This window comes from Geotrypetes seraphini, chromosome 13, assembly GCF_902459505.1.
Source record: "Geotrypetes seraphini chromosome 13, aGeoSer1.1, whole genome shotgun sequence".
Lineage (NCBI taxonomy): Eukaryota > Metazoa > Chordata > Amphibia > Gymnophiona > Dermophiidae > Geotrypetes > Geotrypetes seraphini.
In genome coordinates, this window is record NC_047096.1 from 74,591,883 (window position 1) to 74,704,400 (window position 112,518).

A 112,518-nucleotide genomic window follows, 5' to 3' on the forward strand; every position below is an offset into this window, starting at 1 on the left:
TAACCCCTGCGCTAGCCGGAAAACTACCACCTGCTCAAGAGGAGGCGGTAGCGGCTAGCGTGGCCGGCAGTTTAGCGCGCATTATGTGCGTTAAACCGCTAACGTGCCTTCATAAAAGGAGTCCTGGCGCCCATGTTTTGGTGCAGGAATGGCACTGTGCATTTTTCTGTAATGGGTGATCCTCGTACACTAGCATTGAGTGCCGATATTTTTTTCTGGCACAGATTTTTTTTTTTTTTAGTTCAAACATTTTGGAGTCCTTTTATCAAGCCGCGCTAACGTGGTTAGCGCGTCGGACATTTCATCACATGGTAACCCCCGCGGCTGGCTAACAAACTAATACCTACACAATGCAGGCATTAGCGACTAGCACGGCAGGCAGTTTAACGCGCGGTATTACACGTGTTAAACCCCCTACCGCAGCTTGATAAAAGGACCCCTTTATTCAATTTTTTTAACAGGCAAAATACAACTGAGAACTACCGTATTTGCCGGCGTATAAGACGACTTTTTAGTACCTTAAAATCCTCCCCAAAGTCGGGGGTCGTCTTATACGCCGGGTACAGTTTACATGCCCTTACTTGCGGGGCTGGATGTACTCAGTCGCGCGGCTCTTCTTCTCCCTACCTTCTCTGCTTGCAGCACAGAGCCGAACGGAAGTCTTCCCGACGTCAGCGCTGACGTTGGAGGGGAGGGAGGGCTTAAACAAAGCCCTCCCTCCCTCCGACGTCAGCGCTGACGTCGGGAAGACTTCCGTTCGGCTCTGTGCTGCAGGCATGGCAGGTAAGGAGAAGGAGAGTAGCCTCGCGGTACCAAGAGAGAGGGGCGGCCGCCCCGCCCCGGTTGCAGCACAGCCGGCCAGGTCCCCTTACTTTTGTGGCACTTCCCCGACCGACCGATAACAGCCCGGGTCCGACAATCCTCCCTGCCCTGTAGCCGCGAATCTAAATTACCTTCTTACAGCAGCTGTAAGAAGGTAATTTAGATTTGCGGTTAAGGGCAGGGAAGTTTGTCAGACCCGGGCTGTTGTCGGTCGGTCGGGGAAGTGCCACAAAAGTAAGGGGACCTGGCTGGCTGTGCTGCACCCGGGGCGGTAGAGAAGGAGGGGGGGGGAGAAGGACGCTGAAATGCCATGGTGAAGACAGGAGGGGGGGGAAGGACTCTGAAAGCACTTGAAGACAGAGGAGGGAGAAGAACGCTGAAAGCACATGGGGGAATACAAAGGGGTGGAGAAGGAAGAAGGGGTCATCTTATACGGCGAGTATAACACAAAACTCTATTTTTTAACTAAAAGTTGGGGGGTCGTCTTATACGCCCAGTCGTCCTATACGCCGGCAAATACGGTATATAAGATATAACATAGAAAGTAACCATAGTGATATTGTCATTGTGAGAAGGGAAGAAATACCACAATTATTATTAGTTCATAATTACCATAAATACAATCATAATACCCATTGATGAGAGAGCTCACTTCTCCCTCCGTATTCGGTGTGATAGGAGATTAACAGAACCGCAAATACTGAAAAACCGCGAATAACTTTTTTATATGTTATTTGTTGTTTTCTATTAAAAACCATCGTGAATATGGTGAAACCGCGAATAACATGGTGGGAGACCTGGCCTGTTTCTGAAGGAGAGGCAAAACACGGTGAAGAAAGTGCCGGGAATCAGCGATTTTCTCTGTAAACGCTTGGAATCAGCGATTTCTCTATGCAAGCTCATGTAATTGGAAGGGGGGGGAGGGGAGGATCCAGCAAGCTAAAACCGTGAACAATTGAAACCGCAAATGCTGAAACCGCGAATACGGAGGGAGAAGTGTATACTAAATCCGTGAAAGATAAGTTTTAAGAGGTTTCCAAATCTTACATATTTTATGGTATCTATTGTTTTTTTTTCTGCAGCCTTAAGTTCTTATTTATAGATGAGACAAATTATAAGCCACCAAAAGATATCATTCAGATTTGTGGCAGTCTTCCAACAGCCAAGAATCATTTGGATTTGCAAACACTATTAATACGTCCGATAAAGATTGTTGTGTATCAGTTGATTTTTTAACTCTGTTTACTGTGTCTGACTCTTAAGTGTCATATTGTACATACGTGTTTTTAGAATTTCGAGAATACATGTCCATTCACAGCATTACATGGTTTAAGAATTATACTCTATATTAGAGAATCACATGGGGGGAGAAATTTTTCTCCTCCCCACAGGAACTCATTTTCCCATCCCAGCAAGTTCTTTTCCTGTCCCTGCCCCATTCCTGAAAACTCTGTCCTCGTCTGCACAAGCCTCAAACACTTTAACATCTTAAGTATCAACATTCTAGAGCTCCGATTGTGATGTCATAATGCCTCATTCCACCAATGCCTAAGCTCCGTCCTCATCTGCACAAGCCTCGAATGCTTTAAAATCCTAAGTAGCAACATTCTAAAGCTCCGATTGTGATGTCATAATGCCTCATTCCACCAATGCCTAAGCTCCGTCCTCATCTGCACAAGCCTCGAACGCTTTAAAATCCTAAGTAGCAACATTCTAAAGCTCCGATTGTGATGTCATAATGCCTCATTCCACCAATGCCTAAGCTCCGTCCTCATCTGCACAAGCCTCGAACACTTTAAAATCCTAAGTAGCAACATTCTAAAGCTCCGATTGTGATGTCATAATGCCTCATTCCACCAATGCCTAAGCTCTGTCCTCATCTGCACAAGCCTCAAACACTTTAAAATCATAAGTGTTCGAGGCGTGTGTGGTTAAGGCTGAGCTTACAGGAACGGGGCAGGGACAGAGACAACGACAAAACTCACGGGGACGGAGAAATTGAGCTCCTGTGGGGGACGAGGAACAATTTGTCCCCATGTCATTCTTTACTGTATGTGTTAGAGGTACAACTGCAGCTCCCTTCTGCCCCTCCTCAGGGCTCCAGACTCCTCCTTTCCCCTTCTCTCCCTCTTTCTCACATTCGCTCTCCCTCTGGTTCTTGCAGATGGTTCCCACGTGCAAACAATGCTCTGTTCTGTTAACTCTTGCCTGCTGCGCGATCATCTTTTCGAGTCACTGTGCTAATTCTGCTCCGACGGAGCCAGTTCATCCAGGAAAGAATGCCACGCCAGAGAAACTGACAAAGTATTACCAAGATCTGTATGATTACATAACTTTGCTCAGCAGATCCAGGTGAGGGTCAGCTACTGTTTACAGGACTGGGGGGAAGCAATATTTGATTGCAAGTAGAAATGTGCATTGATGACAGGGTCCAAGTTAGATGGCTTTATTTTTATAGGAAAACAGATATGGGTTATTCCATATCAAGTATTACTACTACTGTGAATTATTTCTAGAGGGCTACCAGAGGTACGCAGCGTTGTACAGAGTCACAAAAGAGACAGTCCCTGCCCGAGTGAGCTTACAATCTAAACAATCAAGACAGGCAAACAGGATGCCAGGGTAGGGATTATAGTTAGAGGGGATGGTTAAACTGCTGGCTAGGGTGGTGAGCAGAAGGGAGGTCACCTCTGAAGTGCCACGCTGGACATAGTGCAAAACAACCACTCTGTCCAGGCACTGCAGCCTAACAAAACCTGTCAGGAGACTGAAATTTTGGGGGGGATTAGTACAATCCCTGGCACTAAGGGCCTCTTCTATCAAACTGCGTTAGCAGTTTTTAGTGCAGAGAGCGGCGCTGAATGGCCCGTGCTGCTCGCGTCGGGGGGTTCATAGACAACCCCGCGAAAGACAAAGGCGTGCGCCGACAACTGAGCGCAAGACGGAGGCGCGCGCTGAAGAAAATTACAGTTTTTAGGGGCTCCGACGGGGGGGGGGTTTGTTGGGGAGCCCCCCCCCCCAGTTTACTTAATAGAGATCGCGCCGGCGTTGTGGGGGGGTTTGGGGGGTTGTAACCCTCCACGTTTTACTGTAAACTTAACTTTTTCCCTAAAAACAGGGAAAAAGTGAAGTTTTCAGTAAAATGTGGGGGGTTACAACCCCCCCCCGCCCCCCCGCAACGCGACGCGATCTCTATTAATTAAAGTGGGGGGGTTCCCCCCCACTCTCCCCCCCCATTGTAGCCGTAAAAACTAATTTTCTGCGGCGTGCGCCTCCGCGCTGCGCTCAATTGTCTGCGCGCGCCTTTGTCCCTGCGCGCTTTTGACCTGACACCCAGTTGGATAGTAGAAGCTCCTGTGCAATATTTGCAATCTAACATGAGCTTCCTTTTTATGGGCCAGCAAATTAGGTGAAAAAAAATGTTACAATAAGGAATTTTGTGGCCTAATTTCACTGCTCATTGCTCCTGACCTAGACTTTGTTTCAGCACATAACTTGATCAGACGTCATAGCCCATGCCAAGGGTTACCAAAAAAAGAGGACGTGTGTCCCCGCCCTTGTTCTGCCCAAAGCCCCGCCCCACACAAACCTCGTCACTTCAGGGCCATATTTGGAGGGAATCTGCGCCTGTTCGGATGCCATGCGATGACATCACACACAAGCGCTAATGCATGTGATGTCATCGCATCGCTTCCGCACATGCACGGATGCCCTCCAGACTCGGCCCTGAGTGTAATTGTTTTCAAACCCCCAGACAAAGTGCCAGGTTTTGAAAACCCGTCCAGATACCCAGTCTTCTAAAAAGAGGACATAGCCGGGTAAATCCGGACTTCTGGTAACCCTACTCAAGATGTACATCTAGGATTTGCACTGGGAGACCTTGCAGCCACCTGGAAGCAAAGATATCATGATATATAGACGTGATGTCACTTTCGTATGCAAATTTTTGCCATTTTTGAGATGCAAATATCTCTATTGTGAAGCTTTTAATTTTTTTTTCTTTTTTATGTCATTTGAAAGAGCATCTATTTTGCTGCAAAAGCCACCCTTTTTCATCTTGGACCCGGCCTTGCTTTGCTCAGAATTAAGGTCCCAAAGTCACTTGTGGAATATACAGAGCCATTTCTGGTGTCCTATTTGACACACAAATGAGCTAGAGATATGACATTTTACTCCCCTCTTCTGATTTCCACCCTCTTTCCTGAGTCTAACCTTGCTGTACGCTTTTAAAAAGTTGGCGGTGGTTCCCAAACACTGCCCTACCACTGGCACCGGCCTCTTTTCTCTACTGCAGCCTGCCTCTCTGATGCAGACTGCAAGAGGCTGGGATCAGTGACAGGGCAGTCTTTAGGAATCACTGCCACTGACTTTTGGGAAAGCAAACAGCGAAGATCGACTGGTGAAAGGGGGTGAAAGACAGATGGGGAAGATGCTAGACCGTGGTCATGAGATAAGGTGACCATATGTCCCGTTTTGAACGGGCCGGTCCCGTTTTCAGACCTCCTGTCCCGTTGTCCCCACAGACAGCTTCGGGACGCGGAAATGTCCCGTTTTCAGGGACAGCGTCCCGAAGCTGTGCTCGGGGACAACGGGACAGGCGATCACTTCCTGTCCCTCCCTGCCGCAAAAAAAAAAAAAAAAAGCCTCCCCATCTTTCCCCGTCTGCTGCTCTTACTGCCCTGCCGCTACAGCTGCTAAAAACTCGACAGGAAGTCTTCTTTCCGACGTCAATTCTGACGTCGGAGAGGAAGTTCTGGGCCAGCCAATCGCTGCCTGGCTGGCCCAGAACGTCCTCTCCGACGTCAGAATTGACGTCAGAAAGAAGACTTCCTGTCGGGTTTAGCAGGGCAGGGCAGTAAGAGCAGCAGACAGGGGGAAAGATGGGGAGGCTTTTTTTTTTTTTTTTTGCGGCAGGGAGGGAAGGAGATAGGTAGGCAGGCAAGCAGGCTGGGCTTTGGTCAGGGAGGGAGGGAGAAAGGTAGACAGGCAGGCAGCCTGGTTTTGGCCAGGGAGGGAGGGAGAGAGGTAGACAGGCAGGCAGGCTGGCTTGGGGGATGGGGGTGGGACAAAGTGTGGAAGGCAGTGAGAGGGACATAGGAAGGAGGCACTGGGGGCACTAAAGACATGGGAAGGAGGCACTGGGGGCACTAAAGACATGGGAAGGGGCACTAAGGACTTGGGAAGGAGGCACTGGGGGCACTAAAGACATGGGAAGGACGTACTGGGAGCACTAAGGACAGGAAGGGGTACTAAGGACATGGGAAGGAGGCACTGGGGACACTAAAGACATAGGAAGCGGCACTAAAGACACAGGACGGAGGCACTGGGGGCACTAATGATACAGGATGGAGGCACTGGGGGCACTAAGGACACAGGATGGAGGCACTGGGGGCACTAAGGACATGGGAAGGAAGGGACAATTGTTGGGCCTGAGTGCAGAAAGAAAGAAACAAAAGAAAGGATACACAGACAGAAGGAAACGCAACCAGAAACTCATGAAATCACAAGACAACAAAAAATGATTTTATTTTTAATTTAGTGATCAAAACATGTCAGTTTTGAGAATTTATATCTGCTGTCTATATTTGTCTATTTTTCTTTAGTTACTGAGGTGACATTGCATATTTGAAAGTCATTTGCCTTGACATCTTTGAAAAAAACCCCAAATATAAATGATAATGAACATTTTCTCTGCGTATAGTGTGCTTTGTAGTTTTTTTAAAATTTTATGGTTACCATTATGAATTAATAAGATATGTGTACATGAAAAATGAATGGAAGAAATTGGGGGCGGGATTGGGGGTGGGGGCTAGGGCAGAGTTGGGGGTGGGGCTAGGGTGGGATTGGGGGCGGGACTGACAATTAATAGATGTCCCCTTTTGATGAAAAAATTAAATGGTCACGTTATCATAGGAGGAGAGGGGGGAAAGGATGAAGGAAAGGGAGGCCTGGGAGGGAGCGGTAGAGTTACCATATGGCTCCAGAAAAAGGAAGACGGATTGAGACATCTGAGTTTTACTTTCATTTAAAACAATGGAAATAAAACCCGGATGTCTCAATCTGTCCTCCTTTTTCTGGCGCTATATGGTAACCCTAGGAGGGGGGATACAACGAGGGATGCAGAGAGCAGGATAAAAAGGGTGATTGTATGCCTTACTGGCTCAGAGCAGCACCAAAAAAGCCCTGGATAGTAGCGTCTGGGGTGTGAGGGAATGAATTCTGGGATCAGAAGCTGGATTTGGGAGGTGAGTGAGAGTAGGAAGAGGAACATACGGGAGCAGAGCTGTCACAGGAGCAGGAAGGGCAATTGCCCTGGGCACCAGGACAACTGAGTCAGTCTGAGTGGCTGTGAGCACAGAAGCTCTGAAAGGAAGGGACGCCATTTTGGGAGCAGGACAGGCTGCTATTGAGGAGGTTCAAGGCTGAATGATGCTTTGCTGATCTTCTGTCTACAGGATCGGAAAGAGAATGGATGGAATGCTCTACCAAAATCCAGAGGAAATTTCTGCCTCTTGACCTTAGGAAGAGTAAGTACTTAACAAGCAACCAACAGAGGATTACTACTGTTACAACGAATCATTTAGATGCACGCTGCGCCAGACACGTTATCACTCAAATACTATAAACGGCGCTTTGGGTTGTACGCTCAGATTTGGGCACGTGCCCAATTTGCGTGGGCAACTTAATTGAATAACCAGCCAATTACCACTAATTGACTGGCTAACAAGCAGGACTTAGCATTGATTGGACTTAATTTAAATGCACGAGTGTAAATATAGGCATTGGATCTGCACCAAATATTTACACATGGTGCCTAAAAGGGGGACACGAAACCGGGAGGGTCGTGGGCGGATGAGGGCATTTCTCAGAGTTACCCACATACAATAATTACAGAATAAGAGGCGTTCATGTCTAACTTTAGGCGTGAGCTTGTGTACCATGTTTCCATTAGGGTAAGTAGCCAGGCCAGTGGTATAGCGAGAGAGGTTGGTGCGCAAGGCAGTGGCGCCGTGCACCCACCCACACACACACTCTTTCCTGTTGCTTGGGTACCCCCCGCATACCTCTTCAAATGTTCTCTGGTGTGAGCAACATCTTCCACCCGCTGCTCGCGGTGGCATCGGCACCTATCTGACATCACGTCCTGGTCCCATGACCAAGAAATGATGTCATAGGAGAGTCGATGCCGGCACGAGCAGCGAGTAGAAGATGCCGCTCGAGCAAACTAGGAGTGAAAAGGTTGGACAGCCATCGGGCATAAAGAGAAGTGCCTTTCCTTTACAGCACTTTATAGCACTCTATGCACTATATAAATTTATGCAGAGCCGGAAGAGAAAATTAAGTTATAAAAAAATTTTTTTTGCACATGCTATTTGCTAAGACCAATGATGAAAACACCACCCCAGTAAGGGTACGAACAGAAATACTAAGTCGTACCTTGGGTGTTTGAGGTCTAGCGGAAAAATCCATTTCACATTATATATTATTACATATGTTATATATTATTATATAATAAAATCCAAAATGTGAAAGGACCTACAATCAATATAGAACAACACTCAGCAGAGACAGACAATCCAATTAAGTCTACGCAAGAACCACCATCCTGCGGATAGGAAGAAACCCGTCTAAAATACGTAAACCGCTTTGATTGTAACACCACAGAAAAAGCGGTATATCAAGTCCCATCTCCTTTACCCTTTATTAGCTGCTCTGAAATGGTATCAAGTTTTAAGTTTATTTCGTATTTGATAAAATCACTTTTTTCAAAGATTACAAAGCGATGAACAATAAATAATTTTCAAATAAGGGAGACATACAATATTGGGATAGACGGACGTACACTTGGCAGGGAAGTCAGGGAAGAACTCCAATTTGATATAGGAAAGAGAACAAATAAGGATAAAGCAATAGGAGTTATGTTATATTAGATCAGTACTTGCCTACTTCAATTGGGAATAGTAACTCGGTTTAAAAGGCGAATGAATTAAAAGTGTCTCTATACGAGAAACTTTTTAATTTTGATTTAAATTTATCGAGGTATATATGTCAGAATAAAAATATTTTAAATTAAATAATAAATTCATCACACCAGTACAGAAATGACAAAGTCCCTGACAGAGCTCCTCGATCTGCTCATTTGTTTTGGGCCCCACATGTGCGATATAGTTCGTCCTTTCCCACCACTTCATCTGCCTCCACTGTCTCCCATCATCACTACGTTCTCCATGTCTCTCTCACTGTGCACTTTACATGGTTTTAATTCTCTTTATTCCTCTGACCTCCTTTCTTTAAGCCAATATTACACCACTATTTATCATTTCTATAGCACTGAAAGGCGTACGCAGCGCTGTACATGTAACATGCAATAGATGGTGCCTTCTCAGAAGAGCTTACAATCGAATTTGGACAGATAGACGGGACATATAGGGGTTGGGGAGTTTCTTGCAGAGAGAACAATAGGGTGGACCTAGGTATCTTACGGTGACAGGGAGTTAGGAGTTGAAAGCAGCCCCGAAAAACTTTCCAGAACTCAAACTCTCGTATCCTGTCTGATTGCTAAGTTTGCCTTAGAAAGATGCCGAGTAGGATTTAAAAATAAATAAATAAATAATACTGCTATAGAATTTGACCCAGACTCCCAGCATTTTCTCTGAATTAAAGGTAGAGAGAGCTGGTTGGTGTCAGGTCAAAAGCGCGCCTTGACAGAGGAGCGCCCAGACAATTGAGCGCAGCGTGCGCCACCGCACCACTCTAAATTACTGTTTTTAGTGCTCCGATGGGGAGGCGTGGGGGGGGAACCCCCCAGTTTACTTATTAGACATCGCGCCGCGTTTTGGGGGCGTTGTGGGGGGTGTGGGGGGTTGTAACCAGTGTTCCCGCTAAGCTGCGCTGGCGTGCGCTGGCGCACAAAATATTACATCGCAGCGCACAAGTTTCACGTCACAGCGCACACTCGAGCGGAGGTGAGAGGAAGCGGCGGCGGTCTGCCCTGATCGCCTAAGATGCAGCAGCGGCGGCTCCTTTCATGATCCCCGTAAATTACGGGGATGCCGCCGCTGCTGCATCTTAGGCGATCAGGGCAGACCGCCACCGCTTCCTCTCACCTCCGCTCGAGTGTGCGCTGTGACGTGAAACTTGTGCGCTGCGATGTAATATTTTGTGCGCCAGCGCACGCCAGCGCAGCTTAGCGGGAACACTGGTTGTAACCCCCTACATTTTACTGAAAACTTCACTTTTTCCCTGTTTTTAGGGAAAAAGTTCAGTTTACAGTAAAATGTGGAGGGTTACAACCCCCCAAACCCCCCATAACGCCGGCGCGATGTCTATTAAGTAAAGTGGGGGGGGGTTCCCCAACAAAACCCCCCGTCGGAGCCCCTAAAAACTGTAATTTAGAGCGGCGCAGCGGCGCACGCTTTTGTCTTTCGCGCCGTTGTCTATGAACCGAGCTGGTTAGGTCCTCCGAAGGCTACACTCTTCATTCGGCCTCACAGCTAGTCACTGGAAGTCTCAGGAAGTAATTGACGGCTCAGCCCCATTTGCTCTGCCTTCACTTGCTAACAGCTTACATTCTGATTTTCTCCTTTGTGTTGTGTAAGGCAGGAATTCTCTGCAAGAGCAACAAATGGAAGGACCCAGTGATCATCCTCTCCGCCTCCAGCTCTCCTTCCTCTGGACACAGCGCTCCCGAGTGATTTTCTGGAAATGAAATCAAATGAGAAAATATCATGGTTAATCTGAGAACTCAAATGAATAAAATTGCTAAATAAGCTCTTCCCGGCCCCTTTTTTGTATCCTTCTGTCCATGGTGGGGAGACAGAGAAATTTCCAATTCCAGCTCACTTATCTGGTTTCAAATTTTTATTAAAATGTGATGTGCACGCATTGTCAAATATTTCAAAGCGTATTACAAATTAAAAAATGGGGGGAAAAACAATATAGTATGTTAATACAAAATATTATGTACATACAAAATTCAATACAGGTGCAAAAGGAAAAGAGGACGAATTACAATAATTAAAGCAAAGAAAGAACATATATGGGTAACACATGGGGGGGGGGGGCAAAAAGTGAGAAGAAATAAAAAGGGGGGAAGATAAAAAATTGAATCCTGCAAATGAAGACTGTTTAGAAATTGGAAATTAAAATATAAAATTTTAAACATACGAGGGACATTTCATAAATAATGCACACTATTTTTTTTTTTTAATTTACATGTTTATTTTTTCCAAGTATTTCTTTACAATCCTTGCTTTGCGATGACTGAGCCCCAACGTCCGCGAAGCTCCATTATTCCATTCAAGACACCGTTTTTGTTCAATTGCCGAATGGCTCGGGTAACGGCGGAAGGAAGCTCTTCCAGAGATGCAAAACGATGTCCACGCAAAGGTTGTTTCAACTTTGAAAAAAAGTCGAAGTCTGGTGGTTTCTTGTCTGGACTGTAGGGAGCAGGAGGTAACGCCTCCCAGCCGTATTCGCCTAGTTTTTCAATGATGACATTCCCTTTGTGCGGGCGAGCGTTGTCGGGACGAAGGTGTGGCCCCACCCAAAGCAACTGAGGTTTGGTTTTGTGCATTTTTCTGCGCATTGCTTGCAAAAAATCACGATAATCCACTGCTGTGACACTTCTTCCACATAGAACTTTGTCTGTGATGATGATGCCTTCGTGATCATAATCAAAAATCATCATTTGTTTGACTTTTGATTGAGCTCGTCAAAATTTTTTTTGGTCGTGGGGAAGATGGAGCTCTCCACTCGTCACTGAAAAACTAGGCGAATACGCCTGGGAGGCGTCACCTCCTGGTCCCTACAGTCCAGACATGAGTCCACCAGACTTCGACCTTTTTCCAAAGTTGAAACATCCTATGCGTGGACATCGTTTTGCATCTCTGGAAGAGCTTTTCTCCGCCGGTACCTGAACCATTCGGCAACTGAACAAAAACGGTGTCTTGGATGGAATAATGAAGCTTCCCGGACGTTGGAACTCAGTCATTACAAAGCAGGGAGACCTATATTGAAGGATTATAAAGAAATAACCATTTAAATTAAAAAAAAAAAAATAGTGTGCATTATTTATGAAATGACCCTCAAAGGCATCCTTATCCCCCTTTCTCTCCCCCCTTCTACACATAAGTTCATGTAATCCTTTTTCTTCTTCTCTACCCACTATTTTAAGTTCTTGTAAACCGTGTCGAGCTCCATTCTCATGGAGATGATGCGGTATATAAACTTAAGGTTTAGATTAGATTAGATTAGATTAGATTAGAGAGCCTTTGAATTTTTCTAATGATGTTTCTCCACACAAATAACTTGGTAAAAAATATTCAAAGCTGAGGAGCTATGACTGAAAAAATAGTAGTGAACCAACTCAGGCAACCAAGGGCTATTTTTACAAAGGTGCGTTAAGGCTTTAACGCGCGGAATAGCGCATGCTAAAATTGCCCCACGCGCTAGCCGCCTCCTCTTGAGCAGGCGGTAGTTCTTCAGGTGGCGTGCGCTAAAAACGCTAGCGCACCTTTGAAAAGGGAGCCCTAAATGAATGACATTACAGTGTTCCCCCGGTCGTTCGCAGTCGGCGGTTCGCGGTCCCGGTCATTCGCAGTATTTTCGGACCGCGAACCGCCAACAAGGAAAGGGCAGCGGGAGAGGCAGGAGAGAGCAGCTGGAGCGCCACGAGTGCAGGAAATCACTCGCGGTTCACTCCGACCGCCTCTTCTGCATGAAGTCGGGCCTCATCCAATCAACCGCCGTCCACGGACCGATGCCGGCCCACAGAATAATTCTTTTATTTCTGCCGGTCCATAGGTTGAAAAACACTGGTCTAAATGATATGATGAATGGGATATTGTGAGCCACTGAGGGCTCCTTTTACTAAGCTGCAATAGCGGTTTTAGTTGGCGCTAGACCTTAACGCCAGCATTGAGCTGGCGTTAATTCTAGCCGTGTAGCGCAGGTTTAGGGCGCGCTAAAATCCTACGTGCGCTAAAAACGCTTTCGCAGCTTAGTAAAAGGAGCCCTAAATTTATTAAGCGGATTAGAAATATTTTAAATAAATAACTAAACCAAGTGAGGCTCAGGTTACTGGTGATATTGCTATTAGTATCCATTCAGTCGTGTCCGACCCTTGGATAATCCGTAGACCAGTCCTCGCCAAGCTTCCCTGTTTTCCACAGCTTCTTTCAATTGTCATGCTTGATGGTATCCAGCCAACGGGCCTTTGGGCTCCACTGTCCATTCCAAGTAGCACCTCTTTTTGGAGTGAATTTGCTCTCACCACATGTCCAAAATAAGTCAGTTTATATGATCAAGAACATCTTTGTTGGTGATCCTAGTTATCCGTGGGAGTCACGATAAATGGCATTAAAATCCCAGTCTAGTCTACCTTCAAACTATTAGTGGGATAATTGCTGGGGCAAGATTTTGGTATCCTTTACCACCAGCCCCCTGATCCAGTACCTCATGTGGTCCAGCAGGAGGGAGGGACTTGAGAGAAAGGGAGAGAGTTTGGATCACAGGCGAGGTAGGGAGTAGAAAGAGAGATACCAGACTGGGGGCATGGCGCCCTTGAACTGGTCCCGGATGGAACAGCTTTCATATGAAGAAAGATGAGGTCTCTTCAGCTTGGAAAAGAGACGGCTGAGGGCAGATCTGATAAATGTCTATAAAATCTTTAGTGGAAGGGAATGGATAAATGTTAATCAATTGTTTACTCTTTCAAAAAGATGAGGGGGACACACTATGAAATTTCATATTAATACACTTAAAACAAATAGAAGACTTTTTTTTTTTTTAGCCAATAAAAAAATTAAGCTGAACTTAAAAAGGTTTGGCTAAATTCCCGGAGGAAAAGTCCATAAACCATTATTAAACCACTGAGGGTATGCAGCATGGAATCTTGTTACGTTTTGGAACTCTTTCAGGTAATTGGCCATTGTTAGAAACAGGATACTTGGCTTGATGGACATTTGAACTGACCCAATGTGGCAATTCTTAATGCCATATGTAGACTTTGGCATCATTGATCACTCCTACTCTGAAGTTTATGTCTACTTCTAGTCACTGTGGAAAAAAAAATAGTTTAAAACTGTGAACTTGGCCTGTATAGGAAGAGAATCCAGAGGCTCTGATTGCTATTGCTATGTAGCCAGTTCCCAGTGATGCTTGGTCATTCTTATGACAGGAGCGCCCACTGCTGGACAGAAACAAGCGCTCCTTTCCTTGTAAGCAGTATTAGATCTGCCGTTTAAAGCTGCCTGAAGCCTTTCTTGGAAATGAAAAAAAGTTTGTTTTCAACTTATCCAATTCCAGTAGGGAGTTTTGAAGCCACTCCAGGTTTCCAACTAAAATCCCCAAAGCCTGAAGTCTCTGCTCCTACCGATTGAAATCAGCCAATCCCATAATGCAGTGTTCCTCAACACGCAGTACACGTACCCTTGGGGGTACGCAGGCCACCTGTTGGGGATACATGGCCTGGCCTCCACCAGGGATTTCTCCTTGCCCCCCACTTTTCCCTGCCTGCCCTCTGCAGAAGCCGCAACCGGCGGGAATCCCTCCTTGACTCCCTATCTGCCCACCTTCTGCACCACCCCCCACTCCCGAAGCCGACCTTGCCACCTCACCAGAGCTGGCACGCTCCATCCCCCCGCCCCCCCCCCAACAGCCCGACAGCATCTCCCTGCAGTGACAGGCCACGGTTCGTGCAGTGACTCATACACTACACATGGCTGGCCCACAAGCTTTCCCCCCCAACGTCAATTCTGACATTGGCGAGAAGGTTCCAGGCCAGCCAATCACTGCCTGGCTGGCCCAGAACCTTCTCTCTGATGTCAGAATTGATGTCGGGGGGAAGGCTTGTGAGCCGGCCGCATGCAGCATGTGAGTTGCTGCACGCTCCATGGCCCGTCCCTGCGCAGAGTTGCTGCTGGGGGCATGAAGCATTTCTGCTCCAGTGAGGTGACAGGGTCAGCTTTGGGGTTCAGGGATGGTGCAGCGGGCAGACAAACAGGGAAGCAGGGAGGAATTCCTGCCGGCGGCAGCTTCAGCAGGAGGCAGGCAGGGAAAGGTGAGTAGTGGAGTTCAAGGTTTGGTGCTGTGGCCGATCCTGTTCAATATGTTTGTGAGTGAAATTGCTGAAGGGTTAGAAGGAAAAGTTTGCCTTTTTGCGAATGATATCAAAATTTGTAACAGAGTAGACACTGAGGAGGGAGTGGAAAACATGAAAAAGGATCTACAAAAATTAGAGGAATGGTCTAAAATCTGGCAACTAAAATTCAATGCAAAAAAATGCAGAGTAATGCATTTGGGAATTAATAATCAGAAGTATATGCTGGGAGGGGAGAGGCTGATATGCACGGATGGGGAGAGGGACCTTGGTGTGATAGTGTCCAAAGATCTAAAGGTGAAAAAACAGTGCGCCAAGGCGATGGCTGCTGCCAGAAGGATACTGTATAAAGAGAGGCGTAACCAGTAGAAGAACGAAGGTGTTGATGCTCCTGTACAGGTTGTTATTGAGGCCCCACTTGGAGTATTGTGTTCAGTTTTGGAGACTGTATCTGGCGAAGGACACCGATATGAGCATGTACGGTTGGGCAGACTGGATGGACCACTCGGGTCTTTATCTGCCGTCCTTTCCTATGTTCCTATGTTATTATATATACATCTACAGTATAATTTTTATCTGTTCGGCACTTTCACAAACAAGGTTCTTTTTTTGGTTCTATTATTGGGGAATACCTCCTTTGTTACCCCTTTTGAGTTTTTGTGTTATCATGACAAAATTTGACACTACAAAAATTATAAAAAAAAGCCGCACATGTTTTATGCTACAATAAAGGACGATATTACGGATAGTGGTTCTTATCCTCGCGTTTTCCATTTGTCCCGATGAGATGATATGCGATGACACCCGAAGATGACGATGACGGCGTTGCTTTTCCCAGCACATTTAAGCCTCTTTTCGTGGTGTATTCTGCACATGTGCCGATCGCTATCACCAGTGACTCATCACATGTAAATTTAGCGACTCTTCATGAATCTCCATGAACCTCATTTGCATGCGTGCTTTTGGGAGAATAACTCGTCCTTTTGAAATCGTTACAATAACAGCTGTGACAACGGCCCGTCGGATTTTTCCGGCGGTATTCTAGAATCTTCCTGTGAGTAACTGATCCTCATGTCTCCTCCAATTTTGTTTGAGATCAGTATTATGTTATAACTCATTTTGTTCTGTTTACAGTGTAATATCATGTTAGCTTCTTGTTAACTTTCTCTTTATAGAACTCAATACAAAATAAAAGGGCAAAAAGGGCGAACAGAATGCTAGAAATGATAAAGAAGGGGATCACGAACAGATCAGAGAAGGTTATCATGCCGCTGTACCGGGCCATGGTGCGCCCTCACCTGGAATACTGCGTCCAGCACTTGTCACCGTACATGAAGAAGGACACGGTACTACTTGAAAGGGTCCTGAGAAGAGCAACTAAAATGGTTAAGGGGCTGGAGGAGTTGCAGTACAGTGGACATGAGGAGATTGAGAGGGGACATGATTGAAACATTCAAGGTACTGAAGGGAATAGATTTAGTAGATAAGGACAGGTTGTTCACCCTCTCCAAGGTAGGGAGAATGAGAGGACACTCTCTAAAATTGAAAGGGGATAGATTCTGTATGAACGTAAGGAAGTTCTTCTTCACCCAGAGAGTGGTAGAAAACTGGAACGCTCTTCCGGAGTCTGTCATAAGGGAAAACACCCTCCAGGGATTCAAAACAAAGTTAGACAAGTTCCTGGTGAACAAGAGCGTACGCTGGTAGGAATAGTCTCAGTTAGGGCGCTGGTCTTTGATCAGAAGGCCGCCATGTGAGCGAACTGCTGGGTATGATGGACCTACTGGCCTGACCCAGCAGCGGCAATTCTTATCCTATATAATAAAAAGCTAGCCGCGCATGCGCACTTACCTGCGTGCTTCCGTGATCCCTGATCTGTGATCAGTAGGTCCATGGCCAGCAGGAGTGCGGATGCGGCGGCTAGACAAACGGGAAAGCGGAAAAACAGCACAGTCGGCGACTCCCCCCTCCCGCCCTCACTCAGCGCCAAAAACACCACCGCCAAAGCCTCCTCCTTCGCACTGGCTCACCCGCGTTTAAATTGAGAAAACGCTGCACCACGCTAACGCTGGCCTCGCTGTCTTCTGTCCACTGCTGCCCGCCCTCTCTGACTACTTCCTGTTTCCGCTAGGGCTGATTATATATTATATATATATATAATCAGATATATAATCAGATGTATCTTTGTGTGTGTGTGTATGTATGTATGTATGTTCCAGCATATACCCTGTTTCCCCGATGGTAAGACACTGTCTTATTTTTTTTGGAAGGCCAAAATATGCTCTAGGGCTTATTTTCGGGGGGATGCCTTTTATTTACATTTTTTTCTAAAAAGGGGGGGCTGTCTTATTTGACGGCTGAAGAATCGGTCGGCCGAAAAATCGTACCGTGTATGGCCAGCTTTATCCATCCTACCATATATTGTACCATTTAATGTCCCCAATGTTCTCCATCAGGGAAACACAGTAAAGAGATTATTCTGTAATGCAGCATCAGAGGGGACTTGACAATGTGAAACCATTGTTTATATACCGTATGCATTTTAAACAGGCTTTATATACAGTAAGTGGTATTGCTCACAGCAAAAGAAACCTGTCTGCGTGTCTCACTTTTGGATGTTCTGGCCGTGAACAAACTCCTGCAGTCTCCGTTAGGGAGGGATGAGGGAAGCTGCCTGTTTTTCCTTGCGCGGAGTCACGTGCGCGCGCTGCAGTCCTGTCACTTCCTCCTCTTCACTTCATGACGAGGCGCGGCACGCAGCCATGGAGGCAAATACGGTAGACGGAGGGACCACACGGAGTCACCCACCGTACCACCCGATTCGGGTAAGCGCAGGTATCGGTGGGTGGCTTATTTGCGGGGGGGTGCCTTATTTTACATTTTTTTCTAAAAAGGGGGGGCTGTCTTATTTGATGGCCCTGCCTTATCATCGGGGAAACAGGGTAATTCTGAAACGCAAACTTGGTATACATATCACTTACTATCTGGGAAAAAATACTGTGGGGGTGGGAAGGGGGTGACATGTAAAAATTATTTATTTCATCATTTATATACCACTTATATCCTAAGTTTACATTCAGGTACTTTATCATATTTCTCTATCTGTCCTAGCGGACTCAAACTCTATCTAGTGTCCCTGGGGCAATGGGGGGATTAAGTGACATGCCCTGGGTCACAAGGAGCAGCGAGGGATTTGAACCCACAACCTCAGGTTTCTAAGGCTGTCACACACTCCATAGTTTTCAGTCTCCCTGAAACGCATGGTCAGATTTCAACCAAACTTGGTATCCCTATGACTTACTATCTGGGGGAAAATACCATGGGGGTAAAAATTATCAATAAATTGGGATAAATCCGGGCAACGCTGCGTAATCAGCTAGTACCTTTATAAAAGATATGCGATCTCAGAGTCACGACCTTTAAGAGAATAGGTTTATGAGCTGGGGGAAGGGGAAGTGTGAAGAAGACCCCCGTCCCCACCACCAAGTACAAATGGAAGAACAACATCGTAGCCTCTTGAAACAGAACATTTGACGGTGGCGCTCCGGTCCTCGAGAGCCGGAGCCAGGTCAGGTTTTCAGGACATCCACACTAAATATGCATGAGATAGATTTGCATTTCAAGGAGGCAGTGCATGCAAATCCATCTCATACATATTCATTGTGGATATCTTGAAAACCTGACCTGGCTCCGGCTCTGAGGACCGGAGCGCCTCCTTGAAATGCAAATCTATCTCATGCATATTTATTGTGGATGTCCTGAAAACCTGACCTGGCTCCGGCTCTGGGGGACTGGAATTGCCTACCCCTCCCCTAGAGGAAAGGAGGGACAGGGGAGATAGGATTCAGACATTCAAATACTGGAAAGGTATTAAGGTAGAACAAAATCTATTCCAGAGACAGGGAAATGGCAAAACCAGAGGGCATAAGACAAGAGGGAGAAAAGTGTAGTTACTTACCTGTAACGTAGGTTCTCCGTGGACAGCAGGATAGTCAGCCACATATGGGTTGCAGATTGTTCAGCCCCAGCTAGACTCAACCTTAGGACCTAATCGACTGATCTAAGATATGACAGTGATGTCGTTGGCCAGGTGGGCCCACCCCCAAAGCGTGGCCCCTTTAAGAAGCCGAGCAAGCCGCGCCAAAGATTGGCAGGGGCTGCTGCGGCTGAAGGGGGGAGGTGGGGGCGAGAAACCGTCGGGTCGGAACCGGGACTGTGAAGAGAGGATCGGAGCCCGGGAAGGGAGGGGGGCTCAGGTAAGACGAGTCCACCTGGGGGACTGACTGGTCCTGCAGCTTGGGGGGAGGGGGGAAGGGGGCGCTTTCGGCCGTGGCACGTTTTGATTATGCGAGATCCATGTTTTGGGGCCTGGGGGGGGTCTTTTTATTCTGTATTTTTCCCATTTGCATGTTTTATGTGAACGGCTGGGTGCAGGCGCTGCCATTTTAATCTGTTGTGCATGCAACACATCTGCTTCATACTGGCAGCTAGATGTCGGGGGGGAAGCAGGGGGGAAAGGGCTTGTGGAGATGAGCAGTTGGCATGGACCAGCGTTTTGCATAGGCCCGTGGCTCTCACATTCTGTACAACGCCTGCGTGTCTGTAGTATGTTGTGGCGCACATGTGTGATTTCTGCTGTTCCTGCGTGTGACCTGCAGGGGGTGCCAGTGCCGAGTCCCTTTCTTTCTCAGGGGTGCAAAGCTTCAGGTGGAGGGAGCTTATACTTGCTTGCACGTCAGGTTTTCCCAAACCAGCCTTTTCTGCTTTTTAAAGCCTGAGCCCAAGTCGTGTGCTCAGGGACAGAGAGAGGTTGAGACCAGAATGGCAATGAAGGCAGTTTGCACCATCAGGGCTGGATTTTCCTATAGGCTAACTAGGCTTCAGCCTAGAGCCTCAAGATCAAGAGGGGGCCTACATTCAAATTGTTAGCAAAATTAAAATGACACTATTCTAAAAACAGTGAACACTAAAACACTGAACCGAAAATAAGGAGAAATTCTACGCCTATGACTAATAAACAAACATAAAAATGTATTGGTTAAGATCAACGCGTTTGGCTCATCGGGTCTGTTCGTTTGTATATACTAGATTGCACCAAAGTATAGTTCATACGTTCACTGATTGCTATGGCAAATAGGGTTCATAGACAACGGCGCGAAAGACAAAGGCGCGCGCCGACAACTGAGCGCAAGACGGAGGCGTGCGCCGCTCAAAATTACTGTTTTTAGGGGCTCTGACGGGGGGTTTTGTTGGGGAACCCCCCCACTTTACTTAATAGACATCGCGCCGGCGTTATGGGGGGTTTGGAGGGTTGTAACCCTCCACATTTTACTGTAAACTTAACTTTTTCCCTAAAAACAGGGAAAAAGTGAAGTTTTCATTAAAATGTGGGGGGTTACAACCCCCCAAACCCCCAGAATGCCCCCGATTGCTATGGCAAATAGGGTTCATAGACAACGGCGCGAAAGACAAAGGCGCGCGCCGACAACTGAGCGCAAGACGGAGGCGTGCGCCGCTCAAAATTACTGTTTTTAGGGGCTCTGACGGGGGGTTTTGTTGGGGAACCCCCCCACTTTACTTAATAGACATCGCGCCGGCGTTATGGGGGGTTTGGAGGGTTGTAACCCTCCACATTTTACTGTAAACTTAACTTTTTCCCTAAAAACAGGGAAAAAGTGAAGTTTTCATTAAAATGTGGGGGGTTACAACCCCCCAAACCCCCAGAATGCCCCCACAACGCGGCGCGATGTCTATTAAGTAAAGTGGGGGGGGGGTTCCCCCCACGCCCCCCCCCCCCGTCGGAGCCCTAAAAACAGTAATTTTGAGCGGCGCACACCTCCACGCTGCGCTCAATTGTCTGGGCGCGCCTTTGTCCCGGCGCGCTTTTGACCTGACACCTGCAAATATTGACGTGCCTTATGCTACTAAACTCTGGTTTGTTCTTGCATAAATAAAGTGCAGATTGGTGTAGATTGGAACAGACCTATTGATATCCCGATGTTCAGTTACATTCGTGTTACTTCGATAATATGAAACACGTGTTAATGTTATTAGAAAAGATTCTTATTTTAGGATTGCGTACAACACGATCATTTGATTCTCGCCTTTTGAGTTCAGTAGGTTCAATACTTTAGTGAAGTGTTTATAGACTATTGAAAAATCGCAAATACGGAGGGAGAAGTGTATACTAAATCCGTGAAAGATAAGTTTCAAGAGGTTTCCAAATCTTACACATTTTATGATAGCTATTGGTTTTTTTTCTGCAGCCTTAAGTTCTTATTTATAGATGAGACAAATTGTAAGCCACCAAAAGATATCATTCAGATTTGTGGCAGTCTTCCAACAGCCAAGAATCATTTGGATTACAAGTGCTATTTATGTCAGATGAAGATTGTTGTGTACCGTCTAATTGTAATGAAGGATGTGCTGAACGTAAGATGGACAGTGAAATCAAATTTTTGATTTTCAGAATCTCTTGGGTAGTTGATCATATCTTTTGCCAAATGTATTAAAAGAAGATCATAAGTGCTAAAGTGCCATCATTTTGATTGCAATGCCAGCAAAATTTGGTATTGGCAATGTTCGCTCTCTACTTTTTAACCAGAGTCCATATTGCCTTGTGGGCTAGGAAATAGATGGGTTTATATTTGACTATATACGGTAAATAAGGACATGCTAAGCCTATTTTGTAGTGCAGCGTCGTAAAAAAAATCCTTAATTCCTTGTGCCCCATTGTACCCCTATCTGTTTGCTGAATATTGACAGAGTCCTAGTACTCGCATGTGTGTAAACTTATCCCCCACACTACAGGCCAACCGAATTTCTGTTTTGGCACAGAAGGAAGGGAACTTAAACTTGGCACAAAGGATAGAAGGAAGGAATGAGGTAGGGGCACAAACCTGGGACACAGAATGGAGGGAGGAAGTGCATTGGGACACAAAAGGGGTGACACGAACTTGGGACACAGGATGGAGGGAAGGAGGGAAAGAGATGCTGAGGTAGGGGAGGGAACGGAAAGGAAGAATTGTTGGGCAGAGGGAGGGAGAGAATTGTTGGAAATGATAGGAGAGGAGTGAGATAAAGAGTAATGGGGAAGAGAGAAATGAGAGGGAGAAATGTTGGATGTGGTGGTGGAGAGGGAACAGGACAGATGGGAAGGGATACAAGAGAGAGGAATGTTGGACATTATGGTGGAGGAAATGGAGATACCGATGTAGCATGGTGCTGGAGAGGGGTGATAGAAGGAGAAATGGGACTGGTGGGCAGGGGCGAAAGATGCTTATTCTGTTTTATTACTTGGGTTCTAGCTAGGTTCTTGGGACCTGGGTTGGCCACTGTTGGAAACAGGATCCTGGGCTTGATGGACTTTGGTCTGTCCCAGTATGACAATTCTAAATTCTACTTGTTAGAAACATAGAAACATAGAAATAGATGTCAGATAAGGGCCACGGCCCATCTAGTCTTCCCATCCCAATGACCCTACCATACCTGACTCTGCGAATAGATCCCACATGTCTATCCCATTTGGCCTTAAAATCTGGCACGCTGCTGGCCTCAATGACCTGAAGTGGAAGACTGTTCCAGCGATCAACCACCCTTTCAGTGAAGAAGAACTTCCTAGTGTCACCGTGCAGTTTCCCGCCCCTGATTTTCCACGGATGCCCCCTTGTTGCCGCGGGACCCTTGAACAAGAAGATATCTTCTTCCACCTCGATGCGGCCCGTGAGATACTTGAATGTCTCGATCATATCTCCCCTCTCTCTACGTTCCTCGAGTGAGTAAAGCTGTAACATCCCTAGCGGCTCCTCGTGTGGGAGATCCTTGAGTCCCGAGACCATCCGGGTGGCCATTCTCGGTTATTTTCAATTTCTTTGTCAGTCAGTGGTGTTTCTCTTATAGCAGACATTCAGATTTTGACACTTCCTTGCCGAGTTATATGCTGGCAGTCTCTCCTGTATTTCGGAAAGAGCAGAAGTTGAAAACCAATTGGAAGAGCTCTGTCTCTTTTGTTCAAGCTCTCCTAGTTGTTCTTTTCTGCTCACAGCAGAGTCATGTCCTTCTTAGTTTTAGGATGCCCTTTTATTTATTTATTTGGTTCGTTTTTTTATCCCGTCCCTCCTGACGAGCTCAGAACGGGTTACAAAGTTAATATACACATGACTGTGGCTTGCCTACGAGCAGACAGCTGGTGTAGAGCTTGTTCCAGTTGCTGCAAGAGCTCATTATATCTTCGCTGGTTATCCTGCTTCACCTTTCAGAAAACGTTGCCAATCCCAGCTTGGACTGATGTCATTCTAGAGTGCTGAGGTTTACTAGCATCTCTGTTTAAGTTGCAAACCATTAATCTGCCTTTAAAAGACAGTGCCAAGAGCTCAGTTTTCCCTTCTTGTGTCTTTATCAGGTGATTATTATCATCTGAGGCATCTCTGTCTACTTCCTAGAGTTTCATCTCAGACTCTTCAGTTGGGATCTATATTATGCCTCTTCCCTGGCTTAGGCTAATAGAAAAAAATCTTCCTGAAGATGGCGATCTAGCGCTGAGCTCCATGCTGCCGCCGTCTGACTCGTACCCACGCGCTGCTTTTTAGCGGTTTGTTAAACCGCTTGCTGATTTTTCTTGTACCTTTTGGAGCTGTCCTGCTTGCTATGTACATCTCTCTTTTCTGCGATGGGTAAAAGGAAGGGAGCTACGCGGCCAGGACCTCCGGTGGCCATAAGCTCCAAACCGATGAGGCAGACGACGCTGGACGCTGGATTGACGCGCCAGCCAACGAAGGTCTTCCCTGACTTCGGGAGGAACGCCGAATGAATCGGCAGACTTTAGTATTGATCGGGCTTCCTTGAGCCCGATCCAGAGGCAGGCACCTTCCCAACCTGGGAGCAGGAATCCTGCATCGGAGGAGGTGGACCAGCTGTCCCAGGGAAGTGTGCAGCTGCTAAGCCCCGGAGAGAAGGAGGGAGCAGGAGAGAAGGGAGGACAAGCTCCCACCGCATTAGGACCAACAATGCCCGCTGCAGAAATGGGTGAGATACTGCCTGCTCCGTTTGAACAGTTTGGGGAGATTATTAAGCCTGATAAAGTCAGTATGGGTGACCTGTGGAAGGCCATAACCACTATGGACTCCAACCTTAGAAAAGCTGTTAATTTGGTGCATTCTGACTGCTGTTATTAGCTCCCAGGTTAATGCACAAGGAGTAACTCTGAAGGAACATTCTGGAATTATTAAATAACACGAAGAACAAATTTCACAAATAAAATCATTAGAGACTGAGATTATAAAAGAAAGGGCTGTTTTCCACAAAAAGCTAGAATACATGGAGAATAAACAGAGAAGGAATAATCTGAGATTATTAAATTTTCCTAAATCTCCGGTGATTTCTCCTTTGGAAATGGAGAGGAAATATCTGAAGGAGATTCTCTTAATTCCGGTAGAAGGAATGCTACCAATAAAAGAGTCCAGAGTATCTCTATGGGTACTCAGAAACAAATAGCTTCTACTCCAACAGGAGAACCGGAGATACAAGAGAGTAAATTAGACCTGACAAACTTTCTGGAAAGTTCCCTGGATGTAATAACAGAGAGAATTACCCTTATAGTGACATTCGCCTTGGAGTTTGACAGGGACTTAGTTTTTCGTTCTTATTTCAGGCACATGAAGGACTCTTTCCTTGGCTCAACAATAAACATTTTTCCTGATATTTCCAAAGAAACGCAGAAGAAAAGGAAGGATTTCCTAGTATATCGCCCCAGAATGGTTGCCCTAGGGGCGTCATTTCTTTTAAAATTTCCTGTTAAATGCTGCGTCTCTTTGCAAGGGAAGAATTTCTTATTCTATGAACCTAAGCAATTGCTAGAATTTATTGTGGTTAGAGAAGGGGGAGGGATAACTATTGGTTTAAAGCAGGGGTAGGAAACTCCGGTCCTCGAGAGCCAACACAAGCGCACTATTGTGGCGTGAGAAAAGTAATTCATTTTCTTCATGTTTGTTTTTTTTGAAAAAAATCTGGATGTGAAAGGGAGAACATCGGCTTAGTAAAAGAGTGCCTTAGTGGGGTGAATTGGGAGAAAGAGGGGCTCACAGAAATTCAGAACTAGCATTCAGGAAAGGTTTGTTATTTTGTAGTTTGTATTTTATTTACATTAATAGTCTTTAAGCCCGTTACATTAACGGGTGCTAGAATAGATGTGTCTGTCTGTCTTTCTTTCTCTCTCTCTCTCCTTGGCCGCTTTCTGTCTGTCTTTCTTTCTGTCTGTCTCTCTCTTCGACTGTCCACAACCACCCTTCCACCATCCCTTGCCTGCTCCTCCTGTCCAGCAATAACCCTTTAACCGTGCCGAGCTCTACGATCGTGGAGAAGATGCGGTATACAAACCTAAGGTTTAGTTTAGTTTAGTTCTCCCTTCCTTTTACCTCCCCCCTGTTCAGCAGCACCCCTTCCCTGCTCCCCCTGTCCAGCAGTAGCCCTTCTCCCTTCCTTTTACCTCCCCCATGTCCAGCATCACCCCTACTCTGCTCCCCCTGTCCAGCTGTAGACCTTCTCCCTTCCTTTTACCTCCCCCCTGTCCAGCAGCAGCCCTTCTCCCTTCCTTTTACCTCCCCCCCTGTCCAGCAGCACCCCTTTCCCTGCTCCCTCTGTCCAGCAGCAGCCCTTCTCCCTTCCTTTTACCTTCCCCCTGTCCGCGGCACACAGTTTGTATTACACTGATTTAGTTAGATATATCTAGATATCAGTGTTTTGTGTTATAAGAGTAATAAGTTACTAGTATTTAGCTACTTTAGTCAATTACTTTCTTTCAATAATCGATAAAGTAATTAACTACTTTTTCACTATCCCAGTACCTGCAATTAATTAGTTTGAAGAGTAATTAGCAGAACATAGCATTTCATGGCAGAGCATGTGGTTGGCATGGGTTGATCAAACCTCCTTGAAAAAAACCAACAAGAGATAAAGTTATGCAATATTCATACTGGAACAAAGAAAGAAAGGCAAGTTGGATGTCTTTTCAACCAAAAAAGTCTTTATTAGAAACAATAGGTCCCAACAGTACAATGAGAGATTAGAGAAACTGGGCCTCTTCTCCCTTGAAAAGAGGAGACTGAAAGGGGACATGATCGAAAGATTCAAGATACTGAAGGGAATAGACTTAGCAGATAAAGATAGGCTGTTCACCCTCTCCAAGGTAGGGAGAATGAGAGGTTATTCTCTAAAGTTAAAAGGGGATAGATTCCGTACAAACGTAAGGAAATTCTTCTTCACCCAGAGAGTGTTAGAAAACCAGAACGCTCTTCCGGAGGCTGTTATAGGGGAAAATATCCTCCAAGGATTCAAGACAAAGTTGGACAAGTTCCTGCTAAACTGGAACATACGCAGGTGAGGCTGGATTCATTTAGAGCATTGGTCTTTGACCTAAGGGCCGCTTCGTGAGCGGACTGCTAGGCAAGATGGACCACTGGTCTGACCCAGCAGTGGCAATTATGTTCTTAACAAGGATCCCAGTTTCGGTGTGCAGAAGACGCCTTCTTCAGGGGACACTTTGCTGAAGTGAGGCAGTACAGCTGTGAGTCTAGTACATCGTGGCTTTCACTGCTTAAGCTTTTCTTAGCCTGCATTGCTTCAGCAGGCTAAGCAATGCAGGCTAAGAGTCCCCTGAAGAAGTCCCCTGAAGAAGGCGAAACGCCGAAACTGGGATCCTTGTTGGGACCTATTGTTTCTAATAAAGACTTTTTTGGTTGAAAAGACATCCAACATGCCTTTCTTTCTTTGTTCTGTTTATATCCCAAGGTGGGGTGCTCTTCTGTTTGCCTATATTCATATTGGACTCATATATAAGATGGATATTTTACCTCTTCACATACCATAAGGCTTTTGCCATAAGTATTCTTGGATGTGGTATTGGTAAAGGAAAAGCAATTAGTTACTCTAAGCAGGTCTCGGGACTCAAGGATCTCCCAAACGAAGAACGGCTAGATAAATTACAGCTATACTCGCTCGAGGAGCGCAGAGAGAGGGGAGACATGATCGAGACGTTCAAGTATCTCACAGGCCGCATCGAGGCGGAGGAAGATATCTTCTCTTTCAAGGGTCCCACGGCAACAAGAGGGCACCCATAGAAAATCAGGGGCGGGAAACTGCGCGGTGACACCAGGAAATTCTTTTTCACTGAGAGAGTGGTTGATCGCTGGAATAATCTTCCACTTCAGGTGATTGAGGCCAGCAGCGTGCCTGATTTTAAGGCCAAATGGGATCAACATGTGGGATCTATTCACAGAGGAAAGATAGGGGAGGGTCATTGGGGTGGGCAGACTGGATGGGCCGTGGCCCTTATCTGCCGTCTATTCCTATGTTTCTATGTATCTAATGACTTCAAGCTGAGAAGTAACTAGTAAGTTGTAATTAAGTACTTTTGAACACTGCTAGCTACAGATATTATAGGCACCGTTTTTGCTGTAGGACAATGGAGGAGCTGCTTCGCACTGGTCGCCCTTCATTGATGGCAAAAGAGCAGAGGAAAAGCTAAGTTCAAGTCTCCTCTCCCCGAGTGGTTTGTGTCTGTACTAATCAAAAGAGCCCAGACCTGTTGCCCCTCACCAGAAACCACCATGGCATTGTGTGCGCTTTACACAGTGGCCTCTCTCTACTCCCCTTCTCCTCCCTGCCAGTAACTCCACGGCACTGTCAACTCTGCCCTACATATATCCAGAGAGATCCCTCAGTCTAACCAGCCATTTAAAGAGGATCCTGGTACAGATGAACCCATTCTCTCTGTCTATTGTAACACCCTCCCTCATGCTCCGCCTGAGCAGGAGCCTGGCATGGTCAGAACTCTTCTGTGTGCTGTTTCTTCATGCTTCTTGTTTTCCCTTGCAGCTTATATACACCCAGCGGAGAGACTCTTCGGACTTACATTGTGTCCTAGTCTGCCGGTAGAAAGGAACCCTTAGATCTGGACTTATTCTCATCATGCCTGTAGCTGCCACCAACTCTGATTCTGGTGAGTGTCCTGCATTTTTTTACCTCAGACCTTAAAAGCCAAGGTGTCCCCTAAAATACTCAGAATATTGGCTCACTTCAATCAAAGCCAACTTGCTGCTGCTGATTGAATTCCTTTCCCCGGCGTCCTTTCCCTGCAGGCATATTGCTGTTTCTTTTTCTGTTTTGTGAAATGAAAGATGTGGTTCATTTTATTACAGTAATTTAAATTTACAAAACAGTAATCTTCCTCGAGGCCCTATCAGTTATCCATGCTGTATTCAAGCCTGCTCTTCAGCCATCTGTGCTGTTTTCATTCCTTGCATGAATTGGTACGATGCCTGCTTGAAGATCTGATGAAGATTCATGCTTTAGTTATCCATGCTGCGTTCAGCAGGTGCAGTTGCTAGGACTGATGCCCCCTTGGAGATAAGGGGCTTAGGATTGCTGTTTTCTTGCATAAGCAGGTACAGATTTTAGGATTGATACTCTCTTGTGATAAAGTGGGAGTATGATTGCTGTCCTCCTGTGATAAGTGGAGGCATTAAAAAGGGCTTCTCACTGTACAAGATTGTACATGTTCCCTTTATCCTCTGATGATCTGCTCTTCAGCTCTCTGTGCTGTGTTCATTCTTCACTTGTATCATCAGTACGATGCTGGTGTGGGAATCTGAAGAAGATCCATTTTTTTTAACTGTTCATGCTGCATTCACTCTTTGAAAAAGAAAACCAAAAGAGGTAGGGTTTGGGTGTGTCGCATTCACTCTTTGCACATATTGGTGTGATGTTTCCAAGGGATTTAACTTGGATTCAAGAATGACTGTTTTCAGAACTATAACTTATGAATCTTGTCTCGAACATGAGATAATAATTAGAACACAAAAGGTGTCCTAAGGATTTTTAAAACATTTGGTTGGGGTTTTTTTTTTTTGTCCTGCTAGATAGAATATGTTGGTTTGCTAGCACTGTTGCTTTAAACCAGGGGTCTCAAAGTCCCTCCTTGAGGGCCGCAATCCAGTCGGGTTTTCAGGATTGCCCCGGTGAATATGCATGAGATCTATGTGCATGCACTGCTTTCAATGCATATTCATTGGGGAAATCCTGAAACTCGACTGGATTGCAGCCCTCAAGGAGGGACTTTGAGATCCCTGCTTTAAACAGTGCTCTCAGAGCCGACTGGGATAATCTCAGCAATCCACAGTCTAACTCTTCTACTCCATAGTCATCTTCTCAGGTGGCTGTGACGTAGTGAGCCTGGATAACTATGATGTTTGGGTTAACCCCTGGATTCTATATATGGGCCCTGATTCTAGAAATGGTTCCTAAAGTTAGGCAAAGAAGAACAAACTCCGCACAAAATCAATCGGCCAAAAACGAGCAGAGATGACCAAAGTATTCAGGCTAGCTAAAACTTTAATAGGTAGCTCTCATGGAACACACTTCAAACGAACCTGACACGGGCCGTGTTTCGGCAAATGCCTGCTTCAGGAGTTCATAATCTCCTTAACCCTTTCAGGACCATAAGGATCGTAGGCCAATTTTTGTGGTTTTGACGACATTTTTATGGTAAAAAGGGCTTGCAGATGCCACAAAATTGATTTTTTTTGTGAAATATCATTATTTTTTTAAAAAAAAATCAAACTTCTGGCTTATGGACAGTGTGGCAAGTGAATCTTCTCGTCAATCTGGCAACGACGCTAATGAATGAATGTCGGAACCAGTTTGTTTACATAAAGGCAGTATCATATGGAATCCGTACATATCAAATTTAGAACTGTAGACTATCCCAATCAAAATTTATAGGATTTTAAAGTTATGGGACAAATATGTCCCTTGGTCCTGAAAGGGTTAAATGGTAATACTGTGTGAAGTCCATTATTTAGAACATGTACCCATGAATAAGCAGGGCCAGCACTTCATTGTTCTCAAAATGGAGGGACCACCGAAAAATTCTCAGCCCAACCAAGAAGTGAAGGAGGAGAGTGTGGTGCAGTAGTTAGAGCTACAGCCTCAGCACCCAGAAGTTGTGGGTTCAAACCCATGCTTCTCCTTGTGACCCTGGACAAATCACTTAATCCCCCAATTGCCCCAGATAGACTTTGAGCCCACTGGGACAGACAGGGAAAAATGCTTGAGTACCTGAATAAATTCGTGCAAACCATTCTGAGCTTCCCTGGGAGAACAGTATAGAAAATGGAATAAATAAATGGTGTAAAAAGTTTCAGCTTCTGATAACTAGAGCTGGTATTGTGATGTCATAATGCCTCATTCCACCAATGCCTGAGAGCCAACCTCATCAGTGATGTCACAATGGCTTGATTGTCCTATACTTGGCTCACTTCTGCTACATTTTGATTTCTAGAGTGGCGCAGTGGTTAGAGCTTCAGCCTCAGCACCCTGAGGTGGTGGGTTCAAACCCATGCTGCTCCTTGTGACCCTGGGCAAGTCACTTAATCCCCAATTGCCCCAGGTACATTAGATGGATTGTGAGCCTGCAGGGACAGATAGGGGAAAAATGCTCAAGTACCTGGATAAATTAATGTAAACCATTCTAAGCTCCCCTGGGAGAATAGTAAAGAAGATTTAATTGAGTAACAAGCCAAATTAACCAATAATGAGGTACTAACAATCAATGACTGGTATTAGATTGGCAACATTTTGGATTTCGATGCACATCCTGCTAAGCACTATTCTATAAAGATGAACATGTAAATCTTTTAGCTTGCAGCTGAAAAGAGGGCATGGCCTGGGTGGGTTAGAGGCATTCAGTCAAGATGCTTGATGGCAGATAAAGACCAAATGGCCCATCCAGTCTGCCCGTTTGCACAATCCACTATCCCCTCTTCTCCCTAAGAGATCCCAGGTGCCTATCCCTCGTGTTCTTGAATTCAGACCCAGTCTTTGTCTCCACTGCTTCTACTGTAAAAAAGTATTTCTGAAGATGACTCCTGAGCCTATCACCTCTTAACCTCACTCCGGAGTCTCCTTTCCTTGCCTCGTGTGTATTTATGCCACATAGGTATTTAAATGTCTCTATCATATCTCCCCTCTCCTGCCTTTCCTCCAAAGTATACATATTGAGATCTGTAAGCCTGTTCCTGTACGTCTTATGAAGTAGCCTTCCTCTGGACCGAGTCCGTCTTGCGTATATCTTTTTTGAAGGTGTGGCCTCCAGAATTGTACACAATATTCTAAATGAGGTCTCATCAGAGTCTTATAAAGGGGCATCAATGCCAACTTTTTCTGCTGGCCTTACTTCTTCCCGTCCCCCAAGCATCCTTCTAGCTTTCACTGTCGCCTTTCCAACCTGTTTGGCCACCTTAAGATCATCACATACTACCAAACCCAAATCCCGCTTTTCATGCACAAAAGTTCTTCACCCCCTAAACTGTACCATTTCCTCGGATTTTTGCTGCTCAAATGTATGACCTTGTGCATTTTTTTTTTTTTTTTTGCATTAAATTTTAGCTGCCATTCTTCAAGCTTTGCTAGGTCCTTCCGCATGATATTCACACCATCAAGGGTGTCTATATTGCAGATTTTGGAATCATCTGCAAAGAGGCACTTGATAGCCCTTCAGCAATATCAAGTCAACAGAACAGACCCAAGAACTGAAACTCGAGGTACACCACCGATAACATCCATTTTCTCTGATCTCCATTGACCACTGCCTTCTGTTGCCTTCCACTCAAAAATTCCTGACCTAGTCTGTCAGTTTGGGGCCCATACTGAGGGCACTCAGTTTATTTATTACACGCCTGTGTGGAACACTGTCAAAGACTTTGCTAAAATCAAAATACACCACATCTAGTGCACTCCCTCTATCCAATTCTCTGGTCACCTAATCAAAGAAGTTTATCAGATTTGTCTGACAAGACCTTCCTCTAGTGAATCCATGTTGCCTTAGGTCCTAAAGCATTTCCATTAATTTACTTACCACAGAAGACAGACTTACGGGCCTCTAGTTCCCTACTTCTTCCTTACTTCCACTTTTGTGGAGAGGAATCGCATCTGCACTTCTCCTGTACTCTGGTACCACTCCTGACTCTAGAGAAGCATTGTAAAGGTCAACGAGTAGATCCGCTAGAACTTCCCTAATTCCTTCAGTACCCTCCGATGTACACCATCCATCCCCATCGCTTTGTCCACCTTTACCTTAGCTAGCTCCTCATGAACGCAATCCTCTGAAAATCAATCAGGGTTTACCATACCTCCAGCCCTATTTACATTTTTCTTCCTGCTCCCTGTGTGAACACAGAACAGAAATATATATTTACTAGTCTTATAGCCCGTTACATTAACGGGTGCTAGAATATATGTGTGTGTGTGTCTCTTTATTTCTTTTTCTCTCTCCTTAGCCGCTTTCTGTGTTTTTTGGGGGTTTTTTTCCTTGGCTGTCCACAACCACCCCTTGCCTGCTCCCTGTCCATTATCCCTTCCTTTTACCTCCCCTGTGTCCTCCACCACTCCATCACTGCTCACCTTATCCAGCAGCAGCCCCTTTGTTTTACCTCCCCCCTGTCCATCATCACCTTCTTCCTGCTCCCCCTGCACGGTATAGTCACTGGCCTCATTAACAATTTAAAGCAGCTGTAAAATAACCCTTAGCATATCCTCATAAGCAAAATACAAAATATCAAACCATAACCAACCTACCGCATCATTGCTTATCCTCTCCTGTATTGCATCGCAAATGGCAACGTGCCTGGTGAACCCTTTCAGCCTCGGCTACATTGGGAATGCTCCAGACTGTGTTATAACTCTTCCTTTACCATCTCACCTCCTGAGAGTGAAAAGGAGAGTGTTTGGACTTTTAAAAAGACCCCGGGGGAAGTTCTGAAGTGGAATTTTTGTTGTTAGTATGTGCAGAGAGGGAAGGTATAGTCCACGACACCAGGATGTTAACTTTGTAGTTGCGGCCATTTTGAAGATCGTTCTGCCCTGCTCCTTGCCTTAGTATATTTTTAAGTTGAAAGACACGGCGGCGGCAGCTCCTCTCAAGATCCCCGACTGCATCGGACTTCCGACGCAGGTGGGGATCCTGAGAGGAGCCGCTGCCTCGTCTTTCAACTTAAAAATATAGTAAGGCAAGGAGTACGGCAGACCGAAGAACAGCACGGCTGACAGCCGCCGCGTCCGACATCCGCCTCGGGGGAGGAGAGAGGACTTCAGGCAAGGAGCAGGGCAGACCAAAAAACAGCACGGGCCGACAGCCGCTGTGTCCGACATCCACCTCGGGGGAGGAGAAAGAGTGTTTCGCTCGCATGCGCACTCCTACCTGAGGTGCCCTGCATCTCACGGAAAACGGACGCACGCGATGGGAGTGCGCCTAGCGTTTTATTATATTAGATTAAGCAATTCAACCTTGTCTTTATCAACTTCTACATATGTCTCCCCTTTGGAGCACCGTTTATAGAATAGCGTTCCAGTTGACTGTGATGGTGAAGAAGGAGATGAATGTGTTGGAGTGCGCTTGGATAGTTCACTGTCTTTGGAACGCCAAATATTGAAGACGGTACAGGCAGGGTATATGCAGTTACGAATGTTGTATAGGTTGAAACCGATGCTGCAGGATTATGATTTTCATTCTGTAGTGCAGGTGCTAATTTTAAATAAGGTGGATTATTGTAATGCATTGTATTTGGGGGTTGCGAAGGCGAAGATAAGGGCTTTGCAGTTACTTTTGAATTCAGCAGCAAGGTTGATCACTGGTGTGCCTAGAATAGCTCTTATAACACCGATTCGTAAATGACTGTATTGGTTACCGATTCAGCACAGAGTGCAATACAAAGTATTGTCACGAGTTTATCAAGTATTGTACCATGTTTCTCTCATTATACTGAAGGGGTGGTTTGAAATCTATCGCCCACAAAGAGGTTTGCGATCTGAAACAAGTATGAAATTAAATTTTATTTATTTCTTCCATTTGTGCGACATCACAGAGGAAGGGGTTAGAAGAGGGTAGGGAGGACAATGGAGGGCAGGAAGATACAGGAGGAGAAGAGGATACAAGTGATTAGATGAGTTTTCAGTTTCTTCCGGAATTTGGTGTGGTTAGGTTCCGTCCTGGTCATTCCAAGTTTTTACGCCTAGAAAGGTGAGCATGGAGTGGAAAACACGTTTGTATTGCAGAGTTTTTATGGAAGGGAGACTTAGAAGTATTCTGTTGAGGGTTCTGCAGGAAGTAGACCATGCCTTGGAGAAGAGCTGGATGAGAGGTGCCGCGGAGTTTCCGTAAAGCATATGGTGAAATTCTATGTTGTTAGTAGGGGTGGTGGTGAAGTTTTGGAATACTTTGACTGGAGCCTTGCAGTTATATGTATCCAAATCAGGCTTTAAGAAACTACTAAAGACACATTTGTTTGTGGACGCTGATTATGTAATGGGATGTGTCTGAAGTTAGGATGTAAAGCTTTGTGGTAAAGTTAAGGATTTGGATTTGTGCATTCCAATGTTATTCTAAAGCTATGTTGGATTAGGTTTTAGATGTTTGTATTGTCAAATTTTTATGTAAACTGCGTAGGTTGTATGCGGTATAGAAATTTTTTAAATCCTCTATAATAAAACCCTAAGCGCGCATGCGCACTTAGGAGACTGTGATCCCTGACAGCGTGCTGTGTCTTTCCGTGACCATATTCTATTTGCGGCTGGTAGCAACTTGAGACACATGCGCCGGCTGGCGGTGCGTGCATGGATTTGAGCAGCGGCGGCAGTTTCACTCCTGATACCTTGCGCCTAGAGGAACGGCTGGAGGGTGTCGTGCGGCTGCTGCGAGGTGTCCCATGCTGGATGGTAAAAATTCCCTGCTGGAAGGGGTGCTGCTGGACACAGGGGAGCAGGGAGGGGTGCTGCTGGACACTAGGGAGGTATAAGGAAGGGAGAAGACCTACTGCTGGACAGGGGGATCAGGTAAGGGGTGCTGCTGGACAGGGGGGGGAGGTCAAAGTTAGGGAGAAGGCCTACTGCTGGACAGGGGGAGCAGGGAAGAGGTGCTGCTGGACAGGGAGGAGGTAAAACAAAGGGAGAAGGGCTGCTGCTGGACAGGGGGAGCAGGGAAGGGGTGCTGCTGGACACAGGGGAGGTACAAAGAAGGGAGAAGGGTTACTGCTGGACAGGGGGAGCAGGGAAGGGGTGGTGGTGGACAGCTGAGGAAAAAGAGACAGAAAAAAAGACAGACAGACAGCGGCCAAGGAGAAAGAAAGAAAGACAAGACACACACATCTATTCTAGCACCCGTTAATGTAACAGGCTTAAAGACTAGTAAATAAATACTATGCTAGCTAAAGTGCTGCCCTCAGGTTTCCAAGTGCATTTATTCTGCAGCTCCTCAGAATCTCTCTTGTTCATTGGGCAAGTCTCTCTTAGCTGTACCCTTCTCCTCTACTGCCACCTCCAGACTATGCTGCTTCTCTCTTGCTGCACCATGCGCCTGGAACAGACTGCCTGAGTCAGTACGTCAATCTCGTCCCTGGCAGTGTTCAAATCCAGGCTAGAAGCCTACTTTTGGGAGGTTGCTTTTAACTCCTAGCCCCCACTTGCCTGAGAAAGTCCCTGACCCCCTACTTGTCCTGTTTGCCTGTTTGATTTGATTGTAAGCTCTGTTGAGCAGGGATTGTCTCTTACGTGTTTAATGTACAGCGCTGTATACATCTAGCATCACTATAGAAATAAGTACCGTACTAGTAAGTTTAGAATTGCTGCTCTCTGGTGATGCGGGTGCATTAAAATAGGTGCTGATGCTTTTGAATGTATGTGATGGATATAGGACACTGGACATATCCCTTTTCTCTTCCTCTATGTTGCCTGTTTAAGAACATAAGAATTGCTGCTGCTGGGTCTGACCAGTTGTTCATCCTGCCATCAGTCCGCTCACACAGCGGCCCCCAGATCAAAGACCAGTGCTCTAAAATGAGTCCAGCCTCACCTGCGTATATTCCAGTTTAGCAGGAACTTGTCCAGCTTGGTCTTGAATCCCTGGAGGGCGCTTTCCCCTATGACTGTCTCTGGAAGAGCGTTCCAGTTTTCTACCACTCTCTGGGTGAAGAAGAACTTCCTTACGTTTCCCCTTTTAACTTTAGAGAGTGCCCTCTTGTTCTCCCTACCTTGGAGAGGGTGAACAACCTGTCTTTATCTACTAAGTCTATTCCCTTCAGTACCTTGAATGTTTTGATCATGTTCCCTCTCAGTCTCCTCTTTTCAAGGGAGGAGAGGCCCAGTTTCTCTAATCTCTCACTGTATGGCAACTCCTCCATCCCCTTAACCATTTTAGTCGCTCTTCTCTGGACCCTTTAGCTGTGATTTCTCTCCTGGCATTTTCCCCCCACATTTAATGGCTTCTCAATCGGTGGCGTAGTAAGGATGAGTGGTGCCCCTCCCTCACCCTTTTCACCGCCCCTCCTACCGCGCGTGTGCCCCCTTCCCGTACCTTTTTAACTTCTCCGGGGTGAGCAGCGTGCCCACGTCGGCGTCGGCTCACCCTTTAATGTCACTTCCTAGGCGCGAGTCCCGGGAGTGATGTCGGAGAGAGCGCCGATGCCAACACGGTCAGCCACCTGTGCCGGGGAAGTTAAAAAAGATACAGGGGAAGGCAAGGGGAGGATCGGTTTCAATCTCCACTATAACAGAAAACTTTTGTTTATGAATTGCAGATACCTCGTGGTCCTATGCGATCTCCAAAAGATAAAACCAGCGCAGTAGCAGTTGAATTTACAATCAATTGAAACCATACAATAATAATTTTCCACATTTACTAAACATATAAGTTTTCATTAATCTTCTAAAATACACATAAGAGAATGACAGTGAAATTAACAGTCGAATTATAGACTCCCATTTGGCCACTTGGTGAGAAAGTAAATTTTGCTACATATCTTTTGTACTTGCATTCCTTTACTGACAGAAAATGTGATCCCTCCAGGAACTGAAAAATACCTGCTGTACCCATTTCTATAGTCTTCAGGCTTACAGGTGACTCTCGACGTACGCATGCTGTATTTACCTTTCCTTCAGTCAAAGGTGGTCAATATAAAAAAAATATCACCAACGCCTTCTGTCATCTCAAGCTGCAATATGGGATAAAGATCTGAGTTCTCTAACAGTGACCTCTTGCTCATATACAGCATTTTAGGAGACAATTGAAAACGTATTTGTTTAAAAGATTCTTAGGAAATTAATACAATATATTTTACATTATACTACTCTTTAAGCCTGTTACATTAACAGGTGCTAGAATAGATGTGTGTGTGTCTGTCTTTCTCTCTCTCCTTGGCTGCTTCCTATCTGTCTTTCTTTCTATCTCTCTCTTTCCTCAGCTGTCCACCACCACCCCTTCCCTGCTCCCTCTGTCCAGCAGCAGCCCTTCTCCCTTCATTTTACCTCCCCCCTGTCCAGCAGCACCCCTTCACTGCTCCCCCTGGCCAGCAGCAGCCCTTTCCCTTCGATTTCCCTTCCCCCCCCTGTCAAGCAGCACCTCTTCCCTGCTCCCCCTGTCCAGCAGTAATCCTTTTCCGAAACCGGGCTTGGTTGAACCCGGCATCAAGGAGTATTTGGAATATCGTGCTACCCCCTATTTTCCAGCAAGACTAATGGATTCATCTTTAAGCTAAGTCCGGGTCTATTTGGGGAGTTGGCTGGGGGGTTCTCAAAGTGGTTCTGATAATTTATTTCACCTGTGTGATTATTAATGACTTCACTGTGGTATTTCACATATTTTGGTTAAAGCACACGTGAGGTATCCGATGAAGGTGTGCAGGCATAGGTGTGCTTACCTTTGCCTTGTTGTGCAAAGCACCGGAGAGTTTCTCCCTTTGCTGATACCTCACACTGAGGATACCCCGCTTCGCTAATATTTTTGAATATCATTTAATGAATTTCACGTATTGTGTTGGTTCACACAGGTCCATCTTTCTTCAGGTTGCCACTCTCAGAACTCTTTGGCTTGTTCTGCCTTTTGGTCTGTGTCTTTTGAGGTTTAAGTAGGGCAAACCTCCTTCAAAATGCTGAGTAACGATGTTCTAATCATGTGCACCTGATGTGATACGCCTGCGTTTGATTTGAGCCACTTTAAGTGGGAGGATTTGTGTGGGTGTCTTAATTTATTCCTCAGTTAGAATACACATTTTTGTAGATATCTCTTGTTTCACGAGTAAATAAATGAAAACTTTTGTTGTTTACCTGCAATTACATCGTTTTCTTTTCCAGACATAAATAAAAAAAAAAGATTTGACATCGCTATGTGAACATTTCTTAAGAAAGAATGGAATATTTCATGGGGTGTCCTAATTTTTTCACACGGCTGTAGATGTGACTGAAACAGGTCTAAATAACATGGATCTTTCTTCCCATGTGAAAATCTCTGTTGGACGTCCTATTTTGGGGCCCCTCCCAAATCCCGCCCAAAACACACACCCTTGCTATTTCGACAAACTGCAGTGTGAGGCGTCTAAATTCCGACTTTCCAAAATCAGGATTTCAATGTTTTTAGCAGATGGACCTTTTATGGCCTTTTAAGATGTCCATCTGCTTTGAAAGTGAGCACCTCTATCTCCTGTTGCAAGAGGTACCCATTTAGCCTGTAAGCTCTCTGGGGAAGGGGCATCATGTATGTGGATACTCACAACCACTCTATAGTGCTGCTCATTCCCAGTAGTGCTATAAAGACAAGTATGTAATGTAAGCATTGCCAAAGGAATTGTTGGTGATCTTGGGGCCGCAGGCATTTTTCCTGTGTGTTCTCCTTCCTTTATCAGCCCTGATCCCTTTATTTATTTAATCTATAGTGTTCTCCCAGAGGAGCTCAGAATGGTTTACATGAATTTATTGAGGTACTCAAGCATTTTTCCCTGTCTGTCCTGGCAGGCTCACAATCTGTCTAATGTACTTGGAGCAATAAGTGACTTGTCCAGGGTCACAAGGAGCAGCACGGGTGGGAACCCATAACCTCAGGGTGCTGAGGCTGTAGCTTTACCCACTGCACCATTCTAAAAATCAAAATGTAGTAAAAGTGAGCCAGGTATAGGACAATCAAGCCATTGTGACATCACTGATGAGGTTGGCTCTTAGGCATTGGTGGAATGAGGCGTTATGATGTCACAATACCAGCTCTGGTTATCAGAGGCTGAAGCTTATCACACTATTTATTTATTCAATTTTCTATGCTGTTCTTCTCCCAGGGAAGCTCGGAATGGTTTACATGAATTTATTCAGGTACTAAGCATTTTCCCTGTCCTAGTGGCCTCACAATCTGTCTAATGTACCTGGGGAATTAAGTGACTTGCTCAGGGTCACAAGGAGCAGTATGGGTTGTCGTCAGGGTGCTGTGGCTGTAGCTTTAATACTGTGCCACAAGGCTGACAAGGTGAGATGGTTACCACTGAGTGTATGTCCCCTCTCCCCCCCCAAGAAGTCTTTATTGGATCAAAAAAATTACAGTGCACAAATTGCCAAGCAATGATCCAAACACATAGCATGAAACTTCTCCATTTATCCCCTTTCTGTTTTCCCCACTCCCCATTACCCCACCCTCATCTCCCTCCCATCCATTCTTAACACAAGAGAAGGAAAAAGTGGAGGGGGGAGGAAGAAGGAAATATATAATGAAAATAGGGTTTGCTCTCTCTTTCATTCTTTCTCTTCTTTACCCTCTCCCCTCCGGTATCTCTGCCATTGCATGTGTGTGTCAGGGAGCATGTGGGCTGAAATGGAGAGCAGGGCGCTGTGTGAGCCCCGGGGTTCTCCTTCCTCCTGTTTCATATTGTTCTTGAGTCCTGGCCCTTCTCTTTCTGTCTCCTTTAATTTCTCTTTCTCGTAGAGCAGAAAGGATCCTGTTTGCCACATCTGGTCTCTCAAAGCCTTTCAATTGATGGCATAATCACTATTCCGGTGTCTCTTCCCCCTTGCCTGCTGAGATGCTGCTCAGAATAGGGTTGGGATGACTTAGGGGTAATTAATTCCAAAGATGCACCCAGGGAATGCAGCCGTTCCCTCCACCCGGTCCTTGCTACTGGCTAAAATTCTTCAGCTAACACGGAGGCCGACTGCTGCCCTCTTCCACAGGCATGGGTGACTCCTGTGGGACACAGGGACGCTGTTCAGTACTGTTCCCTCTAGCTGGAGTCCTTCAGCTGCATTGCTGCCAATAGAAGATGGTGATTCAATATTATGTTTTCAATCGCTAGGGACAGGCAGATTCCCTGGAGTCCTGCAGAGCTTGCCTGTCCCTTAGTGCTACAGCAACTCACATTGGCAGGACTGGAGGTGGAAGACTCCCGCTCAACTTAGAGCAGTGTATCACAAACTATGTGCTTCCTGAGATTTCAGGTGTGCTGCGAGACACGGGGGAAGAGGATAGGCACTGGCTGACTACCTACAGGACGTGCCTCGAGAGGCACATCCTGTAGGCAATCAGCTGGTTCCAGGCTCCTTCTCTCCGTGCGTCTTCCCTGCTGGCACCTCCCGCTGGTGGCTCAGAGCCCGTCTGGAGGGCCTTTGCGCATGCACGGACGGTTGACGTGCGTGACGTCCTTGTGTTGGCATCTGCGCACTTCCAGGTGCCTCAAGCTGTGGCCACTATATTTAAGTGTGCCATGGCTTGACAAAGTTTGCAAGACACTGGCTTAGAGGGAACATGCTGTCCAGGTGAAGCCTTGTCACTAAATCCATTCTGGGGTGTGACAGAGGCCCATACAAGTGTGGTCTTCTCTATATGGCCACATTCCTTTTCTTTATATGGGTCCATACAAGCTAACTCCTATTCAGGTAGTAGGTGTTGCTAGCATGCAATGACTGGCACTCCTTCCATCCTCCAGTAGCATTCCCAAACACTCCCAGCCTGGGGGAACAGAGGTCAGGTCTAGGAATCAATCCTGAGATCTCCTGCACTGCTGATAAATCATTGGACTGCCCCACAGTAAGTCATTCTTGATCTTGTGTACTTCATATGTCCTTCACCTGGGAAATTCTCTGGAAATTTGTGGACATGTGCGTATCTTTGGCAACCTGTCTGTCCCCTGCTCCAATTGCTTCTAAGCAGTTTACCGTTTTAATTAAATCTCTTCGCTATCTGTAGAGATTATACTGGAAAAGCTTTAATCTCCAGGCCGTACTGTAAGCCACTTAATAGCACACCAGCACAGCTGCCTACAAAGCGTTGGCTGAGATCCAAACAAGAGACTGAGGGTGATGGGCAAGGAATAGCAAGACGGGCAAGGAGAAGGGGCAGGGAGGAACAGATGAGGAGAGCAGAAAGGAAGCAGCTGAGAGAAGAGGTGGGGCAAGGAGCACTGGTAAGATGAGACAAGGAAAAGAGCAGGGCAAGGAGCCAGGGGGAACTGAGCAGCAGATAACTTTTTTCTAATCCTGCCCAATTACCTTGAAAAAAGCAGCCCAGCGTACAAGGAGGTGCTGAAAAGTTCTCAGTTCAATTCATTTCAATTGGGACAGTTTTCATCGAGGACTGTACACTTAGGGTTCCTTTTACTAAGGTACGCTAGCGTTTTTAGCGCACGCAGGATACTACCACACGCTACGCGGCTAGTTAATGCCCTAATGCAGCTTCGTAAAAGGAGCCCTTAGTCCAGCGAGATTCCACTTTTTTTCATTCAGTACTTTTACGACAGAACGAAAAAAAGTGGAAACTCGCTGGACTACATGTATAGCCCTCGATGGAGACTGCCCCAACTTTGTTGGACGAGCTGAGAACTTTGTTTCTTTGTTGTGTTTCTCTTTTGCACAGTCTGCAGGTGCTGCCTGTCTCTTTCCTTCATTGTGCGGCTCCTGGCCTGCCTGTCCTTGCTGTGTCTCTCAAAGCGCACTTCCTGGGCTGCCTGTCTCTTTCCCAAAAGTGAAACTCACGTGCTGTCCCGCTGTTGAGTGTTGATAGCGTTAGAGATAGGGTCAGCTCGGGAGAAGGCTAGACTGCTGATTATGATTGGCTGTGGGGAGAGGGCGGGCAAAGGCTGCCATTGGTGGGATACTGAGCACATGGTCTGCACTAAGTGCTGATTTGCTGAATGCCCAGCCGACTTGAGAATACTGTGCCATGAAGCAGCCCAAATTACAGAACAGAAATCTAAAAACCAGCCCAAAAAACTGCAACCCGCAGCTAGTCAAAATTTCCTGCAATCGGCGTTCCAAAGCAGCCCAATTGGGCGAGAAAACCGCAGACCTGGCAACTATGCTGAGCCGCTGGGAAAAAAGGCGGGGCAAGGAGCAGCAAATGAGATGAGCAGAGGGGAAGGGAGAAAGGCAGGGGCAGGGTAAGGGACAGCTGGGAAAAGAGTTGGGGCAAAGAGCAGCAGGTGAAGGGAAAAGGTTAGGGCAGTGGTCTCCAACAGACGGCCCCTGAAGTCCTCCATTGTAGCCCTCAAACAGATGGCTGAAATGCTATTCAGATCTTGTAAATGCGTTAATTTCAATCTTGCCCACTTGATACGGTAACTGCAAACAGTCTCTTAAGTGCGTTACTCGGGTGTCTCATTTAGGGAATTTGCTACTGTTGACAATCCAGAAAACAGTGAGTTTTAAAAATGCATACTTGAAGTGTTGTAGAATCAATATTAGTGTTAATTTTTAATGTTTAATACCCAGTCTGAGCAAGCAGATCAAGGCGGTTTACAAAATTAGTAGTATGTGTAAGCTTGAAACCTTTTGGAGGCCCTCAGAGCTTTCTCACAGTCACCTTGTGGCCTTTACATGAAAAAGCTTGGAGGCTATTGGGTTAGGCAGGATGGGGGAGTAGCTGGGAGAAGAGACAGGGCAAGGAGCAGTAGGTGAGAATGGAGGGCTAGGAGCACTAGGTAGAAGGACTTGGGGGGGGGGGAGGGGGGAGAGAGGAAAACAGAGAAATGGGGTTGGGGCAGCAGGTGCCAAGGAAGAGTACTGGAAGTACTGGGGAAGCGTGTGGTGCAGTGATTAAAGCTACAGCCTCAGCACCCTGAGGTAGTGGGCAAGCCACTTAATCCCCCTGTTGCCCCAGTTCATTAGATAGATTGTGAGCCCACCGGGACAGACAGGGAAAAAATGCTTGAGTACCTGAATATATTCAAATGGTTGTTATCAAAGGCCATTTCCTACCTTCACTATAGGAGACAATTGAAAACTTTTCTGTTTTCAAAGTTTTTTAGCTCCTAAAACAAATTCACTTTCATCCTGAATTATGTGTTATAGCTAATCTTTTATAAACCGCATAGAACTTTCCGGTATTTGCGGTCTAGAAATAAATAAATAAGGGTCTGAGTTGCAGACAGAATATGATGGGAAGCTTAGAGAATAGGCAGTATAATTCTAAAGCTTGAAAAGTGACAGGTGAGGGTGTTGGACTCTGCAGTACAAGGGAGGATAAGGAGAGCAGCACAGGAGCAAGTGGGCAAGTGCCAGGCGCATAAACGAGAGGGGGTGGGGGTGGGGGCAGAAAATGACTGAAGTACAAGAACATAAGAACGGCCATCACCGGAGACCCTGGGTCCATCAAGTCCGGTGATCCGCTCACGCGGAGGCCTTTCCAGGTGTAACCTGGCGAAAAACTTAGTCACCCGTAACCCTCTATGCACCTTCCGAGGAGATGTGCATCTAACTTGCCCTTAAATCCTGGAACGGTGGGTTCCGCAGCCATCTCCGCCAGGAGAACGTTCCAGGTGTCCACCACTTGCTGTGTGAAGCAGAACTTCCTGGCATTTGTCCTGGGTTTGTCCCCCCTCAGCTTCAGTCCATGACCTCTTGTCCTAGTCACATTTGACAACGCAAATAACTTTTTGTCCTGCTCTATCTTGTTGATTCCTTTTATTATTTTAAAAGTCTCAATCAGATCCCCTCGCAGAGGGAGAACAGTCCCAGTTTTCTAAGCCGTTCTTCATAGTTCAAGTTCTCCATACCTTTTAGCAGCTTCGTTGCTCGCCTCTGCACCCTCTCGAGCAGTTTTATATCCTTCTTTAGATAGGGAGACCAAGTGTGGTCTGACCATTGCTCTATAAAGCGGCATTATGACACACTCCGATCTACTCGTGATTCCCTTCTTTATCATGCCCAACAAGCTAACAGAAAATATAAGGAAAATCTCCTACCAATCTGACAGGGGTGGAGAGGGTCAGTTTAGCGCTGGAGGACCAGCCAGAAAGAGGAAACACTTGGCAGGGGGTGTGCTGGACAGGTGGCAGGACCTTGAGTGGAGCATAGTCAAAAAGCTACACTTTTAGGAGGTATATATTGCTGGGAAGAGGACACTAGGAGGGGTGGAGAGGGCATTTAGTCATATGGCAGTTCAAGTGAAAAACATAACTGCAGAGTTGACTCCCAGGGCCTTATTAGGTATTTAGGGCCCGGACTTTTCTCCCTGCTCTCCCCCTTCTGCTGCAAAGTGATTAAGCCTGAGGTGTGTAGCTGCAGCTTCCTGTTGCTGGAGGATAGAGTCATCTGGGTGACTGGAGAGGAGGGGATGTCTCTTTAAAATTTGTATTACAAGGACATTAAGCTACAGTATGTAATCCTTCCCGGCTGCCATGGAAACCAGGGCCTAATAGAGTCAGTGCCAGTCCTCAGCAGTCTGTCCTGCAGAGGTTCTGCTAACACAGTGTGTGGCTGCAGGAGGTGGGGAACAAGCGAAGTAACAGGGACCAGGGAGCTTTTAAATGATATACGTATCCCCCCCCCAAATATCTGCACAAGAGATGGGAGCCGTGTCCCCAAACGTAGAGAGCAAGCCGGTGCATCCTTTACAATCACGCTGGGAAGACCAGCAATCTTGAGAGGCGGGTTGCTGAAATTCTTGCAACCAGTCACTATTTCTGCTTCCCTACTATTCCCAATAATAATTGCTGCCTCCAGCCCCAACTAAACATGTTTATTTATTGATTGGGAATTGTTAACCGCCTTTATGAAAAGATTCACCCAAGGCAGTGTACAGCAGGTGCAGTTGAACATAAAACTTACAATTTTGTTAACAGCATAACAGTAGTAAAATGACCAAATATAGACATAAATACAGTATGACAGTTCTTATGTTCTTAATCCACGAGGTAAACTTGAAATCAGCATATTGAAATAGTGTAATAAATATACAGATTTAACAGCACTGAAATTCAAATAACAGACATAATACAAAGTCAGCAAATACCTACCGTATTTTTTGCTCCATAAGACGCACCTGACCATAAGACGCACCCACTTGTAGAGGAGGAAAAACCAACAAAAAAAATTCTGAACCAAATGGTGTACCCTGTCCCCCTCTGGTGGTCTAGTGGTAGGCCGGGACAGGGTACAGGGCACGTCTAATGTTAGGTAGTCTAATGGCAGCCAGCCAGCCAGAACCCCCCCTCCGGTACCTTTTTTAATCCCTCTCTCCCTTCCTAGACAGCTGTCTCAGTATTTTTATCACCCCCCTGGTACCTTTCTAAAACACCCCCCTCCCCCTCCAGGTATAATTTTTTTAACCCCCCTTACCATTTTAAAAATCCCCCCCGCCGCAAGCCCCTTTTTAAAACATCTCCCCACATGCCTCCCACCGCACCTTTTTAAAACTTCCCCCCCCCCCGCAAATACCTGCCACCACACCTTTTTCACACCCCCCCCTGCAAACACCCGCCGCCGTCGTACCTTGTTAAAAACATCCTGGTGGTCTAGCGTGATTCCTCCCTCGCTTGCCGTCTCCTATTTCCCAGACAAGAGCTTTCTGTGCTCCTGCCTGGCCCTGCGCTGCTTTCTGATTGGCTGCCGTCAGTTCTCGCGTCCACGCACTTCTGGATGCCCTCCAACCGCGGACCCGCGTTTAAGTGTGCCACGGCTTTAAAACGTTTGCGGCACACTGTTAGAGGCTTAGGAGAAGAGCCAGGTTTTCATCTGTTTACTGAAGTAGAGGTAGTCGCGAGTTAGGGTTAATCCCTCTGAGTGTAAATTTCAGAGCATGAGGGCTACTCCTGAGAAGGCTCGCTGGCGGGTATCACATCGTACGATTTCTTTTGACGAGGGTACTGATAGTGATGACCTTTGAGAGAACCTGTCTGCTGTCTATTGGTTCTGTTTGCTATATACAGTAGTTTCTGAGTAAACTAAAACTTAAATTTGTAGACCGGGTCATCACCAATTGACACTCGCCTCGGTTAACAAAAGAAAAAAAAAAAAAAAATACAAAAGAAGAGCAAGCTAAATAAAAAAAGGATCATCAATATGACTAATTTCCAAAATGTTTGGCAAACAAAGTTGTCTTCAAAGCTTTCCGAAATGAAAAAAAAAGGGAGTTAAAAAAAGGTTATTCCAGAGCTCCGTCAATTTGAAAGAGAAAGAGTGACTAAATTTTCTGAGAGAGTTAAGATTTTACCCTTAAGAGAAGGAAAAGAAAGTTTCAGTTTTTGAGAGCTTCTTGCAAGGTGAGGTCTCTATCCATTCAAATCTAAGGGGACAAGAGTAATGAGAATACCAAATAGGATCTTAAATGCGATAGAAATGCGCTTGAATTGAATTCTGAGATGAACTGGGAGCCAATGTAATTCTTTGAGTAATGGAGACACATGGTCGAATTTAATAATAATAATAATTTATTACTTATATAGCGCCAAAGCCGTAGAAGTTCAAGGCGGTTTGCAGTAAAGAAGGGCTGGACAATCGGCGAATGGGTACCATCGGAGAAAGGGTACAATCAGCAAATACAATCGGTGAATGGGAAACAATCCGCAAAATAGATACAATTAATAGATGTAAGTAGGGGAGCTGATACAATATAAGGCAGGGGTGTCCAATGTCGGTCCTCGAGGGCCGCAATCCAGTCAGGTTTTCAGGATTTCCCCAATGAATATGCATTGAAAGCAGTGCATGCACACAGATCTCATGCATATTCATTGGGGAAATCCTGAAAACCCGACTGGATTGCGGCCCTCGAGGACCGACATTGGACACCCCTGATATAAGGGGTTAGGAGGGAGGGAGGAGAAAGGTGAGTATGGCAGCAGTATTTTGTATCAAATGGATGCTTTGCAAGCTGGCCTTAGATAAACCAAAATACATTGCGTTGCAATAATCCAGGCGAGCCAAAACAACGGATTGAACCAGAACAGGAAAATGTTGACAAAAACATGCTCTTACTCTCCTTAAAGTACGGAGGCTGAAAAAGCAAATTTTTTACAAGAGAATTGATTTGATCCTTAAATGTGAGTGAAGAATCAATAAGGACACCTAGGGCTCCTTTTACGAAGGATTAGCGCGCGCTCAAGAGGAGGCGGCAGCGGCTAGCGTGCGCGGCATTTTAGCACGTGCTAAGGCCCTAACACGCCTTCGTAAAAGGAGCCCCTAGTATTAATGTAGAAAACTCGATTTTCAAAGACTCGCCCGAATCCCAAATCACAGCAGAAGGGAGGCAATCTAATTGTGGACCTTGCCACCAAAGTTTTCTTTTTGCAGCATTAAATTTCATCCGGACCATCCATGCCCCGTATTGGAGTTTAGTAATACAATTATTTATATCAGATGACAGGTTAATGAGATCTGAATCGACCTCAAGTAACATGAAAATATCATCGGCATATGTCAGTAAGGTTTGCAGATGACACTAACTGTTCAAAGTTGTTGAAACGCGTGCGGATTGTGAAAAATTGCAGGTGATCTTTAGGAAATTGAAAGATTGGGCGCCCAAGTGGCAGAGGAAATTTAATGTGGACAAATGCAAAGCGATGCACATTGGGAAGAATAACCTGAATCACAGTTACCGGATGCTAGGGTCCACCTTGGGGGTTAGCGCCCAAGAAAAGGATCTGGGTATTATTATAGACAATACGATGATGGTAAAGGGGAATGGAACTCCTCTCATACGAGGAAAGACTAAAACAGTTAGGGCTCTTCAGCTTGGAAAAGAGACGGCTGAGGGGAGATATGATTGAAGTCTACAAAATCCCGAGTGGAGTAGAACGGGTACAAGTGGATCGATTTTTCACTCTGTCAAAAATGACAAAGACTAGGGGACACTCGATGAAGTTACAGGGAAATACTTTTAAAACCAATAGGAGGAAATTTTTTTTCACCCAGAGAATAGTTAAGTTCTGGAACACGTTGCCGGAGGATGTGGTAAGAGCGGATAGCATAGCTGGTTTTAAGGAAGGTTTGGACAAGTTCCTGGAGGAAAAGTCCATAGTCTGTTATTGAGAAAGACATGGGGGGAAGCCACTGCTTGCCCTGCATCGGTAGCATGGAATATTCTTACACCTTGGATTTTGGCCAGGTATTAGTGACCTGGATTGGCCACCGTGAGAACAGGCTACTGGGCCTGATGGACCATTGATCTGACCCAGTAAGTCTTTTCTTATGTTCTTATGACTATTCAGATCATAGTGTTCCAGTGTGCTCATGTAGTTGTTAAATAAAATTGGGGACAATGGGGAACCCTGAGGAATGCCACAGGTGGCTCTCCAAGATTTAGAAATAGAACCGTTCATGTCAACTGAATAAGAGCGAGATAGCAAGAAATTTTGAGAACCAGCCCAGGACAACCTGATCAAGACCAGTTGCTGAAAGCAGGTAAAGTTAAAACGTCATGGTTAAGACATTAACTTTTGTCGTACAAATCAATACAAAAACACACTATAACAAATTACATACTTACATATAAAATCAAATTGCATATGACATACACATTGCATCAACGATGAATGTCATTTAAGGTAGAAACTGGCGAAACCCTAACATACATCAAAATATAAAATTCCATAAGGCATACAAGATGCCTCAATGACAGACATCATTATGCCGGATGAAACAGACCAGACCATCGAACGCCTCTGTGACCAGCACTCAACCTTCATCACTCCTTCTCCCTCAGCCAAACTCAAATCCTATATTTCATCTTACAGAACTGGTGTCATTTCAGCATTTTCCTAAAGTTCTGTAAATTTTGCTGTTGGCGAATGTATCCTGGAAGGTTGTTCCAGTCAAAGACACTGTTTCTGGAAGAGGAAAGCCTTCAGTCCCGCACAGATGAAACAGACAGATCACAATGCTCAATTGAGTGAAGCATCGAGCTGGCTCACGCGGCAATTTGCTCTGGACCAGGTGTTTAGGGGCCAACTTCTGTAAGCACATGAAAACATTTACCAAAAGCTTGTAACGTATCTTGTCCCTTACTTTCAGCCAATACAACCTTATAAAATATTCCGTTACATGCTCCCGTCTATCCAATTTAAATAGAGAGCGTACCACTGAATTCTGGGCCACCTGAAGCGCACCCAAAACTGAGTCTGGTACTCCCAAGAACACCAGACTGCAATAGTCGAAAACGGACAAAACCATCGATTGCAGCACCGTCCTAAACAATGTGGCCTCCAAATAAGGTCTAAAACCATTGACGAACCGAAGATGAAAATACACCTTCCGAACCACTGCAAGCACCTGCCTCCAAATCTTGATTTATGCCAATGCTAGCCCCAGGGCATCCACAGAATTTTTGCAGGTGAAATTGCAGGTTCAAGCAGTGGGGTGGGGGGGGGGTGGAGGTGGCGGTCCACCCCTGGCGCCATCTTGATAGGAGGCAGCACCTGTCCTCTTCTTTGTCGTCCCCCCCAACTCCTTCCCCATCCCCCACCCTCACTGCCTTGCGTGCGGGCCGCTTCCCTTCTCCCGTACCTCTGTAACATTCGTGGCACGAGCAGCAACCCCCAACCTGCTGTCGTGCTTGTGTCAGCATTCTTCTGACATCACTTCCTGGATTCCCGCCTAGGAAGTGACATCAGAGGGAGAGCCCACACCGGCGCTACAGTAGCTTGGGGGTTTCTGCTCACGTCACAAACATTAGAGAGGTATAGGGGAAGGGAAGCAGCATGCGTGCGTGGCAGTGGGGTGGGGGCGGGGAAGGAGCCTATAGGAATGGGAGGGTGGGGAAGGGGCCCCACCACCCCAGGCGCTTCTCACCATCGCTACGCCACAGGGTTCAAGGACTTGTACCTCTGAGGGAGGCAGGGGGGGGGCTGGTTTAGGAGATAGGCACGGTATGAAGCAGTGTCCAGGAATTTACATGCCCTCCTTATTTGTCAAGAGCTTCTTCCCCTGCACAATCCAGATCAGCTGGAAGTGCCTGCTTTTGTCAAGCGCTCTAATGACATCCTCTTCCCACCTCCTTTTGAGGTGAGAAGAAGAGGCGTAGACTTGGTGCCAGTTGGATTTTTCTTCATCTCTCTAACCACTCCTCTCCAGCCGCTGCTCCGATTCCCAGCACCTCCCCACCGTGCTGTCTGGCAGATCGGAGGCTTCAAGCTGGGAAGTGGTGGCGGTGGGGGGCTCTTTCTTTGTGGACCCCCCCCCTGGCCTGTAGCCATGAGCATCAGCCCCGCCAGTAACAGGTCCCTGGAAGGGATCTCCCTGAACTCCATGGAGGAGATGGAGCTGCGCAGAGAAGGTAGGGGGTGAGGGGTTGAATGCACGGCCTGCTGATCAGTACTGTGGGGTGGGGGGGTCTGGGAAACTGCTCCTTCTGTCAGGGAGAAGGATTCATTTCCAGGACACACAAAATTTAGCTTCCAGCTGACTTTCTGTTTTCTGATTCCTGTTGTATGATTCTTACCGTCCTTCTCTTTCCTTGTTTCCTGTTCTATCTGAGGCAGGCGGCAAGGATCCAGAGTGTATCAAGAGGATGGGGAGGAGGCTTTGGGCTGAAGCCTGAATTTGGACCTTTAGCAGAAGGGGATGAAAAGAGGCCCCTGCTCTAACCCTCGTGTCCTGGAAAGCAAATGCTGGGAAAAGAGCCAGCCTGCTCCTAGAACAGAGAGAAGGAACAAGGAGCTGCTTCTCTTCCCCTTATCCCCAGGGATCCCACCTCTGGCATTGTGTGTGTGGAGGTGGGGGGGGGGGGGAAGCTGCTGGGAAGCTGCTTCATGCTACATGCTCTGATTGTCTCAGACTTGAATGTGGCATTCATGGGGGGAGGGGGGAGGGATGTCACTAGAGCCACCAGTGCTTTGTCCATAATAGGTTCTTTACTATAAAATTCAAGATCAGCTTTAGGTTTACTGGACCCTTGCAATTAGAATTTGGCTTGAATTGAACATTTCTTTTTAGTATCTTCAAAGTGATACAAGCAGCTGCCCCCTTTCCCTAGCCACACAACCCCTCATGCTTCCTTCTCCACATCCCCAGCCATTTGCAGCAGGCTTCTTTTGCCCTCTGTAACCCTGGCACTCAGCTCGTACACCAAGTGACTTGGCTTCTGCTGTCATCTCCCTGTAACTGGTCAGGGTGGAAGAGGGAGGGCAGGATCTGCTTATTTTGGGCTTCAGATTTTAGACCAAAGAGGTGCAGGGCTGCCTGTTCTCACTGCTGTCTGCCCCCTTCCTTTGCCAGGGGACTTACAAAGACTCCATGATGTTCTTCTTTCCCACAGCCGCAGTGGCGAACTATGGGTGGGCACGGGGGCCACCCTTTCTGGCCCCCTAAACAATACAGTGACGGCCACTTCACTCCCCTCTCTCCCTCTTCTCCACCCCTGGAACCGGCAACACTTCCTCTCTCTGCTTTACCTCAGCACCTTTGTGGGCAGCAGCAGCAGCAATGCATGTCTGCTGCCCACACTTGGCCCTCCGTTTCCTGCCCTTGCTGATGTCACTTCCTGTTTCTTCTCTCAATCAGGGAGCGGATGTGCATTGCTACTGCCACCAGTGAAGTTTCTGAGTTAGATTGGGTGGGGGCAGACATGGGGAGGGGGGGGGAATTGTGGAAGGTCAACCCAAAACGAGAGCTCTGGCTGTGCCCCTGCACAGATGAGGGAGGTCATCACAAAAACATCAAAGTGATCATTTCTGGATCCCTTTGCTTGTGGATTGGGCACCGAGAGGGTTGCTCACTGGCTGCAGAGCTCCTTTGGCTTGGCTGATACATTGCTGATAACATCGGTAGGGTGGGGCGAGGCAAACAATGGGGACTGGGGAAGCATCAAAGGCTTTGAGAATCTTCAACCATATTTAGGAACTGTAGAAAGGAGAACAAAGTTTAGTCCTGGTTCTATACACATGTTGAGGATAATTTTATATAACATTTACAACAGGCCGGCCAAGTCTCCAGCTTTTGCAGGTCTTCTCCCGCCCTCCCGCTGATGAGCCACGATCTGCCACTGACCCACCTGTGCTGTGACAGCAGGAAAGGCCTGCAAAAAAACATCATTTCCTGCTGCTACGGCACGAGGTGGCGACTTCATTTGCCTCTGGCTGCCAATCGGCAATGGGCTGGGCTGGGTAGAGCGATGGATGGGGCAGACCCTGAATCTCCCGCTGAGTGGTTTTGGACCCTCTTGGCAGTTCTTTTTCTGGAGCCATATGGTAAGCATAACTACAACAGGAGGATGGTTTTTTACTTCCACTGCTTTCAGTGGAAGCAAACCTGAATGTTTCAATCCATTCTCTTTTTTCTGGAGCCATATGGTAACCCTAGTTACAGTATGCATGCGAACTAGTGTTAGCTAGGGTGCACACATGCACTAGGCATTCTCAGAGACAGAGTGGAGTCATGATTTAAGTTCATTAGAGAAATTATGTGTGTGTGTGTTAACATTTACATCTGCTTTTGAGCAGGTATAATGTCTGCATCTTCAGTCTAGTTGTGGTTTCTGCAGAATCTATGTTGGTATTTTTATAAAGAAACAGAAGTGACTTCCAGCCATATTAGGCAGATGCCCCATATAAAATTATCCCTAAATGCCGAGAGATCTAGTTCCATTCTTTATTAGGAAATCAGGGCAGAGAGGTAAAACCAGGACTGGATCATTCTGTTGGGGAAGACATAGAGCCACTGACAACCTCGGGACTGAGTGCCACACAGCACAGAGGTGTCTCCAGCTTTTGAACGCCTGAAATTCTCCAGGAGGATGAACTCTGGATGTTGTGGAGTGTTGAACATTGGGTACTCCTCATCTGGATACTTGCTCTCAGGCAGGACTTGGTAGATCAGTGATTTCACTCACCTCTGAGTAATCTTTTGGAGTTCTTTACTATATTGGCTTCAAGATAAACTGACAAAAATCTTAAGAGCACACTTTGCTGACTTATTGAGAGACATTTTCAGCCTGGACCAAAAGGGTTAACAAAAGTGATTAAGGTGGAGGACACACAGGGTAACCATATGGCTCCAGAAAAAAAGAAAATGGATTGAGAAATCCGGGTTTTACTTCTGCTGCTTTCAATGGAAGTAAAACCTACCGGTATATGTCTCAATCTATCCTCCTTTTACTGGAGCCATATGGTAACCCTAAACAGAAACAGCAAAATAAGAACTGTGGTGCTGTCTCTTCTCTGTTTCCTCCTCTCACCTTCTCTGTCTGGGGTCGGTTTCACTCTCTCAGCATCTCTCTTTCTCTCTCTGTCTCTGCACAGCCATGCAGCAGGTCCTGGATAACCTCCACGACCTCCCGAACTCCACAGGTGCGGCTGACCTGGATCTTATCTTCCTCAGAGGGATCATGGAGAGCCCTATAGTAAGATCCCTGGCTAAGGTACCGTTTAAGAGGGGTGGGGGCTGGGAGCATGGTGCTCTTGAGGAGACCCCTCCCCCCCCTTCCTCCTCATCCTTTTCTGGATCCTTTGTGCAGATGGCAGTGTATCTATAAACTACACTTTTGGGTATTTCTGTGACGTGGCATGCTGTTTTAGGAGAAATTATAATCTAGCAGCTGCAGGCACTGCTTAACTCTCTGCTGAATTCTGCCATGCGGTAGCGCTTTGGATCAGTGGCATTGCTTCATTTTTGAATTATGCTCCAAAACCTTTCTTTCACCTGCACGTCTGCATACGTGTCTGTGTGTATGACTTTGTATGTTGTGTCTTTGGACACACGCATGTGTGTGTTCATGTAGCCCATGCATTTAGGTTTACATGCCAGCCTGTTCACAGATGTGTGTGTGCATGGTATTTGTTCGCTGATGCATGTAAGCATTTGCTCATTTATGTGTCTGATGTGTGTGTGTGTGTGTGTGTGTGTGTGTGCACGCACGCGCTTGGGAAATGGTTTCTACCTGCTTAGCCTTCTGTTTCTCTCTTTTTTTTTTTCTTAGCCCGTTCTGTTTTTAGCCAAGAGCTGTCATCGGCTGTCGCTGTAGCTCAGACCTGAATTGAGCACTGCCCGCATTCCCTGCTTTCTACACACAGGAGATGGCTAATGAGCTCTGGGCTGGGAAGATGCTTGTCCACTTGTGGCCCTCTTGAACGCTTTGACTTGTCATTGGTCTGGTGCCTCTTTCTGATAGATCTGGGAGGAGGGCAATTCTGTCAGGGGGTAGAGAGGGCAGGGCTTTTTTCTGGTCACCAATATTTGGACCAATTAGCAGTGTCCCGCAAACTTTGTCGAGCCGCGGCACACTAAATGTAGTGGCCGTGGCTCGAGGCATCCTGAAGTGCGCAGATGTCAATGCGATGACATCACACGCATGCGTGATGTCATCATGTCGACATCCGCGCATTTGCAAAGGCTCTCCAGATGGGCCCTGAGTCATCAGTGGGGGGGGGGGGGGGGGGGGCAGCAGGGAAGATGTACGGAGAGAAAGAGAGGCGCTGGCATCGGTTGATTGCCTAAAGACGTGCCTCTCGCCGCAAGAGACACATCCTCCCCAGTGTCTCGCGGCTCATCTGAAATCTCAGGAGGCACACAAGTGTGCCGCGGCACTTAGTTTGCGTTACACTGAATTAGAGAAAATCACTCTGTGCAGTAGAAGGAGGGGAAATTAGATTTTTTTTTTTTTTTTGGGGGGGGGTCTTGAGGCAGTTTGTACACAATTGCTTTGATCTGTGTTTACCTCACTGGCCTGTCTCCCAACCTGTTTTCCTTAAAGCATTCGCTGCACTGGAAAATGCATCTGATATCCTTGAAACGGTGCCCTTAACCTCACCGTGTAGGCCGGGTGGCAGGGATAGTCACTGGACATATGTTTATGCAAACATATATAGTATGTTTCTCATCTCTGTGTCCTTCTTCCCTCCCCTGAGGCTCACGAACGACTGGAGGAGACTAAGCTGGAAGCCGTCAGAGATAACAACTTGGAGCTGGTTCAGGAGATCCTGAAGGACATTTCCCAGATTATGGAGTACAGCAGTGCCGCCACAGAGCTGGCTCACATCCTTCAGGAGCCGCACTTCCGGGTACGAGACCCAGCAGAGAGAGATGGGCAGGGGAGGACACCACAGGGATCTTTCCCCATCACTAGGTACCAGGCTGGGGGAGGGGAGGGGATGAAGAAGGAGATGGTAAAAGAGAGAGCTGGAAAAAGAACTGAAGTACAGAATAATCACATATTAGCAGACACTAGATCAGGACGGGGACATGACAGACAAAAAAAGGGAGGAGAAAGGGGAAGAATGCAGGATTGTAGAGAAGAAGAAGGGGGGAGAAAGGCATAGAGGGGAAGGGGAGGTGTAAAGTCAGGGAAGGAAGGAGAAGGGGAGGAAGCAGGGAGCTAGGAGGGAGAAGGGGATGAGAGTAGGCAGGCAGGGAGGGAGAAGGGGAAGAAGCAGGGAGCTAGGAGGGAGAAGGGGATGAGAGGAGGCAGGCAGGGAGGGAGGGAGAAGGAGAATTTTACTTTGTACTCTCTTTTTGCTGTAGGATATCCCACTACTCAAGCCATTCTAGTTCTCTGAATTTTTATTTTTCCTTGCAACTCAATTTGGACTACTTTAAGTCCCTCCTGGAAACACACGATTCTGTAGCCTCCAAGAGCTATGAGACACCGCCGCCCAGCCCACTCCTGGACCCCACGTTCAACAACCAGCCTGTGCCGCCAGATGCAGTGCGCATGGTTGGAATCCGAAAAACTGCTGGGGAACATCTGGTAAGGAAGGAGATAGGTTCCCAACCACCACTAGTGCATGTGTTTTGGGGAAAGACTGGCACTAGCAGACAGGATATGATGTCAGAGGAGGAGAATGGATGAGTGGAGTGACATTTACTAGAGATGATGTCGGAGAGGAAGGAATATTGGCTAGGATAATGTCAGAGGAAAATGATAAGGGCTAATGTCAAAAGAGAAGAAGAAGAAACACTGAACCCTGATGATGTCAGAGAAGGCACTTAGCTTGTGGTGATAACAGAGGGAGAGGTCATGTATATGCCTCGGGGATGGGGGTTATCTTGTTCATGTCTTTCACTTAATGCTTGCTCCTTTGTCCGAAGGGTGTGACCTTTCGCGTTGAGAGTGGGGAGCTGGTGATTGCGCGCATCTTGCACGGCGGGATGATCGATCAGCAGGGTCTGCTCCACGTGGGTGACGTCATTAAGGAGGTGAATGGAAAGGAAGTCGGCAATGACCCCAAAGTGCTACAGGAGATGTTGAAGAATGCCAGCGGAAGTGTGGTGCTGAAGATCTTGCCCAGTTACCAAGAACCTCACCCACTACGCCAGGTAAGAGCCTGACCAGACTGGCCATAGGAAGCACTGGGCCAGGCTGCTGGTATTTTATCATGTCTTTCTCCTTCTTATGAAATTGTAGCTGTAGGACCAAACTGCAGGGAGGAGGAGGGCATCGGAAATCAAACACTAACCTAAAGTCCTCCTTGTAGGCCATTCTGAATTCTTTTTTTTAAGTTCCAAAATTTTATATAGTAATATATATTACACAAATTGCTCATAACACTATTAACACAAAACAGGATATTAAAATACGAAATCCTTGAAATGAAACTCCCTTCCCCTCCCTCCCATCCCATTTGCAGAGGGTGAAAAACCAACATCCATCCACATCTACATGCATACATCTCCATTCTTTCACAATAATTCAATTACTATCTGCAAACTCTTGCATGGGCGCCCATAATGATCTAAATCGGGCCCCTTTACCTCTCTTCTCTATTTTGGTCTTGTGGACAAGAAAAAAGAACACTAGATCATATTTTATTCTATTGTCCTATGGTTCATAACTTCTGGCAACAGGTGTGGAATCACATTCAAACATTATTACATATAAATGTTCCCTTGACATGTTCTGGAGTGATCTTTAATCTCTTTGCGTCTGTTGATATCACTAATAGAGAATGACACGGTGACAAAATTCATCACCGTTCCCATCCCCGCGGATAACCACGGGAAATAATCCCATGTCATTTGCTAGTGTCTATTTCAACCTCGGTCCTTCTACACCAGCATTCTTCAAAGCAAAGCTTGCGGGTCAGTGGTTGTGGCCATTCATACTCTGATTCTTATCTGAGCCAAGGATAATGAAGCCATTGTGACATCACTGATGTGATTGGCTCTTAGGCACTGAGGCATTATGACATCACAATATCTGCTCTGGATACCAGAGACTGTCATTCTGTAGTGTCTGTTTCAACCTCGGTCCTTCTACACCAGCATTCTTCAAAGCAAAGCTTGCGGGTCAGTGGTTGTGCCCAATTATACTCTGATTCTTCCCTCTCTCCTTAAAGAATGACATGAAGATGGTTTCCCGCGGTTATCCGTGGGGACGGGAACGGTGATGAATTTTGTCACCGTGTCATTCTCTAATCACTAATATTCATAAAAGACTGGTAGCTATACTTACTGTTGTAGGAATCCAAACCATTTTGAAAACCTGGGGAAATGCATCCTTGTTGTCTTTCCAATTTTGGTGGAATTCAGTGTGTTTAGTTGGAAAATATGTTTAGTTGATTTCTTGCTATATCACCGTTCGAGCCACCTAACATGGCTTTGTATCCCTCACCTTTTTCTTTTGTTCACAAGAATTCTGTAGAAAAAGTGTCTATAAAGGAGCAGCTTCTAGTGGGGTTTTGTTTGCCATTCGCTGTATTCATTTCTTTGAATATGTTCTCTTCCCTGCTGTCCTCGGAAGCTTTTTCATCTCACCAGTTTAGGTACACTTCAGATTCTAGCCGAAGCTGAGAGATTAAAAAAGGGGGGAAAAAATCTAGGTTAGCTCAACAGTTGAGTTCTTTAGGATTGAAAAATTTAATGATGAACCTGCATCTGATCTTTCAAAACAGTAGGATGGTTGTAATAGTTTAACCTGGCACTATATTTAAGTATCATTTCTTCACTACAATTTAAAATTATTTAATTCAACAAGATTCTTGTCCTTTAATAATAGGGGGTGATTTTAATAGGGTGGCAGATCCAGAGATAGACAATTCGGTGCTTCAGGCGGCGGATAGACTAGATGTCACGAAAGGGATTTTTTTGTTTTGTGATTTTTTTTTTTTTTAATTTATTGGATATCTGGAGGGTGATGTATCCTTTAGATAGGGATTATAATTGTTCTAGGGCTCACAATACTCATTCCAGGATTGATTATCTCCTCTGCTCTGATATATTGTTTCCGAAAGTTCAAGAGGCTGGTATAGGACATACAGAAATATCAGATCATGCCTTTGCTTGGGTTACATTAACCCTTTTTTTCTGAGTTTTTGAGTATATCTCAATGGAGATTTCGGTTGGATTTATATCATGATATTAAATTTAAAAAACATATTCTTGGTTGTTGGAATTCTTATCAGATTAATAATGAACAACAGAAGGAAACTTCTACTCTGTTTTGGGAAACGGCAAAGGCAGTATTGAGGGGAAAATTATTGCGTATTCTAGTCAAAAGAAAGCCCGTGATAGAGCTATTTTACGCTTAGAAAAACAAATTATTAAAATTAGAGGTAATCATATCAGGTGTCCTACGGAGGATAATACTTCTCAACTATTGGCAACACAACTCCAGTTGAATGAGCTCCTTCATCAAAGGGCTATTAAATCAGTAAAATATTATCAATGTCAATTGTATAAACACGGTACTAAGACAGGAGTATTTTTGGCTCATTTGGTTAGGGGAAAATATATTCCATCTAGAATTTCACAAATTCAGTCGGTTCAAGGTCAAGTTTACACAAAAGATAAAGATATTGGTAAAATATTTCAGGAATATTATTCTTCTCTGTTTGCTCCTAGTCAAGATAAAGGGATCTGGCAGTTGGTGACAGTTGGCAGGACAGTTACCTTGCTGTTCTATTTATGCTTTAAACACATTCTTTTTTTTTAAATGCCTACTAAGAGAGGGGAAAATTTTTGGCAATTTTTTATTATTCTCTTTGACTTTTGTTTCTTTCATGATTTATTTGTTCCTTTAACTTGATATTTGTTTCTGTGAATGATTTTTTTTACGTTCCATATTTTTCTAAGAACATAAGAATAGCCTTACTGGGTCAGACCATTGGTCTATCAAGCCCAGTAGCCTGTTCTCATGGTGGCCAATCCAGGTCACTAGTACCGATCAGGGGTCTCAAAGTCCCTCCTTGAGGACCGCAATCCAGTTGGGTTTTCTGAATTTCCCCAATGAATATGCATGGATTTATCTAGTTTGGAATTACCTTGTATTGGGCAGGTTAAACAATCCAATTTTAATCATCCTATTGGGGAAGATGAACTGTTGTATACAGCAAAGTTCATTATGTAAAGCACCTGGTTTGAATGGCTATAGAGCAGAGTTTTATAAGATTCTTGGGTAAAATATTGCGACTCCTTTAGTATTAATGTTTAATAATCAGATTAAAGAGCAATTATTACCAAAAACACTTTGTCAAGCTCAAATTGTTGTATTTCCAAAATCGGGAAAAGATCCTAAGAGGGTGGAATCTTACAGACCAATTTCTCTTCTTTGTTATGAAGCTAAATTGTTGGCTAAGATCTTAGCTAATAGATTGGCAAAATTATTACCTGATTTGATTGCCGAGCCTCAAGTAGGGTTTGTAAAAGGACGCATGGCAGTTAAGAATATTCGTTCAATTTTACGACCAACATTTATTAATTGTTTCCTCTCTCAAAAACACACGACGTCAATTCGTATTTTCAGTCACAGCTCCCCAAACATGGAATTCCCTCCCTATTCATTTAAGGAATGATCGCAACCTAGACAAATTCAAGAGCAAGTTAAAATGTTTTCTTTTTAAAGATGCATTTGACTGCTAGAAAGCTAGATTAGGAGCCTCTAATGAAACTTACTTCCCAACTTATTTTAATTTAGAGAATGACACAGGGGAAAAAAATCTGTCCCCGTCACCGGACCACTGTCTCCTTCACCACCCCGTCCTCGCCATCCCCTTCACCACCCCGTCCCCACAGCATCCACCCTTCCCTCGGCGAAGCCTGCCTGCCTGCCTGCAGTCGCATGTGTGTGGGCGGAAGCTTCTCCTCTGACGCAACCGGAAGTTGCGTCAGAGGAGAAGCTTCCGCTCACACACACGCACTGCAGGCAGGCTTCGCCGGTTTCAGTAAGTTTCTTTACTAAAGCACTGCGAAGGTAAGGGGGCGAGGGAGGGAGATAGATTTGGCCGTAGGGAGGGAGGGGGGGGGGGCCGTGCGCAATCGGTGACCTCGCGCCTTCTCTCCCTTAACTGCGGGGATAAGGCCATTCACCGCTCCACGGGGTGATGGATGGCCTTGTCCCCGTGCCTGCAATGAGCACTTCCCTCCCACCGTTTCGGCGGGTTACGCGCGGCTAGCCATGGGTAACTGCCACAGTGTCATTCTCTATTTTAAGTCTACTACTTTCACCCTCCCTGTTATTTTTGCCTTACTTGCCTTATTTACTATCAACAATTTGTATTTCTTTCACCATCTCTTCCTTCTGTTTAGTTTGTTTTGTCAGGTTACTCTTATTCGTTTGTTTTGTTTCTCCCAGAAATTTGTAATTTTACTTTTTGTACATCGCTTAGAATTTTGAATAAGCGATTAATCAAATATTCAATAAACTTGAAACTTGTCCTGGGTCTTTATACACTTATATGCAATTGGGGAATTATTTGAATAAACTACGGAGATCGGATCTTTCATGTGGAGTTCGTGATAGAATTCAGAACCAGTGCTAGGAAGTTCTTCTTCACTCAAAAGAGTGGTGGACACCTGGAATGCGCTTCCAGAGGGTGTGATAGGACAGAGTACGGTATTGGGGTTCAAGAAAGGATTAGATAATTTCCTAAAGGAAAAAGGGATAGATGGGTATAGATAGAGGAATACTATACAGGTCCTGGACCTGATGGGCTGCTGCGTGAACGGACTCCTGGCCATGATGGACCTCTGGTCTGACCCAGCAGAGGCATTACATATGTTCTTATGTTTACTCAATGTGAAGATTTGTCAATTTCAGTATCTTTATTACATAAGTGGTGGTGGAATTTACTTCCAACTCGTACATATGAAAAAATTTTACAAAATTGGAGTGAGGAGTTGGGGACTCAGATATCACTTCTTGATTTTAGTCAAGCTATTAATAGATTACTAAAAATTATTACGGGGTTTGTATGGAGGGAATGTACATATAGAGTTTTACATAGGGCCTATTTCTCCCAAATTCAAGCTTTTCATGCGGGTTTAGTAAATTCCCCAAATTGTATTAAATGTGATAAAGATCTTAGCACATTATCTCATGCTTTTTGGCTGTGTCCTTAAGTCTTTCTGGTCTGCCATCCTATTATATTTGGGTTCATTATGGGATAGTCCTGTTGTGGGTTCTCCAAGGGGAATACTTTTTGGTAAGGCAGCTGCTTGTGGGGTATTTGGTCAAGGGAGATGCCTTTTATTTAAGAAGGCATGTATGATTGGGCATAAATGTATTATGCAATATTGGCTACAGAAAGAATCTCCAAGTTTTGGGCATTGAGGAACCAATTGCATCTTTTACTTTTATTTGAGGTCTGGGAGGTTCTCCTAGACAAACTCGTCTTTTTATGAAGACTTGGGATCCCTATATTCAAAAACTTTCACCTAGAGCAAGAAGTTTAATTCTTAATGAATTATATTGAAGCTGTGGTTGCCTTCATTGTATTCCAAAATTTGGCTGTTTTTGTCCCTTTCATCTTGTATGGGAAGGAAAATAGGATGGAGGGTAGAAGGGATGGGATGATGGGAAAGGGGAATGGGTAGGAGGGAGAAGGGAGGGAGGTGATTTGCGGGATTATGGTTTGTTAAACAGAACGTTTGGAGAAATGATACTATTTATGATGATATTTTAGATATTATATTGATTGGAATTTTAAATTGGTAAAAATTTTTTTGTAAGGAATACCTTTCTATATAATATGAATGTACTTTGTTCCTTCAATAAAAATGTTTGAACATAAGTATCAAGAAAAAAGTAGGGCAGAAAAAAAATTAGAAAACACTCTATGCCCTCTCACTTGCTTAGTCAGATAAACTACATCTATGGTGTTAGATTTTAGTTTTCTGGTCAGGAAACATGCCACAGAAAGAAATTGCATTGGCAGCAAATGTTTGGGTTAAGACACAGGCAGCGGAACGTTGCTTTGCTTGGGCCCAGGAGCTCTTCTCTGGCACATGACCTCTAAACGGCTCCCGACTCCCCCAACCACCTCTCGGCACTTTAGTTAAATCTTCAGCAGTCGCCGCGCAGCCTCCATGAGCAGGCCTGCCCCGTAAGTAGAATGAAGGGTTCTGGGACAGGCCTGCCGTCTCACGCTGCATGACTGCTGCATGGTGGCTGCTCGAAGATTTAAGCGACACCACCGGGAGAAGGGTGGGCCAAAAAAAAAAGCGACTGAGAATTTTTGGGGAGGCAATGGCCCTTGTGATCTCTCCCGTTCTAACTAGGGCTACCATATGGCTCCAGAAAAAGGAGGACGGATTGAGACATCCAGATTTTACTTCCATTTGTTTCAATAGAAGTAAAGCCCAGATGTCTCTATCTGTCCTCCTTACTTCCATTACGTTCAGTAGAAGTAAAACACCGAATGTCTCAATCCGTCCTCCTTTTTCTGGAGCCATATGGTAACCTTAGTTCCAATGCCTATGGGCAAAGAAATGTGCAACTTTAGTTAGACTCTCGTGGTCTCTTTTTCCTCTTCTCTAAGGTCTTTGTAAAGTGCCATTTTGACTATGAACCAACCAGTGATAACCTGATCCCATGTAAAGAGGCGGGCCTCAAGTTCACCGCGGGAGATCTGCTCCAGATTGTCAACCAAGATGACCCAAATTGGTGGCAGGTAAGACAAGATACAGGACATTGCAAATGGTGCAAAACGCTGCAGCCAGACTGATTAGAGGAACATCAAAATATGCTCATATTACACCTTGACTTCAGCAACTGCACCGGCTGCCAGTGGCTTTTGGAGTACAATATAAGATTGTGATGATTTGTCATCAATTTTTGTACAATTCCAGAGTATTTGAAAAATAAGGTGACCTTTTAACCCTTTCAGGACCAAGGGACATATTTGTCCCATAACTTTAAAATCCTATAAATTTTGATTGGGATAGTCTACAGTTCTAAATTTGATATGTACGGATTCCATAGGATACTGCCTTTATGTAAACAAACTGGTTCCGACATTCATTCATTAGCGTCGTTGCCAGATTGACGAGAAGATTCACTTGCCACACTGTCCATAAGCCAGAAGTTTGATTTTTTTTAAAAAAAATAATGATATTTCACCAAAAAAATCAATTTTTTGGCATCTGCAAGCCCTTTTTACCATAAAAATGTCGTCAAAACCACAAAAATTGGCCTACGATCCTTATGGTCCTGAAAGGGTTAATCAGCCCATAAGACTGTTGCGTTCTGAAAATTCTGCTTTGTTAAAGACCAATGTTAATCCGAAATATGTAGAAACCTGTGCAATGACTTTTTGTTGTGCTGAGGTGAAATTGGAGGTGAAATTATGGCATTCGATGGTAGGGCATAGGCATACAAAACGTAGAGATTTGAAAAGCTGTGTCGGGCAGGGAGAAAGTCCGGGTATGCGCAGCCATCATGCGATGACGGCATGTGTGCGTGATGTCATCACCTAGCATCCACGCTTGTGTGGACTTCCTCCCGGCCCAACAAGGCAGGCAGTGGGGGGTGAGGTTAGGGCGGACTTGGGGGCGGGATTAGGGTGGGGATGGGCGTAACTAGGCAGGCCTGGTGGCGGGGATAGGGGTCTGGATTTTCCGAAAGGAAAATCTGGCAACCCTAGTAGGGCAGCTAAGGAAATGTGCTGATAGAGGAACTTTCAGAAAACTCCTCAAAACACAATTGTTCGTTGATACTTTTTTAATAGGGTCTGACTTGTCTTGATTGAGGATTAACTGTGAACTTAATTTTTGATGATTTGTCCCTCTTTTGTACTGTTTTTAAGTATTGTGTATGTGGATATACTGTAAACCACCTATAGACTGTATAGAAATTTTAAAAATAAAAATCAGTAAATAATATTCCTGGGTCTTCCATGGAGTTGAGCTCTATTTGGCTCTCACAGTAGCCAACCACTGCTGCTTCCACCCTACCTAGAAACTGCTGCTTCCACCACTGCTGCTTCCACCCTACCTAGAAATTTATAAGATCTTGAAGGGTATAGTGAAGGTAGAGAGGGCCAGATTCTTCAGACTGGCGGGGGCAACAAAAACTAGAGGGCACTCAAAAAAAATTGAAGGGAGATAGGTTCAGAACAAATGCTAGGAAGTTCTTCACACAGAGGGTGGTAGACACCTGGAATGCGCTTCCAGAGGAGGTGGTAGAGCAGAGTACGACTTTGGGGTTCAAAGGGGGATTGGACGAGTTCCTGAAGGAAAAGGGGATCCAGGGGTACAACTAGAGGGTTACTATTCAGTACAAAAGGCTGTAAAGTAATAGAGTAGTAGAGTAATAGATCACTACAGGTCATTGACCTGGGGGGCTGCCGCGGGAGCGGACTGCTGGGTATGATGAACCTATGGTCTGACTCGGCAGAGGTAATGCTTATGTGCTTATGTACCTTCTGGTCTGGTGCTTCCATGCTTGAAGCCCAAGTGAAGAGCTTTGTGCCAGGGTGACGAGAGTATTTGAGAAACGGGAATTGCCCTGATAATTGTGTAGCCTGCAGTCCCGTTGCTAACCTAGGCTGGTGTCCGCTGTTCTCTCCGTTTCATTTACCTCTTTCTTGTCCAGGCCTGCCACGTGGAAGGAGGCAGTGCAGGCCTCATCCCAAGCCAGCTGCTGGAAGAAAAGAGAAAAGCCTTTGTCAAGCGAGACCTGGACTTGACACCAACTTCAGGTAAGTATGGGAAGCCTCCCTCTATCCTTATCTTATGCCAGAACCCCTGGTCAGAGGATGCAGAATCTGTCCTCAGGCAAAAGTGGAAGAAAGGAGAGAAATGTCTCCTCTTCCTGATTTATTTATTCCGTTCAATTTTCTATACTGTTCTCCCAGGGGGAGCTCGGAACGGTTTTACGTGAATTTAGCATTTTTCCCTGTCTGTCCCAGCGGGCTCACAAACTATCTGTTGTCTTCCCCAACAGAATGATCCAGTCCTGCTTTTACCTCTTTGCCCTGATTTCCCAATAAAGAATGGAATTAGATTTAATGACTTATTTTATTGTATTATAATATTGTATATTTACTGATTTCTTCAATAAAAATGTTATAAATTAGATCTCTTGGCATTTAGGGATAATTTTATATGGGGCAATGGGAGGGAATAAATGACTTGCTCAGGGTCACAAGGAACAGCATGAGTTTGAGCCCACAACCCCGGGGTGCTGAGACTGTAGCTTTTACCACTGCCACACTCTGTTCTGGGATGTTGCAAAGCGTGTTATGCCTCCTCTGGGCTGCTGCTTGACACACTGAGGTAGGGCACTTTATCCCCTCCCCCCCCCACTGTCCATTGATGTGTTGGCTTGTTCCTGAGGCAAGGGTGCTTGATGTTGACAGGGGCACTGTGTGGAAGCCTCAGTGGAAAGAAGAAGAAAAAGATGATGTATCTGACGACAAAGAATGCTGGTGAGTCTGAATATTGATGCCATGGTCCTGGCGAGTCCTTGCCTACCTGCGCTAAACACGTAGGCACAACCGGCCCTATGGTGACATCCAAGCAGAGGTACAGTGTAAGCATGCAAATAGCCTTACATTCTACTCCCAGGAGTAATAATGAGTAGGGAATGAAGAAGGAGTGGCAGAAGCCCGAAGAAAGGATCTTTTGTGGTGGCTGTGCCTTGATAAAGTAAGAGATAAACAGATAGATAGAATGAGCAGTGCAGAGTGGTCCCGGGCTTTTGCCTACCATTTTTTTTCCTGTATCTTTGCATTTGCGATGAAAATGTCTCTTTCATTTGAAAGGAAGCTCTGGAATGAGAGGGCATAGGATGAAGTTAAGAGGTGATTGGCTCAGGAGTAATCTAAGGAAATACGTTTTTTACAGAAATGGTGGTAGATGCGTGGAACAGTCCCTCCAGAAGAGGTGGTGGAGACAGAGACTGTCTGAATACAAAAAAGCATGGGATAGGCACGTGGGATCTCTTAGAAAGAGGAAGAGATAATGGTTACTGCGGATAGGCAGACTGGATGGGCTATTTGGCCTTTATCTATCATCATGTTTCTAATACCGTGTTTCCCTGAAAATAAGACCTACCCTGAAAATAAGCCCTAGCATGATTTTCAGAGTAGGTCTTAATATAAACCTGACCCCAAAAGTAAGCCTTAGTCCCTGGATTCGCCAGCAGCAACTCTTCAACCCACCCCAAGCCGCGCAGCCGAACCCCCGCTGACCCTCCATCCTTTCCTCCCATCTGAACCCCACCGACCACGGGGGCACACTTCTGCTGCACGAGGGCTGGGAGGGAGGGAGGGAAAAACGAATAGAAGCTGGGCAAGGGTTCTGCACGAGGGATGGAAGGGAAGGAAGGATAGAAGCTGGGCAAGGGCGCTGCTGCATGAGGGATGGGAGGGAGGGAGGGAAGAACAGAAACTGGGCAAGGGTTCTGCTGCACAGGGGGATGGGAGGGAGGGGAGGAAAGATGCACATGTAGGGGAGAAAAAGGAAACAAGAAACGTAGAGGAGTGAAGGAGAGGAAGGGAGAGATGATCATATACATACCCCGAAAATAAGACCTAGTGCATTTTTGGGGCCCAAAATTAATATGACACTATCTTATTTTCAGGGAAACTTGGAAGTTATCTATTAAACAACAAAACAAAATAGCAGTTCTCAATAAATTTGCAAAAAGAGGAAGGAAAAGGCCTCAAAGAGCTGCAAGCCAAAGTTAGCCTAAGGAGCTAGAAACCCTTTCATCATTGGTATTGGAAGGAATATGGAAGGAAGTTTCAGGGTTGGATTCTCAAAATGTACCGTGCCTTTAACCATAGGCATTGGAATGAAGGAGACCACAGGAGCCATGGCATCCTCAAAGATTGGCGGTCGCTGGTTGGTACCCGCCCTCCCACCCGTTTCTCGATGTTGTACTTTAAGTCTTCAGGGCAGCGTCAACAAGCAAGCCTGCCCCGGAATCCTTAATTCTACTTCCAGGGGCAGGCCCTCTCGTTGACGCTGTGCGGTGGCTGCCTGAAGATTTAAAGTTCAACTCTGGGAGGAGGTAGAGAGTGGAATAGGGAGCTGGTGACGGGCCGTGCCGCAGGATTCTGCTGGGGCTATGGCAGAGCTCCTGGCCCTCCCCCAAACCAAACAGCAATACGCTGCCTATGCCTTTAATGATGGTTGCTAAACCGGTTCCAGCCAGTGGCAGTATTTTACCAGCTGATTATCAGAATGGCTCATCATGGTCTTTTCGGAGCTTCCTAGCAGCCTCCGACTCTGCTATGCAAATATATTACAATGAGGTCATTAATATTAAATGGTAGTACAGTGGGCTAATTAATATTTAAATGAGCACTCTGGGTGATTCTCTATCATTGCCGGGTGATTCTCCAAGCATGGCGCTGGCTTTTGATGACCAAAAATTACTGGTTGGTCCAGGGGTGCCGGTACTGCGAAAGCGCGTCTCAAGTGTGTGTTTCTGGATGTGGCTCATGATAAAAAAATTTTTAAATATACTACTATAATTTATGTGAATGGTGTAATAGTTTGGGGGGTTAAAATCGCAAAATCACACGTCTTGGGTACACATTTTAAAGGCGTATCTTATGCACGCTACAGTAACTGAATGATCCTGTACTTCCAACTACAAGAGCCAGAAATCAACATGAAAAGGAAACCACCGTAAAAGTGCTGGGCTTTATCTATTTTGTGACTTGAGCATCTAACAGCTACAGCCGCATGTGACACACGCCTATGATGTGTGCATATAAGGCCTTCCCATGATATGTGTGCCTAAGGTGTAGCTTTTAATTACGCATTTACACTTCTTTCTTCGGACTACTCTGCACATGTGCCGATTGCTGTCACCAGCGACTCATCTCATGTAAATTTGCTGACTCTCCGTGAACCTCATTTTCATGCACGGTTCATTGAGAATGACTCATCTTTTTGAAATCGTCACATTTACGGCCGTGACATCGGTCCGTTGGATTTTACCGGCGATATTAGAGAATCTCAGCTCCCTTTTCCCTGTCCTGGAAAGGGAAGAGTAAAATACCTTTTGGGAATTATATTCAAAAGCAGCTAGTTTGGTCCTGAAGAAGTGGAGCGAAACAGTGGCTAACATTGGCTGTGGGCTGTGGGCTGTTAGCTGCTGTGGACATATTGGGACATTGAAAGAGAAATTTCTACAGATTGTCAGGTAAAGTAACTATTTTTCAATAAAGTAGCTATGAAGGATTGATGCGACTTGTGGAAGGTTTTTATGCCAGTGATGAAAGGGTTTCTAGATCCTTAGGGTTGACTTTAGCTTGGAGCTCTTTGAGGCTTTTTCCTTCCCCTTTTTGCAAATTTATTTGAACTGCTATTTTGTTTTGTGGTTTAATAGAGAATGATTGTGGAGTGTATTGGATACAATTCGAGTTCTCTTAAACCCTAGTAACTTTTAGTACAGAAGATGTGGGATATGTCAGGATCTCCTAAGGGTGATGGCAACTCTGCTCCTGGCACAGTGAATTCCTGAGAGTAATATGGGACGTGTGTTTATGGTGCACTCTTTTTCTCTACCCCTCTCCACCCACTTAGAGTTTGATCGCCATGAGCTTTTGATTTATGAGGAGATGGCTCGCATGCCCCCCTTCCGGAGAAAAACACTCATTCTTATTGGGGCCCAAGGCGTCGGCCGCCGAAGCTTGAAAAACAAACTCATTGTGTCAGACCCATCCCGCTATGGAACAACAATCCCGTGTGAGTAACGACCTCTTGCCTGACCCCCCATTCCCCCTTCTTCCATGAGCAAGAGTTTCTGATGATTAGTTGAATCCCAACAAGTTTGATGTGAAAAGCGGGAATGATTGCTTCCAGCAGGCAATAACTTTGATTGAAACGTAGTTCCACCAGTCCCCTTCTACAGCTTGTTGATGTGGGCTGCATTGATTCATTCCTTCATTGGTGAATCTTATCTGACCTCAGACACCTCACGGAAGGCGAAAGAAGATGAGATGGATGGGCAATCCTATTCCTTTGTTTCCCGTGTGCAAATGGAGGTGGACATCAAAGCTGGCCGGTACCTGGAGCATGGAGAGTATGAGGGGAACTTGTACGGGACCAAGATTGATTCAATTCATGAAGTGGTAGAGTCTGGCAAAATGTGTATCCTTGATGTCAATCCACAGGTAATGAAAACGTGTCACAGCACTTACCATGGCAGGCCACACGCATGTCACTTAGGCAGCTCTTGGGGACTTCTCTTAGGCCACTCTCTGCTTTATCTTCTGCAGGCAGTGAAGGTGCTAAGGACAGCTGAATTTGTCCCTTATGTGGTGTTCATCGAAGCTCCTGACTTTGAGACTCTCCGAGCGATGAACAGAGCAGCAATTAGTACGGGAGTGGTCACAAAACAGCTATCGGTGAGTGGGGAAAGGAAAGTGATAGTAGCCAGATCTGCAAGACTCTAGAGAGCTATGGGATTGTGACTTGCTGCATGTTTCTGTATATATGTAATTCTTTGTAGCTGATCTATGTACCATGTATGTGTGGACACTTCTGTACAAAGGCAGCAGACCATGATTGAATGCCAATAATCCCAAATATTGACAGGGCAATATATAAACTCTGTAGTCAATGTTACTTTTAAATACCAGTCGTGGTGTTTAAAATATACCTTCATATTCAGCACCAGTTGATATCTGGATACCATCACTGAATATCCAGATATAGCGCTGACCACTGCCAATATCTAAATAATGAATATATTCAACACCATTATCAGAATATGAATCCAGTGCCATAGTGAGGGAATGAGGCGCCTGGGGTAGTAGTGTCTGACATTGTCGTGTACCCCCATGAACTCTTCCCTGCTGTGCATCCCCCCCCCCCACACACACACACATACCTCTTCAAAATCTTTGGCAGCAGCAAGCAGCATCTCCTAGCTTCTGCTTGCACCGATCTCAGTTCTGCCTTTGATGTCACTTCCTGGTCCTGCAACCAGGAAGTGACATCACAAGGCCAGCTGAGGCTGGGAGATGCTGCTCGCTGCCTCTGAAAATTTTGAAGAGGTGAGGGGATGGAGGGGAGGAGAGGTGCGCCCCCATCAAGACAGCGCCCGGGGTAGCCTGCCCACCTCCACTATGCCACTGGGTGAATCCAGATGGCAGCTTTTTGCTGTCCTAAGTTAGTTGGATACCAGTGCGGAACATCCCCAGTTTTGGATAAAGCCAAGCTCCACTTCCAGATAGCACCAGGGTGATCTGTAGTAGTATTCAGTTGTTTATTCAGATAATGTTGCTGAAAATACATGGATGACTCCAGTCTGTACCACTTATCTGTACCACTTAGCTGCTGCAATTAGGCTCTACCCTGATAAAACTTCTTTCTTTTAAATTTCATTTTTAATAATATACATAATGCAATCAAAACATACATTGGATGATATTTAGAATCAAATATACTTAAACACATAGGGCTCCTTTTACAAAGCCATGATAGAGGTGTTTACCGCAGGTCATCGAGGTAAATGCTCCGACACTCATAGGAATTCTATGAGCGTCTGAGCATTTACTTCCCCAACTTGCAGGAGAAATCTCTACCGCAGCTTTGTAAAAGCCAGCGATAGTTAATATGAAATTACTTCCACCCAAATCTATAGCAATAAGAAGAAAAAAAGGAAAGAGTAGCTTCCAACACTCAAATACGAAAACAAATGTCCAACATTAACCCTGTCCCCAAAGAATATTGCCTCTCTTCCAACCAGTTCAATTCTCAGGTGATAATAAATCAACCCCCTTGACTTCCTGAGAAAGTATTAGCTTCTCTAGTTTTAAAGGATCAAGAAAAGTATAATCCTTCCCCTGAAAATTTACCTGACACAGTCTAGGAAACTTCAAGAAAGTCATGCCTAGGGACAGAGCTCTAGGCCTTAGTTTATGAAAATCCCAACAGATCGTCTGGGTCCTACAGGATGCATCAGGAAAAATATTAATTGGTGAACTATGAAAATGGGCTGACCTCTTCCAGAAGAAATTTATTAACACCTTATTCCTATTCTCACTACTTCCGAAAGTAATCATTAAGGTTGCTCTCAGAGTAGTTTCCTGAATTGATGTACCTTCAGAGCCTCCTCAATCCATCCCACGGAATTATTTTTAACAGATTGAGTATAAAAAGCTTTAGCTATTATTGGGAGGCATGAGGAGTCAAGAAATAGAATTGCAACCATATACCGTTTCAACATCTGGCATGGAGAAATCATATTATTGTAAGAATTTCAGAAAGCGTAAATTATTAGCCCTCATCTGGTTCTCCAATTTAACTTCCAATAAATTGTTGCCTTTCATTAGTGAAGCATTTACTTCCTCTTCTGATCTTATTTTCTCAGAATGCTCATTCAATTGTCCACTATGTTGGTTGATTTCAGACTCCAATGTTGATACTTCAACAGCTGCTTCACCAGAAAAAGTACATAGTTGTGATAAGCACGTAACTAAAGTTCCTCCCATCTTAGAAACTAGCATCCGATTTTTAGCATTTGAGACTTCTCTTGGAGGTACTGTTGATCAAAGAAACAGAGAAAGACTTACTCTTCGAGAACAATAAACAAACCAAAAAATACAGGAGCAGAGCACTTCACGTCTTCAGATGAACCACACTTTAATAACAGTCAATATTAAAAATATATAAATCATCAATTGGCACAGTGAGGGACTCGACTCTGACTCTATTTCGGCTCTAGAGCCTGCATCAGGAGTCCTTGTTCGTCTTAACCTTGTTCCCATCATCCCTTTTTATTTTTAAAATTTTATGCTTTATATTATTTTAGCATTGTAAACCGATCAGATACTTGGAAACAAATTTAAAAAAAAAAATGTTGGTTACAGGAATGCCATTGATAGGATTTGAATTCAGTTCTTCAATCTGCATTATCTTATCTTAATATGGTAATCTATAATATAAAATAATAAGTATTTTGTATTAGAGATGTATAGTATTCGGTTTATTTTTGCTTCGTCTTTCCTATTATTAAATGGTGTTCTTTTCATTACTTTGATTGAATTATGTTGTCTTTTAGGGGCAAGAAACAATTTACATTGTATTTGTGTAACACAAGAAACTTCTGGAATCATAGATATCTTTTGTCAAAAAAAAAGTAATTCCTTATGCTAAAACTAAGCTTTTCAGTACTTCATTTATATAAGTGACAAATAGGGTGGCTTTCAAAGGACTATCCACCATCAACTTAATAAATGTTTTGATTAGCTTTTGGGAATCAACCCTCCCTTCCTCGGGGCCAAGCAGGTTGGAGGAAGGAACATACAATTGTCTCACAGAGTGCATTAATAGTACTATGAATGGGAAAGAGGGGAGGGGAATGCAGAGACATAAGATTGACTTGCAGTGAGTTGGAGATCCTAACACTTAGGGCCTCTTCTATCAAACTGCGTTAGCAGTTTTTAGCGCAGAGAGCTGCGCTGAATGGCCCGCGCTGCTCCTGACGCTCATAGGAACTCTTGAGTTATCAGGAGCAGCGCAGTTTGATGGAAGAGTTCCCCAAGTGTTTTGAGGATAATTGTCATACTACCTGCCTAGATGCAACCTCCATGGGTGCTTTTATACCCATGGATTGTCACCAGTCTTTTCCTAACATGGCCTTACCAGTTAACATATGTCAGTGTACATTGATCCGTGTACATTTGAGTCAAGTACATAATGAGTAACTTGGCCCACTGAGAATAATGGGGCTTGAATTATTTAACGCTCATAGCACAGTGCTTTACAACCCTATCCTAGAGGCACACCTAAGCCAGTTGGGTTTTCAGGAGCACTGTGATGAATATGCATATACTGGGGGCCCATTGTATGCAAATTTATCTCATGCATATTCATCATGGTGATCCTGAAAACCACATTGGCTAGGTGTGTATCTAGGAGAGAGTTGAGAAGCACCAGGTTAATGTATCTTAGTAAAGGAGACTCTAACTCTAAAAATTCTCCCTGGAAATTCACACCTCCTGTTTTTCTTGGGGACTTTTTCCAGACAGAACAACATGTGTATTTTTGAAAACAGAAAATTGAGACCGTATCTGTTGAGTGCGGGGAAAAGTGTCTTTGTTTGTCATTCTGCAGCCCATGTGCTTCTACAGGCCCAGTGGGTGGCCAGTTCACCCATAGTCTATTTCCATGGGTAGAATACACTTTTTCAGCTGTGGCCCCATGTTCATATTTCAGAGGGACTTGGCACTTGTGAACCTGCAAGTGAACATTCAATTGGGAAACACTCTGTGGAGTGTGTGTTTGAAAATTTGGGGCTGTTTGGTGCCACATGTGCAGAAGTGTCACTTGAACCCGCTTTAAAATCAGGGGCAGAATTTCAAAATGAAATCCCTGTGTGGTGTCTGTCAACTTGAACTTTTCCCTCCTTGTGCAGCTGAGAAAACAAAACAGATACTCACAGAGGAGGAAAGCAGATTTCAGCTATGGATGCTACTGGATGAAAACTTTAGAAAATTGTTCTCAAAGTGTTAGATGTTGGACAGGTACCTGGAGGACAAAGGGATTGAGGGGTACAGATAGGAGTAGAGGTAGGTAATAGGGATAGGATTAGAGGGTTAGAGGCAGTTACAAAATTAGTCAGGGACACTGTTCAGGCAATTAGGCCTGATGGGCCACCGCGGGAGCGGACCTCTGGGCAGGATGGACCTCTGGTCTGCCCCAGCGGAGGCAACTTCTTATGTTATTAGATCATTGTAATCATGTCTATTATGTTATGGATTATTCTGTCTTTCATTTTTTGGATTTTAATAAATCAGGTCTTTCCATCCCCACCCCTTATCCTTCCAGTTCTCTCCTGATTCTTTCCTTCTTTTTCTTCATCTTTTTAGGATATGGAGCTGAGGCGAACAGTGGATGAGAGTGGACGTATCCATCGGGCATATGGCCATTACTTTGATCTGAGCATCCTCAACGATGACCTGGACCAAACGTTCCTGCATCTGCAGGAAGCACTGGAAAAGCTGCGGACTGAGCCCCAGTGGGTCCCTGTCAGCTGGGTGTACTAGAAGCAAAGGAACATGGATTCAGCTGTCCAAATGCATCACTGTCAGTCATTCACCCCTAAAACGAAGAAATCCAGGCTCTTCTTTCTCGCCGTTCCCTTTGAGAAAAAGGAAATTGACTTTTGGAAGGGGTTAAATGGAATAGAAGCTTCAGTGTCCATTTCTTTTGTTAAAGGGATTTCCAAAAGCATAAAAATCCCTATAAAGAGGCATCCCTTCCAGGTGCCCCTTATTCATGGGAGACTCATTCATTTGGAGACCCTTGTTTCTAAAATGTGTAACTTCAGCCGGGTCTGCCTCCATGATGTCAGTATTAGTTCAACACCTAGAATGAATAAACTCCATCACACAGGTTCCTCCCTTACTGGTGCCCCTTTCCCCCACCCCGGAGTCTTTGATACCTTAGCAGCCATGAGGGTGGCTACATTTAGCATTTCTTCAGGCTTACTACTGCCTAAGACTGATCTCTAGGGACCAAGAAGTGAGAGGAAGAGGTGGCCAGCGCTGATGAGAGTGCTCTGAGGAGGGGGTTAGGGGTGGGTCCTAGAACTGGAGCATCCATAGCAGTGTTGTGTGTGGATGGGTTAGTTGTGGCACTTTGATGTGGTAGAACAGTTGGTGTATCACAGTCATTTCTTTCCCAAAGACTGATCTTCAACATTCCAGTATAAATATTTTTGAGGGGGGATCTTTCATCATGCCCCCCTGTTTTTATACTGTTCCTGTCTCCTTTAGCTTTCCTTAGAAACAATCTTGTCCCCCCTGTTGCCATGGAAACAGGTCATCCTCACTTCCTTCCCTCATTGTCTAAATCCATTCCTCGGTCAAAGTGGAATGTGTTTCCTTCTTTTGTATAAAGCTTCTTTGGGTATTTCTTCCTCGCCACAAGGTTGTTTGATTGTATTTTAACTTTGTAAGATAGAAACGTGTAATATTTATTCATACAAAGGATTTCTGTACCTCCTTTCGAAATGACATTCTATATAAAAAAAAAAACAGATCAGATTCACGTTTAGGTGAGAGGATGCTTAGACTGAATTTGAAAGAACAGCAATAGTTAATAAAGATCCTCACGAAGATAAACCGGGTGTGGCTAATGACAGTGTTTAAAAGGACAATACAAGAGTGACCTGTCTTTGCCGATGAGCAAAGGCCATAAAACAGGAGAACAGAATCTAGAGTTATCATGTTTTCTGAAGAGTGCTTCAACTGGTTACATGCAGAGGCATAGTCAGACCTCAAATTTTGGGTGGGCCACTAGACAAAATGGATAGGCACAAGTGGTTTCCATACCCTCCCACCCCCTCGCCAACTGAAAACATTAAATACCTGAGCTGGTGGGAATCCCCAAGCCCCACCAAATGCAGGGGTTATCTGGTATCAAGAACAGCTCCCTTTCCGACTGCACTTTCTATGTGGTGCCACTGCCCTTCCCTCCCCCCCCCCCCCCACAGGCCAGGGAGAGGTCAGTGCAATGGCAGCATGCCCACCAGCCATAACAAGGGCATGAGAATTTTGGTTGGGCCTGATTGCTCATGGCTACACCACGGATAACGGACTTCCATAGACATCAAAGGCCTCATGAGGTAACTTGCCATTGGATGGAAGGGTGGCCTGACAGTATCTGCCGAGCTTACATGTAATGCTTGGCTTGTCAGTTGAAGTCTGGAAAGAGGAAATGAAATATGCACTAATCCCCTTTCCTGTGATACTAGCTACATATCTGGGTCACTGCCCAATTAGCGGGATTGAAGTCATCAAATTCTAGAACAGTGTCCCGCAAACTTTGTTGAGCCGCAGCACACTATACATAGTGGCTGCGGCTCGAGGCATCCGTAAGTGCGTGGATGTCACCGTGATGACATCACACCCATGCATGACATCATCACATCCGCGTATGCACGAAGGCCTTCCAGACGGGCTCTGAGTCGCCAGTAGGGGGTGCCAGCAGGGAAGAGGCACAGAGAGGTGCTGGCTGATTGCCTATTGGACGTGCCTCTCACCGCACATCTTGTAGGCAGTTAGCCAACGCCAACACCTCTCCTCCTCCCCAGTGTGTCGCGGCACACCTGAAATCTCAGGAAGCCGTGGCACACAGTTTGAGATACACTGTTTTAGAATGACAACAAAGTACTCCCCTTGTCTCATCATTAGGAGAAAGCATAAATTATATACAAAGACTACATACTCAATTCAGTTTTTAGATTACCAAACTTACACCCCCACCTTTTACTAAGCTGAGGTAGAGGTTTCTATTACAGCCCATAGGGTTACCATATGGCTCCAGAAAAAGGAGGATGGATTGAGATATCCGGGTTTTGCTTCCATTGACAGCAATGAAAGTAAAACCTGGATGTTTCAGTCTGTCCTTCTTTTTCTGGAGCCATATGGTAACCCTAGACCAGAGCGCTAAACGCTTCGACACTGCTTGGATGCGTATAGAATTCCTATGAGCACCAGAGCATTTAGCGCTCCAAGCCGTGGTAGAAACCTGTACCAAGGGGGGTAAGGTCTTTATGGATTGGAGGTGTATCAGGGACTGTCATCACCTGCATTTTGTTGGTATATCCAAAACACACAACAGTGCCTGTGGGATGCCACCTCACCCAGACCAACCCAAGGAGATTGATGTAGTCCTGGTTGACACCGTTGCATGCTTGAACTTATAGTTCTTATTTCCGTAAGGAAAAAAATGAGCTACTTTTCTGTGTGTACTATAGGGCAAAACTAAGCATGGATCTGCATGTTCAAGGTGACTTGGGTGAAGTGGCAAGTCTAGCACAGATCAGGAGTGGGCCTGAATTTCCAAACAGCATTCCTGAACATCTCTAGCAGAGCCTGGATGCTCTGAGCGATTTGGGTTCTCAGATGCCACGTTATCCAGGTCCAGGTTGGAGATTTTGGGACAGTCTGATATTTCTGACTACCCTATCCTAGTGCATTATGGGACTTGCAGCACTGATTTCTACGGTCAGGATCAGGCACTACAAATTCCACACTTCTTTGGGATGTCAGCTCAAAACTAGGACTGTCCCAAAATTTCTAGCCTAGAACTGGATAACTTGGCTTCTCTGCTCTCTTTATCTGTGTTACTTGATCCTAATCATGTTGAGAAAGATTTTGACCTTTATGCTGCCTGCTTATACAGAAGCCTAGAATGGCCCTTTGAATGGAGACCAGTGTCCTGTGGCAGGCCTAAGAAGCACAGCCATGCAGGTAGGATATAAGAGAGAAAGAAATACTGATTGGATGAATCATATGGAAGTGGAAAGATTGGGGGTGGAGGGTGAAATTTGATGGTACTTGCTGCTGCTGAAGTGATTAGATTTGCAGATGACACTAAACTGTTCAAAGTTGTTAAAAAACATATGCAGATTGTGAAAAATTGCAGGTAGACCTTAGGAAATTGGAAGACTGGGCACCCAAGTGGCAGATGAAATTTAATGTGGACTAATGCAAAGTGATGCATTTTGGAAAGAATAACCCAAATCACAGTTAACCAGATGCTAGGGTCCACCTTGGAGGTTAGTGCCCAAGAAAAGGATCTGGGTGTCATTGTAGATAATACGATGTGTGCGACGGCGGCAATAAAGCAAAAAAAAAATGCTAGAAATTATTAAAAAAGGGATGGTTAATAAGACTAAGAATGTCATAATGCCTCTGTATCGCTCCATGGTGTGACATCACCGGGAATATTGCGTTCAATTCTGGTCTCCTTATCTCAAGGAAGATATAGCGGCACTAGAAAAGGTTCAAAGAAGATTGACCAAGATGATAAAAGGGAATGGAACTCCTCTCGTATGAGGAAAGACTAAAACGGTTAGGGCTCTTCAGCTTGGAAATGAGACGGTTGAGGGGAGATATGATTGAAGTCTACAAAATCCTGAGTGGAGTAGAATGGGTACAAGTGGATCGATTTTTCACTCCGTCAAAAATTACGAAGACTAGGGGACACTCAATGAAGTTACAGGGAAATACTTTTAAAACCAGAGGTTGTGGTAAGAGCAGATAGCGTAGCTGGTTTTAAAAAAGGTTTGGACAATTTCTTGGAGGAAAAGTCCATAGTTTGTTATTGAGAAAGACATGGGGGAAGCCACTGCTTGCCCTGGATTGGTAGCATGGAATGTTGCTACTCTTTGGGTTTTTGCCAGGTATTGGCCATTGTGAGAACGGGCTGCTGGGCTTGATGGATCATTGGTCTGACCCAAGTGTGGAATTGTTCTTACGTCCCATCGCATCAGGACCTTTGAAAAAGCAAATTCGTAATGCTCAATATAAGATGTTCTTATTTTCTTCCCATTTTCAAAAGTTTAGTTTTATACTTATCTCACTAAGACATACCTGCTCCACTTGATTGGCAGACTTCATGTCCTCACTGACGATTACCCCCAAGTCTCGTTCTGCTACCGTTTTTGCTAGGATCTCGCCATTAAGGGTATAAGACTTGCATGGATTCTGGCTGCCCAGGTGCATAACTTTGCATTTTTTGGCATTGAAGTTGAGTTGCCATGTCCTAGACCATCACTCCAGTAGGAGTAGGTCGTGCATCATGTTGTCGGGCACTGAATCTTCGTCTGTTGTGCATTTGCCCACTACATTACTCAGTTTGGCGTCATCGGCGAATAATGTTATTTTACCTCGAAGCCCTTCTGCCAAGTCTCTTATAAAGATGTTGAATAGGATTGGGCCCAAGACTGAGCCCTGTGGTACTCCACTAATCACCTCTGTCATTTCGTAGGGGGTGCCGTTCACCACCACCCTTTGGAGCCTACCTCCAAGCCAGCTCCCAACCCATTTCGTCAATGTGTTACCTAATCCTATAGAACTCATCTTGCTCAGTAACCTGCGGTGTGGTACGCTATCGAATGCTTTGCTAAAGTCCAGGTACACGATGTCCAGAGCATAAGAACTGCCACTGCTGGGTCAGACCAGTGGTCCTTCATGCCTAGCAGTTCCCTCACACGGCAGCCCTCCGGTCAAAGACCAGCACCCTAACTGAGACTAGCCCTATCAGCATATGTCCTTGTTCAGCAGGAATTGTCTAACTTTGTCTTGAATCCCTGGAGGGTGTTTTCCCCTATGACAGATTCCGGAAGAGCATTCCAGTTTTCCACTACTCTTTGGATGAAGAACTTCCTTACGTTTGTACGGAATCTATCCCCTTTCAGCTTTAGAGAGTGCCCTCTCGTTCTCCCTACCTTGGAGAGGGTGAACAACCTGTCCTTATCTACTAAGTACTTTGAATGTTTCGATCATGTCCCCTCTCAATCTCCTCTGTTCAAGGGAGAAGAGGCCCAGTTTCTCTAATCTTTTGCTGTATGACAGCTCTTCCAACCCTTTAACCATCTTAGTCACTCTTCTCTGGACCCTTTCGAGTAGTACCGTGTCCTTCTTCATGTACGGCGACCAGTGCTGGACGCAGTACTCCAGGTGAGGGCATACCATGGCCTGGTACAGCGGCATGATAACCTTCTCCGATCTGTTCGTGATAGTATTTAGTGAAGCAAGATTTCCCTTGATTAAATCCATGTTGGCTTTGTCTCATTAATCCATACTTATGTATACGCTCTGTAATTTTGTTCTTTATAATATTCTCTACCATTTTGTCAGACACTCACGTCAGGCTCACCAGTCTATAATTTCCTGGATCACCTCTGGAATACTTTTTAAAAATTGTAAGCGATTCTTGTTTCTGCAGCCTCTGGAGCTGTCTCAGGATTTTGTATGAATGATAGGTGGTCTTGTGGCCCTGCTGGAAATACACAACTCTGCCAAGCTTCTCTCTTTAGTCCCAAGAGTGGGTACAGTGGTTTCCCTGTTTTCACTGTCCTAATAACAGTACAGAGCTTAAGCAGCTGCTGTTACTGCTTCCATCTCTGAGATTTCTCCTAATTAGATGTTCTGACTAGATAACCAGAACTCTCGTTCATAGGTACATGTGCTGTGGCTAGTTGGCTAAGTAAGGCCTGTACGGTGGATGAATTTTCCACTCACATGCAATTCGGCAGTCAGGGAGGTAGAGGACAAACATAATGATTTGAACTACATGCAGAGTTTCATACCCTTGCAAGTTCCCTCCAAAACTAGTCCCCACCCCTGTTCAAATATTGGCCAAGGGGAACTCTTTTCTGGAAATTGCAAGATGAAAGTCAAAACTATATTACTTAGTAGAGCCACTAGAGGTCACTGTAGGATCCCAAAATAGCACTATAACTTGACAACAGCTAGGGTAATTAGCCCCCTCTTGTCTGTTCGGCTTCACTACTCAGAAAGTGTAGAACTGAGCTGGTCTCGGGCTCCCCCTACCCCCACCTTGTTACACTGGGTATCTTCTATGATCATCCAAGCTTTTAAAAATTCTGTTTAAAATTTCTGATTGCAACTGCTCTGGGCATTCATTCTAAGCATCAGTCAAGACAAATATGGGCTTATGTGGTTGGCGTAATGATTGTTACAGTTGTCTGGGTTTTGCCGCATCTAAGTTCCAAGTAAGAAGAAAGTCAGAGATGGCTGAAACATTGGTTTCACGTACTCAGATACAGCAAGGCCAATTAAATGTTGCAAGTCTACTCCTGGCTCTGATCTAGAACAGCAGTGACTCCTACCGAGACTTTAACAGGGCACAGCCTAATCCATAGGTGTCACTACAGGGTGGTATGTATGGGATGACAAGTACCACCACCCCCCCCCCCCCCCCCCACAATTGGCTTGTCAGTTGTCACTCCTTTGCCACCCAAATTTTATCAAATGATTCAGCATCTTCCACCGGACCTACCCCTAGAGCTAGTATATCTCTCTCTCTTCCTCCACCCCCCACCCCGTGAAGTCTGGTAACTTTCTTCTATGCTCTCTCCCACCTCCATTGATCCTCCAGTCTTTAAGTACATTGTTATCTGTGTCAGCCACTGAAGCAGATCACTGCCAGCAGGCTCCAGAAGTGACTGCTGTGCCACATACCACCTCTACATAAACAGAAATTTGTGTCAGAAGGCAGGACATGGAGCCAACTGGTAGTGGTTTGTTTTAGTGCTGCCTGCAGCCATAGATTGAAGGACTGTTGGAAGGGTAAGGGTAGGAAGAAGGGAATAAAGATTTACTGGATTGGGCAAGTTGTCCATCTGCTTGGGGTGGGGAGGAGGGTGGAATGGTCATCAGAAGGAGGAGGAAGGAGAGAGTTACTGGGACACACAGGCTGGAAGGGGGGAAAAGAAAGGTGCAGTGGGAGGGGAAAACCCCGTCATTTGCAGCACACGGCCCGCAATCAGTTGAGTTAGCTGCAGAGGATACACACACACACATACACCAATACCCACTTCTGATATCAGCAGGAGGGATGCCCACTCCTTCCTGCCTAAGACATGCTGTCACCCACCCCCAAAATTGGCAAGAGGAATGGTCACTCCCTACCTAACACCCCCTGACACCCACCCCTCACACACATATATCCAAGATCAGCAGGAGGTATGCCCACACCCTCCTGTCTGGTCTCGGGGTAAGGTGTCAGGGGATCTAGGGCACCTGGTGGCAGGAGTGAGAATCCCTTCTGCTGATCTTGGATGTGTATGTGGGGGGAGGGCTGTTAGGCAGGAGGGATTGGGCATCCCTCCTGCCGATCTTGGGGGTAGATGTCGTTGGAGGGGGGTTGTCCTCTGCTGCAGCCAGCTCAGCTGTTTATGGCAGGGATATTCCTCCCCCCACCGAACAGCTGAGCAAGTAAGACTCCCCAAAGCTGCAGCTTTGGGGAGTTCTGCCGGCTCAGCTGATCAAGGATTCCCGGGCTGCGATCAGCTCAGGCGGCTGCGGTGTCTACTTTTACGATTGAAATGTAGGTCAGAATTTTTCAGGCCTAGATTTCAGGCTTCTGTCGTGGCTCTAGGGAGAGGCGTATGGACACAAACTCATCCAAGGCCACTTCTGGGCAAAACCACACCCATGCCCAGCCTTGGGTGTGTTTAAGTGTCCCTGCGTGTCTCTGTAGACCTGCGACGGACCTCTGTAGACCTGTGACCTACAATGTAGGCAACCTTCCTCACCTTTTTTCTAAAAACATGTGTTCTGATTGACTGCCAGATGGTGGTAGGACGCCCACAGCCACCTAAAATTGGGATGCACGGTTAGAGAATCAGGCCCTATATCCCTGCTCTATAGAGCTTACAGTGGCAGATAATGTGAACTGCCACAGAAGCATCTGTAACAGAAGCAGGATTTAAACCCCAACTTCCTCGATTCTCAGTCTACTGCTAAAGCAGCAGACCATTCTTTCAGCTCTAGCTTAAGTCAATCAAGGTCATTTGTTTTTAAAGAAAAATAAAAAATAAAAAAAATCTACACAGTTGAATTGATCTTAAATAAAAATATATATTTAGATTTCTAAATATATAAAAAATTGATCCAAATAAATAGAAGCATACAATCTACACAGTAGAAAACAATTATTTGCCAATAGAAAATTATAATTAGTTGTCCCTCGGTTAGCAGCCTGTGTTTGAGTGCAAAAATCTGGCTAACAAATGCCCCCCAATCTCTCCTGGCAATTAAGAATGGCCCATAGCCATTCTTGTGTGTAGTCAGCCAGCAGGTGCAACTTGTTGCAGGTCCCTCCCGAGGCGATTGGTCAGCCAAAGACACAGAGTCCTCACGCAGTGTCAGGCAAGGGTCTCCGAAGCTGCTTTCTGATCTGGCCCAGCAGCCTGCATGCTCCTTTTCTATCATTTAGTTTTTCTCTTCAGTAGATTGATTTTATGGTTAGCGGCCAAACATTTTTAGTTCATCTGGTGAAAGCAGATCCCCAGTCTCCCACTTATTGGAGCAAAAAAAAAAAAGTTACAGAAACCCATTCAAGGGGAAGTGGACTCCCAGCTATCACAAAGACAACAGCCAAGCAGAGATGCCACTCTGCTTTGGGGACGAAGGCCCTGAACATCTGGGGGTTTTGTGTCCTTCTTTAAGGCTTCTGGTGTCTTCTCTCTGTAGTTCCCTTCATGGAAAAGAGCCAACGGTGAGGTGCTGGAATGGAGCTCTCCCTTCCCTAATATCCCCATGAGCTCTCAGACACGCAGGACGCTACTTCCCGGCTATTTATAAGGTCACCTGGACATGAAATTCCCTGGAGAGAGGATCTTCTGCAATGACACTGTTGTAAGATGGAGGTTGGCCTATTGGTGCTGGATACAGGAATGGCTTAGAGGTGACCTAAAAAAAAAAAATTAAAAAAGCAATTAATATTCACTGCTTCTAATGAAAACAATATTGCATGGAAAAATCAAACTGGAAAGTAGAGAATAACGCAGGGACAGATTTTCCCAATCCGGCGAGTTCTTTTCCTATCCCCCGCCCCATTCTTGCAAGCTCTATCCTCATCTGCACAAACCTCAAAACATTTTAAAATCCCAAGTGTTCAAGGCTTCTGCGGTTAAGGCAGAGCTTACAGGAATGGGGCAGGGGCAGGGACGGCGACAAAACTTGCAGGTACGGGATGGGGAAATTGAGTTCCTACGGGGACAGTGACAAATTTGCCCCTGTGTCATTCTCTACTGGAAAGCAAGTCAATGAAGACTAGTCACACAAGTATAGAAGAGTTAAGAGAGGTTTCCAATCTAGGTGGCAGGGACAGATGAAGGCTGGCTGCTCTACATTTGTCCAATTAACTCAAATGCCTACTGGTCAGAGCTAAGAATCTTCGATTATTAAAATTTCCACAAACTAGTAATATGTCTGAAGATGATGATCTATCTAAATATTTACATGGGCACGAAACTGTGGTAGAGGCCTGCGAGATAAATGCTCCGATTCTCATACAATTCCCATGAGTGTCAGAGCACTTACCTCGCTGGCCCACAATAGAAACCTCTACTGTGGCTTTGTAAAAGGAGTCCTTAACCCTTTCAGGACCATAAGGATCGTAGGCCAATTTTTGTGGTTTTGACGACATTTTTATGGTAAAAAGGGCTTGCAGATGCCAAAAAATTGATTTTTTTTGTGAAATATCATTATTTTTATTTAAAAAAAATCACACTTCTGGCTTATGGACAGTGTGGCAAGTGAATCTTCTCGTCAATCTAGCAACGACGCTAATGAATGAATGTCGGAACCAGTTTGTTTACATAAAGGCAGTATCATATGGAATCCGTACATATCAAATTTAGAACTGTAGACTATCCCAATCAAAATTTATAGGATTTTAAAGTTATGGGACAAATATGTCCCTTGGTCCTGAAAGGGTTAAGGAGGTGCCGTTAACAAAAAGAGGAAGAAAGGATCTCTCAGTTGTATTATATTTCTCAGAAATCTCGTCTTGTGAATGACAAGGAGGGAGCTGTTGACTCCCTGGAGGGGAGCGATTTTAAATTTAACAGAATTTCTTGAATCTTCAATAGATATTTCTACTAGGGTCACCCTCCTTGTTACATTTTCAACAGAAGCTGATAAGATCATGGTTTTGAAATCGTATTTCAAGTGAAAAGAATATTTCTGTTGTGGTCAAAATATCTATAGGTTCCCAGATGTGGCTCGTGCCACACAGGTCAGGACAAAATCGTTGTTACAATTAAGATCTAAAGGTTTTAATGTAGGGGGTGCTGGTCAAGATGAGATACATACCCATCTGTAAGCTGAAGCTGTACCGGTCTGGCAAGGTTGATAAAGAACATATATTTTTGGCCTGCATCATTTTATTTATTTGGTTGGTTGGTTTTATATCTTGTCCTCCCGGAAGAGCTCAGAACAAGTTACAAGTCCATATACATCATCTAGGAAGATTTCCGATGGATAGTACTGGGCAGGCTTGCACGGTCTGTGTCCCATATATGGACATTCAGTTGAGGATGGGCTGGGGAGGGCTTCGATGGCTGGGATAGTTAAGATGGGTTGGAGTGAGCTTTGACGGAGACAGAACCTAAGCACACTACCGGGAAGGGCTCTGGGTTTCTGGCCCAGAAATATCTAAGGAAAAGGACCATTTAAATTAAATGATTAATTTATGGAGCACGTATGGTTGGGCAGACTGGATGGAACATTCAGGCCTTTATCTGCCATCATTTATTATGTTACTATAAAGTCCTTGTGCATAGTTTGGATTTGGAGTTCATTTTAAGTAAGACAAGTCAAATAGATGGAATTGTATTAAGTCAGTATCTTCCTGAATTTAATTTGAAATAGCTAAATTTTTGTCTTTGGTCTCTCCATTTACATAGGCTTTTGCATTCAATTATATAGATTATATATATATATTGATTGTATTTCAATTTTGTTGTTAAAACTTGCTGTATGTAATATGATGTTGATTTTAAAAAACCTAAAACCTCCTACTTGGCAATGCCCACCTATCAGTCCTAACCAGGAAGCATGATCGGAGAACATGGTTCAGGGCAAACCAGGTGCTTACCTCATTATAGGGTGGTGGCTGCTCCGAACGTTGCTGTGGTAGGGTGACCAGGGTGGTAGGGATTCTGGGATCCATGGCAGGGAGAGGGGGTAAGCCCTCCTGCACATTCTCTGTGGGGGCTGGGGGGCTGGACTTACACATGCGGTGGCAGAGGCCACAGAGGCATATGAAGAAGAAAGCTACCATCAAGGAGATGAAAAGGGGTCTGGAAGAAAAAAAAGACAAAGATGATCAAAACATGAAGAACATATGCAATCTTTTTCCTCTGGCCCTGGAAAAGCCCACCTCAGTTTTACCTGAATTAAGTTCAGAGTGCCCTGGTTTTATAATGCTCAGTCTCTTACAAAAACTGGTCCTGGTAGTCTAGAGATGCAATGGTGTTAAAACCAGAACAAGTCCCTAGCTCCCTGAACTTTCACTTGTATTTTGCTACCGTCTGGAAGCCCAAGGGGTCATTGCACCCGACCTCATTTCTTCCAACTTAGCTCTTATCAGGAAGACACTGTTCATACCCTGCTTCTTCACATCAGACTCTCATAAAATGATCATACAGAGCTTCCCATCCAGTACTCATCAGACAGCTATCACGAATGGCTTCTCTTCGTATCTTTCCCTATCTGGTCCATCAGGGAATCAACATGCCACAACCTCTAACATCTTCCCCGTTAGAAGCACTGCTATGATCTCCCTGAGAGCAGGATGGAATTCTCTCATGACCATCAGAAGACATCAGCTAATTCAGGGCGTGGCTGTGTATTACAAACAGCAACAGCATTTGGGTGTTATCTTGAATAGTCCAAAATGAGGCCCACCCCACAGAAGCACAGAAAAATTAGGAAAACCTTCACCTTGCCTCGCTATAAAACACCTTTTGGCATTTCACCTATTTATTTTAGGAAACATTTTGTTCTTTCAGATAAAATTCACTTTACATGTAGAATGACTTTTGTTTTCATTCCCAACTTCTAAAGGATGTCAGTTTAAAAAGATACAGTACCTTGATAAAACATTATCTTTTCAGGCAGGTATCTGGAATAAAACCTTAAGCGATTTACTTCTGAATTCATTTTCATATCAAACATTTTAGAAGATCGTTGAAGACTCCACTTATTCAAAAAAATGTGTTTAAATTTCTACTGGCTTGACTATTTTTATCTACGCTGGTGGATTTTCTTGCTATGTGTTTTGATGCATTCTCGCTGCATATTATGCAGCTTATCTTGATGTAAACCGCTCTGAACTGTAAGGTATAGGGGGTTATAAATAAAGCTATTATTATTGTTATTATGCAGAGAAGAGGTCAGCTTATACCACTTGCACCCTTTCTAATGGCACAGAATATTCTGGTTAAAACAGTTTCCTGGGGATGAAGTGTGCTTGTCCTCTTCCTCCTCTGTATTCCCGAGGCATGTGCCTATGGTCGCCAGCTTACTGCATTCTTAGAACCTCTCCATTCATGTCTTGGGGCAAAACCAAGATCCCTGGGTGACCTTGACTAATACCCCCAAGAGCCTGTAAAGTCTGGGGAGAGGTGCATTTATGTAGCTGAAAGGGTTTCTTAAAAGCACATGTTCCATCCTTACCCATACCAGCTGTTGTTCAGATAGATCCCGCCTTGGGAACAGCACCGTCCATCACAGCAGTAAAAGTCAGCATAACACCTACAGAAGAATGAGAGAAAAAAAGTTCACGCCCAACCTAACCTATTAAGCAGAGTAGATAACTGACCAAAGCAGCAGTTTCTCGGAATAGCAACCAGCAGCTGTGGTCAAAGTAGAATAATACATCCTAACATGAAAACATGATGGCAAATAAAGGCTAATTGGCCCATCTAGTCTGCCCATCCACAGTAACCATTCTCTCTTTCTCTCTCTGAGAGATCCCCACATGCCTAGCCCAGTCTCTGTCTCCACCACCTCTTCCGGGAGATTGTTACATGCATCTATCACACTTTCTGTGAAAAAACAGTCAGATACCAACACTGCCTACCCTTAGAGAAGATGGACATTTTCAAATACCCAAGTACCCAGATAAGATTACTTCAACTGGCCTCATTATGGAAAAATGTATGACATGAAGTTTAATATTTCAAAGGAAGATGCCCAATTATGTATTTTTAGAGACTTATTCCCCCCCCCCCCCGCCCCATTGAGAACAATGATTCTTGAGTTTAATCATCAAAATCTAAAGTAGGTGAGGGCCAAGGGCCAGAAATTGAGGTTGAAGATTTGCTTATGGTGTCTAATTGCCTAATTCCCGTACACTGGGCTCATAAGTCAGCCTAAATGAAATTGACAACGTTACAGACAGAACTCAAACCAATGGGGAATGATGTGTAGAACAGGTGTTGTGCTTGGGGAAAGGGGGTGCAAAGTATATACTAAAAGTCCTCGGCAGGAGATGAAACCCAATGAAGCCTCTGGATAAGAGTTCACTGATGGGTATATTTTGTTTCTCGATATGCTGTTTATGGCAACTTTGTGGTCCACTGGTTAGAGCTACAGTCTCAGCACCCTGAGCTTGCGAGTTCAAATCCCAAGCTGCTTGCTCCTTGTGACCCTGGGCAAGTCACTAAATCTCCCATTGCCCCAGGTATATTAGGCAGAATGTGAGCCCACTGGGACAGATAGGGAAAAATGAAGTGGCATATAAATACTAAAAATAAATAAAATAAATGTACAGATGTTATGATATTTTATTTAGAAACTCAGCCGAATAGGGAAACAAAAGAAAAGCTCAAACTAACTGCTACAGTAGGGTGCAGGCCTTGGGATCGTCTCATTCAATATGATAAGAACAGTTGAAAAGAAGCAGGAAGTGGGACACAGATCACCAGGATTAACCAAAGGCAGAAATACTACCTTAATTGGTGTCAGGTCAAAAGCGCGCCGGGACAAAGGCGCGCCCAGACAATTGAGCATAGTGCGGAGGCGCGCGCCGCTCAAAATTACTGTTTTTAGGGCTCCGACAGGGGGGGCGTGGGGGGGAACTCCCCCACTTTACTTAATAGACATCACGCCGCATTGTGGGGGCGTTGTGGGGGTTGTAATCCCCCACATTTTACTGAAAACTTCACTTTTTCCCTGTTTTTAGGGAAAAAGTTAAGTTTACAGTAAAATGTGGAGCGTTACAACCCCCCAAACCCCCCATAACGCCGGTGCGATGTCTATTAAGTAAAGTGGGGGGGTTCCCCAACAAAAACCCCCGTCGGAGCCCCTAAAAACAGTAATTTTGAGTGGCGCGCACCTCCGCGCTGCGCTCAATTGTCTGGGCGCGCCTTTGTCTTTCGCGCCGTTGTCTATGAACCATCTTAATTCATCGTTGAACATGAAAGACTTGATACGGTTGCATTTCGGCTTGTCAACCCCTCCTCCTCCCACTCCTTTCCCTGGTGCACGCATATGCCCGGCCCTTTCCCAAACTTCGGCGCGAGCAGCGACAAACTTGCTGCTCGCGTCAGCTTCGGCGCTTTCTCCGACGTCACTTCCGGGAGGACGTGACGTCAGGGAGCTCCGAAGCAGACCCGGGCAGCAAGTTCCGCGCTCTGCGCCCCCCCTTCCCTGTACCTTTTCTTTACTTCGGCACGAGCAGCGACAAACTTGCTGCCCATGTCGGCTCCGGCGCTCTCTCTGATGGAAGTGACATTGGGGAAAGCGCCAAAGCCTTCGCGAGCAGCAAGTTTGTCACTGCTTACACCAAAGTGAAAAAGGTACGGGGAAGGGGTGTGGGCGAACAACGCGGAAGAGGACGGGAAAGGGGCGCCACCGTGCCAGTCACTATCGCTACACCACTGCGTTCCCTTAAAAGCTTTCTGTTCAAGGACGCTTTCAATATATAGAAAATATTACCTACAAATATTAAATCCCAGTTTTTAATGAGTGTTATGTGTAGGTCGCCAAAATACTCTTATTTCACATTATATCTTAGATTTGAGATCCTACCATATATGTTTTCCATGACCCCTCCATATGTGTTTTTTTCCCTTAAATGTATTTTTCTTTTCTTAAAAAATTTGTAGTTCACCTCTTTTGCCTTTTGTACCAGTTTGTAATAGAATGCCAAAATTTGTCTATATTATCTTGTTTTGTCCTCCCCAATTTGTTAATCGTTATTTTAAAAACAATTGTTATACGCATTGAAATATATGATATTGCGTAGATAACAAATCCCAATAAAACTTGAAACTTGTAACCAGAGACTGCACTTTTAGAAAGTTAAACCAAAAAAAAATATATGTATATAAATGCAAATAAGCAATGTAATACACAGAAAACCTCTTCGGTCTCTCCAGTGGGTGGGCTGCAATGAAAGACCCATGACAGATAAAGACCTGGTTCAAAAGGAAGCAGGGAAGAGTAGACTTACTCTAAATATCCACAGCGCACTGCAGCCTGCTGGAAAAGAGAAAAAAAGAGGGTCACAGTAATATCCAAATCAGCCGGAAAGAGTGCGTTCTAGTTGCTCTGCTCTGCACAAAGACCCTCCTACGTCCCCTGCAGTTCTAGACTTTTTTTTTTTCCATACTGTTCACCGACTACTGAGGAGAGTTTAAGCTGTCGGCTCTGTTTCGTTATAATACAGCATCAGCAACTTACATCTGCATTCACAGGTCAGCAGTTAAAGGTTAACCATAACCAATTCAAATGATGGCAAACTTTATAGGATCAACGCAGTGCTGCAGGCAGGGGCATAGCTACCACTGAGCAAGCCTGGCAAAATGCCCACAGCAGCCCAATGGTAGGGGTTGCCTAGAGCTGAATTCTCCCTTCCTCTCTTTGCCCCACCCCCCTGCACCCAGGTCCAGAACTTCTCCCGTCCCCCAAAGGTCGCAACAAAGAATACTGAAAGCTGCCCCTCTCTGAACAGTGGGGTCTTTCCTCTGCTGGGTCCCGCCTCTTAAATGCAAGGCTCCACCAGTCAGGAAGGGGCAGCTTTCAGCATTCTCTGCTACAGCCTTTGGAGGACTGGCAACAGGTGAGATATGCTGGACCCAGGGGAGGAGGAGAAGCAGACGCAAAAAGAGAGAGAAAGATGTTGGATCTTGGGTAGGGGAGGTCAGGGCTGTGGGGTGCAGGAGGAAGGGAAGAGAGAAGAAAAAGTGGACAGGAAGAGGGAAAGAAGAGATATGTTGGACATGAAGGGAGCATAGACACACAGGGGTGATGTGGATACAAGTGGAGGGACAGCGACACAGAAGGAGATGCTGGACAGAGTATGAGTGATCATGGGGGAAGGAAGAGACAGGGACACAGAAGGAAGAGGATGGGCAGGATGCAGAAGATAGATGGGATAATGGACAAAGAGAGAACAAAAATATCAAAAGGACAGAGCTAAGGAAAACAGAGAAAAGCAGGAGACACTGGAACCAAACTAATGCTCCGACAACAAAGATAGAAAAAAAGTTTGTTTCTGAATTTATTACTTGTAATATATCAGTTTGAGGAAATAGCATTTCCATTTTCAGTACTCTAATAGGTTTGCTTTTTTGCTTAGTTTGTTTACCAGAGCTCTGAAAGGGTCTCTCTCCCCTTCCTCACCAACTACCTTGAGAGAAAGGATCCATATCAGTTTTTCTGCCCCGGGCCTATTCAGTTCTAGCTACATCACCGGCTACAGGATTTCAGTCTACAAAGCCATTCAAATAGAGTTTCATTTAAAATGATGCTGAAACATAACATAACATGGCGCTTATTAACCGCGTAACCATTCGTTCAACGCGGTTTACAAAAGATTAACAGCAGTAAACATGATCTAGGAAATAGAAGTTAGTCAAATACTTGAAAGAGATAAGTCTTCAGCTGCGTTCTAAAAGTGTTTATAAGAATGTGTTGTGAGCAACAATGATCGAAATTATTTTATCGTGAGAAGCTGCCTGAAACGCTAAAGTGTGATTAAGAAATTTCTTGCTTTTACAACCCTGTACGGAAGGAAAGGTAAACAAGAGCATGGGTTTTTCTGCTACGTTTGGTCTATTAACCAAGTAGAGGGGGGTTGTACCATATAAAGCCTTTTAACAAAAACAACCCAGCCAATGCAGCTCACAATAAAATGACGTAAAATGGTTGTATTTCTTTAAGCCACAGATCAGTCTAACCGCTGTATTTTGTTATCGGCAATAATCTTGCCAGTTCTTTCGTGGCGATTAATGTTACAATAGTCAAGTCCTTCTTCCCAGTGCAAAATGAGCAGCAAAAACCAAAATCCCGTATTTGCCAGCCTTTCCCATAACAGTGGCTAACTGAATGCAAGGGACCTTGCTTGTTTTTTAGTATCTCCCTTTGAAGTTGTCTCACTCCCTTCCCAGATCCAGGAGATTTATAGCCAAAAATGCTGGCAAATGCAGCCAATTGCTAAAAATATTGGACTTGATCCATCCTCTTCTCAACTCCAAACTCACATCACAGGCTAGGTAGTAACCTTATTAGGAGAGGAAAATCTTGTATAAAGTACAAAAGTTTAAACAGAAACATATTTGGTGCTAGTGGAACTGACCAATGGCAGTAACAGAGTTTAAATAGACTATTAGACACCAGAATATGTTTCAGGAGGATGGAACCCAGTTATACTTTAGGACAGCAAAGGAGAAGCCTATTGGTTAGAGCAGCACTTCCCAACTTAGGGATAGGGACTTATAAAACTACAAAAAGGCAGTATACAACCATACTCAAAGCAGTTTACATACAGATACTTCAAGCATTTCCCCTATTTATCACGGTGATCTGACAATCTAATATACCTGGGGCAGTGGAGGAGAGTGTCACATGGAGCAGCGTGGGGTTTTGAACCCAAAATCTCAGGGTTCTGAGGCTGCAGCTCTAACCACTGCACCATATTCTCCTCCAATGTGCGCCAAGTATAGAACAATGAAGCCATTGTGACATCACCAATGAGGTTGGCTCTTAGGCATTGGTGGAATGAGGCATTATGACACCAGGGAAAGGGGTTGGGATTTGTATACCACCTTTTTGTAGTTTTGCAACCACACTCAAAGCAGTTTACATACAGATACTTCAAGCATTTCCCCTATTTATCATGGTGATCTGACAATCTAATATACCTGGGGCAGTGGAGGAGAGTGTCACATGGAGCAGCGTGGGGTTTTGAACCCAAAATCTCAGGGTTCTGAGGCTGCAGCTCTAACCACTGCACCATATTCTCCTCCAATACAATAGCAGAAGTGAGCCAAATATAGAACAATGAAGCCATTGTGACATCACCAATGAAATTGGCTCTTAGGCATTAGTGGAATGAGGCATTATGACATCAGGGAAAGGGGCTGGGACTTGTATACCGCCTTTATGTAGTTTTGCAACCACACTCAAAGCAGTTTACATACAGGTACTTCAGGCATTTTCTCTATCTGTCCTAGTGGGCTCTCGATCTATCTAATGTACCTGGGGCAGTGGAGGATTAAGTGACTTGCCCAGGGTCACAGGGAGCAGCATGGGATTTGAACCCACCTTGTGCCGAGGTTGTAGCTCTAACCACTGGGAGTTGAAGTGGGATTGGACCTTGGGTCACTTGGTTCTCAGTTCACAGCATTAACCGTTAGGCTACTCCTCAGCCCTGGAGTACCCCCTTGCCAGTCAGGTTTTCCAGATATCCACAATGACTATGCACGAGTTGATTTGCACACAACTGTCTCCATCATTGAAAATCTGACTGGCAAGGGGGTACTCCAGGACCAACTTGAGAAACATTGGGTTAGAGCACCAGGCAAGTTAGATTCAAATCCACCTACTGGGCCTTGTGACCTCTGGCAAGTCACTTAACCATCCATTACCTCAGGTAGAAACTCAGGGGTCAATATTCAAAACAATTTAACCAGCGAGAAATGGCTCATGCCCAGTTAAATGGCTTGTTCGGGGCTAACTGGTTATTTTCAGCAGCACTTAACCAGTTAGCACCTAAAGCAAAACCAGATATTTTGGGGGTGTTCCAGGGGGCAGAGTCGGCACATGACTTGTTAAATGCCAATATTCAGCATTTAACTAGCCAAGGTACTACATAAAAGTCAGCCACAGAAACATGACGGCAGATAAAGGCCAAATGGCCCATCCAGTCTGCCCATCCTTAGTATCCACAATCTCCTTCTCTCCGAGAGATCCCATGTGCTTCTCCTATGCTTTCTTGAATTCAGATCTAGTCTTTGTCTCCACCACCTCTACCGGGAGACTATTCCATACATCTACCACCCTTTCTTTAAAAATAAAAAAGAAAAGTATTTCCTTAGACTACTCCCGAGTCTATCGCCTCTTAACTTTATCCCATGTCCTCTCATTCTAGAGTTTCAGCTTTAAGAGACTTGCCTCATGCATATTCATGCCACGTAGGTATTTAAATGTCTCTATCATATCTCCTGTCTCCCAACTTTCATCCAAAGTATACATGTTGAGATCTGTCTGTCCCCATTTTAATTTTTTGGGCTATTTTAAGCCCTGTAAGCCCCCCTCCCCCTTAAGCCTTACCTGGTGGTCTAGTGGGTTTTCGGGGCAAGAGCGATCGTACCACGCTCCTGCCCCATGCAGATCGCTCATAGGAAATGGCTGCCTTGAGCTCCCGTAGTTTCTCGAGCCATTTCCTATGAGCGATCTGCACGGGGCAGGAACGTGGGAAGATCGCTCCTGCCCCAAAAACCCACTAGATCACCAAGTAAGGCTTAAGGGGGGGCTTACAGGGCTTAAAATAGCTGGGGGAAAGCGGGGGTTAGGGGCAGAACCGGCCCAAATATTATTTGCGGTTTTTTTTATATTCGCAGGCCGGATCTGCCCCTAACCCCCGTGGATACGGAGGGAGAAGTGTATTTCCTTCTATTGGTTTTATAAAAGTATTTCCCTGTGACTTCATCGAGTGTCTCTTAGACTTTGAAATTTTTGAAAGAGAAAAAAAATAAAATAAAATAAATTTGATCTACTTGTACCCATTCTACACCACTCAGGATTTTGTAGACTTCAATCCTATGTCCCCTCAGCTGCCTCTTTTCCAAACTGAAGAGCCTTAACCTCTTTAGCTTTTCCATCCCTTTTATCATCTTGGTCACTCTTCTCTGAACCTTTTCCAATTCTGCACCTTTTCCAATTCTGCTATATCTTTTGAGATAAGGTGGCCAGAAGTGAATGTAATATTCAAGGTGATGTCATACCATGGAGTGACACAGAGGCATTAAAATATTCTTAGGCCATCCCTTTTCTAATAATTGCCAGAGTAAGCAAGGAGACCAGAGTTTAAAGCCTGATAGCCATCACAGTTTATCTTACATGGCTTAGACTGTAAGCTCTTGAAGGCAGGGACTTTGGACTGTACGATATGTAGTTGACTATAAAACGCCAATGGAAGTGCTGAACTTAATAAATTAAATGACTCCTCACTTCATACTGGGTGGTATAAAGGTGCCCTTTTCTGCTGACTTATGTTTCATTCCCTTCAGAGAATGATGTGCTCTCTTGTAAATTCTCTGGATTTTATGGATGTGAGTTTCAGAGAGCTCTGCTCCCGAGTCCAGCTCCTCCCCACAGATTCAGTCTGGATCCCGCTTTCCCAGTTTCTCTGAAAACCTGAGCTTAGGTTTATACACAGCTCGTAGAAGTGTGGTTCATATCTTGGGCCCTTAGGCCTAGCCCAAGAACAGGCACTCAGCTCTAGTTGCTTTGGGGGGTTGTCTATGGCCCATCATCTTGGACTCTCCCTAGGACACCGCTACATTGTCAGGGCTGGTGATGATGATGCTATGAGAGGGGGACGGTCTCTATCTTGCACTGGGTACTTACAAACTAAGAAAATCCACCAAAAGTGAAAAGCAACTATAGATGCAAACTAAACAAACCAGCTCACAAACAATTACACCCCTATTTAGAGGTTTTTTAAAAAAATTTTTATATGCCTCAAACCAATGCTTAAGAACCAACCTCATTGGTGATGTCACAATGGCGCCATTTTTCAAACAACAATTGAAAGCCAAGCCAAGCTCATTTGAAACTTCATTGCCAGCATTGTTGGCTCTACCGGGCCTCCATTTCACTAAACCGCAAGGCTTCTTCAGGAGCTAACTGGAATGCTTGGCTTTCAATTGTTGTTTGAAAAATGGCGCCATTGTGACATCACCAATTAGGTTGGCTCTTAAGCATAGGTTTATGAGGCACGTTAAAAAGTTTTTAAAAAACTCAAAATATTTTTGAGTTCATTGGGAGATTTTGGGACTGATGGTCTGTCTGTCTGTAAAGCAGAGCTGTAGAGTCTGAGTTGAGGAGTCGGAGGAAATTTTGGGTACCTGGAGTCAGAGTCAGAAGTACAAAAAACTGAGTCGGAGTCGGAACATTTATCTACCGATTCCATTTTTGAACTTGGCATACCAATCACGAGCGATTCTTTCAGCTATAGCACCCACTATATACACAGCACAAATGTTGCGAGCAGCTTCTGCGGCCTTAGACCCTTGATTAAAAGCAAAAAGAAGGTGGTGTCGAAAATGCTCATTTCTCTCAACTTGACATTCCATTTTAACGATCTGAAAATTAACCAGTGCTGTGGAGTCAGAGTCGAGGAGTCAGAGTATGAAGTACAAAAAACTGAGGAGTCAGAGTCGGAATATTTATCTACCGACTTCACAGCCCTGCTGTAAAGGATTATTTATTCCCAGTAAGGGGTCCGATTTCAGCATTGGTAGACTGAGCAGAAATGTGAAGCAATCTGACTGAACTTACGTTTGCCAGACAGCAGTCTGTGATTCATTACAATATGACTTGACATCTGTCTGGCAGACGGGGAGGGGTGTGTGCTCTGGAGCCCCGTTGAGCAATCAGAAAGGCACCGACAGGTACCATGAATGGGGCTGGCAGGGTAGCACAAAAGATTTGGGACAGATAGAAAAATCAGGAACATTTGCGAGGTCGACTGCAAGGAGGGGGGGGAGGAGGGGTATTAACAAATGTGTCAGTATTGCCAATTCTATCAATTTAAAGGGAGATGCAAAGTTTCTTTTTTATTGAGCTTATAAGTTACCATCTATACTACCAACTCTACCCCTCCAAATTCAGCAAAGTGCATAAAAGATGATGCAGTTCAAATGAATGAGATACTAAGAAATCCCTAATACAGTAACTTTCACCGATTTCTTCTCTCTTTATCTGCTGCTCATTCAAATAATACAGGCTCCCCCCAGGGTTCAAATCCCACTGAGGTTCCTTGGCAAGTCATTTAACCTTTAGTTATTTAAGGGACAAACGTAGACTGTGAGCCCTCCTGGGAAAGGGAAATACTTAATGCACCTGAATATCGCTCCAGGAATCTGTCACTTAGACACCACAAAATACTGCAAACTTTCAAAGTTTTAGGGGATGCTAAACACAATACAAAATTAACCCTTCCTGGACACAGGTCTCAGTACCCACTACACCCACAGGGCTGGCTCCTCTGTACAGAATTTCATAGATATCCGACAGCAGATAAAGGTCAAATGGCCCATCCAGTCTGACTATCCACAACAGCCACTATTTACTTCTCTCCCTGAGAACTCCTAAATGACTGTCCCACACCTGTTTCGGCACTGAACATTTCTTTTTCTATTTTTTAGCTTTCTTGTTATTTTAAAGAAATAATTATTTAGAGAGAGATTATGTGCTTACCCTGGTAAGCTCTTTTCCAGTAGATAGGCGAGACATTCTAGACCACATGTGTCAAACACAAGGCCCACAGGCCAAATCCAGCCTGCCTGGCCGTTTTATGCAGCCCACGGTGACTGTGTGCCTGACACTACACTGTAGTGAAATCCTCTCCAGGAACCTTGAGTCCCGACTCCCCCACTTATCACCTTCCTGCCGCTGAAATTTAAAATCTTTGAGCAGCCAACGGCACAATGAAGCCAGCCTTCCGCCGTCAGCCTGCCCCAGAAGTGTTCTTTCTGCAGCATCCTGCCTACGCGGGAAGAGGAAGTACTGTAGAAAGAACACTTCCAGGTCAGGTTGACGGCGGGAGGCTGACTTCGTTGTGCTGTCGACTACCCAAAGATTAAATTTCAGAGGCGGGGGAGTCAGGAACTGGGGACTGTTGTACCGCAGGATCCAGCTGAGAGGGGAAGGATGGGAATGAGGGAAGAACAGGCTGCATGGGCTACGGGGGGAGGTTGAGAAAGCAAGGACAGATGCTGCATGGGCTGGAAGGGGATTGGGAAGGCTTTTACCTCACCGTCTTCAATTAGTTGACCAAAACATTTTAACCCTTTTACCTCCCACTTCTTAAAAATTCCCCCCTCTCTACCTGGTGTAAAATCTTGTGCATATAATATAGGGGAGAAAAAAATGCCTTTTTCTCTGCCTAAAAGTATTTTCCCAACACTTTTCCAAATTTTCAAGGAACATTTACTGAAAGGATTAGTTATATGCATTACATCCTTTTCTCTCAACCATGGTAAATATTTCAGTTTTCTTATACCATCTTTCCCATCTAACATTGCTTGTTCTACCTTTACCCAAAGCTTAGAAGGAGATGAATGCCATTCAACTATTGCTCTCAGCTGTGCAGCTTTATAATAATTCTCCAAAGAAGGTAAACCTAATCCTCCTTCCACCTTGGACTTAAAACATTGATTGCTTTCCGACCCTAGGCCGTTTTCCTCCCCATATGAATCCCAATATCATTTTATTCCATTTTTTGAAAAACTGGTTAATGGTGTTAATGTGCATTAATGAGACAGTGTATATTGGAAACCCCAGCTATTAGCCACTAAGTACTCTGGTATAGGGGGATACATATTTTTTAAGCGATATTTCTGAAGGGTTGACTGGTAAGATTTGCCTCTTTGCAGATGATACCAAAATCTGCAATACAGTAGATATCTCTGATGGTGTGAATAACATGAGAAAGGACCTAGTGAAGCTCGAGGAATGGTCTGAAATTTGGCAGCTAAGATTTAATGCTAAGAAATGTAAGGTCTTGCATTTGTGTTGCAAAAATCTGAGGGAACGGTAGAGTTTAGGCGGTGATGAACTTTTGTGTTCAAAAGAGGAGGAGGACTTGGATGTGATAGTATGTGATGACCTTAAGGTGGCCAAACACGTTGAAAAGTGACGGCGAAAGCTAGGGTTCTAGGGTGCAAAGGGAGAGGTATGGTCAGTAGGGAAAAGGAGGTATTGATGCCCTTGTATAAGACTCTAGTGAGACCTCATTTAGAATATTGTGTACAATTCTGGAGACCATACCTTCAAAAAGATATAAAAAGGATGGAGTCAGTCCAAAGGAAGGCTGTTAAAATAATCAGTGGTCTAAGTCATAAGCTAATGGGGACAGACTAAAGTTCTCAATATGTATACTTTGGAGGAAAGGCAGGAGAGATATGATAGAGACGTTTAAATTCCTACATGACATAATTGCTCATGAAGCAAGTCTCTTTCAATTGAAAGGAAACTGCAGAGTGAGATGGCACAGGATGAATTTAAGAGGTGAAAGGCTCAGGTGTAGTCTAAGGAAATACTGTTTACAGAAAAGGTGATAGATATGTGGAACAGTCTCCTAGTAGAGAAGATAAAGAGAGCATGGGACAGCCAGGTGGGATCTAGGGAGAGGAAGAGATAGTGGATTCTGCGGATGGCCATTTAGCCTTTATCCGCCATTAAGTTTCTGTGTTTCTATGAATGTAACTTCTCTTAAACACAGAAAATTAAAGTGGACTAACCAAGTGGCCTATGCAACCCAGCACCAGCATTTATTATGAAAATTAGATTTACTAATTACATTCCAGTTATTTATTTTAATTATTTATTTTTGTCAACTTTCATCCAGGGTGAGGGATTTCATTTAGGAGAAGATAGTGGGTAGGGGATGGAATTAAGAGGGGTGTAGATACGATTGAATTCATATGGAAATTAAATTTGAAAGAATGATTTAAATTTGTATGAAATATTATTGTCATTCTTATTGTAATGAATGTATTTTTGTATTATCCTATTGTACTGATTATTTGATTCTTTCAATAAAAATTGTTATGCATAAAAGTCATGAGCTATTTGTAAAAGTATTTGTAATGAATATCTATATGTATTATATAATAGTTTTACTTTGTTCCTTCACTAAAAATGTTTGAAATTAAAATCATGAGCTAAAATATGTTTCTAGCCAAAAACAGTGGGATGAAGCTCAGGGAAACTAGGTTCAAATGCAGGCTGCTTCTCCTTGTGATCTTCAGCAAGTCACTTAATCCCCTATTGCCCCAGGTACAAACTTAGATTGAAAGCCCACCAGAGACGAGGAAATTATTTACTACGCCTCAATGCAACTCAAAATAATCATTTTTACACAAAGTGGGCGATATGTAGCACTATAATAGAAAGGATTCCCGCTTCCTGGAACTCCACCGGCCTCGAGGGTTCCCAACATCCGGGTAAGAAGCGACGCACATCGTCCCCCCCCCCCTCCCCAACAAAGGCGGGCAACTGTCGGAGAACTTTCCCTCGCCACGTGCAGAACAAAGAGGACGCCGCTCGCGCCCAACTTGAGACGTGGGGAAAGGGGCGCGCGCGCGCGCGAGGGCGGCCAATTACTTGCACCCGGCCCAACGGCGAATCCGCGAGGCAGCGCGTGGAAGGGGGAGGGAGGGTCGCGCGGGGCGACGTCTTACCGTCTGCTGAACGGAGAAGAGGCAGACGAAGAGTAGTTGGGAGGGGAATGGCAAGCGCCGCGGCATCCTCCTCGGAGGCAGAAAGAGCCCTGTCGTCTCTCGGTCCCGGCGTTGCGAACTTTAAGCCAGCAAACCTTGTCGGGTTTCTCGTGCCCCAAAAGTCCCAGCGCCCCGCTCTTATTAACACAAAGCGAGTGAGTCACCAGGAGGAAGAGGTGGAGCCTGGCTGAGGAGGGGAAGGGAGGCTCGGTCCAAAGGCTGAGCGAGTTTCCCTTTTCACCCTTCTGCCCCACCCAAGAGCTATAAGCTTTGCTTTCCTGTAGTAAAGAATGAGGGACGATATCAGAACTACAACTCCCTGCATGCAGTGTGGGGGGGGGGGGGAACCAGGCCTGGAGTGGACTCGTGACATCATAGAAAGCTTTTTAATAGATGAAGGTAAATCCAGTGTTCTGTAAGATGGTGATGGCTAAGCTAGCCTTGCCCAAGGGTATCAGATGCCCTAGCCTAGGTGAATCCTAAGCTGTGTACCTCTCCTTTCCCCCTCCCACCCCAAATAATAATAATAATCTAAACTAAAACTTAGTTTTATAGATCGAGTCATCAACCAAGAGGAGCTCGACTCGGTTTACAATAATGTAAAACATAATACATAAATTTGACAAGAAAAAGTAGACTGAAATAGTTAATTTCCAAAATGTTTTCAGAACTTTCCGGAATAAAGCAAAACAACCTAAACTTCTTGTTCTTGTATACTGCTCAACCGTGAGTTCCAGGCGGTTCACAATCAAGAAGGACTGTACAATCAGTGAAACTTACATGTAAACGGGTTAGAGAAATAATCATGTTACAAACTTATCAAACAAGTTTTCAACAACGTTCTGAAGGCATAATATGAATGTGTTTGTGGAATCAGAGAACATTTTTCCTAACTGGGAAGCAAAAGTCTTATCTAGAAATCTCTTGTAACAACAAGCTTTTACAGATGGATACATGAACAAATAGTAATTTTGAGTATTTTTATTTGACTTAAATTGGGAGGATAGGTATCCTGGAGCCAGACCAAAAATAGTCTAGAAACTTTCTTCCCCTTCCTACCATCCCAGGTGACTAGCATCCTCCCTTTCCCTCCCCTACCACTCAAGGTAGTCAGCATATCCACTTCCCCTCCCTATCCCTTCCCCTCCCCCCACCAAAAAAAAAGTCAGCATCCTCCTCTAGAAACACAGAGGTGGAGAGAGAGATACTGGACATGAGGAGGGGTGAGTGAGGAAAAGAAAAGAGGAGCCACATTGGCCTGGAGGCAAGTGAAAGGAGAGACCAGGATAGAGATGAGAGGGTGAAAAGTTAGTCAAAAATAATTAGTCCAATAGAAAGATCACCTTGTTTCCATTTTCTATTTATAAATGTTTATCAATACAGCTATACTACTACTTTATCCTAAAGAAAAATGTATTTATTTTTTTACCTTTCCCATCTCTGGTTTCTGCTCTCTTTTTCTTCTCTTCACTCTTTCTTCCATTTAGCGACTTTCCTCTCTTTCCCTTCCTTCCAGCTTCTGCTGTCTTTCTCTTCCCCTTCCATATGGTATCTGCCCTCTTTCTATGCCCTTTCCATAAACTGTCTACCCACTCCCCCTTTCATCCAGCCTACACAACCTCTCATTTTTACATGATTCATTGCAGCTTCACCCCTCTCCGTTTTTCTTTCGCCTTTCTCTTACCTTCCCCCTCCCACGCTCTGTCATGTCTCTCTTCTCCTTCTTTCCTTCCCCATCCAACCCTATCCCATCCCATCCCATGGTCTAGCACCTCTGTCTCCTCTTCTATCTCTCCCTTCCTTCTTCCCCCCTCCATTGGTTTGGCATCTCTCTCCTCTCCTTTTCACCAGTCTGTTATCTTAGTCTTCTTCCCTTCCATCTCTCCCACCCCATAATGTGGCATCTCTTGTTTCCTTCCTTTCCATCTCTTCCCCCCTCCCACACACACACACTGGCATTTCTCTCCTCTCCATCCCTCCCCCATGGTCTGGCATGTCCTCACCCTTCTCTTCCCTGCCCCACCCCATGGTCTGGCATATCACTCCCCTTCCCTTTCCTTCCATCTGTCTCTCCCCTCCCCCTGTGGCTTGGAATCTCTCTCCTCTACTTCGCTTTCCTTCGCTCGCCCCGTGTTCTGGCATCTCCTCCTCTCCTTTCTCTCTTCCTTTCCCTTTCCTTCCTTGGTCTTCCTTCTTCTTCATTTCTTCCTCCCTCCCAATTTGACTTCCTCCTTTACCCCTCCCTCCCACCAATCGGGTACAACATTGCTTCCCCGGTTCCCCTGTGGGATGGGTACTTCTTTCTTTTCTATAGGGCATGCTATCGCTTCCAATCTTTGGACCGCCAGCAGCATCAATCAGCTGAATATGCTGCCTTCAGCAGCCCTGGAAGCTTCCCTCAGTGTCAAGTTCCTGTCCCCACAGAGACAAAGTTTCTGGCCGCCGACGGTAGCATGTTCAGTTGGCTGACACTGTTGGTGGCTCCAGGAATGCAGACTTGCCTTCACTGGACCTGAGCACCATGCAAACTCTCACAAAATGAAAAATGGGCAAAAGCGCTCAAAAAGGGGACATGTCTGGGGAAACCCGGACATCTGGTAACCCCAGTTTGGGCAGAAGGATAACTAAGTTAGCCTTGGCCATGTTCAGTTTTAATTGGTGGCAGGACATCCAGGCAGCAATGTTGGACAAGCAGGTTGAGACCAGGGCTTGGATACCTGCAGAGATTTCTGGTATAAAGAGGTAGATTTGGGAGTTGACTGCTGCAGTTGTCTGGGTCTCACTGTGTCTGGGTCGGTAGAACCGGTGTTTCAGCCATCATGCTGTGGCTGAAACATCAGTTCTACCTACCCATGGCGCCAGCCACGGAAGCCTAAAAGAACAGATATGTGCTTTGTCAGCATAGAGGTGATATCGAAAGTCATAGGAGGAGTTCAGAGCACCAAGAGAATGAATAGAGATGTGGAAAAGAAGTGGTCTCAGGACAGAGCCTTGGGGAACCCTGACTGATAGCAGGAGAGCAGTGGAGGAGGATCCACCACTGCATAAACTAAAGGTGTGATGTGAGAGATAAGAAGTGAACGGGAAGGGGTAAAACATGGACCTGACAGACCTCACGGATCTAAAACCGCATGTCCTTAAAAATCTGAGGTCCATGCCACTTGTAGTTAGTTTCTGGCTCTCACAGACCTCTATGACAATTTAGCGTTGACGGATCCGTCTCAGTATAGGGAAGGAAAAATATTAGGATACGTCAGCGCTAAATTGTCATCAAGGTCTGTCAGAGCCAGAAACTAACTACAAGTGGCACGGACCTCAGATTTTTAAGGACATGCGGTTTTAGATCCGTGAGGTCCATCAGATCTGCGTTTTACCCCTTCCCGAAGTGAACCAATAAAGAATAGGGCCCTGAAATCCAAGTGAGGATAGGGTATCAAGGAGAAGGTGGTGGTCTACAGTGTCAAAAGCAGCAGATAGATCAAGAAGGATGAGGACAGAATAGAGGCCTTTAGTTTTGACCAGGAACAGGTTATTGGAGACTTTAGCAAGGGCATCTAATGATCAGTACTCAGGCTTTGATCTGGTGATCTGAGTTCAATTCTCCCTGTGACCTTGGATAAGTCACTTAACCCTACTAGAAACAGAATGTAACTGCACAAAATGTGTTCAGATGCTCAAGGCCCAGCAGAAGCAGCGGCAGGCTCTTTGGGCACTGGCACGTCCTGTGGGTTGGTGCTGTGTGCCAGTGTTATGTCTTGCTGATGAGAAATAATCACTTGCGTATTAATATAGAACCAAATCATGTCCAGAGAAGAGAAAATGGAAAAACTAGAGGGCATAATTTGAGGTTGCAGGGAGGAAGACTCAGGAGCAATGTTAGTAAATTCTTTTTCATTGAGAGGGTGGTAGATATCTGGAATGCCCTCCCGAGGGAAATGGTGAAGAGGAAAGCAGTGATGGAATTCAAAAAAGCGTGGGATAAACAGAGAATCTCTAATTAGCAAATGAAGGATGTAAATTAAAGAGCTAAGGCCAATACTGAACAGACTTGCACGGTCTGTGTCCCATATGTGGTGATTTGGTGTAGGATGGGCTGGGGAGGGCATCAATGGAAACTTCACTAACTTGGAACATGAGGATGTTACTGACCAGACGTTATGGTAGATATCCTGCAAACAGGATGGTTGGATAGGCTGGAGGAGCTTGGATGGCAACTTCAGCATTTGGAACTTAGGACAATGCCAGGTTGGCTTTACAGTCTTATGACCCAGAAATATCAAAGAAGAAACAAGTTAATTTAATCATGTTTTTTAATGGTACAATTTTCCCTCCATATCCGCGGTTCCCTCCATATCTGCGGATTCGCTTATTCGTGATTGTTCAGAAGCTGACTCCGCCCCCCAAAATTGCAGCATCATTAAAGTCTTTTTCCTTTTACTGTACAGATAAAAAAGCATATCGCATACCATTCACTCTGAAAATCACTGCTACCATGCTTTCTCCCACAAATTCGCTGCTTCCAAGCTTCCCAGTATGCACTGAGAAAATCGCTTTCCCAGCATCCATAGAAAGAAAGGCTTCTTCCCAGCATGCCTGCCCAGAAATCACTGTAGAAAAGTTATTTACGGTTCCAATAATAAAAATGGAAGGCTTTTTCTAAAAACCACAAATAACATTTAAAAAGTTATTTGCAGTTTTTCCATATTTGTGCCTATGGTCTGCCCGCATCCCCCGTGAATATGGAGGGAGAAGTGTATAACTAATGGGCAGACTGGATCGACCGTTATTATATATTCCCTATGTCTGTCTGTTTGTTGTTTTCAAGATAGAGATGCATCTGTATAAAAGCAGGAAAATAAAGTAATAGTTCTCCCCAAAAACAGATTTGTCCTAAAATTGAAAAAAAAAAAATTGTGCTCATGGATCTAGCTGAAAAAATTAAATTTTAAAAAAGAAAAAAGTTAATGGAAAAAGCTCATATATGGATCTATCCCAAAAGTGACCTCAAATTGGACAAAATCTAACCCCATCTTTTACAAAGCTCTATAGCACAGGCTGCTTCGGTAATTGCCCTGATGTCCATAAGGATTTAACGGGCTTCAGGGCTTTTGCCACATGACAGCTGCTAGCATGGCTTTGTAAAAGGAGGAGGGGGTTAAATTTTGAATTGTGTATGTGTTAATGTAAACCACCTAGTACAGTAGATAGAGTGGTATAAAAGTTGTAAAATAAATGAATAATATATATATATATTTTTTTTTACATTAAGGGCTCCAGTTCCTATGTGCTTCAGTGCATTTACAATGGCAGCATCACTACCAAGGCTTTGTAAAAGGGGACCTTAATTATATAAATACATACATGAATGAAAATGAGACTCGGCCTTTGTATCAAAGAGTTACACAACTCAGCCTCTCTCGGAAAAATCCCCACAGCTAAATCCAAATCCCCTTTCTCATAAGTGTGGTTTCTTAAATATTGAAGATCATGTATGTGGAGACCAAGAACATCTGATTCCTGGAAGCTCTTACGTAAGCCATGTTCCTTTAATTCTAGCACTGGGTGGTATCCCAGGGACAAGTCCAAACTTTAGAGAGAAGCAGGGCCCAGAGCGATTCAGCCCCAGCAGGCTCCTGAGTGAAGGAAAAGGTGACGGGGTGCTCCAGCCTCACTGCTACTCTGAAAGTTTGCCTCACTTCTGCTTCTTCTTAACAGTGTTTTTCACCTAAAAAGCACACAGGTCAGGAATGTATATATTTTGTTTAGGTGATAGGAAACATTTCACTCTGTGCGGAGCATGAGATTTCACTGCATAGACAGAAGAATGGAGACAAGCACTGGGGCCCTGGCCTTACCAATAATTTTCCTTACACAGCATTAGTAATTACAGAGCTTGGAGACAGGATGGAGATTTTGGTTGTTTCGCTGCCCCTTACACTGTAAACCTCCCTCCCATGCTTTCCCGGAATCAGAGACTTTCAGTTTTGAGCCTGCTTGTAACACTGCCAAACTCTCTCTCTCTCATTTCTTTCCAAATTACATAAGAGGGAAGTACTTGTCATGTGCTTCTGAAAGTGCGTTTATACCTACTCTCTCCCCAGTCACCTCAGTGACCCCAGCTAAGGAATCTTGGAAAGAACAATCAAATGACTTCATTTTGGCATTTCCCTAGGCTTTTTACAAATGATTGATTTGGGTTTGCTCGAATTGAGTTATATCAGTGGCGTATCTGGCTTGGCAGGCACCCGGGGCAGAGGCCCCCCCCCCCCCCAAGCAATGTTTGGGGCTGTGCGGAGTGATTGCAGAGTCACGGTCCATATGCACGTGACCATTGGCTCTGCCAGTCCCCTGCCTCAGAGCAGGAAATTGACATCAGAGCAGAGCCAACGGCCACGTGTGGGTGGACTGCAGCCCCATGACTGTTCCATGTGCCCCTCCCACTACCTGCTCCTGGGGTGGACCACCCCCACTGGCCACATGTCCTCGGTTATCAAGCCTCATTTACAATATAATACAATACAGTGTCTTATATATCACAATTTCCTGCAAGGAATCTATGCAGTTTACAATAAGATTTAGATTACTACAATCTACTGCAAACTGGTATCCCGCAGTGTCGCCTGTCCCCCTTGCAATCTGTGCAAAATTCTGCTGCAAGTCTCATCTTCTACCAACCTCACTATGCTCATGTTACCCCTCTCGTTAAGTTACTTCACTGGCTCCTTATCTCACATTGCATACAGTTCAAGATCTTATTGCTGACCTACAAGTGTGTTCATTCTGCTGCCCCTCAATATCTCTCCTCGCTTCTCTCTCCTTATACACCTCCCAGAGAACTATGATCCTCAGATAAGCTGTTCTTAACGTTACCCTTCTCCTCCACTGCCAATTCCAGACTTCATTCCTTTCATCTAGCTGCCCCTTATGCCTGGAATAAATTACCTGAGTTTGTCTGTCAAGCCCCTTCCCTTATCTTGTTTAAAAGCAGACTGAAAGCCCACCTTTTTTGATATAGCTTTCAATCCTTAACTTTGCTCCTCTGCCCTCCAACCCAGCCATTAACCATTCCCCTTAACTGTATCCATGACATCCTATTTGTCTGTCTTGGCTGTTTAGATTGTAAGCTCTACCTAGCAGGGACTGTGTTCTTCTTTGCGTGCATCTGGTAGCGCTATAGAAATAATTAGTAGTAGTAGCAGAATTGGTTTTAGGCGAAGGATAAGAAAGTGGCTATGGCGGGTCAGCGGGGGCCCTTGCGTTGAGGGCAGGAGGGCTTGGGCTCCCTCCTGCCTGATCGTGTCGGGGAGTTCGGGGGTGCTGGGGCAGGAGGGCTTGGGCTCCCTCCTGCCCCGATAGTGTCGGGGGGTTCGGGGTTCGCCTGGGCAGGAGGGCTTGGGCTCCCTCCTGACCGATCATTGTAGGGGGGGAGGGCTGATTGCTGCAGGAGAGATGGCTCATCTCTCCTGCTGCGATGGTGATTGCCCACCCCCCTCCATACCGCAGCACTTTGGGGTGAGGATCGCCGTCAAAGGAGATGCCCTACCGCAATGCTCACCCCGAAGTGCCGCGGTTCGGAAGGAGGTGGGCGATGACCATCGCGGCAGGTTGCTGAGGCCACTGAGCTGCGGCCTCTTTTTCAGCACTTAAACCTGTTTTGACTTGGTCTAAGTCAAAACGTATAAGTACCGACTAGGCAACCTGCCTAAAGTTTTGGTTATACCTGCTGTACGCCTAGGTCTAGGTCGGCCCAGCTCCCGCCCACCGCCCGCCCTTTCCCCTCCTCTAAAAATGCCTCTTTTGGCTCTATGCGTTTAGAGGCAGGGGAAAGGCCTAAGCTGGTTTTAGATACGTCGAAAACCAGCTTTGATTATGGGTACTTGGACGATCAGACTTTTTGATTGTCCAAGTACCCATTTAGGCCACTTTTTAGACTTTTTTTAAAATTATTATTATTATGAGCCCCATAGGCTGATGCCAAATTGAAAAATGTATTAAATGTATAGACCATGGAACTCAAGTGTCTGCTGGTATCACCTTCAGAACTAGTCTCAGTGAGTGACCATACTGCAGACTATCATTGATCCAATTGTCTATTTATTAAATTTCTATGAGATTTTTATTTTATAATTTTTTCTTTTAACTTTATAAATATTCTTCTTATATATAAATACGTGAAGAGCTATTATTACTCTGCATCCATGATAAAAGTCTTATCTGGAACTTGTTACTTAGCTTAAGTGTAGCTTCTTGACCATCTGCCCTGAGTTGTCATTACAACGGGGGAACTCCGTTTCGCTCTAACTGATTTGACTAGAGCTTCTTCAGGAAATCAAAGTTTAGCGATGGTAGTCACTGTAAACATAAAAAAGGGAACTTATAATTCTCTTACTCACACATTTATATCACCCACGCATTTATATTTTACCTAATTTATCTGTAATTTAACAATTTAGCATTTCAAGAAAGCTACTTGGGGACCTACTTCTGGGTTTTAATCATCCTATAAACTTAATAACGGTACTTTTCCTAACCAATTTGGACAAACTAATACATATTTATTTTAAACAGTTTTCATGCTGTCCTTAACTTTAAACTTAAATGTCTAGCGCCGTAATATACATTGGGTTAATCGGCAGAAAAAGATCGCTTACCTTTTTCTACTGCTCAGCATTCTTTTACTGTTATTGACGCCACTAAAATCGCAAATGGATCTAAATCCTACTCGTTCTGCTTTTTAAAGGCGATTTACGTCATTTCCTGTCTTTTTTCGGAAGTGTTATTCAAAATGAACTGCTTAATATCAACTTCGGATTTAAAAGCTATATTGCGTTTGTTTGCGGCTGTTACTTACTTTATATTTTACCTTGCCAAAACTCTTCAGCTTAATTATTTCATGTTTAAGCTTGTTATGATGCTACCTTGCAGTGCTATCTATGTTTGTGAATGTTTCTATTTTTGCGACTAAACTAAACTAAACCTTAAGTTTATATACCGCATCATCTCCACAGGAGTTGAGCTCGACACGATTTACAAAGCTTAAAAATATAGGAAGAGAGAGGAGAAATATTTACAAGGGCATATATAAAGAGGGGATGTAACGGGAGAGGAGATGTTATATGTTAGAGAAAAGCCAGGTTTTCAGTTGTTTTTGGAATAGTTGGAGGGAGCCCAGGTTCCGCAGCGGGATAGTGAGATCATTCCAAAGGCCCGTGATTTTGGAGAGGACAATTTATTTATTTATTTTTTTTGTTAAAAAAAAAATCCAAACTGGAAAAAATAAAAAAAATTTCTTATGACTATTTATTAAAAGAACACCTGCCAATTCATAGTGATATGTAGACCATTTGGTTGTATACTGTGTAAACGATCTATCCATTTTTGTTCTATTTGTAACAGTTTTTTTACCCCTATTCCCGCCCTCTTACTGATTCTGGAACCCTATCGATAATCATACATTGTAGCTGTTCAAATGTGTGATTGTATGTCAAACAATGTGCCACTAAGGGTGCTTCTTTCCTTAGTAGATGTAAACAGGATTTATGTTCTATCATTCGAATATTAAATGCGTGAAGGGGAAGGGTTAATCAGCTGGCTCTGAGGCCCTCTAGATGTGGCAGGAAATGGTCGGGGCTTTCCAAAACCCGTACAAATGCCGGGTTTTGGAAAGTCCATCCAGGAGGCCAGACTGTCCTCTAAAAAGAGGACATGTCTGGGGTTTCCCGGATGTCTAGTAACCCTAAACTCTGGGCATGTACTGTATATGTCTAAGATTCAGTGCTTACATGCATATTTTAGAAGATACCTGTCTATGCATGTGTCAATACCATCCCTATACTGCCCATTCTCTAATCCCCAGAAACAGCTGTAATGTACTTCTTCCCTCTCCCTACATTTCCTGCACGTCCATGTGTCTTGTTCAATGTATCCCTAATTATTTTAGCTATGTACGTTGCTTAGAAAACTGATAAGCGGATTATCGAGCTTTCAATAAAATTTGGATATGCCCCCAAATTCTACATCTGGTGCCTTAAGTTGCGCCCAGCCAATGCTAGGACTCGAGCACGAGTCAATGGCACCTAACAACTGACGCTAATTGACCCTAATTAAAAATTACATGCACCACTTGGAATACACGATTCTGCTGTATAAAGAGTACACGCCAGCTCTAGTGCAAGAATTTGAAAAGGGGCGTGGGCATGGGCGGATCGTGGGCACTCCTAAATGTCATGCAGAGTGTTATAGAATATAACATATAATATAATATAATATATAATATATATATATATAATATATATAATATAATATATATAATATATAATATAACATATAATATAGAATATAATATAGACCTGCTCACAGCTTAAGCAGGGGCGTTTAGGCCAGGTTATAGCTGGTCTAACGTTATGATGCACACTGGCGCTTAGCGCAGTTCTATAAAGGGTACATACACCTTGTAGGATCATGCTAAGCAGGAGTCTAGTCAGCACCGGTGTTTTTGGCGCTATATATCGAATCAGGCCTGTAGTGCATACAAAGATTTTCCTGCACACAAGTGTAGAATTTAAAACACTCTTGTTGGCAAAGTGACGACAGATAAAAGGCCTGACCCGTGCTTTTGCAGCACTAAGTTTCAAGTTTATTAAGGCTTGATATAATGCTTAAAAAGTATCCTAAGCGGTTTGAATAATACAAAGTTTTAAAATATTTTAAAACAAGGTGTTCAGTCATATACCATTAAAAATATGATACAAAAAATGAGGGAGGCTACAAAGGATACAAAAGGAAGACAGGCAGGGTTACATTGTTTCCCCTGTGCCATCAGCTTTCCTTCCTGAAGTTGCTTTCACCTCTTTCCTCCCCCTGTGCCAGCAACTTTCCTTTCTCTCTGCCCAGGTTTGCTTCTTCGGGTCGCGGTATTGACAGTAACTCTCGCATGCTGCCTGTTGCTAACCCGGAAAGCTCCCCTCTGCCGCAGAGAGACTTCTGGGTCAGTGGCAGGCAGTGGGGGAATTGCTGCCGATACTGCTACAGTGTAAGATCAGGCTGCTCTTGGCCTGGGCTTTCCTCTGCCGCATCAACAATGATGTCATCAGTGATGTGGCAGAGGCAAGGAAGGCCCCAGCAAGCAGGCCAGGAGCAGCCTATAGATGACCTAAAAGTTGAAATCTCATTGTGGGGAGGGGGGGGGGCATTAGCGTGTCGTGGCATGGCCTGCCCCAGGCAGCTGCCCTTCATCGCTGTCATCGCCGCCCTCCAAAGGATACAAAAGGAAAGCAGGCAGAGTTACTTTGCTTTCTTAAAATAAAATGAAAATTGACAGGGGAGGGAAGATGTTTTTGCCTTTCTCTTGAGCACCTTGTGGTGCTACTGGATGCAGACCCTGCTCTTTGGCATCTTATGACATAATAATAGAGTATTTGCGATCCGCCGAAACATGGCCCTCTGCTGGGTCTATTTATTTGGCAGTGCTTTGCCAAGCAAAGAGTGTTTTATATTCTACACTTGCGTGCAGGAAAGGTCTTGATCCACCCCTACTTTTCTATGGTTTTTTTGAGCTTTGCTGTGTAGGTTTTTTTCCCTTCATTCACCCCTCTTTTACAAAGCTGCGCTAGCGTTTTGAGCACCTGCCGCAGCGGTAACAGCTCAGATGCTCATAGGCATTCTATGAGCATCGTAGCTGTTACCGCTGCGGCCGGCGCTAAAAACACTAGTGCAGCTTTGTAAGGGAGGGGGTTAGTTTTTCTTGTGCATAAAAAGGCACCAGCACATACTTTTATGCATGAAAAACCCTATTCTGGTAACATAGTAAATGACAGCAGATAAAGACCTGAACGGTCCATCCAGTGCATTATAAATTAATTATTAAATTATCTTTTTTTTTTTTTTCTTTGATATGTCTGGGATATCGACCATAGCAGTCTGCCCAGTCCTGTCCTTAGGTTCCAATGAATGAAGTTGCCACTGAAGCTCACTCCTGCCTATCCAAACCATCTTTGGCGGGACACAGACCATAAAAGTCTGCCCAGCACTGCCCTAGGTGTACCAAATTCCTGAAGTTTCCATCGAAGTCCTCTCCAGCACATCCCAAACCGATCTGCCATATACAGGACAGGTGGGATCTCTTCATGGAGGTAGTTAGGGGGTGGGCCATTAGTGTGGGCAGACTAGATGGGCCGTGGCCCTTTTCTGCCATCATGTTCTATGTTTCTATCTGCCCAGTACTGGCCTTAGTTCTTCATTTTATACCATTCATTTTCTAATTAGAGATCCTCTGGGTTCACTCCACACTTTTTTTTATTCCTTCACCATTTTCATCTCCATCACCTCCCTCAGGAGGGCATTCCAG

General features: G+C 44.9%; 2 protein-coding genes across 11 annotated transcripts; one reads left to right on the forward strand and one right to left on the reverse strand.

The window, feature by feature from the left end:
* Nucleotides 1-19,079: 19,079 nt before the first annotated feature.
* On the forward strand, nt 19,080-75,176 carry MPP2 (membrane palmitoylated protein 2). 9 transcript variants are annotated; one of them, XM_033919265.1, is made up of 13 exons: nt 19,080-19,179; nt 27,794-27,917; nt 53,221-53,339; nt 54,826-54,978; nt 55,515-55,664; nt 56,006-56,233; nt 62,671-62,802; nt 64,725-64,830; nt 65,491-65,559; nt 68,675-68,836; nt 69,062-69,264; nt 69,370-69,498; nt 73,969-75,176. In XM_033919265.1, the coding sequence occupies exons 2-13, from the start codon at nt 27,887-27,889 to the stop codon at nt 74,143-74,145; spliced, it is 1,659 nt and encodes a 552-aa protein (XP_033775156.1). In that variant the 5' UTR covers nt 19,080-19,179; nt 27,794-27,886; the 3' UTR covers nt 74,146-75,176. The 9 variants fall into 9 exon arrangements, with proteins under 9 accessions (XP_033775156.1, XP_033775157.1, XP_033775159.1 ...); XM_033919266.1 differs by having other exon boundaries at nt 53,221-53,321; XM_033919267.1 differs by lacking the exons at nt 19,080-19,179; nt 27,794-27,917; nt 73,969-75,176 and adding exons at nt 50,100-50,258; nt 71,508-71,881.
* Nucleotides 75,177-82,480: 7,304 nt separating this feature from the next.
* Nucleotides 82,481-100,399, reverse strand: TMEM92 (transmembrane protein 92). Of its 2 annotated transcripts, none has more exons than XM_033919182.1 (5): nt 100,134-100,399; nt 89,891-89,916; nt 87,109-87,186; nt 85,526-85,730; nt 82,481-83,334 (listed from the first exon to the last, which is right to left on the reverse strand). In XM_033919182.1, exons 1-5 carry the CDS (start codon nt 100,197-100,199, stop codon nt 83,221-83,223), a joined length of 489 nt encoding a protein of 162 aa, XP_033775073.1. In that variant the 5' UTR covers nt 100,200-100,399; the 3' UTR covers nt 82,481-83,220. The 2 variants fall into 2 exon arrangements, with proteins under 2 accessions (XP_033775073.1, XP_033775072.1); XM_033919181.1 differs by having other exon boundaries at nt 89,891-89,919; nt 100,134-100,398.
* Between the last annotated feature and the right edge of the window lie 12,119 nt (nt 100,400-112,518).

What these genes read in the sequence shown, in the direction of transcription:
- MPP2 (XM_033919263.1), top strand. Translation starts at nt 50,177, where the DNA reads ATGAGCATCAGCCCCGCCAGTAACAGGTCCCTGGAAGGGATCTCCCTG. An exon ending in GATGGAGCTGCGCAGAGAAG is followed by an intron (nt 50,259 to 53,220) that starts GTAGGGGGTGAG and finishes GTCTCTGCACAG; the next exon opens with CCATGCAGCAGGTCCTGGAT. An exon ending in GGACTTGACACCAACTTCAG is followed by an intron (nt 64,831 to 65,490) that starts GTAAGTATGGGA and finishes TGATGTTGACAG; the next exon opens with GGGCACTGTGTGGAAGCCTC.
- TMEM92 (XM_033919181.1), bottom strand. Translation starts at nt 100,199, where the DNA reads ATGCCGCGGCGCTTGCCATTCCCCTCCCAACTACTCTTCGTCTGCCTC. An exon ending in GTGCGCTGTGGATATTTAGA is followed by an intron (nt 87,187 to 89,890) that starts GTAAGTCTACTC and finishes ATTCTTCTGTAG; the next exon opens with GTGTTATGCTGACTTTTACT. An exon ending in CTGAACAACAGCTGGTATGG is followed by an intron (nt 85,731 to 87,108) that starts GTAAGGATGGAA and finishes TTTTTCTTCCAG; the next exon opens with ACCCCTTTTCATCTCCTTGA.